Source organism: Calonectris borealis, chromosome 3, assembly GCF_964195595.1.
Source record: "Calonectris borealis chromosome 3, bCalBor7.hap1.2, whole genome shotgun sequence".
Taxonomy (NCBI): Eukaryota; Metazoa; Chordata; class Aves; order Procellariiformes; family Procellariidae; genus Calonectris; species Calonectris borealis.
The window spans coordinates 117662436-117775344 of record NC_134314.1 but is presented as its reverse complement, the minus strand read 5'-3'; the positions used below and the strand labels follow the sequence as shown (position 1 = coordinate 117775344).

The following is a 112909-nucleotide window of genomic DNA, read 5'->3' as shown; positions in this document are numbered from 1 at the left end:
AGCCCCGAAAGAGATCTGTGGCCTTAACCTGCTTTCAAAGTTTGTGTGAATGGAAAGAGACATCAATGATGCAACCAGCAGATGGGACAGGACTATTCCCTGGGAGATCACTGCAGGTATGTGGAACTGATGAGGGGAATGCATGTGGAAAATGAGGTAAGTGTAGGCCCTTTTCTAGCCTTAAAGTTTTGTGAAGATCTGCAGAAATGCAACTGGAAATCAGCAAGTAGCTTTCTGCAGTTGGTTTGTGCATGGCTGCTCTGTTCTGCACAGTTCTTGTGTGTGATATGTAATGCAGGTGATTTAACGAGCTAACTTGCTTTCCAGCTGTAGGAAATTGCATGGATTTCATACTGGTAAAAGGCAGCAGTTTGGCACAGCAGCTGGCTAATGAAACCCTTTTTTTTTTTTTTTTTTTTTGCCTTCCCAAAGCAGAAGTGGGGCAACTCCTGGTGTGCTGACTCACAGCGGGAGCATGTTGCTGGGGAGGTTGCTGGGGGCTTTCCCTGGGAAGGCGGTGGGTAGCCCAGCACTGACGGAGCGCTCTGTTCCCTTCGCTGACTCAGCCATTGGCTGAGCAATACCAGGAGCGCGTGGTGTGGCTCTCGGACACGTGGTGCAGGCTGGGGATGAGGTCTTCTAATCCCATTTGTGCTAGGCTTGTTACACCTGCAAGAATGAGGCTGGTATCTTGAAAGGTTTAAGGACATGATGAAGTCACCCCAGCAGTCCTGTGCTTGAAGGTGCTCTGCAAATCCCATAATGACCCTGCTGTGGCATGCTTGATCTCTTTCTGAAGAGACACTTTCCAGGCCTGGGTCTAAAAATATATTTCCAGTTTTGCAATATAAATATATCATGATGACTACAGCTACCTACCTGCATGCTGTCTTTAAGCCTGGATTAGGCCTGGTTGCTGTTGAATTAAACCAAATTTCCTGGTCCTAGTCTTGGCTTGTGCAATCCCTGCTTCCTTTTCTGTAAAAACACTGGCAAAGCTCATCTATTTTTAATTGTAGCACTCGGCTTCAACATGAGGGCTGTGATTATCCTGGAAATGCAGCTTCTAAGGCTCTTTTGTGGCTGTAGGAGATTGCTTGTACGCACGCTGTCATGCATCCCGTGAAAAAGATCTGGGAAAGCATCTCTGCGGGAGCTGTTGATGGTTCCTGTGACTTGTGTCGGGGGCTCTTTGGCAGGTGTGGCCTCTGCATGGGCAGCAGCAAGCCTGCCTCTTCCCAGGTGCTGCTTCCAGGGCAGCAGCAAGAGCTCAGGACCCTGTTTGCTTGCAGAGAAGGGCACTGTGTCAAATTGCTGTTCGGATGCAGTATCCCATGGTAACGTACCCGGTGACACAAGCTGAGCTGGGGAAACACCGGTGTGTGCTATTGCACAAGAAACAGCCGGCTGCTTCAGCTGTGCTGGGTGCTACCAGTTGTCGGTCTGGTCCTGTCTCCCTCCTGAAAGCAAAAGGGTGGCAGATTTAAAGAGCAGGAAAAAAGGGCTTTTATTCTCTCAAGCCTAAGCTGCCCCTGTGAGAGCAGCCATCCCCAACACAGCCTCGGGGGAACCGCAAAGCCTGCAGTGGGACCGGTGGCTTCGGACGTTGCCTGAGGTTGTGCATCAGTGCAGCGATAGGGAGCGGTGTTAGCCATAAGTCCCAATGCCTGAATCTTTACGGTCCTGCCCTGGTCCCCCTGCGAGCTGCTCCCCATCCTCCTCCTCCTCCCTCCAGCCCTGGCAGATACGGTCCCTTCCGCAGCAGCAGTAAGCAGGCAACTTTGCAGAAGCTGGCCCCGTTCACCTTGCCTGGCACTAGCTTGTGTGGGATCAGGTGAGGCATCAGCTGGGGCTGCATCCCCTGAGGCTGAGCTCGGGGGAAGATGAGTAACGGGAGGTGAAGTGCCAGCTCGGGAGTCTGGAGCTCCCTGCCCACTCCCTGGCTCCAGCCCTCCCCCAAGATCTCCCTGCATCTTCGGCTGCTGCCAGGCAGAGCAACAGGGACATGGCAAAATGGGTCAACAGTGCCAGGTCCTGGTGTGGAAAAGCAGGGGTGGACCCTCAATCTGATGGCTGAACTGTAGAGCAGGAGAGCTGACAGTGGTCCTCCGGGTCTTCCTGCATGAAAAGCATTTGGATCCAGAGTAACCGCTCTTCTACAGAGCAAGGTCCACCCAACCCTGCTGTTTGGCTTCCAGTGGTGGATGTAAGTGTGTGCCTGGGAGGAGTAAGAACAGCACAAGCAGACGTGACGCTGCCCAAGCCTTATACAGGTTGTGGCTCAGAGACTTTATGAATAAGATGTGGCAGCCTTGGATTTTTCTTCCTTTAATATAACTTCATTTGAGCTCAAATAGGCTTCCAGCACCTGAAATTCTTGCAGCAAGGAGACCTAAGGCTCAGCCGCACACTAGGAAGTGCCTCTTGTTTGTTTTGAGCCTCTCTGATGACTGATGACTTTGCTTTATGTTACAAGAGTAAATAATCGTAGAATCATAGAATAGTTTGGGTTTGGAAGGGACCTTTAAAGGCCATCTAGTCCAACCCCCCTGCAATGAGCAGGGACATCTTCAACTAGGTCAGGTTGCTCAGAGCCCCATCCAACCTGACCTTGAATGTTTCCAGGGATGGGGCATCTACCACCTCTCTGGGCAACCTGTGCCAATGTTTCACCATCCTCACTGTAAAAAATTTCTTCCTTATATCTAGTCTAAATCTACCCTCTTTTAGTTTAAAACCATTCCCCCTTGTCCTGTTGCAAGAGGACAAGGCCCTGCTAAAAAGTTTGCTGCCATCTTTCTTATAAGCCCCCTTTAAGTACCGAAAGGCTGCAATAAGGTCTCCCCGAAGCCTTCTCTTCTGCAGGCTGAATAACCCCAACTCTCTCAGCCTTTCTTCACAGGAAAGGCGTTCCATCTTCCTCATCATCTTCGTGGCCCTCCTCTGGACCTGCTCCAACAGGTCCATGTCTTTCTTTTGCCGAGGGCTCCAGAATATATATAATAAATATAATATAATAAATATAATAAATAATATTAAACAAATAATAAGAAATAAAGAGTAACATAAAACTTTGCTTTGTGTTACAAGAGGCAGTGAATAACCATCTCCCATTCACCTTTCATCTGCCACTCCTGATTTTACCACTAGCATACCCGGCTGTCTGTCCTTGTCCTACTGCCCCTCTTGCGGGGCTGGCAGGAGGGAACGGGAACCAGCACCAACATCGCCCTATTTTCTGCCCTGTGGCGTTTGCCAGGCTCTGCTGGCGAGGTTTGTGGCAGCGGTGAAAGCACCAGCAAATATTTGGCTCTGCCGTCCCTGCTGAGGGCCCAGTGCTGCCATACGGGGGGTTGAGACATCTCGCATCCTCTGCATGGGCGCGAATGACCTTACGGATCAACTAGAGAAGCACTTTCCTGCCGGCAGAGGCAACTCCTTTGTGATTTGGCAACGCCTGCAATATTGTGATGTTTTTATTTTGAATGTTTTTGCTGATTTAGTGTGACTAAACAGCTCTGAGGCAGGAGTAAATTATTAATCTGCTCTGACTTCCTTCCTCTACCCTGTCTACGTACGTAATAACAGCTCTGTACTGAGATCTGCTGCCTTTCAGAAATACGATGAGTCCTTTGGAGTTATAACTCATGCCAGGATCGTCTATTTTTCCTCTTCCTAGTGGAAAGGTCTCATTGAAAGGCTTCCCCTCCACAGCACTTGCCCAGCACACGACAGGCTCCTAACGATTCCCCGTGAGCGCGCCGCACGAAGCCTGAGCGGCAGGGAGAGGGTAGGTAGGAAATGATAATTCCCATTTTCAGATAGTAGATGAAAGTACACGGTTAAATCACTCGGGGGGGTGGGGGAGCTTCCTTATGTGTACTCTTTACTAATAACTCCCAAGATCATCCCGTTGTCTCACAGCTCGTCGTCTTTGTCCTTGTATTCGCTTCTGCTTAAAAAAAAAAAAAATTAAATCAGATTCACTTTTCCTCTGCAGTTGTTTTATCTGACAGTTTTTCGGTCATGTTCACCGTGGTTATGATATTTTTTAAGTGTTTCTATTGAAATATGTGATTTTTAATGCATTCAACCATGTTGGCTGGACTCAGGCCCTGCAAAATATGTTTTGGGGTTTTTTGGTAACCTATTCTTCAGCCTAGATAGGGTTTCCCTTCAGTCTCTCCTGCTGCTGGTGAAGGATAAGGGCTTTCCTGGGCTCCTGGAAAACAGCCACATGAAGGATGAGCATTTCATCTCTGGGCTGAGGACACACACTTCTCTCCCTGGATGATGCTCAGATTTCACCGAGTCCCAGCACCTCCCACGTCTCAGCACTCTGATACCTGATTTAAAATAACTTTTACATACAACCGCCTCACAAATGGCAACTACCTGTGCTATTCCCTTTGGTTGGTTGCAATTTAGGAGCCGAATGAACGCGAAGCCTTTAGTGCTTCCATATCCCCTTCTTTCCAAGATAATATTTTTAGCTGATCCCAGAAGATTTGAAACAAAACAAATGCACGCAGAGATATTCTAAACTTGCCTGGATGCAAAGCTAAAAACTGCAGCTTGCTGTCATGCGCTGTAGGAAAGGAATTGAGTCAACTCATCCTTTCCAAAAAAACCCATGCTTTTTTTTTTTTTTCTGTTGTGTGGGAGGAGGAGAGAATTAGTTATTCAGTGGAACAAGGACAATTAAAAGCAAACGCAGCTTCCAGCGATGCCATCATCTGTTCTGTTAGCCCTGAGCAACACCGAGACAACCTGGCTTTTAAATTGGCCTCTTTTTTCTCTCTGGCTTGCGTTTCCAGTTGGCATGGTGGCTGGCATTTTCAAAAGTCTCCATAGGGCTGAGATGCAGGCGTGCCTGCTTTCGTTTTGCTTGGACAATCACCTAAAATGTGACTTTAAAGGGGATGAAAGGCTCCAAATTGCAGGGGATTGAGAGGTCATGGTCTCACCTGCCCAGCTTGCCCTTCCGTGGAGTGTTGCTTGTAATGGGGACGTGTCCATGGGTCCCACCACGGGATGAACCTGTGGTGCTACCCTCCACCATTACTGGAGGATAAACGTTGTCCGAGATGGGTTGCAGGGATGCGGGCATCTCTCCCATCTGCTGCCCCTTCCCCACAGCCTGTGGTCACAGCGACCGACTGGGCAAAGCCAGTCCCAGGCTCTGCAGAGCAAAGCTGCCAGGGCCTCATTTAATTAGCTTGCTTCACTTTTAAGAGGGAGCTAAATTAATCAGGTGGTCTTTTAAATGCCACATAACAGCACAGAGCATGGATATTTAATGCTTTTTCACTTATTTGCATTAAAAGTGGATTCAGAGCAGCTTTCCTGAGAGGCAGGGTAAGCGATGCCGAAGACCTCAGCTCCACCATCGCTCCGGGTGTTTTCGGTGTTACTCAGCGTTTCTGCCAGCGTCACTCTTTATCACTTGGAAATCTCACTCTGCCTGTTCTGGAGCAGGAGAAGCAGAAGGTGTGTGCAAGCGCCTTTGGGCGTCGATGAATCAGTGCTCATGTCACACTCCTTGGCAGCTCCTGGCAACTGCCTGCCAGGGAAAGCCATCGCTGGAGCCCGGGCAAGTGCCTTTACAAAAGGAGGGCTTGACTAGAGACCGTGCCAGCCCTAAAGAAAAAAAACACCCCAGCCCCCCTGTCCTTAAAACAATATTGCCAAATGCACAGTATTTATACAGTGGAGTGTTTTTCGTACCGCGGAGGCCTGGGTTTAGTGTTCCTCACAACAACATAAATATATTTATAGGCCATGTGTGTCTGCATTTTGTTATATTTTTATCTTTATAGGCTAATGGTTAATAAAGCCAGGCTGTATTTATGTTTCTGCAGCGAAAAATATGTTGAATAGTATCACGCAAGAGGCTTAAGCTCTGCTGGCCCCAATCAATCTTTTAGAGTGTAATTTAGGGGCTAATTCACACTACAGAAGTATAAAGGTGGGATGTCAGAGGTTGGCTTCCCCAGGACACAGCAGAGGAAGAGAAGAGCAGCTGTGGGAGTCCCCAGGGTGGGGGTATTTAACCCACCTTTGCTCTTAGTACTCAAAAAAATAGCAATGCAGCCAGCGTGTTCTGTGCAGCAGCAGTTTCTAAATGACTTTCCTCAGCCCAGCTTGCCACCTGGCTGATCCTTACGTCCTGTATACATACTGTCAGCGATCACCTTATGTTTGCTCCCAGATCCTGAGTGGCAATGCGAAGCAATGTCAGGTCCGGGCACCTCCTGGGTGATTTGGTCCCATTCGTGGCAGAGCCTTCACCAGGGAGCTGTCAGCTAATGCATTTAACATGGGCTTTTCTGATAGTGGGGAGTGCTAATCTTTTAATCATAATGTTGCTCCGTACTGAGTCAAATGTCTTACAAAACCCCATTACGACTGCCTTTTATCTGCCAAACTTGCTATCTCAAAGGAGGAAAGCAGGTTTGCCAGATGTGAGTTTTTCTTCCAAAAAAAACCCCCATGTTGATTGGCATTATGTTATTGTCCTTTACGTGTGAGCTCTGATCAGCTTTCTCTTTATTTTGCTCAGTGTGGATGTCTCATGAGCTGGTCTAAAATTACAGTTATTGTTCTCTTTTGAGTACCAACACTTACAGCCTCTGGAGTTTCCCTACTATTTCAAGGCGAATAAAAGAAAAGAAACCAATACGGGTTCCCAGATCGCATCAAACAATTTTTTCATGAATTTTAGATGCAAGCTCCTTTGCATCAGCTGATTTTAAAATGTATTGTTCATAATGTAACCACGGATCCATGGAAGGTCTTCTCCTGCATTAGTCTGCCCTGTGGCAGGGTTAGCTCAACCCAAATCCTGCTTGCAAGCATTCATCTCGCTTACCCTTTCAAAATCTGCAGATTAAGGGAGACTCCACAACCTGTCCAGGCAGCCTGTTCCTCAGTTGAACTATCCTCCTAGTGAGAAATTGCTCCTCATCTTGAACTTAAAGCCCCCCAGAAGGAAAGCTTTAGCACATTACTGCTTGTTATTGCCTCCACAGCCCAGAGAATGTGGAGGCAATAGTTTTTTTTCTCCCTCCTTCTAGCAGCCTTTTACATATGTGAAGGCTGTGAGCATGTCTCTTCTCAGCCTTTTCTTCTCTACTCTGAAGCAGTCCTTTTGATCTTCATAGGTTGTGCTTGCCAGACTACCAGGGCTCTTGCTTCTGTTTCCCGAGCTCTGTCTTCAACTTCTCCACGTCCTCTCCGAGGCCCTTCGCTTGCTGAGTGAAGTGAGAAGGTCCCTGCCCATGTCCTGCATGCTGTATGTCCTTCCAAAGACTCTCATCCACCTCCTCCATTGGGGAAAAATATCCTGATGGTTCTTTGTTTCAGTACCTTTCTGCCTAACAAGAAGCATTTCAGTTTTAGGTGCCTGAGCCCCAAACACTGAGCAATTCGGATCTTCTACAGAGTCCTTCTTTCAGGTTTTAACCGCAAGGTGAGAGGCGTTAACCCACACCAAAACAACCCTATGCAAGCAAATATTAGTGCTGCTGACAGTGTCACTGCTGCACCCAGGAGAGGGGCTGCGCACCCCTGGGATGGAGGTAGAGCAACTTCCAGCCTGAAAAACATGATGGAGATGCTCCCTCCTTGCCACGGGCTTCTGTGCTTCTCCTGGAGTATCCCCAATTCACCGCTCTTTGGGGGACAGATCCTGCGTTAGGATCAGTCCTACGCAGACCAACAGTCTTACACAGCCAAGCCGCTCCCATCTTCCCTGTGAAACCAACTCATTAATGAACGAAGCTAGAACTCGTCAACTCCCACTCTAATAAAGTAAACTGAAGAGCAAGTTGAGACCAAAGACTTACCTACTGTTTGGGGTTTTGGTTTTCTTTTTTTCTTAAAGAAAAAAACAACTCAAAGCAAAAGCTTTTGTATTCCAAGCACTTCTGCGGAGTTTGGAAATAAAGATGTTGCAACTTTCTGCAAAAGGTACGCCTGTTATCGATCGACAGCTTCCCCTGCAATGACACTGAATGAACTCGCCCAACAAATGGACCTAGAAGGAAAAAAAGGGAGGAAAGGTGCCTAACAAGCCTTCAACCTCCGATATTCAATTTATTAAAATTTAATGATGAGCTATTAATAATGAATGCAGCCAGGAAGATGGGAGAACTGCAGTATAATGGCCTCGAGATTTCTAGTTAGCCAGATTTCTCTACAGAGCTGGGAAAGAAGAGGGCAGCTTTCAAAAGGATGAAAAGGCTCCTCTGAGGGACAGATATAAGCAGCAGTCTGCAACAGTCTCTGCGGGCTGGGTAGATTGGTGGAAGGGTATTTTATGTGTTTCTTTCATTAAAAGCTGAACTGGGGGTGGGTGGAGCGCATGTCATGTAAGGAAAAGATGATCGTGAATGCCAAGACCTTGAGTGTAACATAGGGAATTGGGGTCATTTCCTCACTGACGGTGATTTCCTGTGCGAAATTAACTCCCTTCTCCCCGCATCTCCCATCTCTCATGGTATGTGCACAGAAATACAGCCTCCTGCCTCTTCGGCCAGATTTCAGGAGCCAACGTTCTCATGGTGGTGGCTGTCAGGGACACACCAAGGGATGCAATGAACGTTACACCTTGAGCATAAACAACTCGCCTGTTCACCTTCAGTAACGTTGTCTAGACCGTTTCCTTTGGTGGCTGCATGAGCCAGCGTTATTCAAGTGAAGATACAGCACATCTGTGACTTCCCTTTCCTAGCTGCCAGGCCAGCTGCCTTATCAAAGAGAGAAATGGAGTTGGTTAGATACGGCTTGTTTTTGTAAGCCCGTAGCGGTTGCTTTAGGATCACGTGGGTCTTTAAGGTTAATTAACGCTGTATTTGGATGTCCCCCTAGTATTGATAATAGGTTCTCTGGTCCTGTGGGACCTCTCCTGTCCCCAGAGTTTGTAAAGCCGTTCACTGACAACCGTTTGATTAGTTTCTTGAAGGCTCCAGAGTAAATTTTACTCGGCCCTGCTGACTCTGAATTCCTCTCATTTCTCTTAACTATTGTTTAAGCTGTTCTTTTCCTCATCTGGCCTGTATTTCCTGTCTCTGGTTGTTAGTATGAAACGTGTTAATAAGCATCTGGATGCCATTAACATATTTTGCGAGAACAGAAGCAGGATAAAAAGTAGAAACTGAAGGCAGAACCTACGTAAAAGTAAATCCGGGTTCTTTTGTGTTTGCATCAGGAACGACCTCCCAGAAGAAGATGTCTTTGCACCTCTCTTGTGCTTGTGAAACAGACCACTAGGACAGATTAATACCAGTCAGGTAGGTATAAAAACACAGTATGGACAAGGGAGCTGCCACGTGGTAATAAGAAATGCTTCCACAGGGTCTAGGGGGTATTAGAAAGAGCTTGGTGTGCCTGTGGTCATCTCAAGAAACCCTGTCCCAATAAGCATTCCTGTTCTGGCTCCCAGAGCAGGGAATAAGAAGGGGCAGGACAGAAGAGTGCTGGTCACTTTTCTCCTTGCTTTTCAGGGCCGGGTGAATCCACAGAGCGTATCTGAGGCTCTTTTGAAGAGTCACCAGCAGATGAAGTAATTTGAGGCCTCACCCACACCAGAGTTTATTCAGCCAGCTGCTGTAGGTCGTTTAACAGAGGTGCTTTTTAATATGGCACAAACATCTTCTTAAATCAAGCACTGAAAAATGTCACTTTGATTTTGACATACTACCCACAAAGTATGATGTATTTTCTGTTATGTGTTGTTGTCAAGGTGAAGAATAGAATTAGCGTGGATTTTTAATTACTTTGATCTTGAACTCTGATATAAGTTGGAAGGGAAACATCATGCTAGATGAATAAAGAGGTGGTGCAATAGCTAATCAGACCTCTGGTGAGGAGCCAAGCACTGCAAATGTGAAGAGGTGATTTTGGTCGTGTTTCTGTCTCTAGCTTCTTCGATCCAGTTGCTCAGTTCCTACGGAGGCTTCTGCTGGTGGCAAGCAGACACCGGGAGACAAGAAAAGGCATGTATTGTCTGAAATCCAGGTACAATTCATTTCTGGAAATTTGGGGAAAGGCTGCCATCTGCCGTAATACAAAGCAGTTGCTGGCAATAAATCTGACTTAAATCAAATCATAATAGTCACGTTGAAACTGTGATGAGCTTAGGATAGAAGCAAGGTAAGACAAGCGAAGATGAACTGTGCGCTTAAAGGCATGTTGATGCCTTCCACACAGATCACTCTCCTAATAACAGCTATTACCTATCCCTACAAAGTCATGCCCTTAGAGGAAAAGAACCATCCTTGTGGTCCCCATCAGCTTTAATCCCTGGTATTTCCAGACGAGGTCAGAGATGGGCGGCGGGGGACTGAGGCAGCGATGCATGTGGCCCCGTTCAGGCTGGGGAAGCCTGCTGTGAGGGGACAGCGTGCTGCTTCCTCAATTTAATCTAGGTGCTCACGGTACTTCTACAGCCTCTCAGCTGTAGAATTTTAAAATGCACAAAGGTGTGTGTTTTTCCTCTCAGTGGTATGTGTGTGATACCTAAGATAGCAACAAGTTAGCTTGGTCGCTTCTGCCTTACTTGGTTGGGATTCCTGTGGCTGAACCCTCTACCGGTGGACCTTGCAACCTAGAGCAGAGTAAAGTCTAAAACAATCTATAATTCAGGGCCTTTAACTCTGATTTTTAAAACAAAATCTCTACTGAACCCTGCGGTAAAACTAGAATCGAATTCATACCTCTGGAAGTCCCTAAGATCCCAGCTCTGCTTGCTTGGTACCTTCTTTAGACATCACCAACTTGGTCTGCTTTTTTTGAACTTGTTTCTTTTTTCTCACTCCACATCATCACTTGCTTTGAAACTGCACATTTTGACTTACAAGTAATCTCAGAAACAAGAGCTTTTACTTTGCCTGAGTAAAGACAGACTGAGAGGCCAGAAAGAACTGTTCCAAATAGAGTTAGCATGGAAAAAGGTGGGAATAAAGGACAGGAGCTCCTGACACCCTGCTTGTTTTGTAAAAAGAAATTTACTGCATGGCTGTGGGGTGGCAACTCCGGCGGAGGCATGTTCCTGGTGTCCTTTAAGAGTCAAACACCTCCTCTCACGCATGCTCAGATGAAAAGGATGCACTTAGGAGATGCAGGTTTTTAAAACGTTTGGGTTGTGTATTGTCTGCCTGCGTGTAGGCACGCGTCCGTCCCTCTGCTAGACGGTGCCTAATACACTAAAATCCAGTAATGTCAAGACATTTCAGTGCTTCTGGGATACCAGCATGGTTGGAAACAGTGAGATCTAGGAAGGAAAATAATTGATTTTTGGCTGTGTTTTGTTACTATAGTCTGGAGGTCTAACATCAAATATTGCTGAAGAGATGGTCAGATCAAGATGGTAGGTACTCAAGCCTAAATGGTGGAAGCGGACAGAGAGTTGCCAATAAAAGAAAGGTAAATATTTGTCAGCAGTACAAAGGTGTGGGTTAGACTGGTGAAAACACTCAGGGTGAGATGCAGACAGAAAAAAGAAATGAGAGAGAGAGGAAGTTCTTCAGAAGTATCTCAAAGAGCAGCAGGATTAGAGAAAGAGTCTACAGGCTGCAAAATAAAAAGTCTTACTTATACCTAGCAAAGCTGGAAGGCTTGATAAGGCACCTTAATCCCCGTGGATGATGTAAGTAAATGCTATAGGTGAATTCCATATGCATCAGGCACGCCTGGTCTTTACACAGTGATTCCCTGTTGCCAAACAGAAGAATCTCCTGTTGTGTTTTTCAATAACTTCCCGCGTCACCATTTAATTTAAAAGCAAAACCCCTGTTTGAGTCCATGGTTGATGAGATTGGAGTAGCCGCTCGGACCAGACTGTTTCCCATTACACTTCCCTGAAAGCATCCCACTAGAATCCCTCCTTTTGTAATGTCGGGGTGGCAGTGGCCGAATTCAAAGGGAATGCTGCACATAACAAAGCTAGCCTGGAAAGCTGACATAAAAAAAGCCAGAGCCCCTGATGACTCAGGTATTAATGTACTCCACTTCATCAGAATAAGCTGCTATCTGATAAAATGTGCTCACTCCAGATAGAGAAGCGAGAGCTTTTAATTTTACGCAGCCTCTTTACTGGAGACTGACCCTACCAGGAAGAAACTGGGTTAAACACAGATACGTCTGCAGCATGTCTAACGTGCTGAGGAATGACTTAGAGCCAGGAGGGGCTCCGCTACCATTGCAGACATGGAGGAATAAATGCCGTATCTTTTAGGAACAACGGGAGAGATTTGGCATTCCTGTTTTATGGGCTGTCCTTATGTTGTGACAGTGTCTTGATGGAGTCTATTAAGAAACTGTTCCAGACAGAGCCATTGACCTCCACTACCCTGATCCAGCCACTTTTCCTTCCTGGAGGCCCCTTCTTCTCACCCTTTGTGCGCTCTGACATGCAGGAGTGCCTGGCTCATTCTCATCTCTGAAGGAGAATGTGGGTATTGTCCTCCAGGGTCAGACCAGGCACCCATCCTGCCCTGTATCTTGCCTATAGCAAGGATACAGCACGTCAGGTGGTGACCCATGAGTGCAGAGGTGGGCCAGTCATCTGTCTTCTCTACATGGGTCTGATCCTGAGCTCTAATAGTTAGTATTTGATTGACGTGATAAAAATAATTTTCAAAATTGTCGTATGTGTTAACTTTGAAAGCCACTAATGTTGCCCTATAAAACTGCCATCCCATTCTGTATCTTTCTAAGCTCCTGTCTTGAAAGGTTTCTTGTGGCATTGAGCACCACGCTCCACTTACACAAGGCATGGAAATGTTTTCCCCGCTATTGGCATGAAAAATTCAGTCTTAATATCCCTTCACATCACTGAAGACAAAAAGAACAGAAACTCTCCATCTGCTTTCTTTGCAGTGTTCATTATTTTACATATTTCTTTTATATCCCTTGCTTCCTCCAAGGAGAGCTTTTCCTTGATGTTTGGTTGTTCTTATCATTGTTTAATGCTGCTCTTTTAGAGACAAGATTACCCACTACACTCAGCATTCCTGGGGGACCTGCCCCTCTAATTACATTTAATCATTATTTTCCCTCATATTCCTTATAGATCCCAACACCTTGTTCATTTTTTCATTTGCACTACAAGCTGAGCAAAAGTTTTCTGTGAAAGTTTCTGAAAGCTCGCGGTACCAGGACCCTGCAAGCAAGGACCTTCTGAAACACTATAGCAAGAAAGGAGCCCAGATATTACTAGAGAGAATCCAGCTTTCACAATAGTTGGCTACTAGTTCTGCCACCGACCAGTAATACACATTTCCTTACTTTTTATTGTCTCTTGCACTCTCTCGTATCTGGGAAAACATCGAGCTACTTTGTTCTTTTTACCATTTATTTTCTACATCACAAACCCCACTGTTTCCCCTGTTTCTCTTCCAGGAAAACTCCGCAGAAGACTCCTGAACCAAAGTGAGCGTAGGAAAAATCCCTGTCGTATTTCTGTTGTTTTTCAAAAATGCCAATTGAACTCACGTATCTGAAAAAGTAGCGGTAGAAAAATTTTCCTGGCTAAAACTACTGGGGATTGGAGTTGTTCACCTAGGAGAGTCTCTGTAGGACTATGTCCCACATGCACAGGAATAAGGATGTTGTCGTTTTATGTCACCGGGGCACTGTAACACACTGGCAGCACTGAGTCACATTCTCAGCAAAGCCGACGTGGCCCTCGGCAATCAGTAGGAAGCAGAGATAACTGAAATCTTACAGTCAGAAGAATTACCATAGAAGTATAATTTACAGACATAAGTTGTACTCGAAGAGGCAGACAGAGTTCATCAAGTGAACTATAGTTGACTGACTCACAATTTTCTCACCAAACTCTGCCGGTAAAGAAATGGCCGTTCTTATCTGCAGAGAACCGTCAGCACATTCAGGTTGTGAATATGAGAGTTGACAAGACCAGCCACGCTGGGGAAGTTTGTTACGATTGAAAACAACCTTTCTTCTCACAGTCACTAGAAATCACCCACCGAGTATCCTACAGTCTGGGGGGAAGGAGATATCTTGGGTTGGACTGGCGTTGTTACTGCCACCGTGGTGTTTAGCCAAAAGATGACAGTCAGAAAAGCAAGCAGCAGGAGGTAACCGCATGTCCGTCACCCTTTCCTTCTGGTCCACAAATATTATGCAGTATTAGTTTATTCTTCCCAAGGGGAACAGAGAGCTTTGCTGTTAATACAAAATGCAGCAGAACAGTAGCAACATTTAACTTGGAGATAACGTCAGTGAAGCATGAGGTAGAAAATCAAACAATTAAGGTAGAAAATCAAACAATTTGTTACTTTCCCTGTGTGAGCAGATAACAAGACTCTCTTCATTGCAACTGAAAAATATTAAAGGTTACAAGAGGGCGCATGGCTAAAAGGTCACTTTGAGGGGATGGCTTTCCCCTGTGTCTCTGGCACAATGAATCATTGCCGATTTGAACGTACCTCTCTGGTGAAAGAGAAACACAGACCTGAGGTTTTCAGCCAGATCAGTACTTCCTGGGCAAATGTCAACTGAAGGGTAAGCCCAGCTCTACATAAAGGTCATTTCATGCTAAGCGAGTGATGCAAAATTTCTTTTTAAAGCTGCTCTGAGCAATCGATTGAGATTAACCTGGCAGGATGTCTCCCTGACTCGCGTGAAGATGCTTCAAGATCGGAGATCTGAACCTCACCAGCTGAGGACTGAGGTCAATCCTGCACAGCTGGACTTGGCTCCGGCTCAGTTTGCGGACCAGGACCGGACACGTTGCAGCGGCGAGTGTATCAGCCCATCATTCATCCAAGGGAGGCATAGAAAATGGTACCCACGCTACAGCACTCACCTTCAGCCTCAGGCTGACCCATAGAGCTGGAGAGGGGAAATTTGGTTTACCACCGAGGCTGTGGGAAGGGCTTTCCCTTCAAAAACAGCGGCTGTAGTTAATAACCACCCACAGCTGCTCCTCTCCTGGGGATTTCCTTTCTTTTTGCCTTTCCCCTCCCTTCCCATCCCCTCCCATCTGTCTCTTTGCCAGCGGAAAGTGGTTATGTAGATACTCCCAGGTCCCTTTCCAAAAAGTCAGACTACCGAAAGCAAACAATGAACATGATTTGGGCAAACCCAAACTTTCCATCTCTCTTGCGAGTGCTTGCAGGAGCCATGGGGACACCCCCAGCCAGCTGGCAGCAGTGACGAGGCAGCGAGGCAGGAATGCCATCCTCAACCCACACAGCTGAGGACGTTCATCTGAGACAACAGTAACACACAGCAGAACCGCAATGGAGGACAGGGCTAACACAGCCTCCGTCCCTCCCACAGCCTCTCTGATTTCATTGACTTTATCCACGTGAATAAATTCTGCAAAGTCAGTCTTTCTGCAGTCTGGATCTATATACAGCAATCAGTTTTACATTTATTGCAACTATGTCGTGTTTTGGGGATTAGAAGACAGATAGACTCCAACTAATGTGATCCCCGAGCATAAAAAAAAAAACCACCAAACCACCACGCTTTCCCCATGGGGAGCGTGTCAAATGTGTGCCTGCAGTCTGAACATGGCTGAGGCTGTTAGGGACAAAGAGATTTCTGCCAGGTAGTGGAAAAGATGCTATGAAAATATTGTGAGTGACGTTTGCAGGTTGCTGGAGGGAAATTCCCATTGGCTTCCTAACAAGCATTTAATATTTAACATGGGGTTTTTACTGCTTTTGCTGTTCCAGCTTCCAATAAAGCCTGTTTGAGCTATGCTGAGCTGGTATTAATTCCAGCACCTCAGAAAGCCAAGGATGGTATTTTGAACCATGAGAAGGTACATCTTTATTTTCTAAAGCACGTCTAGGAAAGGTATAATGGATGTAAAAAGAGCACAGCAGTGGTGGTGATGACCACTGACACTGAAGCCATCAGTTATGAAGTCATAGTAATATTAAACTAGTATTTCTTTCTGGTAGTGCCACATCTTCTGCTCTTTAAACTCATCGTATAAACCAGTTACCTTTTGCAAGGTACGACAAGAGATCAGATTTCATTGCAATTTCACATGCAAAGCAGCAAACGGTGCTATTTCAGCTTACGTCAGTGTCTCCGAGACTGTCACGCACACGTCAGTGGCGATCAGCGGGCCAGGCTGAGTAGCCAGCACTTCAGTCCACATAGAGGCACGTTAAGCTGTGCTTTCAATAAGCTTTGCAATTACAACTTTGGCGCTGCGTGAGTTGTGAGCCCCAAAGACATTGTAAAAACTGCCAGGAATATTCTGATGCAAAAAGCTTGGGATCCACAGCAGCAGGTTTCACTCTCCAGTCGTTGCAGCTTTAGGGTGTTAACATGAATCAACAACAGCAACAACAACAAAACCACCCAAACCTCCATCTGGGCATGAAATGACCACTTCCAAACAGGGCTGGAATGTTTTGCTTATTGGAAAACAGCCGTACTCATACTGTAAATAAAAGGGAGTTGAAGGTGCTCCCCGTGCCCTCAGTAAATTGTGATGTTGCACAACTAGGGCTGCAAGACGTGTGGGCTGAGGCTATGATTATCTAAGGGAAGGATCCTGGACTGATCTCCACCATGTTCACATGCTTCCATGTGGACTGTGGATGATTTTGTTTGGCTTTGTGGCATCAGGCCATCTGGGGCCTTGCAGATAGGGAAGTGAGAGGGAAATAAGTGCAAGGTAGGCATCTTAAGATTCTTATTTGTGCTCCAATACTCAGTATTTCACAATCTGAAACCTGGGGACCCATGGGCGCATCCAGATGTGTGGTGGCCTGAGAAAGTGAAATTAAGCAGTGAAAGCAGGAAAGCTGCAGCCACAAATTTCCATTGGCCTCTGAGGGTAAACGCTAATGAAGTCCTCCCACCTACTTCTCTCAGGAGTTCCTTTCTGCAGTGTCCTAAGGTCTGCAGGGCTAACAGCTGACTTGAGCTCCACAACCCCACAGGAAGATAGCTGCATGCTGGGTGGGACAGCAGGTCCCACAAATAGTTGTCACCCAGGAGATTCCATGTCTGGGTCCAAAAGCCATGACTCAGCCTAGCGCTCAAGTCCACGCTGATGCGAGGTGGGAAAGTAGTCCTACTGGAAATGGCAGCCCAGGTGTGTGATACCAGCAGCAAAACACAGGTGTGACTACCTGGGTCAGTCTTGCTGCTGGAGGCAAAGCAGTGGCAAAACACAGCCTTGAAGTGACAGAGGCATGCAGTTCCCCCTGTGAGCACAACATCCACGCACCTGAAACCACAGCCTCCGCTGTGGGATGTAGAACGGCTTGCTTGCTGATGGGTACGTGCTTTAAATGTACCGAATCTGGTTATCCTTTGGGATAAAGCCTTCACAGCCTGTGGGAGCGTTGCTAGTGATCTTTAGCCTGATGCAGCCTTTTGCCGTGTTGCAAACTAAGTCTGATGGGAGGGATGGGATGGGATACTGCAACCACAATATGCAGCCTCCCGAGGACAGTGACTGGAACAAAGCAAATAATGCAGGGTTATGTGGTGAACAAAGTGTCTCCACAGTTCTCTTGTATTTTCTTCCCGCTATTTATTTATCTTATGTGTGTATGTATGTACTTCTCTCTTCTCCATCTACAACTCATTCCTTCTCTTGCAAAAAGCCCAGCCTGCTGCACCCTGCTGCACCAGTGACTGGCACAGGGTCGTTACAGGTGTCAGCAGCTTTCTGTTGCCATTAGTACGTTAGTGACAAGAGAAAAGCTGAAGACAGGAGCCTGCTACCTGACAAAGGAGCATCCCGAGCCAAAGGGTGAACATGGGTCAGGTCAGACACATCTCTCAAGGAGGCCATCAAAGGGTCCCTGTGACTCCCAGGCACCTGATCCCGGTGACGGCCATTTGGAACTTATCAATTCAGAGTCTGCAAAGCAAATTGTACCCAAAAAAAGTCTGTCAACATCGACTACTGAGGAGCAAGAAAACATCTTCAGCCCAGCTGGAGTGACACCAGTCTATCTGGTGTCAGCGCAGGGGCAGACGCAGAAATGAGTTAGCGAGCTGCAAGCCAGGGTGTGAACCCATGGATTTCCACATACGTGCATTTATGCAGCCCATAGCCACGTGCTCACATGCCTCTGCTCGTTAACACAAATGGAATTACTGCTATTAATTAATCAGAGCCTCCCTGTGTTTTGATACCTTTTGTTGACTGCCGCAGGACTACAGGCGAGAATTTAAGTGTGTTTAAGGCACAATCAGGCATGAGGCTGTTTTTGCTTAATTGGGACCTAACGTGTCCCTGTATTTCAGCATCTTATGTGGCCTGATGAAGAATTACAGCCTAAAATGTAAGTCTGAATAAGAAGTTACCAGCCAGGGGATTGCTGAGTACGACGCCTGATTGAAGTCTCTGAGCGTGACTGTGGCCACTGCTGCGCGGCGCGGCGGCCGTGGCCAAAACCCATGCAGGAGCAGCCGCCGTCACAGAGCCTGCTCACCGCTGGCATGGAGGGAAGCCACGAGGCCTCCATGGCGCCAAGGAGACCCTGCTCCCCCCGCTGAGGACACTTCTGGGGCGCATTTGTGGGACCCCTTGCACTTCAGGATGGTGGCACCTTGGCTGTGGAGCACTTGTGGGGGCTCTCACACCCCGGGATGGCAGCGCTGTAGCTGTGGGGCACTTGTGGGGATTCTCAAATGGCAGTGCCTTGGCCGTGGGGCACTTGTGGGGCCTCTCAAATGATGGTGCCTCAGCCATTGGGCACTCATGGTGCCTCTGAAATGGTGGCAGCTTGGCCATGAGTCACTCGTGGGGCCCCTCACACCCCAGGATGGCAGTGTTGTAGCTGTGGGGCACTTGTGGGGCCTCTCAAATGGTGGTGGCTTGGCCATGGGGTGGTTGTGGGGACTCTCAAATGGCAGTGCCTTGGCCGTGGGGCACTTGTGGGGCCTCTCAAATGGTGGTGACTTGGCCATGGGGTGGTTGTGGGGACTCTCAAATGGCGGTGCCTCAGCCGTGGGGTACATGTGGGGTCTCTCAGATGGCGGTGGCTTGGCTGTGGAGCACTGATGGGGCCTCTCACACCCCAGGATGGCAGTGCTGTAGCTGTGGGGCCCTCGTGGGGCTTTTCAAATGGCAGTGCTGTAGCTGTGTGGCACTTGTGGGGACTCCCAAATGGCAGCACCTTGTCCATGAGGGCTGTCAAATGGTGGCACCTTGGCCGTGAGGCGCTCATGGGGCCTCTCACACCCTGGGATGGTGTTGCTGTAGCTGTGGGGCACTTGTAGGGACTCCCAAATGGCAGCACCTTGTCCATGGGGGCTGTCAAATGGTGGCACCTCGGCCGTGAGGCGCTCATGGGGCCTCTCACACCCTGGGATGGTGTTGCTGTAGCTGTGGGGCACTTGTAGGGACTCTCAAATGGTGGCACCTCAGCCATGGGGCACTCGTGGGGCCTCTCAAATGGCAGCACCTCGGCTGTGAGTCACTCGTGGGGCCCCTGACACCCCAGGATGGCGGTGCTGTAGCTGTGGGGCACTTGCGGGGCGTCTCAAATGGCGGCCCCTCGGCCGCGGGACACTGCGGAGCCTCCCGCCTCTCGGGGCGGCATCAGGCACTGCGGGTCCCCTCCCTCCGGGTGGGACGGCGGCACCTCAGCCCTGTAGCCTCCCCGAGGCGGGCCCCGCGCCAAGAACCGGAGCCGCTCCCGAAAGGACGGCCGCAAGCCCCACTGCGGCCGGGCAGGGGCAGCCCCTTCCGCCGGCCGCGGCGGCGGCTCCTCCCCCGGGCGGCGGGGAGAGGCGGTGCCTCGGCCCCTCCCGCCGCCGCCGCCGCCACAGCCGCCCGGGCCGCTTCCTGCGCCGCGCCGCCCTGCGCGGGGGGGAGCGACGTGTCGCCGCGGAGGCGCCGCGCTAGGCCGCGCCGCCCGCCCGGCGCCGCAGGTAGGCAGGGGGGCACTCCCCAGCCGCCCGCCGCTAGGCCGCCGGCGCAGGTGCCTTTCCGCCCGCGGCCGGGGGGATCTCCCGGAGAGCGGCCGGGAAAGTTGAATTCTCCCGGGTGCCCTTTGTCTTTGCGGGGCGAGGGCCGGGGGGCGGCCTGGGCCGTGTGGAGGAGAGGAGGGCGTGAGGGAAGGGGCGCCAACTTCGAGGCGCGGGGGGTGCCGCCCGGTTCTCTCCTTTTTCTGCAAATTTACGTTTTGTATTTCCATGGTAACCCCCCGGTGGGAAACGGGCGGTGTCTGAAATCGGTGCCTGTGCCTGGCAGGGAGGCGTTGAGCGTGTGTGGAAGTGTCGGCGTTAAGCCAGGCTTTCCTGGGCCACCCTGAGCACGGCCGTCGCGGCCCTCTCTCATGCGGGCTCTCTCCCGCAGGTCACCGACGCGCTGTCCCCAAGCTCCGAGACCGGGCAGTTTTCCGTACGATGCGACGGGGAGAGATATGACGACGGCATCCCTGAGATACTCCCGGCGTATTCTCGCTAAGGTACGGCCGGCTCCTCGCATGGCGGTGCCGCGCTCGTCGGGCACAGCTTTTATAAGCAGTTGGCGTTGGTGTGGGGAAGTAACGTTTGGAGCAAGTATTTGGGGTTTTTCTCTGTAATGCTGGCACATGACACCCATGTTAATGGCAACCGGGATGGACTGGGATGTGGAGAGCTAAAGGATTTGTTGGTTCCAAAAGCCATTTAGGATTGCGATGGTTCCTGGGTTTATAGACAATCCTAAAATTGTGTGCATAGACAAACATCGTTTCTTACCTTTCCTTACTTTAATCTTTCAAACACAGTATATCCTCTTGAGAGAAATACCTATGCGTTTGTAAAATACTGACCTCCTGCATTTTCAACAAAAAATTAACTTTCTGTCTCTTTGACTGTCCAGTTTTGGCCTTAGTGTTTTATTGATTCTCCTTTCCTTCTCTGTTTTTTTTTTATTTTCTAAGTACTTAGGGATTTCTGTTACAGACCATGGAGTGATCCCAAATGTGTAAAGTATCTATTTTAAAGTACATAAAAATATTTACTGGATTACAGATTTGCATGTATGTTTTTGAGAGTTTTAAAGCACAGGTGCTGTATTGACTTTACCGTCTTACCTATACCCTATCTGATGGAGTCCTGAGCAAGAAGAAGTCCTGTGGACTTCTGCACAGCTGTGGCCCTGTGGAAAAAATGCTCTCAACTAAAAAACCTGACTGCAGTATGTTAATTGTTGTAGTGGCTGCAGTAATTGCTACTTTAGCCTGAGAGCCAGTGTGACTCTTTCCCAAACTGTAGTATAGGCAAAAGCTATAGTTCCCTTGAAATCCTCTGGGCATAGGATGGTGCTTCTGTTGGATAGGAAAACAATGCCTAAAATGAACAAATGGACAGGAAATCTACGTCTGTCTAAGCAAAAGCTGCTGTGCATCGTGTGGGCAGCCTCACTAGTGAGGTCTGAAGGCATGCTGAGAAGCAGCTCTACCTTTCCTATCCCATTTGCCAGTAACAGGATCTGTCCTGAGTGTCCCTGCGTCTTCTCTGTAGTAGGAGTCTGGCGCACGTGTGGAGGAATTTTGCCTTCCTGTTGACAGCACAAACTTCATGGGAGGAGAAGGGGACACACATTTCCAAGGTTGACAGGAGTATTGTTTGCCTGAGAAGTGTCAGGAGCAACTAGAGAGAAAGCAGACCACAGACTTGCTCTTTGGCAGTTTGAGTGGGAAGAAGTTGGGAAATTGAATCATGTAGGTATTGTTTCTTCTTTTGGGGCAGCAACTCTGTGTAGAAGCCACTTCTGCTTTCCTTCTTCAGACTTTTGGGGAAATGAGGAGCTGCGAGTTTCTCAAGAAGAAGAGTGAAGGGCTTCGAACATCTTATCATCCTTCCACTTGGGAGGTTCAGTCTTCTTTTGGTTTCTGTTTCTTTTTTTTCTTTCTTTTTACTCTTTATTTTGTTTATTCCTTGTCTTGTTTTATGGATATAGCATAAAGAGAGAAAGGGTGATTTGTGAATGGATGTTCTACATATATATTTCTGGGGCCTCATATGATTAAGTCCAAAGAAATATTTACCAGCATATCTAAGATTTGTCTTCCCCGTATTTTTAACTTTTGGCACCCACCTCACCTAGGTTTTAAAAAAAGATCTGAGTATTCTTTTCGAAAGGTAAAGAATCCTTAATGTATTTCCCTCATACTCAGAAATGGCGGATCCATTTACAGTTCAGATGTTCCAAAATACTCATCTTTGGATAGAGAAAAAGCTAGGATATTTCAACTATTAATCTGGTTCTTAAAACAAAAAAAAAGAACCACTTTGGACATGGGGGGGTATGTGTGTTTAAGGTAGGTTATTAGAGTTGGAGCAGCATATCTGGTGCTTTGCAGTATGACAGAGAGGTCCCATCAGTGTTACACTCTTACTGTAAGCAGCGGTATAAGGCCTTCCTTTTATTTTCTGGCATTCTAAATGTAGCATAACCATACTGTTTTTTACATTTCTAGAAATATTTATTCTTCTTGTAAATGGAAGCTATTTGAGGGATGAAAAGGAAGTGATGTGAACAGAGGTGATCCGTTTCATTTGATCTTCCGTTGGGCAGGTATTAACACCACAAGAAGTGTCAACAAACATGGGTGGCACTCTCTGGTGCTCACCAAGGTAAAGGTTGGATGGTCTTGTTTGCTGAGTACTTGCCCTACAGAGTGACTTACTGCCTCCCACTAGTGGACTGGCATCCTATGTCAAGACCACTCGATAAGACTTGCTATGAGGTATGCTGTGCCTGCTTTTGGATAATCCCTAGTCTCAGCTTTTTTGCATAATGTCAAAACTATCAAATATTTTTATTTGGCTCTCTCATAGCTACTTGCAGTTGTTCAGGGCTTTGGTAAGGCTTCGGAAAGATATGAATCTCATGAAAAATCACATTTTTAGAAAATTAGTTTCAGATTAACAAATTGAGCCTAACCCCACTGAAGATAGCAAGTGCAAGTGGAGAGCCTGCACAGGGAAACTTGCTGTTGGCACAAATTGCCATCAGCTTCTGTCAAACTCCTTTCGTAGAATCAGGACCTAAGTGTTACGATTTTTGCTCTGTTGGTGCAGTTCTTCTGCCTTTCCTCAAAATGTCACTGCTCCGCAGTCTCTGTCTTTGACAGACTTCTAACTGGAATGCCCGCCGGGGCTCCTTGATCTTTCTTCAGCTGCATGTACCTCTGTGGAGCCATATGAGATGCTCATATTTCACCATTTTCCAAGAGGATAATGTACACTGTAATGCTGATGCCTGAAAAAAAAGGGTACAAAGAGATTTCACTCTCATCTTGTGTGATAGTGTGGGCAACTAACTACAAGGCCTTTTCTTTTCTGACATATATTTTTTACTGTTTTGTTAATTGTTTCTGAATAATTCTACCACCCCTGGCATGGAAGAACTTGACACATAGTGACCTAAATAGCTGTAGGAAGGTCTGTTCCTCCAGCACAGAAGCTGCCTTCTGATTTCAAATTAGTGTTCATCATTGGGAAGTTAGGTTTCCGGATGAGAGGAAGTGCATTTGATACATTGGGTATATCACAGATGTTTCATTTAATTGTTTTATTCAGTACCTGAATAAAAGTGAAATACTACTTTTAAGATAGTTTGTCTATAGGGAGATAAATTGCTTTCCAATTTTTGACAAAATGTTTACACTTGTGTATTATTCTAAATAAGTAGTGCATACATGCATTCAAATGAACAATATGTTGTTCAGTGATGGGGCTTTTTGGGGTAATTTTTTTCAGAGGATCTTATTCTTGTATTTAAAGAAGTGAAGCTCAACTAAAGTTTTGATTATTTTAAAAAATCTACTGTTCAGGTGACTTCATCTGGGGAGGGCAAAAGGAACCAGTACAAAATATAATAATAGGAAAGTCAGATGCTGTTTTACCCTGGCCTTATAGCCTATCCACACTGCTTTGCAGTGGGGATGCAGCTGTCCTATTCTTTCTTTGTAGTTGGATTACTTTTTTCCTTGCCTGTTTCCCCATGTGAGGAGAGCATTTTGAGATGGCATTATAAAAGAGACAATATAAGGGGCGGGTGGTGGCATTACTCTTTAAGCTATTCAAGTGCTCTTGCTTTTCCACAGTCCCCAATATGCAGTTTGCTGAGAAAGTAGCACAGTCTGGCTTAGCTCAGCACCGTCCAAGGAATTACAGAATATGCTGGATCGTAACAGCACATGTGGCGAAGCAGGGCTGATGAGAAACGCAGATAACTCATATATAACTTCCTTGTCAGGTTGCTTTCATCCCAGCAAGGCTAATCTGGATGGTCATCACTCATGCTAACTTTGCAGAGAAGGTATACCCTCAGTGTGGGAACATGAGATTTGGGATACTATTAAAAGATGTGCAGAATGCACTGAAATAACACGTGTGTTCATGAATACAAATATACGTGTATTTATTAGGCTTTCAGAAAGGCCGGGCTGTCACAGATTTGTCTCCAAGTTGTGTAAGGAGGTTTGGTGTTGGAATGTGCACCAAATGTAGATGACTTGCCAGGGGGACAAGTCACAGCTGTCCTCTGACAGCCTCATCATGGCCCTGACAATCATCTGCTTCCTACTCTAAAACCCCAGGGTGGAAATAGGTGTTCAGAAAGAGCTTCAGTTAGCAGAACAGCTTCCGCAGCCTTAACCTCATTCTCTGAAACTACTTAAACATTTGTGCTGAAAGCTAACCTTCTTGGCTCCCCTGCTGAAAGAGGGATGTCTGTCTTGGGGCACAGGGGCGAGTGTGGAAATTTCAGCCCGAGGAATTAGCTGGTTGAAAGAAATTGAAAGCTTGCGTTAGTCCAGGCTGGTTCACATTGCCTTACAAAGGTGGTGTGTACTTTGCTCATACCATGGTTTCCTTGTTACAGGGTTAAATCCTGCTGATTTAGCAAAAAGCTGGATAATAATACAGTGGGAAACCTAAACTTTTAACGACAGAGTAAATATATTAGACCAATAACAGGCATGTTGTTGGCTGTTGAGATCTTTTAGTTATGTTTCACGTATCCTTTTCCTTAGTAAGTATCTCTGGTATTTATCGCTGCTTCTAGAAATGGTGAAATATTTTGCTTTAGTGCGACTTGTGAGTGGCTTCTGATGGTTTTCTATTCCAAAGGGTCTTGGGTAACCAGAACAGTACTTTAAAATGTTTTGTTTTCACTCTGTTGCTGCCAGACAAAGCCATGAAAAGCAGCAGGGACTTTAGCATGCTGTTTGTGTCCACAGAGAAACTTCTCCTCGCCTTATCTTTGGGATGCAGAGGGTACCTCTTGAAAAGTACCTGGTGGTGCCCAAGTGTGGCTCATCATGGACAATGTGAAATACTTAAAGGAGAACTTGCTCAGTGTTGTGTGGTCAGGTGGAAGCCCTGCGCTCTTTCCCCTGGATGCTTAATGTCTCTTCTCAGATGTCACTATTTTTGAAGCCAAAATCGAGGTTGGAGAGCAGATTCTTTGAATTGTATGAAGGACTGGAGCTAATAAGCTCCATGTTCCTGGGTGCCCCTTGTAGTACCAGCTAACTTATCAAAACTACCAGTATAAGTTGAAGGTATTACTAGTAGGTAGTAGATGTATTTTCATTTGGGAGGGAGAACGCAGAGAAGGGAGAAATACAGTTTTCTTTAGTGCATAAATTGAGACTTACTTCAGGCACCTTGCAGGGATTGTGCTGACTTCCTAAATTCTAATTTGTATTGTTAATACAAATTGCAGCTTTACAAACTGAAGTGTGCCAGTAAAAATGATTAAATCATGTAAAGCTGTTACCTTAAGTAGGAAATAGAAAATTGGTTGATAATGCTAATGGAAAACTGCCCAAAAATGAAGAAATGTGAAGTTAATATCCACGAATAGGCGAGGTTTAGTTTGCACCTTCTCTAATATCGTGTTTATATAGAGATAATACTGGATGTGTCGGTGGCGAAGACTTACCATCTGAAAAACAAAGTGTGCGAATAACGCTCAGAATATGGAAAGGCAATTTCTGAAGAACTTCATGCAAGTCTTAATACTTAGAAAAACAAGCACATGCTCAAGAGTTATAACCGTCGTGTGCAATTACTTCTGAGTAATACGCTTTGTTGGTTGTTGTGCTGCTCTTCTAACTGCTGAAACCTCAGGTGTGAAACTCGAGTCAGCGACAGTCATCACAGAAATAACTTCTTAAAATTCTTGTGATTAATACATTACTAACTGCAGCGATCTTCTACTTTGCCAACTGTACAGTATCCAAGCATGTGGTTATTACATTTGTCATCACAGTCATTTTATTCCATGCTGTATGTCGTACAACTGTGTCATATCATAGTTGCTAAGCATGTTATTGAACAAGGATTTTTTTTTAGAGGAAGCTGTAAGATTGTTGAATATGAAATATTAATCTTCATGCGTTCAGACTGTAAGAATACCATAAATTCAAGTCATCAAAGCTATTTTCATTGTTGCAATGGTTGATTTTTTTTTTTAATGTTTAACTTCAGTGATATTAAGTCATTAGAGTGACAGTGTAATTTAATGTCATTTTTTTAAACTAAGGAAATTAATATAGTGTGTGCAAAATAGATTTAATACATTGAAGGCATGTTGTAAATACAGACGTAATCCTGTAAGCATTTCCATCATTACTCCTGTATCTAATCCCTAAAGTTTTTTTTTTGTTGTATTAGTTTAATACACGTTGCTAGACAAGATGTGAGTAAATTATGGTGATTACTGGAGAGAACAGAGTTAATCTAACCCAGTTTTAATTGTATACAATTTAAATATTGATGTCATTAAGTTACACAGTTGCATATTCTTATTGCTGCACATAGGCTCTTCTAAGTAGGAGGCTCAGGGGACTCACCTTTTCATAATTCATTCTGCACACCTTGTGCAGTTAACTACATTTACCTGCATTTCGCTTGCTTTTAAAGTTGAATGATTTAAAATATTCTGCAGCAGTTTTGTTCTATGTTTCATTTTTTTGTAGTATGTTTAAATCAGCAAATTTGTATATTGTTGCATATTTTAAAATGCTGATTCAGAAGGCTGGTTATAGATTCATTTCTCTATAAAATGTTTAGTAGTGTAGCACAAGGAACAGCTGTTCTGTGGTGAACGAATGAAACTATTTTTCTGTTTTCCGCAAGGTTAGCGTACACAGAAGGGCTCAGGTTTAGGGCAGGATTTTTGTCTTCATATAGACTTGTCACATATTCCTTTGTAATTTGAATTTAATTCAGGTAATTCTGCCCAGTTTTCTTTCTCTCTCTGAAGCTATACTTACTTGGCTAATTTAAGGACTGCAGTTTGAGGAATGCCTGGTTTTGGGCAGTACAGATGGGTTTATTCCTGTGCAAATGTGGCTGTTCATTGAGGTTAATTATCCATAAGGTCCTGACTTATGAGGCTACTAGAATAGCTGTTAACTATGAATAATTTAGTACAGCATCATATTGCATGCCACTTAAGAAGGCCTCTGCCCGTGAATCTTTATATCTTGTTGAAATCCACTCAATAGTATGAAGGTTACTGCTTGCATTGATGTTTTATTGTACTCTTTTCATTCAATTTTAAGATTTGTCAGTGTACAAAGGCAATGTGAATATTTTATGGTGATAAGTAATAAAAATACCTGTGCAAGAATAGGTATAGTTTGTTTTTGGAAAGTTGATGTATTGAACCAGTCTTCAGTGTTAAATTGTCTTTTAAATTTATTTTAAATCTTACACTGGCAAAATGCAGTTAGCATTTTCTCCACTGAGGTTTATGTCGTTGAGACAATTCACATCTTAGAATATACTTTTAGGCAATATCTCATTATGGGGAAAGGAAAGAGACTTAATGAAAGACTTGCTAGCAAGAGTACAAGATTTCAGTGCTTTCTACAAATTGTCTTAGTTGCTCATACATCTGGCTAGAGCAGACTGTGTGTCATATTACAGAGGCTTTTTCAGGAGAAAAACTGCAAATACAGAACTTTGAAGCAGTTCCAAGTGCAGATAAATTTACTGTATGCCTTTAGGAGACTTGATCATTATAACTTAGCACTGGATATGTTATTTAAGAATGCTAAAATAATAGATTTCTGTCATTAGCATAAACTAGATTTTTTACAAAAACACCTCAAAACATTAGGGAAGAGCTTCATAAAGAAAGAAGTTGCTTTGGAAGTGTCAAGGGAAGAATATAAGAATATGAACATGTAACAGCAGTAGCAGTGAGAAAGTTTTCTTTGGGGCGTTTTGGGGAGAGAGACTGATGCTTTATGATATTTAAGGAAGGTCTGTCAGACGTCTGGGAAGGTTTTTCCCCTTTCTGACTACTTCCAGTTTTCCATCAGTGCTCCCATTCTCCATCTCGACTGGTAAGTTTTTCTATAAGAAAGAAGGGAATCCCCTCCCAAGAAAAAACGGGAGACAGATTTTCAGTTCTCCTGCAGCGTTTTTAGAAAGGCTTCTGGTGGTCTATTTTCACCCCTTCTAAAAGTCAGTTCTAAAAATGACAGTGGAAGCACGTTCTCTTCCTTGTCTTGCTGCGTTGTCGGATAGAAAGGGAGAGAGGCAAGTGGATATCAGGAATGGCACCCAATGGACAGAATTTTGGCCAGAATACGTGTTTGTTAGTCATTATGAGCCTGTTCATTGGGATGCTCTATTAGAGCTGTACATATCTTAACTCATTTTTAGAATTGTTTTGTAGGACACTTCCAACCTCATTTAGAAAGTAGAACTTTTTTTTTCTTTTCCAAATGAGATTTGCTGTAATATAAGTGATGCTGTTAGAAGTTGACACAGTGACATACACTCATCCCTTGGTGCCTGCTTCAGCGATTGAAGATAAAATAAGCCTTTTATCTTTTTGTGCTCCTTCACAGGGTAGTAAGTAATTTAGGTATCCCTTAAGGGTTGGTAGTTAAATGCTAAGATCTTGCTAGATGTGTTTACTTCTCCTTAAAGGCGAGGATTCAGATTGGTCCCTTTGAACGGGCACTCTTTGAGCTGTACATTATGGGGATGTTTTAATAAACTCTCAAACCTCTTAATAGTTCTGCAGTTTACTACTGACTCAACCGGTACTTTGATGGAAATGCAGCTTTGTTTACAGGTGGAAAGAAAGCATTATGTTGTTCAGCCCTGGTGTAAAATTTTTAAGGCTGTTTATTTTCAAATTGGGAGCTTAAAATTAAATGGAAAATCAGTGGGACTTTCCTTACTGCAAAGCGTTTTGATCTGTGTTTTAATTATCTTCCCTGTGCAAATGCTTTTTATGTTGAAATAAACTATAGTTTACTAGGCAGCCATGAAAAGTTGAATTGCCAATTTTCCTGATGGGAGTGATAAAAGATGTCTATGTTCTATGCATAATATACGCTCATGCTTTTCTGATATACATGGTATGCTTCTATTCTTCAGATTCTGATTTGTCTGAAATGTGATAATGATTTCAATTACTATAAATAATTAATTATGTATTGTATCTGTGGGTAACTGTTGCTGGGCTTGGCTGAATCATGAACACAGGTTGCAGACCTCCTCCTTTGCAGAAAATGGTGCACCTCCCCTTGCTGGGCTCGTAACGTTAAGGCAGCACAACAAAGTGAGGGCACAGAATATCCCACTTGCACCCGTTACCTTTTTCACTGCAGCATGTAATGCACTGTGGTTAAACCTCCCATGTGGCATGGGAGCGTGGCATGCCTCTGCAGATGCAAAAGGTGAGCTGCTCCCTGCAGTCACTGAGAACAGTAGGTAGGTAGGAGGGAAGAGGAGGTGGAAGGCTATACATTCATCTACCTGAGCTTCCTGATTTCCTGATATCTGTGAGGAAGTTCCATGTGGATGTGTGCACTGTGACTGCAATAGTTAATGGCAATAGAAAGGCAGAAGTGCCTGAAAGACTTTTTTTTTTTTTTAAAAAAAAACGTATTATTTTATTGGTGCTGTGTGCAAGAATAAGCTATTCTCCAAACCTAGAGGTGTGGGAGGAAACAGACTATGAAGTTATGTTCTGCCTTTTATTTTTGTGTTTAAAATAAACTTTCCTCTGTTGCTGTTGAAATATGTCAGTTAAAGTGTTGCATTTATAAAAAATACTACTATATGTCATTGTTTTGATACAATCCGTAACCAGAAGTTTATTAAAGCCTTGATATTTACTGTTTCTTATTTAGCTTTTATCAAGTGGTGATTTTATGCAATGGCATCAAGCCACAGTTCTTCACCAGTGCCTCAGTCAAACAGCAGTGATGCTTTCTTTAAAAAGGAAATGGATGCCACAAAACGTTTTCGACCTGTGCAGTCACTGCCTGATGTGTGTCCCAAGGAACCTACAGGTAATGTCGGTGTCAAGGAGAGTGAAAATGTAGTTAAATTTACAATTGTTCAGTCAAATTTTCTTGTATACTGGGTGTAGTGTTCTAAGCCATAGTCTTATTTCAAAGTATGCTGTAATTCTACTTTATACCACCCAGTGTCCCTTTGGAGCAATGGGAGAGCCTGTTGCAGCTTGGTTTTAGATGCCCACATTATAGATGGGTTCTTGCTTGTGTGATTCCACATTACAGCTATGATCCATACTATATGCAAGGAGAGGGAATATTCTGTCAGAGCCTGTAACATATCTGTCCAGCGTGCGTGGAGTCTAGCTGCATTACTTCTGGGAAACACCCCAGCCCTCTTGCAGTGGGAAGCAAGAGATCAGGACCTGTCTCTAGGACTGTCACAAGTCTCTAGTGCTATCGTAAAACCAGGTTTTGGTCACAGTTATAGCTGCTGTGGTATACTAAAGCTTAGTCTATAAAAAGGAATAGGTGGGGTGGGATCTTAAGAATTACGAAATACAATGCTAATGAATTTCAACTGTCATTCTGATCGAATTCAGATTATTAAAAATATGTTTGTGGTTGGAATTTTTTTCTCTTCAGTAGAAGCTAATGTTTTTGAGCTAAATATGTTTAATGAGTGTGAATACACCACTGTCTTCAAAACTTTTGTTGGTTAATTTGATAGAAGAAATGCAAGTGAAAGTGTTGCAGAAGGAGAATATCATGCGTCTTTTACATAGATAATTCTGATCCACTATGTAATTGTGAAAACATGGTTTGCTTAAGAACCACATTTTAGCAAAAATACAACTTTCAGTTTCTCACCTTAACAAACTGTCTTGTCTTTTGTGCTGCAGGCGATCCCAGTAATTTATGTGACAGCCCATCTCTAGTTGTGGATCAGCACAGATGGACTATTTATCATTCCAAAGTCAATCTCCCAGCAGCACTAAATGATCCTAGGTTAGCAAAAAGGGAATCTGATTTCTTTACAAAAACATGGGGAGTGGACTTTGTGGACACTGAAGTCACGCCTTCATTCTACCTCCCACAGATCACCAAGGAACATTTTGCATTATACCAACAAGAAATCACTCCGGTAAGAACCCAAAATTAGATGCATGTAGTACTAAGGGCCAGAAGGAGATTTGAGATCCTTCTTCTAATTAGAGATTGTCCCTGTTAGTAGCCATCATACAGTTAGCTGATAATTAATTTGCTCTTCGGTGCTTGTTGACTCTTCATTAGGCATTTCTTGTTTTATAATCTCAGTATTCATAGTGTGGAGAATGCTGTCTAAATTCTCTCTAGGCAATTTCTTTTTTTTTCATTTGTATTTCTGAATACTGCACTCTGTACCAGGACTTACAGTTCCTATTTATTCTTTCTGATTATTAATCCTTTTTCTGTAAGGATTGTTTAACGATTGGGCTCTACAGTACAACATAGCATTTACAGACCTTTGCATCAAACGCAAAACATGACTATGTGCTGCAAGGCTTAGAGATTTTTTTTTTAAGAGTCTCTAATGTAAACATTTATACGTGAAGTTCTTAAACTATAAATAGGCCTATTATCTTGATGATTTCTTTTGTAACAGGAAAGTTTAAGCTACATCTAAGGACACCAGGACCAGTAGGAGACTTCTACAAACTCTTAAAATACAGGTGTCAGTAAGTATGTAGTATTCTTTCTTTTTTTAACTGAAGGAACTTGTAGAAGTCTCCCACTGTTTTCTGCTTCCTTGGTTTGTAACTTTCTTGTTTTTTTGCTGTTACAGAATTAGCTGCAGGAAGTGTTACTTATGTAAATCATAGTTAAGGTATGTGGGAGGGAATTGCCTGTAACTGAACTATTGCCGTTAGTTCACACTAACATTTAAAACGTTTAAGAGCTCATCCGTTAGCGTGTAATGCTGTGACTGCGAAATGAAAGAAGGTTTTAGGAAGAGGGAACTGACCTGTGATGTAGCTTCTAGCAGAGATCTAGCTAACATCGGTGTTCTTTAGAAATGTAATTTCTCATCACTATGGTTTCTGGTGGTGTTTACACCTGTGGATAAAATTTGAAGCTCAGCGTGACAAGACAAGATACATGGTTTCAGCAAGGTGGTCATTAGTAAGATGTGGAAGCAATTTCTACTTTGATCCGATTTAATTTAGCAGTGAAAAAGCATTCATTGTGTGTTAGTGTGACTTTTGAATTAGACAGCAAATAAATGTTTGGATATGTAATTGCAATTGTTCTATGGTTATATCTCATTATGTAGAGAGGTTATTACACCTTTTCAATAACTTTTGTGTTCATTTTCTCTTGAGATGTAAAGATACTGAAAAAACAACATATAGACCAAAAATTTCAACCTGTGTTAGCTTTCACCTGGACAAACATCATCTGAGCTTTTAAGAGGAAAAAAATATTATTGTGAACTTGTCAGAATTATTTGGTGTAATGCAGTACGTTTCGCTGAAAATGTTCTGAATGTTCTGTTTCAAAGAAAAATAATCTTTTTAAAGCCTCAAAGTAATTCTTTAATATATTTTCTCTTTTACAGAGAGAGAAGGTTCATGAAAGACGCAAGAATATTTGTACTCCTAAAGATACCTTCAACAGGACTATATTACACACCCACGGTACAGTCAAAGCCTTCCTTTAGTCGTTGAAAAGTAAATTCTTTAATGACTACTATAACGTACTGATCATCTCCTTTACTTGCTCAAGGGCTTCATGTGCAAAAATAGCTGCTGGTGAACAGTAAGTGAAAACTCAGACGTGGTTGACTAGAAGTATTTATGACCACTGCTGATATTTTATAGGTCAAAATGTTTGTGATACCTGCTCTTAAACTTTTCCTTGACATGTTTGCATTCATGGCAGGTCATTATGTCCCTGGCAGTGTTTTCTTTTAACTTCCTTTTGTTTAAGATCCATTGAAACTGTTGCATCAAATTTCTAGCAGCTGTTGACTTTGCAATGAAGAATGGCAGTGCTGGGCCATTCCTGTTCCTCTGCCATGAGGATCACAGAATGGCTAAGGTTGGAAGTGACGTCTCAAGATGGTCTAGTCCAACCACCTGCTCAAGCAGGGTCACCTATGGCAGGACAGTGTCTGGTTTGAGATTACACAACCTCTCTGGGCAACCCATTTCAGTGTTTGACCACCCTCACAGTACAAGTGTTTCCTTGCGTTCAGATGGAATTTTTCATGTATCAGTTTCTGCCTGTTGCCTCTTGTCCTGTCACTGAGCACCACTGATAAGAGCCTGCTCTGTCTTATTTACACCCTCTCATCCGATATTTAAAAACATTGATAAGATCCCCCCTGAGCTCTTCCAGGCTAAACAGTCTCAGTTCTTTCAGCCTCTCCTCCTATGAAAAATGCCCTGGTCCCTTATCATCTTTGTGGCCCTTCACTGGACTCGCTCCAGTATGTCTAGGTCTGTCTTGTACTGGGGAGCTCAGAACTGGACACCCTGCTCCAGATGTGTGGAGAGGGAGGATCACCTTCCCTCAGCCTGCTGGCGATTCTCTGCCTAATGCAACCCAGGATGCTTTGCCGCAAGAGTGCACTGCTGGCGCATGGTCAATTTGTGGTCTGCCAGGACCCCAGGTCCTTCTCTGCAGGGATGCTTTCCAGCCTCTAGACCCCTAGTGTGTACTGGTCCTTGGGGTTATTCCTCTCCAGGTGCAGGACTTTGCCTTTTCCTGTGTTGAACTTCATGAAGTTCTACTTTAGTCAGTTGTCTGGTTAATATTTCTCTGATTACTGTTAGCAAAGACTACCTGGCAAACTTTTTTTGGTGTCCACAGCTGTAGCAAGGCTGAGTTTCAAGATTTTATGGAAGTAGTTCAGCTAATATGAAACTGGACAAAGGAAGGCGAGAGGCTAAATGAAAAAGAAAAGGCAAGCAAAAGGAAAAGAAACACTCATAACCTGGAGCAAACTTTTAATATTTAATTTATTTTAATTTGTTTTCTCAAAAATGTTAGCATAAAAGGGTTCATTTGCGAATCACTGTTTGATCAGGCATGTCTATATCAATGTCTACAGGTAATGCAGCAAGAAGCTTCGATAGTTTACTTCTTTTGATCAAGTTCTTTCAATCAGCTTTCTTCCTCCTTTTCCGTGCAAAAGGAAGCCCTTCTGTAGGGTTTCTCTGTACTTGGTGTTATTTTGGAATAGCTGTTCCTGAATGAGTCTGTTTGGCGCATACTGCAAAATAAAAGTTCCTTCTTCAGGCTTAAGCTTAATCCATTTTGAAAGAGGCTTTTGTTTTTAAAAAGAGAATGCTGTGTCACCAAAGTAACTGGGAGCTTCTTGTGTAGATGAACAGTTCCTAGTAGAAGCATCATTTGCTGAGCTGAAATTCTGTATTTTCTATAGTTTCTTTTGATGGTGTTGCTGGTCTTTCTCTAGCTCCAGCCTGCAAGACTTGCCCTTTCGCTTGCATAAGAGTCGGTCTGTCCAAAGACTGAGGACAGCAGGATGATTCCTAGATTGCCTTTTGTATTTAGATACAAATAAGGTAACAAACAAATAAAATAAGAACCAAAGAGGTGAGAGAAATGTGGAAGATGATGCTGATGTAGCACTTACTCTATTTGTCAGGGACGAGTAGGCTGTCCAGCTGAGGTATGGGCTGCTTGTTTTTAAATTCCTGACCTTTTTTGGCCTCCAGTGTGCCCCCTCTTCATGATGCACACTAAGTTAATGAGTAGGGAAGAAAAGGGGATTTTGGCTGAACCTTAAAAGTCTGAATTTGCCTTTTCTTCAAGTTCTGCTGGAGTACAATGTTGCACCTCTTTTCCCAGCTCAACTATCTTACCTTCTGCAATTGTCAGGTCAGTTTACTTCAAGGGAAGGGCTACATCTGTGCTACTTGCTCAGTATGCTCGGGAGTCTGTCCTGAGTCCTAATTCATTCTTCTTGCCAGACTTTGTGCATCCATCCTCCAAGCGCTGTGATTATATGGGCAGCTTCAATCTGGAGCATTAAATTGGGATGATGTTAGAGCGACCTTTTACTGGCCCTTGCCAGTTGATTGAACAGTGCGTTAAGGAATGTGAAGTGCTAAGTAGATTGCTTTGTTTTCGCTGTCAAAGCAGCCGAGTGCGAGCACCTTTGAATACTCCGAGCATGAGACCTAAGCTACAAAGGAAAACAACGTGTTTTGAAGAATCAGAATATTTCAGGCTGGAAGGGACTTCAGAAGGTCTTTGCTGCAACTGCCATCTCAAAGCCAGTTCATCTGTGGGGTCAGGCCAAGCTGTTTAGGGCTTTATCCAGACGGGCCTTGAAGACCTCCAAGGATGGAGAGTATCTAGCCTCTCTGGGCAGCCTGCTTGATTGTCCTCATGGTGAAAAAGGTTTTCCTCGTGTTCAGTCAGAACCTTTTGTTTTAATTTATAACCACTGTTCCCTGTACGCCCCCTGTGAGGAACCTGGCACCGTTGTCTTGAAAACTTCCTCATAGGGCTTCATAGTGCTCAAGGTAATTGTTTTCCATTGTTTGCTCATGAATGATTATTTGTATTTTGTTTAATTTTAGATAAATCCAGGACAGATCTGGAGCAAGTACCTAAGGTATGGTTCCTGTGCACTCTAAGCTTTTATAAGGATTTCTCACATGTAGTCTTGAATATATGAATGTACTGTCTTCTTTGTAGAAATTTCATCCAAGCTGATTACTTGAGCTGATTCTCAAGAGGATCTGCAGTGCTCAGAATTAACAACAACTAAGAACAGTCTACTTTTTCTTTCTTTTTGTTGTTGTTTCCTGTGGTCTTGATTTTTCTCTTACTTAAAGTAGAGTACAAATGCCATTAATTCTTTCATCTTTAATAACCTCAATCTTAAAACCTCAGAGCTGGGCAAGATTAGCCACTCTGTGTTCTAGGAGGAAAAGGAAACTGAAGAGTTTGATAGAAGCTTGAATACTGCATAGTGTTCAACTTAACATTAGGTTTAACTCCTTGAATCCGTGAGCAAAGCCCTTTTGCATACATGCTTGCAGCGTATATGATGTGGTTTTTTTGTGACAGGTTGACAAAAGACACAACTACAGATTCCATTTCAGTCTGAATAATTTTTTCTAAGTACATTAAAAAGTCAAAGTGTTAATATGGGTCAGCATCTCTGTGCCAGTCGTGTAGGCTGTTACTTGAATAGCTGTCAGTGCAATGTTTAAAGTCCAGGAAACAAGAATGTTTGACTGTGGTGTGATACTACAGTCTATGTTGAACCTTTTAAAATTACACTTCATAAATACAGGGAAAAGGGTACTGCTGTCTGCCTGGAAGCTCAAGGTTTGTACCAGTTTTGTCAAGTAAAAATAATCTTACCAGACAATTTTAGATTAATAGTTCTCTGAGATGTGTAGAGTTAGTGTTGTATGTTACTGACTCTTTCTGTGACCAGCACGTTTGCTGCACTGTGCTAAAGGAGATCAACTTGAGGCTCTGTTCCCTCCCAGGCAACACTTGCTGCACCCTGACAGCTGGCTGGATCCTCAGTCTGGTAGAAGCTATGGCCCTAGAAATGAGCACATCAGCGGTAGGATGCCCCTGCTTTTGAAGAACGTTTGCTCTGATCCTTTAGAGGACCCACCTGCGGTTTAATGCTGCCTACGTTTTCACGCTCAGGATGTTTAGATCATCTTGGGTGCTTGATAACCTATGTAATTTTGGAGCTGTGACTTCCACTTTTAGGAAGATAAGACTTTGTCAGATCACACAAACTTTTAAGATGTAAAGTAAATCGGTTATGAGGTCTGGAATGAACTTGTTTGCCTGGATAAATGAAAATTTGTTTTTTGAAAAATCAACAAATAAGGTCCCTGTGAGTTTCACGAGACAGGAGGTGTGTTAAACTGGGGAGGAAAGTGTAGGAGTGAGAGAGGTGCATTTATTTCTTTTGTTTTTCTGTTTCAGATTTTTATGAAACCAGATTTTGCCTTGGAAGATTCCTTAACATTTAATGCCGTTTTACCATGGTCTCATTTTAGTACTGCTGGTGGAAAAGGAAATCGTGACGCAGCTTCCTCCAAGTTACTTCAAGAAAAGGTACAACTTGGATACAACATGTCGTTATCCATCACAGCTGTTACTTACTACAGAGAAACTCCATTGCTGCTGTTCTGTACTGTTTGTTGAGACATCACTGTCGCAGGCTTTGTTATCTCTCATTTTACGTCAGGCTGCAGATTGTTAGTAAACAATGCAGGAAGCATCTCACTGAAAAAGAACTTTTTTCCTCTGCTACATAAATGTATCTATCAAATCTGGAAAAAAGAATCTATATATGGAATAAAAATTGACTCTTCGTGACCACTAAGACTTAGTGAAGCAGGTATATATTGAGAACTTCAGAGATGTGGAGCTGTTTGTAAGGGAGGAAGAGCAATTCCATGACAAGGGAAAGCTAGAGGTTGTACACTGTTTAAAACTATTGCTTTCTCACATCTCAGGAAAACTCCAGATTCAAGGCACTATTGTTTCTGTGCTAAAAGAAATATTAAATCCTGAGGTTTTGTATGTCAGGAGCTTCCTCTTACCTTTTGTTGTCATGTCATCTGCACTGACCCATTTTTGCATTTCACAAAGGACTCGAGTGCATTGGAGAGCATGAAAGCAGAACTGTTTCCTTCATATTGGAAACAGAAGTCTTTACTTGGTCTTTTTTTTTTGTTTGTTAATTATGTAGTCATAGTGTAGAAAATCCCATAATGAATCATTTTAATGGTACAAATACCCAGAGAATGCTTGTAGAAAATCTACGTAATTTGGAGCCTGTTTTCTGACTTTAATTTTCCCTCCTGTTTAACCTACTGAAACTTCTGGGAGCTGGGAGGGGGGGGGGGGGAAGGAAAAAAAAAAAAAGGAAAAAAAGGAGTGAGGTGCTTTAAGAAAAATAACATGAGATCTTCTGGAAGATGTTTCCAAATTTCCAGGAGTTGGTCTTCCTGCTCTCCCTCCAGGTCAGGAGGAAGAGACAGGCTCTGCTGGAGGCTAACTTGATCCTTCATTGGGTTGTCCTCCGCACCTAAAGTCGGAGGAAACTTCTTTGGAGTTTCTTGTGGCAGTTGCTGTCTGAAGATGAAAAAGCAGTGTCTGGCATATGCTTTAAACTCGCGAAGTGAGCCTGGCAGCAGCAGGATGGACACTCAACATGGACTTTGAGCGAAGGAGACCCAGAGCCCTCTGATACAGTGGAGGGAAAATAAGGCTTTGAATAGCTGTGAGCTGCGCTTCTTTGGAGAGGTGGTACAAATACCTAAAGAGTGAACAGTTCTGTTGCCTCCAAAGCCACATGCCTGATAAACAAATTATTGCACTGCTTCATGTTACTGAAATGGGCCCAAATTTTTTTGTTTTACTTTTTAAAGGCTCTGAACTGTATGAAGTTTACACTTACAACGTGTAAATAGGCACCCTGGTGCCATAATTATCCTTAGCTCCAGGGACTATTTTTCAACAGGATTTGGAAAAATCTGCCTTAGGCACATGTACTTAGCAGCTTTTGGACTGCTGCTGATCTACTTGAACAACTTCCCCCTGACATTTTTTTCCTCCTTACCTCCTTCCATGTCTTACCCTACAGTGGAACTGTAAGCTCTTTGAGGCAGGTACTACAATTTTGTTCTCTTTGCTCTACCTCACTCAGCATAGTGAAGGGACCTGGGGCATCTGGTTGGTACAATCACATAAATAAAGGATCGTAATAAACCTTTCGCTGATCCCTGTGTCACAGTCTGTCTCAGCTTTTCCTGTGGGCTAGGTGTGTCACAGCTGTTTGGTAGAGGATGTTTTTGATTAAACGTATTACAAAGAAGATAGGTTTGCATATTGTATAAATCCCCAGCATTAAATACATGCAGGATGAAAATAACTATAAGAAGGAAATGTTCTTCAGCTGATTTTCTTTCCATCTCTGGATGGGCCTTTTGAAATTCAGCATGAGGTTAGAGTGCTTGGCACCTCTTAGAAACCAGGTCATCTGAGTATCAGCATTCAGATGAGCATCCTAATGCCTCAGTCCTTTGAGTTTGCATATTCAGCATAAGCCAGAACACAGAGCTTTTACAGCTCAAATAATCAGGCCAACCCAGTGGTCTGGTAACTGTTCAACATAGAGAATTTGAATTTCAGGTTCTAAACATGTAGGCATACTCTGTCTCTGGGAATCCCAGTGCACATGAAATACGTTTAATAGGAACTCCAGCTGGTTGGCAAAAAAACAACTGCAGCTGGAGACATCCTGAGGATTTTTCTACAAAGATGCTACAGCCTTTTCAAGTGAACAGAGCCATTCCAAAGCCATGTCATCAAGTAGAGTGGAGCTGCATCTTTAGCAACTTCAGTGCCCCAAAGCACATAGCATATTTGCTTATGTATACTGTTCTTACTTGCAAGCCAGTATCCAGAGCTGTCTCCTGGTTAATGGCTGTATCGTAACAGTGCCAGTGTGCAACCATGTGGTACAAAAGCTTGGGTATTTGAAAATTATTTGCTTTTCTACCTTGTAATTTTCAAGCAGGAGAGGCATCAAGTCAGCTTTCCCAAAGTGATTTTGAGCTCATTTAAAAACAAATGATCAAACCACAATGGGTAGTTATTTGCTTGCTAATCTGTCAAAGGGTTTTAATTTTTATTAGCAAAATTTGCTCGTGATACAATAAGACAAATACCCTGAAATTAGATTTGCATGGTGATAAACTTGCCAAGTCATAACAACACTGTTCGTTTTTCTTCCTCCGTCCTCTTTCTAGCTGAGCCATTATCTGGACATTGTGGAAGTTAATATTGCTCATCAGATTTCTCTGCGCTCGGAAGCATTTTTTCATGCAATGACCTCTCAGCATGAGTTGCAGGACTACCTCAGAAAAACCTCCCAGGCTGTAAAATTACTTAGAGAGAAGATCTCCAAAATTGATAAAGTAATGTGTGAAGGATCGCTTCGAGTTTTAAGACTGTCACTCACCAGAAATAACTGTATAAAAGCATACAATAAACTGAAGTTAATGGCTACAGTACACCAAACGCAGCCCACAGTACAGTTGCTGCTATCTACTTCTGAGTTTGTTGGAGCTTTGGACTTAATAGCAACAACACAGGAGGTGTTACAGCAAGAGCTTCAAGGCATTCACAGTTTCCGGTAGGTACCATCTAGGAAATTAATAAAATGCAGGAAGAGCTAGAATGTGTTGAGCACATTATGTTGGCTGAAGGGGTTGTTTTACCTCTCTTTGTTCATTCTTTTGTACATTTTTTGTACAAAAGGTACAAAATGTAAGTGTGGCATAAGCAGTGTGACTAATGCATGTGCCAGAGATAATTTTTTTTTTTTTAGAGGGGGGATGAACTTTTAACATCTAGATGCTTTGTACTCCATTCTTGTCTACAGGTGGTTTAGGGGTGCAGAGATGAGAGCCAAGCAGTGGCTGGACCTTCATCTTGCAGAGCTTGTAGCCCACAGCTGACAGATGATTTCCAAGTGGTGGTCTGCAATCCTCATGCATGCAGCACCCCAGAGATACAGTTCTTGCTACACAGCTCCACTCTGGGCCACTGTCCTTAGTGACTGACCTAGGTGTTACAGGAATGTACACGGCCCGTGTGTGGAGTAGGTCGGCCTCCAGCCTGTGCTTGTGCTGGGAGAAGCTTTGCAAGCAAAAGCCAGTGCAAAGCTATCAAACCATGGCTCAAAATGTGGTTTGAGGTTGACAGCTGGTCAGAAGGGATGTGTTCAGCCATGTCTGCTCTTGTGGAGAGCTGTATTTACAGTGGCCAGGGGGTGCTTTCTCTTGCTCCTTTCGACTGAGAAATCCAGTTCTGTGAGCTGCTGAAGTTGGGAAGGGAAGAAACAGGGGGAAGGTGCTGCCCAAGCTGCTGTTGCTACTGTTTTTTCACCCATGTTTGCTACAGTGACGGGAATTAGTGAGTCCAAGGTCCTGTGCTGGCTGTTTCTGTTAACAGTGGATGCTTAGACCTCCACTTGGGCGATGCCGCTGCACTGTCCTCTGTGATATGCAAGAGTATTACTACAATAGAATCTTTTTAGCTGATGTAAAGTAAGCTATCATAGCAGTTGTATACAGGATAAAAGTGTCATATGCAAAGCTGCCACTGTGGTACGATGCTGGCAGAAGTAGTATATGTTAAATCAGCTGTGAGACTTGCATCAGCCAGTTGAGGAGCTGTACACTTAGTTTTAAAAGTTGATGCTGGGTTTTTTTTTTGTTTTGTTTAGAGGTCATGTGGTTCCTGCAACCTGGTCGTTCCCAGCTTGCATAATAAAACCATGGCTGTTGCTCAATAACTGTAACATGAATGTTCAGAACTTTATATGGTTACATCTGTTCAGATGAGCTCCTCTTCTAACACCCCTTCTAGCTGATGCGGAAAAAGACTCAAATTTTATGTAGAAAAGATCTCAGAAAAAGTCTTTTTAATAAAAAAAATTACATTTAAAAAATAACTTTTTTTAAAGAGCTAATAAACTATTGGGAGGAAAGTTGTTAGAAGCTGTTAGTCTTTTCCTTTTAGCTTAGATGGTCCATCTTCAGACACCTCAGTGCAGTTTCTTTCCTTTTTACTGTTCCTGCTCTCAACGACTTGATTATGGTGCACAGCCCTTGACTGAGTCACATTTGCATTTACCTTGATGATAGTGAGTGTAATCTACAATCCTGTGACAACATCAATTAGGATTAGTTGCGTTTTGCAATCAAGTAACCGCTGTGCTACGTCAGCAGAGAGTGCAATTCTGTTGTCATTGTGATTAGTATACGTGATGTCCCAAGAATGTGCCATGATTTTAAAATTACACTCTGATGTGGAACATATTTGCAGGTAAATATTCATCTTGTCTGTAAAAAGTGATTTCTGTGAATAACGCTCAGTTGGTTGGTTTGGTAGCATTAAAAATAGTGATGGGAGTGGGAAATGTCCCCTCTGCTTAGGATATTAAAGGTTCAGAAAGGTGAGTTAAACGCAACCTAAGCCATCATCCCCACCAGAGATGCAAGTGCAGTTGAGAAGCCCGGCACAGTTGTTCCCAAGTCTCACAGTGGCCTTGTGTGTATAGCGTGTCTGGAGAAATACCGTGCAATGGAAAGGTGGAGATCTTGATAAAACTTCTCAGTAGAATGTTGTGTTTTTAAAAATACATAAAATTAAATAAAATGTAAATTGATGCCATACACGAATACTTCAGCTCTTTCCAAGAAATACCAAATGGATGTTCTTGCTTCGTTCTGAGCAAGAATGCTGCAGTTGTCAAGTGAGTTAAATACCTGATTTATTTTAAGAAGAGATTAACTTCTAAATCAGTATCTCATTTTTCTAAATAATTAGTATCTCTTTTTTCCCCTAAATAATTTGTATCTTATTTAAAAAAAAAAAAAACAAACAACTTGTTGCTTTAGTGTTGTGCATGGCAGCTTGTAGAATTTGCTTTTGAACAGACAGCTTTAAATTGAGTCATGTAGCAGAATCATTCAACGTAAAGCAGTAAGAAAACTATTCAGATCATCCATTTACAAAAATTATTCTCCTCTTGTCATGCTATATGCAGGAAAAAAAGTAATTTGATTCTAGTTATAGCAAAAAATGAAAGCACCTTAATGGTGCTGTGAAGTAATAAATTGGTGTCTTTAATCTAGGTTAATACACCCAGTGATTATATGTATCAGTCATAACTGTATGATTATTGCTTGCTACTGCTATAGGATAGAATTAAAGTTTTAGAGCTCTTTAACCTTTTCAAGTTCATCTTTTTAATTTTACAAAAAAAAAACCTTACATGTTAACTAAATTTCAAATCTGTTCTGCCAGTTTTTACATTGTTTTCACAATCTTTGTTGGGGTGATGGAGATCTGGTGATTTTTTTGCACAGATATGCTGGCAAACCACAGATGCCTGGTAAAATAGTTCTCATTTGTGTATTTTAAAAGAATTTTTACCCTGCACGCATAATTTTACATAAGAGAATTGTAGTATTCGGTCATTGAAAGGACCTGTTGTGTAACTGGTACCTCTTAAGAGCTCATTGCCAAGGTGTTTCGCTGGAGTACAAATTAAGGTTTGACTTATTCCTGCGTGTTTCAGGGTGGAGTGATTTTTTTTGTTGTTAGGGGCTAGAACATCTCGGGCAAAGTCGTGGCAGCAAGTGCTGGGAGCTCGTCTTGGGACATTTCCGTACCTGAGGTTTGAGAGAGTAGGTTACGTTGTGTCTCAGCGTAGTTAAGCACAGTTACAGAAATAACTTACTGAAGAGCATCTTTGTGCTTACCTAAGAGCCTTTGTGTTGTGGGTATTAGTCCTGCAGTAAGTTTTGCAACTCGTCATTACATTGCAAATAATAATCTTTAATTTTTTCTCTTGGGTTTGTTTTGAAATGTCCATGATGCAATTGGCTTGGATTTTCTAAAGGCCATTTTAGCTTAAATTAGATATTTGAAATGTATCCAGTTTGTCTATTCCAGCCAATTCTTGACCAACAATTGCAAAAGCAGACACGTTCCTGGTCATCTTAAAATAAAAAAAAAAAAGCATCTGCTTAACTCAGATCCAGCAAGGTTCATTCAGTTCAGCTCAGCGCTGGCCATGTGGGCTTCTGCACGGAGCAGCTACACTGGCATCGTGCTTCCTCGCACCCTGGCACTGACTTTGCCCTACATAGGTTGCCCACAGATCCTGTGGGCTTCGCATTGGTACAGCAGTGCTCCTACCAGGCAGTGCTGAGACATTTTTGCCGCTCTACGCAAGCTAACGGTCCACCTACAACAGCACTGGATTAAAGCCAGTGAGCCATGCACGTTCATCCTCCCCATTTTGTATCCAGGTTTATCTAAAATATCACAGCTCCTGTTAATTCTCATTGACAAAAGTGTCTTTTTCTTTTTTTTTTTTTAAAAAAAAAAAGAAAACCCAGTCTGATTTTCACAGATACTTTGTGCTCTCAGCTGTCGGTGGAAGTTGGAAAGCTTGGAGTGTTTGGCATCTCTGAAATTCCCACTTTTAATTTTACTCTGCTAAAAGTTTCTCTAGCTGCACAACGTTTCAAGACTGGTCAACATTTCTGACCTGAGAAATTCCCTTGCGGTTCTGTATGACAACAGTCCACAAAATATGGTTTAAAAATCTGCAATACATGGAAGAAATATTTTTAATTTAGAGTAGCATAAAAATGGCAAATTTGAAAACCCTTCTGTGTTCTCTGAAAGCCATCCTGTAATGTAAAGCTATTACTGTATCTCAGTCATGTGAATTAAATCTGTGACCACATCAAAAGCTCAAATGTTCGAAGTGGAAGAACTTGCGGACTGATGAGCTGAGGAACAGGACGAGCAAAAGAAGTATTCCTTCTTTTTAACACCTATATACTTACAAGCACTGAGTATTCTTGGTTCTGGTTCATTTCATTGGGAAGATAGGTACTCGGCACCTTCCAAAAAAAACCCAAAACCAACCCCACATCCAATTTTTACCCTCCATCAATATTCAAGTCCATATGTTTTGCTGCAAGGTGACGGTGCCTCTAAAAAATGCTCGAAGAAGTGAAAGATTTCAGCCTCTCATTAAGCCAGCGTTGATTGCATGGAAATTACCTGCTGGGTGGTTATTTTCTTCAATTGTGAACTAATGATTCATTTTCAGGTTGATTATTTAGCTCATATCTCAATGGCTGTTTTTCTTAGGCATCTTGGCTCACAGCTTTGTGAACTGGAAAAGCTGATAGATAAAATGATGATTGCAGAGTTTTCAACTTATGCTCGCAATGATTTAAATAGACCCCTAGAAGATGATTGCCAAATTCTAGAAGAGGTATGTCTGTTATTGAAATAAACTGTCTGATGAATATGTTTGCATCTTTAACATACTTAATTAGCACCAACTAATTCACTCAGGTCCCTAGTAGCAACATTATAATTTTATACTGTTTCTCTTCTCATCCAAACCTCCCCCCGCCCCCTTTTTTTTGTGTTTGATAAAATAATAATTGTAACTAAACTCAAGAAACTGCAATCCAGTCCTACTTTATTTTTTCAAAATAATCAGTCCTCTTTTCTCTGAATAAATGTATACTGAGTTCACTTCATGAACCTCAACATGTAAGTGGAAAAGAACATGGACTCTCATATCTACTTGACTGTAAAATTTCAGTTTTGCAATGAAAGCTGCTAGCTGCATGTTGTTCTCATTCTGTCTCCCTATGCATTTATGGGTGCTTATATCAAGCATATGGTTGCCCTGAATACATGCTTCATTTGCAGTATGTGTATATATATTCCTCTGAAGATCATAAACATCTGAAGATTAAGCTATTGTGATTGCTTTCTAACCAGGAAAAGATTTTTCTGGATTTTGCCTGTACTATTCTTCAGTAATTGCTAGACCCTATTAACTGTTTAGCCTTGTTTCATCCATGGGTTTCATGAAATACAGTGAATGGCAATAGCACATGAATATTCCCCTTTCTGCCCTATAGTTTCTTCCCACCTCCGTGCTGTACTGTGATAGCCTCTCACTTGTGCTGGTGCAATTGTATTTAGTGCTCGGAGTAAGGAAACTCACTAATCTTTAGAAATATCCATGTTTTTAAGTACAAGTGGGTGAGCACAACTGAGGAATAGGCATGAAAGGGGCTGGGGGGAAGGGACTCCATTAGCTGGTGTTGCCACAGGGAACTTTGTATAGTTAAATCGTAGCATTAGTCTCAAGACGCTGGACTGATCTAAATCCTGTTCACTGTGTGTTTGATACATGAACTTTCTTACTGCTGTGCAATTTCTTAAAATTGTTTCTTGTCCTCACCTTGATATTTTTAGTGTGTTTTTTTTTTACTTTCTTTTTTCTTCTTGATAGGAAAGACTTGTATCACTAGTGTTTGGACTTTTAAAACAAAGAAAGCTAAATTTTTATGAAATATATGGAGATGAGATGATTATTACTGCAAAGAACATAATTAAACAGGTAAGCTAAACACTTCTAACGTATCTGACAAGGTTGCCTCAAACCCCTACAAATTATTTTTTAAGTAGTTGAGAGCAGCTGTGATGAAGTTTTTTGGTGGCTGATGGTCTCTCATTTAGAGCAGCTAGGCTTGCAGACTCTAAGGACTTCCTGAAGCACAGAGGTCTTTTTGCAGAAAAGACCTTCTGGAAGGAGCAGGTAGCACAAATACAGCAGATCACAGCTTTGTCTGTATAATTACCATTGTTCTGAATACCCTGATTTTAGCTTAGTTTTTTTCTTTCTCTTAACACACAACTTTCCCGAATAGTATAGTTGTGTCATAACACTGTGTTTCAAAAAAAAAAAAAAAAACCCAAAAAAACCCCAAAAAAAACAAAACCAAAAAACAAAACCACACCAAAAAGTCCCCCCTGCACCAACCCTCCAAAAAACAAAACCCCCAGGTTCTTGGTGTAAATACATAAAAGAGAATCAAAACCAGTTGAAACAATCGAATTCCCAACAAATGCTACAGAAAACGTTGCTTGCCTGAATGTTAGCACAGACCTAACACAGGCACATGATAAAAGGTTGGAAAACATCCTTGCCTTTTTCTACGAGAGCAAGGTGAAGTAATGAAGAAGGTAGAAATTGCTTGCCTGTAAAAACTATTTAAAAAATGAATCCTTCTCCAAATTGCTGTCATTGTTTGCCATTTAAGATAGCGTGTCTGTCTTTTCAAACCAAAGATCTTTGTAGATAAAACCAGTTAAAACCAACGAATGAACAAAGTTTAGATGACTTCTTTGGGGAAAAATGCATGGAATATTTTGGACAGTAACATGATGGCTTTTGTTTGCAAACAAAAACTGTAGACTGAACTTTGAGTGTGTGTTTGGTACTTTTAATTTTACTCATCTTGTTTGTTTGCATGCATATGTGAGAATATTGTGCAAGGGGTGTTTTTCTCCCCTAAAGATACGTGATTATTTCAGGAGTCATGTTCTGATGCGTTAGGAGCCACCTCTGGTTTGTATCTCAAAGGCTGGGAGATAGTCAGCTGGCGGGTTTGCCAGCAGATGAAGACAGTCTCTCCTGTCCTCGTAGTATAGCATGCTGTTCAGAGCTGTGTTGTGAACCAGGTTGGGAAGCCAGCTTTTAAAAGTTTGGAGGAGGAGGAGGAGGAGGATTATTATTATTATTATCGTCATCATAATTATTATTATTAGAATTTTGTTTTAAGCCAGATTGGCTCCCCCAATCCACTTCACATTGCAGCCCCATGGTTCTGTTGATCTGGTTGTGCAGGGTGGGTGTAGATAACAGAGGCCAATGTTGCTAGTAAATATTCTGGCAGAATTAGAAGACAAACAGTGATGTGTGCAGCTGCACCACCACTTCTTGTAAGGACTTGGCAATGATGCGAGCTCCTTCTCACTTGACCCCAATACAATTTAAATTGGGTTAAGCACCCCTGCCCCTAGCGGCTTGTTCTCCCCCCACCTGAAAGCAATGGGATGCTAGCCTGGGTCATTGCCCTGCCCCCTGAAAGATCAGCAGAGGGTGGGAGTGAGCACTACTTTCTAGTCATGCTGTATTACTGTAAGCCTGGAAAAACAGAAGCGTACAGCTGTGTGCAGCTGCTCTGGGCCTTCACGTAAGGTGTAACACCAAAAAAAAAAAAAGCATGAATGAATAACACCAGGATAAAACTGTTCATCTGCCCGGCAGTCTCCAGTGGCTTTTCACTTACCTGTGTCGACAATCATGAGGAGACATTTTTTCCTTTAAATTCTCTGTTTAGTTGGATAATAGGCAAGTAGCGCTCCCTGTTTTCCTGCTCATTCTTGATCATAAAGTGCTTTTCCCGTTCTGCTGGGAATATTTGTCTTTATGTTGGATTTTTCAGGTGTCACCTCTGCTCAGTAATAGACGAAGTTTAATCAACTTCCAATGTAAGTTTCTATTGAATAGGGAAAATAGACAGGATCAGAGTATTTCTGTGTGGTTTGTGCAACACATTTGCATTGTGGCCTATTGTCTCAACTCTTGGAGATATTTTTCCTTAATGAAGGAAACTGTTTCCTTCCCACATCTCAAATGTGCTTCCTGTTCAAATGCATTGCTGGGCTGTTTTGGTCAGTACTTTAGTAGCTCTATATTGCCAGGCAGGTGAAAGAGCAGAGGTTTGTAAGCACTGAACACACAAGAACAAGGTCTGCTTTTAAGAAGCTTCTGTACTGACCACCTTATTCAAAACGTAGGTAAAATCCATGTAGCTTGAGATGGCGGCCATCAGTCACCATTTGGATTGTACATACTCACTTAAAGGCAAATGACTCATTTGATCAGGTTATTGATTGACATTTGGGAGAAAACTCATAATTCGGTCTAAATGGAGTTGATGTGTACGTAGGGCTTACAAGTCATGTGAAAAGAGATCAGTGAACAAATTGCTGTAAAACAGTAGATAGGTTTGGAATGAAAATTGATTGTTCTGGAGACATGAAGAAACTGGCCAGTTTTGTACCAGTTGAGTAGCAAATGTCCTTGAGGAAAAGCCACAGCCTAGCACTAAAGATGTGGATAAATCTAGGGACAGAGGCCAGCGGTGCCCTGGAGGTGAAGAGGACAGACAGACAGCAAATACCATGTCTGCTAGGAGAGCAGTTGAAACTGGGTCTGCCTTAACAGTTGAAAGCACAGGACTGTAGGTGTGTGCTCCCACGCTTCCCTGGTGCTGTTCCTTCCAGTTTAGGTTAGATCCCAAGTCCTGTATTTAAAGCTGAAAAGGAAGTCAACTAACATTTTCCAAAGTCAGTCACTTTGGAAGGGAGAAGAATATAACTTCTATTCTTAAGTACCTGACCTGAGAGACATTTTTGAAATGGTGCTTAGCATCCACGCTCAGAAAAGCAGGTCCCTTTGAGATGGAGCCAGTGTGCCCTCCAGAGCTTAGTACACAGTTGGGAATGTTTTGATCATCTGATTTTGCAAATAGATGTTTGGGGGCGTGGTTTTGGGGGTTTCTTTTGGGTTTTTTGTTTGTTTGTTTTTAGAGAAACAAGTTATTAAATGATACAAATATGCCTTTCCTTTGTTTTACTTTTTCTTATTTAACTTGAGGATTATTGTGTGTGTTATGAAACTCAGCAGCAGTTAGAAGGAAGCTAAGATCTTGTTTTGTTTTGTTTTTTCCCCTTTAAATTTGACAGTGTGTGGTTAATACGGTATCGCAGATAGAAGAAATAGATACAGAAGTGGTTGTTAAGTAAGTATACAGCCAGATTATTTTTTTTGGTGGTGGGTGGGGATAGGACATGGGTGGTTTTTAGCATAGATAAATTTACCATTCTAATTTTTGCTTAAATTTCCGTATAATTAAGGATTATTCTTCTCTTTCACCTTCAGCCTCTGCTTCTGTCTGCCTCTGAGAGAGTATTGCGTATTCCCCTTCTTGTTCAGATTCTAATGTTACCTTAAATTAAGCTTACCTTTAAAATAAATACTGAAAATCTGTGCATCTCATTGCATGAAGCCTAAACTACTGTATTTAGGCATATATCTCTTAACTACTTGAAAGCATTTCCTGTTGTCATAATCTGGGATTTTGTATTAAAACATGTCAGTAGTTTCAGTACGAATGAGAATAGGAGCTATCCAGAGAGGAGACCAGACAACTTCAGACCCAAGAAATGAGTGGGCAGGAACCTCATAAAGCCCAACAAAGGCAAATGCCAAGTTCTTTGTCTCGGTAGGAGCAACCCTTTGCAAGAAGAGAGGCAGGAGCTGGCTGGCTTCAGAGCAGCTTTGCAGGGCAGGACTTGGGGGTCCTGGTGGAGAACTCCTTGGCCATGGACCAGCAGTGTGTCCTTGCAGCCGCAGCCTGGGCCATGTTAGCGTAGCCAGCAGGTCGAGGAACAAGACAGACATTGAGATCCAGTGGAGGCCACGGGGCGGGTTGGGGGCTGAAGCACAGAATGTAGGAGGAGCAGTCAAGGGAGCTGGGTCCCCTTCCAGCATGGGGAGGGGAAAGCTCGGGGGAGAACTGCCCACAGCTACCCCATGCGGGGTTACAGCGGAGCTGTAGACAGAGCCAGGCTCTTCTCAGAGGTGTGCAGGGGAAGGGCAAGGGGCAGTGGGCACAAGAGGGAAGATGAGAAATGCTAGTTGAATCTTAGGAAAAATGTGTTCCCTATGAGGATGACCAAACACTGGAACAGGGGCCCAGAGAGGCTGTGGGATCTCTGTACTGGGACAGATTCAAGCTTTGACTGGGCAGGGCCCTGAGCAACCCGATCTAGTTGGACTTGCATTGAGCAGGAGTTGGACAAGGCACCTCCAGAGGTCCCAGCCCCTGAGGCCTCTCTGCCAGCATCTGTGATTCGTTCGCTCAGCAAAGGGTTACCCCAAGATAATAAAACCAGACCAGCTGATAAAGCAAAGTGAGTGGCAGAATCTGCGTGAGATTCACACCCAGATTGGGAAAAGACTGGGCACAGGGTCATTTTTAAACGTTGGGTATTTATTCACCATTCTCCAATGTTTACTGTTCTGCAATTGGGTCCTAACTGTGTATTACAGGGTTTAACTTTTGTTCTATCAATGACTTTTCTGCCCTTTGCCACAAACAGCTGACTTGCACTTCAGTAGCCGAAGTGGTCTCATTGCAATGCAACAAAATGGGCTTAATAACATGGCTTTTGTAACACTTGCAAAATATTTTTTTTTTTTTTGTAATCTTATTTTTTTCACATGATTTGTGAAAATGTTATTAACCCCTCTCCCTTGCTGGTATCACATACTTTCCCCGGGGAAAAGAACATTATGCCCTGGAAAAACTAAATGGTAAATGTGAGGCTTTAATTTTTTTAATATGATTTTTATACACCTCCTTCCCCATTCCACTTGCATACATTGCGTTGATCATGACTGTTGTTCAGGTGATGTCTGTTGTCTTGTCAGATAAAAATCTACACGGCGTTCCTTATATTTACAATTCCATTTAAAGCATGTTTTTTTCTTTATGTGCCAGTAGGCATCATGGCCAATAAACATTTACTGTTTACTGAATACTGCTCTGTTTTTTAGGCTTGCAGACCAGATGAGGATGATGAATTTTCCTCAGTGGTTTGATTTACTGAAGAATATTTTTTCTAAGTTTACCATCTTCCTCAAGAGAATAAAGGTAAGACATTCATTTACCAAGAGCTTCACGTAGTTCAAACATGAAATGGAATGAAGTTACTTTCCACTTGAAGTCTTAAAGGTGTTTGTTTTGCTTATAGAGTTCAAACTTTTGATTGAAAGAAGGATATGTGAATATTGGCATCCAGGGCAAAAATGATTATTGCTAACAAAGAGAGCAGTGGGAAGGAGATAATACCTCTTGTTGTGTGATTACATCCATTCCAGGCTGCTAGGGATTAGGACAGAACTTTTGTATGTGTTAGATTGCTCCAAATGAGGTTTCTTTCACCATTCTCAGAAACATCTGATACTGGTTACCGTCAAAGACGGATGAATCTGCCTCCGAATGCTAATTACACAACAGAAAATAAAGCCAGGATTTAGTTTAATTTGTGGGTAAAAGAAAATCTCTTTCTAGCGCAAGCTTGTGGCACAGGGTTTTGTTTTTTTTGTAATAAAAGTTATATTTGATTCTAGGCAACGCTAAATACTATCCGTAGCGTGGTTTTCTTGGTTCTAGACAAGAACCAAAAAACCAGAGACCTGGAGGACACCTTACAAAAGAACTCTGCTAAAGACAGTACGGTGGACACAGAAGTGGCTTACCTGACTCACGAAGGCATGTTTATAAGTGATGCGTTCAGCGAAGGGGACCTTCCGCCTGTAGCAGCTGACACTACCTCTCAAAGAAACACTTCCCCAAACAGTGAGCCCTGTAGCAGTGATTCAGTCTCTGAACCAGAGTGCACTACCGATTCCTCATCCAGCAAAGAGCAAACCTCGTCGTCTGTTACTCCAGGGGGAGTAGAGATGATGTAAGTAAATGTGCTGCCTGTCTCAATTTTGCAACATGTCAGAAACAAGGTGTTAGGTGAAGGCGGTTGTTTCTAATGATACAGTACAAAAATTACTTTGGAGGAATGTGCTTTTCTAGGTAAGTGAAGTGGAATGGCTCTCCACCTTCGCCCCTAGAGACTGCCATGAGACTGCGCTGTCCCCGGCTCACCTTTGTTTCATTTTTTTGCCTTGCTTTCACCTCTGTGTGTAGTGGTACGGGTACCGATTATGTCACCTCTTATAGAAAAGGGCCCCTTCTCTATCTGTTCTGCTGGGGACCCCGCTTCTGTAGAGAGCAGAAATGCAAGTCTAACCTACATGAAAGATTGTTTGTCATGCCTTTAGCAGGCAGAAGTATCTCTGTTCCCTGTCCATGTTCCCTATGGCTATTTTTTCTGTTTTTTTTTTTTTAAGCTGGCTTCATGGAATACACCTTTATAAATTCTAGAGAAAAATCTGCTGTTCATTGTCAACTATTTGACTTGCGTGGTTAAATAAATCCATCTCAGTGCTTTGGTAACATAGGCAGTGCTGCTCTGTGGTGCTCCAGACTCCAGAGTTGTAACCTTTTTGGCATCCTTTTATGCATACCTTATTTATGGCTGGAAGTCAGAGCTATCTTTTTAAAAGAACCAGGCATAGAGTGTGTGGGACTCAGGCCTGAGCCGCTTCAAAAGCCAGCGTGTCTGGATACAGAGTTCTATGAAGCAAAATTGAAATACCACTTGTGACCCAGCTGAAAGGTGGAAGATAGCAAGTGGCCTGCTCGCTCTAGCTCTAGTCTATACTTGTGTGTTTAAGCAACTGTCAGTTTTGATAGAGACCTTCCTTCTCAAATCATAATGCTGGCTGAAGGAGACTGCTTTATGCACAGCATATTTATTTTAAACCTAATTCAGGCCTCTGTATGTCTGAACATCCATCGTACGCTGGAAGAGAAATGCAGTGTGAAGAGGAGTCCAGGGTTACAGTGAGGAACAGGGAAGGAGAAGGGGGTTGGATCCGAACTAGTCTGGAGCACTTTGCCAAGTTTGCTAAAAATATGCCACCTAGCTAGAGCTCTCGAGCAATAAAGTTGTTTCCGAGGCTGGTTGCATAACTTTATTCTAAAATGAACCTGCTTCGTCCCTCTTCTGGTTTTCTTTGCGCCTCTGCTCTGTGTTTGGAGCAGGCAAATAAAATTCCACAGTTACAACGTTAGCCCAATTGCTGCTGTGTAGCGTCCTGGGTTTTCTCTCTCTTCTCATACGGTCAGTCCCTTGAGCAGCCACACTGGTCCAAAAGATTGTTATCTTAACTAATTACATGAATGGTAGAGCTGTGCTACGGGCTAGCCTCAAAACAGTAGGCAAATCGCAAAAGGTTTTTTAAAAAGCACCAGCTTAGGAGCCTGAAGTCTAAAGAGTCTAAAGAGCTAGTAGAATGACAGCCTATAGATTAAGGTGGTGGGGAGTGCAGAGTATCTATTTCAGGTCTTACGCTTGCATTGGAAAAAAAATGCTGTGTTTTATCTATCATACGCTTGTGATGCTCAAGTGTTACAGGAGCTGGGTAAATTTTAGCTCAGTAAATGTTAATAATACTCACTGTATTAGTAATGGCTATATCGTATTTTCTGTTAGACCATTAATAGCAATTAGAATGTGGATTTAAAACAAAATGTAAGGATGTGCAGTTGTACATTTGTTACAGGGACTGACATGACGTTGACAGAAGCTTAGAAGATTCCATCTGTACAAAGTGACTTTGTTGATTAACTGAGTGTCTGCATTTGCACAGTTGGTGCAAGGCTCTTTCCTCCTTCAACCTGTGAGCAGAAATACTAGGGTTTTTTATAAATTGATGCTCAACCAACTGATTCTGTCATTTGTAGGATCAGTGATGACATGAAGCTGACTGACCTGGAACTGGTCAGGCTGGCAAACAATATTCAAGAGTTACTTTATAATGCCTCTGATATCTGCCATGATCGGTCAGTCAAGTTCCTCATGGCAAGAGCAAAGGTAAGGAGCTTGGGTCAGACTGCTGTTGGTGTCTCATCCTTAATGAGAATTTACTCCCAAGTTACTGGTTTAATGAGTGAGAGTTCTGAAATGGCATTCTCAATTGAAATTAAGTAATTGTTCCTGCTGCCACAGGTGCTTGATGTTAATGCCTAGAGCACACAAGCATTACCGTATCATGTCATTGTAAGGCTATGTGGGCTTCTGCTACTTTTTTTTTTTTCTTTTTAATATTCTGACTTGCTGTCTTTGAAGCTCCATGCAGAGAATGCGTATCTATGACAAGGTAGATGCTTGCACTGCAGTCTGCCTTCTGTGTCCCGTGTGGGGTTAAATAATGTGCTGCTTAAAATACTAGTAGCCCTCAGACATGCTGACTAGTTATTTCTTTACATCTCTGAATTTTTGTGGTGTTATGTCTCCTTACAATGGTTTTCTTTGCATATAGGATGGCTTCCTAGAGAAGCTGAATTCCAATGAGTTTGTTGCTCTTTCTCGCTTGATGGAAGGCTTTATCTTGGATACTGAGCAGATCTGCGGCAGGAAAAGTATGTCCTTGCGAGGAGCACTTCAGAGTCAAGCCAATAGATTTGTGAATAGATTCCATGAGGAGAGGAAGACAAAACTAAGGTATCTCTGGGTAGAAGATCTTGGTGTTCTTACATAATAATTTTATCAATCATATGCTAGGCAAACACAATCTTTTGTGGCCTAAAACACTAGTAAGCCAGCTGTACTTAAGAGCAGGGGGTGAAAAAACTGTATTAAAACCTAATTATTTTCAATTGGTTTAGACTTTTAATGTTTTCATAACTTAATTTCTTCAAACTGGATTGTTCTACAGTTACCTAAATAAGGACAGTAATAGCTACAGGAAGTACTCAAGTCTGACATTGAAGGGCAGGATTGCTCTGTCTCAGGGGTTAAGTAACTTCAGGATAATTCACTTCCAACTGTTTTTTAAAAAAGAAAAATAACAGTCACAAACCCAAAACCAAAAAAAAAACCCAACCCAAAAAACCTCCAACAAAAACAACAATCAAAAAAAAAACCAAACCACTTGCGGAACAGCCTTCCCAGTAACATATATCAAGTCGTCTTGTTCTCATCCGTCAAAAGCTCTTAAAATTCCAGTCTTTACACATTACTTCAGTGGCAGTGATCTCATAAGGATCTTTATTGCCTAGTGTAGTCTTTTGTCCTCTATGGTAGATTGAATGAACAAATTGCAAGATCTCTAGGCCAACACGGTGTTCTTCGGTTTTGCTACTGCCAATTGTTGGGCACCTCTTTCTAATGAAGGTGAATAACATAATATTTTGGGCCACTGGCTTTTTTAAATTACTGTAGTTCTGATTCCATGACATTACAGGCAGAAAAAGCGTCAAGACAAGGCATTTCATTGTCTCAGCCTCCTCTCTTTTGTGTTTATAACTAGCCTACTTCTGGACAATGAGCGCTGGAAGCAAGCTGAAGTTCCTGCTGAGTTTCAGGATCTTGTCGATTCGGTGTCAGATGGCAGGATTTCTCTCCCTGAAAAAAAACCAGCAGGTGTGTATCTTGCAGTCCTACTGTTAACTGAATTTATTATCAGCAAATGCTGCTATTCAATGTTGATGGACATATTCCGGTGTCACTCTTGATCTGTGTTTGCTCACTGTCTTCTAGGGGGGATCAGAAGGAAGTTGATAACTTTTTTTCCCCTTTTTTTTTTTCTTTTTTTCTGTTACTGGTGTTGAAACTTCTTGTGCTGACCTTCAAAGATTATTTCTTCTTTGAAAACCCATTTAAGTGTTAGCACAGGGAGGGAGCTACTTTTTTATACAAGTATTCCCAGTGTAGAGGCTCACAGTCTTTGCACAAATTCAGTCTTCCCCCAGAACATACCTCTGAAGTGTTGCAAGGGACCGAAGAGCATGTGTGTGTGCTCAGCCACCCTTGTGTTAAAAAAAGCTTGCTCCTTCTCACTGCTTCATCTGCGAGTTGTTCAAGTGAAAGGCAGCATGCTATGTGGCTGCTCGTGGAAGTGAAAACTCATGTACGTTCAATTATTTACCTTGCCACAGAAACCTCATTTGACCTCAGACGAGTCGCTTTTTTCTCCTTGTGCCTCATTTCCCCATGTGCAAAATGGGCATGCATAATGCTTTCCTACCTTGTGGGGATACTCATCCAATATTGCAGTGATGAATGTGTGTGGACAGCTAGAAGAGGAAGAAGACATACATAAAACGGAAGGAAAACAGCAATAGATGAGAAGGAAGAAAATACAGTAATGTCATGGTGGAGAAACCCCGACCCCCCAAAAAGGAATATAGCAGATACATAGAGCGTATTAGGCAGTAATCACTCCAGTTATGGGACACGACACCAAAATATGCTCATCAACCATTGCTCTTAAAATAAGCTCTTGCAGCTTCCTTCAAGAAGATAGGAAACTGTTGACATCGAATTTAGCATGAAAAGAATTTGGCTCAGTAAGAGCTTCTACTATGAAGCCTGACAAAGAAGTGGTTTGAAGCTAAAATATTAATATACACAGCAAATCATTTGAGAGTGTATAGTAGAAAACCTACTGACTTTTTCTGCTTTTCTTCTTCTATTTGTAACCTGTTGTGTTTGAAGTTTCTAAGTCCATAATGACTGTGGGATTTTGGAGGATTTTTGATCTAAAATCCCAGCAGATAATAAAGTAGCTTTATGGGTCATAATAATTACGATGGGTGACCAACTATATAATAAATATTGTAAAAGAGAGCAGTGCTCCGAAGATTGATTGTGGGTTTTTTCAAGCCTTAGCAAGTGAACACTAAATTTTTATAAACTAACATTTTTTTGTACTTGTTTTTAGTTCAACTTATCCCTTTTCCTTTCTTGCTAAAATGTCTAGCTACCGAAGACAGAAAGCCAACTGAATTCCTTATTGTTGAAGGACAAAAATATGCAACAGTTGGGTAAGATGTACTCTTTTCTCTTAGCAGTGGGTTAGTTGGCAAGAACTTTTGAGTAGAACTGTGATGAATACTAACAGCTTTAGCAATCTCCTTGAACAAAAAAACCCCTCTCCTTCCACAGACTAGTTTCTCTTTAATTCCCAGTTATAGAACATTGCAAGCTCTTCTGGACATTAAAATGCAGTTTCTTCTCTGAATGATTTCATTCAAAATGGTTTCATTTCAATATGTTTTTTTTCCAATTATTTAATGAAAACACATAGTCATGAAAATACAGGTTTGTCTTCATAGCACACTGTTGTTATTTCTTGCAATATAGGTTATCTCTGGCAAAATCATAGAATCAGAGAATAGTTTGAGTTGGAAGGGACCTTTAAAGATCATCTAGTCCAAACCCCTGCCGTGGGCAGGGACATCTTCAACCAGATCAGGTTGCTCAGAGCGCCGTCCAACCTGGCCTTGAATGTTTCCAGGAATGGGGCATCTACCACCTCTCTGGGCAACCTTTTCCAGTGTTTCACCACCCTCACTGTAAAAAATTTCTTCTTTGCATCTAGTCTGAATCTACCCCCCTTTAGTTTAAAACCATTATCCCTTGCCCTATCACTACAGGCCCTACTAAAAAGTGTGTCCTCATCTTTCTTATAAACGCCCTTTAAGTACTGAAAGGCCGCAATAAGGTGTCCCTGGAGCCTTCTCTTCTCCAGGCTAAACAACCATGAAATACGCAAGTCCACTACTGAATGATTGCTTATCTTATTCAGAATAAAAAATAAGATATGGGCTATCTCAGAAGCTGTATATGCTATTTCTTGGTATCCCAATTGCTTTGGATTGCAAAGTAGTTTCTTAAAGCTGCTTATATCAAAGACTTTTTAAAATATATGATACTCACATACTTATTTAATTTAAAAGCATGCAGTGTTTCCAAAGACTGTGAGGCTTAAGCATTAAATATGCATGAGAGTGTTTTTGGGGAGGGAGTAAAACCTGGAAGATCGCACTCCCCAGAGTCCTAACATCAATTTACCCCAAACTTAAAAGTTCTGATTTATGTAATGTCTTTGACCAGCTGTCATTTTATGAGTTGCTTCATGATGATGCGTCATTGTTCAATTAGAAACAGAAGCTGATTGCTCAGAACTTCTGTGCCAGCCAACTGATACCACTGCAAACGAGCATTTCAGGTCGAGGAGGAGCACTTGAACACACTTTAAAGGATAAAATTTACTTAATAAACTATGTGTTTGATAATCCATCTCTGCTCATTTGAAACTTGTTATATTTAGCTTTGTGAACGAATTGTCAGCTTCATGTTGGGTGCAAATATTTGTTTCAGTTCTACACACTTCTACATACCGTTTCATTTTATTTAATAAAAAAAAAAATGCATTCACGAAAAAAAGCCTAGATGTTCCCCAAAAATTCTCCAAGTGTTTATTTTCAGTTGATTGTTCATCATCTTTCTGCACTCTGCTGCATAAAGGAAGAAAGAGATTTAACTTTTTTGAAATGTTAGAATATCTACTCTGAACATTTGATCTTGCCTTAGTTTTCCTGCCTTCTGTGTATTTGAATTCAAAGAAGCATACCTGCTCTTTCTGGAGCCTTCTTAATTCCATCCAGTAGCTCCCAAATTCTCCAGTGCCTGCTGAATTCAGGGGAAATTACAGGTGTTGAGCATCTTTGAATATTTGGTGCTGTTTCTTCACAGCTGTCTTCTCTGTGACTCCTTAGCATTCATTACATCCTTTTCAGTGGTGGTTGTTGTCTACATTCTGCGGATTTTTATACTTGCTCAAAGTTGGCCAGAATTACACAGTAGTACAAGAAAGGAGCTTTGGATTTTTTGTCCCCTGCCAACATCTACGTGGAGACTTCTAGTTCCACAGTAGCTTTTTTGGAGATTAAACAGTTACACCAATGAACCTTAGAGATTTTCCCTCATATGTGTTAAGTACTTCTTCCACACGCCACCCTGTGGAATGGGTATTCTTTATAACCATCTTTATGTATATCTCCTTTTATGTTTTACTTATACTTCAGACAGATTAGTGGGTTTATTTAATGCTATAATCTCTAGCATTAGGTAGCTTTCTATCAACATGACTGGCCTGTGTTTGATTTTTCAACATCATCTGTGCACTGAGATGACATTTGGCTGTTTCCTCTCTTGTAGGACAGTATTGCTGTTAATAAGAATAATCCTTGAGTACTGCCAGTGTGTGGATAACATTCCTTCCATCACCACTGACATGCTTACCCGCCTGTCTGATTTACTGAAGGTATGACTACAAATATACCGTCTGTGCTAATCAGGGGTACTCAGGGCAGAGTACGTGTCGTACTCTCTATAATGCTTCACGTGCTTTTATGATTTGTCTAGAAATGATGCATATGTTACTGTGCCATAAGGTAGCCTTTTAAGCTAAGGGCATTAAAGATGCAATTTGTTGTGTGAATTAACTTCAGGAAGGCTGTCTTTCCTCTTGTTCACCTGGAATATTGGAAATCCCATCTAGTAGTGTTTGTCATAGCTGCCTGGCCTTCAGGCTGGGTGTAGGATTAATGCTGCCGAAGAAAAAGCAATTTGATCCCAGATGCCACAGAGATATATCTATATTCAGGAAGGAAACGAGTCCCTTGGTTTTTACAAGTCAGTAGAGGTATAGTCAGTAGAAGCATGAAAAATAGTATGGGATGAAGCTTCTGTTGTAAAATGTAAAGATGATGAAAGACCAGGACCTTTGTGTCATTTATTTCTCATCAGAGAAGAGGAAAGCTGCTAAAGCACAGATACTGCAAGGTAATATAAGTAAACAATAATAGAAGGAGCACATGAATGCACCTTAAAACTGTCATTATATATTATAGGCTCCAAAGCCTAGCAGTTAATTTATTTCAAGGTTTTCACTTGTGTCTTTGCCCACAAAGGTTATGTCAGGTATTAGAGTTCTGAACATAAGCATAATTGATTAAAAGATGAACAGATTCTACTCTCCAAAAGTATATTTTACATAAGGTGGGGGACAGGGGAGGGGAAACACACCATGGGAGATGGACCTTTAAATAATCTTCCCGTTGGTAGTTCTTATCTAAATAACCAGATGCAGGAACACTCCTCCCTGCAGTCCTCATTTGGATTCATCCACAAACCTTCCCCTTTGAAAGCACTATCCAAGGCAAATCAGTCAGTCTGGGACTGGGGGTGCCCCTCCTCACCTCTCGTTCCCCAGCTGCTGCTTCACTCAAGTCTTGCAGCACCTTTTTGCAGGCAGGCAGAATAGCAGCAGATCCCTCAAATTTGGCCAAATTTGCATCTCTGTGTTACTTCTCTATTCCTTCCATATCTTGTTCTAGCTCTGTCATTTGTGTTTTTTTCCTTGGTATTCAAACGTCATGTGCGGTTTAATTACCGTATTTCCTATCTGGCAGCAAGGTGCCATCAATTGGAGAGATGACAAGAACAGCTAGCAAAAACAAAAGCTCATTTATTACACTTTGAACAAAGTAAGGGCCACTCAAGGTGTCCTTGCAGGTCACTACGCTTTTTGTTTGACAACTGTCAGAGCTAGCAAGCTTTGAAGGTAGCAAGAGCTAGTCTTTATTGTGATGGAAACTGCAAAGTGTTCCCAGGTCATGAAATTCTAGGCTGTTTTGAACTGTGGCTACAACCAGAGTGAAATGACATCCGTGTATGGACAAAAACATGATCATAATTACGGGAGTTGTTTAATTGGTGCAGACAAGAGAAGGCTTGCAGCCACGGTGCCAGAATGCAGAAATGCTTTCCTCTAAGCAGTCACAAGGAGGGGGTATTGCTCTTTTGATGTTACAGGCATGCTGTTTCCTCGCTGCTTTGTCTGCAACAGGCCATCCGGTAACTGAGTAATATCCACGAAAGGCAGGGGGAGAGTATCAGTGTCTGTCATCCTTTATAGAGCATGTTTTTAATGGTCTGCCACGCAGTCAATGAGTTGGCGCTAACCTGAGCTAAATACCTCAGAGAAGCTTAGGCTGCTTAGGATATATCGGTCTTTGGCTCAGTGGATCTACTTCTAAAGTCCACCAGGAGGCATAAGAAAAGGTCTTGCTTTTCAGGAGGAGGAGGAGGAGATGAAGTGAATGTCAGGCAGTTTCAGACCCTGACTTCTGCCCGAGAGCAGAGTAGATTATGCGTCTCTCAGGTCAGGGGCCACGTGTAGCTCAGGTTCAGTTGTAGCACTAGGTCTGGGTTGCTTTTCTAGCTCTAGCAGCCCAGAGCGGGTGTGGGTGGTTCACGGTGTATCCTCTACGATCCTGAGTTTTGCAACTGACTCTGGCAATAGCCAGAAAAATTTTTTCCTGTTTTTACTCAAGGAGGGTTGAAATTTTGCATTTGTTCTTGCACTATCATGAACTAAGACCTGTGAAGCAGGATTGTGGCCCCAAAAAAAGGAGCTCTATCTGAGGGAAATCCTTTGTGTTGCAGATACAAGCTGCAGGGCAGCTGTGTCACAATTTCTTGTGAATCTTTCTTCAGGTGCATGAGAAAGTGTCAGGTCTCTGAAGCTTTTGCCTCCAAATTTCCACCGCAGTGTAAACAGGACAGTTCTGTTCAAATGTGAGCCCTGCGACCTCTGTTCTCCATTCAGTGCAGGAATCGGGGACAACAGCCACAGCTCCTCCGTCTCTACGGCATCACCCAAGCCAGTCTAGAATATCTGGTGTCTCAAGCTGGGTGATGGAGCAGAATTCCAAAATAAGGCAGAATATGCTAACAGGAACTGTCTTATTGTCCAGAGATTTTGCTGGCCTGTGTGCATTTAATGATAACTTCTTTTCTCCTGGGACTAAGTTAGGAAGATCAAGTCATGAGACGTCCGCTATACCTGGAATTCTTACAGTATTGGTTTTTGATGTGGCTTTTGACGTGCATCATTTCTTAATCTCTGTATTTTATAGTATTACAAACACAGATTCAGCCACCTCAGCAGCAGTGAGTTTCAGTGCTTTCAAGTTTTCTTTAACATCAGCAGTGGGGAAGGTCTAGAGCCAGAGCAGAAACTTGTTCTTTTGATATTTTCCATTCTGATATTACACTTGTCTACTCTACTTAGCAAAACTAGTGAGATCCTTCCCCGTCACTCCATCCAAGGTCCTGGTTTGAGAAGTATGTTTTATACATTTCTAGTACAAAGCTCTTCTTGTGTACAACTTTCAAAGTAAGACTGAACTTAGCTGGTGTGCAGCAAGTCTGACTTGCTGCTTTTCTTTCATGCTGAGAGAAGCCTCACCCAAAGGTCTCATAGAGAAGCAGAAATTAGTCTCTGGATTGAAATCACTGAGTAGCTAACTGTGTTTTTAATAGCAGTGTTTCTATTATCTGTTCAGCCCGTTGCTGAAATGCTGCCTTGAGTGCTTTAGCATAAGCTGAGTCAAAAAATACTTCGGGCCAGTGACTACTGAGAGTGGTGAAAAAGTTCCTTTTGTCTTACTAATTAACAGTCCGGGACTCCTCTGTACTAAGGAGTATGTGAAACTCTGGTACCGTCCTTCATAATAATCTATTTAATCTTGTGAAATTCTATTGATGGTATTTCTGAACTGTGGTTATGTGTAGTGTTAGACTCAGCATGCGTTTTCACTATCTTTTTCTTTCTCACAGTATTTCAACTCTAGAAGTTGCCAACTAGTGCTTGGAGCTGGTGCATTACAAGTTGTTGGTTTAAAAACAATCACTACAAAAAACCTAGGTATGGATTTCTATATTTAAAATGTCAAAGCTTGTTCTCCTGCCTGTTAAAAAAAAACAAACATAAAACCCCCCTAAACATTTATGATAAGCTATGTTTGTGTTGTGGTGCCATGCATGGAACATAGAGGATGGTAAGACCGTAAGACCTTGCTGGTTAGGGTGTAAAACATGTATAAAGGCTAGTGAATTGTCTGATTAAGGGGTGCACTAAAATCCATCAAATTCCTTTGCTGTCTACTGGATCCCTTTAAATGTAAGGCTTCACTGTGTTACATGAAGGAAACATAAGAACAAATATACAGGCTAGCAAGTTACCCATGAAAATGTTTTGACTGCGGGAAGGTGTAGTTACTTTTTCAGCGGTGGCTTTGGCATGCTTGGGAGCTGCTTAGTGTTCAGATCTTGAGATTGGAGGTACTAGGTGGAGGCATGCAGCCAAACCCCTGTCTCCCCGTGCATTTCGCTGAGCTGTGCTGTCCCGTCTGCCCCGTGGTGCCGTATTCTGTAACGCCATGTCCACATCCAGCTCCTGCGGGTTATAACCGCATGTCAGTAATGCGCAAAATTATTTCTGTGGGTGGCTCTGAATCGAATAGTTAGTCTTGATGTGGCTGAGCGTCCCGGCACAGTCAGGTAGCTAGGGCTCTGCATCTGCCTGCTGAATCCAAACTATGATTTGGGCTTTAGAGTTTCTTATTTTCAGTGTGCGGCTATTAGGCTGAATTGCCAGCCCCAAGCTACCCGCCTGGGCTGCTTTAGCTGCTCTGAAAAGCTGGGGAGAACTAGGTGGCCAGTTCCGTGCTACAGAAAAGTCTGACACGCTATTTGAGACCCCCAGTTTTAAACTGTCTCCTGAAATTTAAGAGCCTTTGGTTGATGGGTTGAAGCAGGTGTTTGAACGGGCAGTGCCCGTGTTTCAGGGTGTCCTGATTACCAGTCTGCATTTCCCTTTTTAAAAGGGAATAGCTTGAGGAGGATGGGTTGAGAGGCTTCCCCCCAAGGGGCCATGGGCCATAGTGTTGGAGCAGACACAAGTGAGCAGAGAAAAGCTGGGTCAGGTCTTTGCTCCAGAAGGCTTGGCCAGTGTGGTGACCACTCTGGCACCACCGTGTGTCCTGCTGCCGGCTCAGGGCCTGGTGGGCACAGGAGAAGCTCAGTTTTGGGAATCGTGCCAGCACCACAGGCAGGAGCTGGCTCTGGGCAGCTCAGCATTGGCAGGGCAGAGTGTTTATGTACACCTCTCGCAGAAGAAATGTTGATGCCTTGAGAATGTGGCTACCGAGGTTAGGCAGCTGATGAGTCAGGTCTTTTGAGATCTCTCTGATGTCTGCGTGTGCTCAGGGCTCAAAATGTCAAGTAGACACTTAAAGCCTCTTGTAAAATTAGTCCTTTATCCCGTATCTTACAGAAGCTGGGTGTGAATAGCCAGGTACTAGTCTGGCGTCTTCACTGGGTGGGGTTTCCCAGTGGAAACAAATGCTTTTTTTTTTTTTTTTTTAAAAAAAAAAAAAGGCATGTTAAATTGTGTCAGATCTGTTATTTATGTTAAGGAGATATAGTCGATACAAAATGACTCTTCCTGTGTAATAATTAAGTTATTTTTCTTTCCCTCTCTTGCTTCTGGATTTACAGCCCTTTCTTCACGTTGCCTGCAGCTAATCGTACACTACATTCCGATTATCAGGGCTCATTTTGAAGCTCGACTGCAGCCGAAGCAGTTTAGCATGCTCAGGCATTTTGACCACATTACAAAGGTAATTCTTTCGGCATTTCCTAATTAAATGCAAAGTTCTACTTTTCAACTGTGCTCTGAAGAATATGAATGCCATCAGATAGTAAATAAAACCTGCTTTCTTCCATTACAGGATTATCACGACCACATAGCTGAAATTTCAGCAAAGCTCGTTGCCATAATGGATAGCTTATTTGACAAACTATTATCCAAGGTAATGATTTATGGAAATAATTGTACACTGTCTAAATTGCAATTGGAGGTCTCATTGTATACAGTCTAAATGTTTCAAATGGAGTCTTAAACTTTCCTAATCAGGAATTGTTTGAACTTCTTTAAAGTGTATAAACACAAAGCTCTGTGCTGTAATTGTGAATGTGTTTTGTCTTAACATTTGCCAACTGGGTGTCGTTCGCCTTCACCCCCACAAAAAAAATTGTTCGTTTACTCCTTCAGCAGTAACAGAAATGCTTTGGCTGGCGCAGATGCTCTGGTGTGTAGAAACTGAAGTGCTCTCCTACCCTCAGCAGTTTTATCCACTGACAGCTCTTGTCTGCAGTCAGGCTGAGCCAGTTCCCGTTTCCTGCTCTTCCCGACGGTGCCTCTTTGGAATTGGGGAGCGTGTAATTTCCTGCAGCTGAGGAAACAGCAAAAAACTGCTGAGGAGGAAGAGTTTTTGGAGGGGAAGGACCAGCTTTTCTATTGGGCTGCAGGCCTGGGGGCTAGAGGTCTGCGCTTAGCAATTTCTGCTGTGTAGCAACGCTAATAGCTGTCCCATGAAGGGCTCCTAGTGTTTTTTGGTTTTTGAACACTCGTCAGTGGAACAGGTCGGTCCTTGACTGGATCCACTCACTCTGACTCATCTCGAGGCAGAATACGCTGTGGGAGACTGCCTCAAGATGGGACCTGCTGGGCCCACAGATCTGATGGATGAAGTACATGAGCTTTTAAAGCGTAGTGTTTTGCTTTGGATCTTATGCTCTTAAAAAAAAAAAAAAAGGAAAAAAAGAAGCTGTTTCATGAGAGAAAAAAATTAATTCTTTACTGACCAATTTGATTGATTCGCCTGGGCCAACCTCTTCCTCGTAGGAGCTCATGAGAGGCGCAGAATCTCCCTGTTGGAGCACAGGTTGGGGACAGGCTGATGGGGGCTGCAGTGAAGCAGCTGTGACAGGCAGCATTTCTGTCTTGCTTGCTGTTTCTGTTATGTTATTTTTTATTTTATGTTGTGCATTTTCTTTTAATCTGTTTCTTTGGGCTAATAAATAGTGTTACCTAAACTTAGGGGGAAAAAAAACCCAAAGCATTTAAATTAGGATTCCCTGCTCCCTGTTGCATTTATACTTTTTAAAAATGTTTATGCCCTTTTCTAAAGATCCAAATAGTGGTCTGCTACTTTTTTGGTTTTTTGCCCCACATAAAAATACCTGTTCTATGAAGTAACATGGCTTTTTGGTTACTTTACCTCTTATCTCTTGAAAATAAAAGACAAATGCAAGAATTTAGATTATTGATACTAAACAAGTTAGCCCACAACAAACCAGTAACACAGTTTATGTTCTTGATGGTAGTTAGTAAGTATCCATCCCTTACTGTCCTTCCGTCTTTATAGGCCATCATCCTCTTGTGAGGTGGCAAGAGATATAAACTGAGAATATTCCTGTCCTTTAGAGCTCTTAAAGGCTTGAGTGAGAGTGCGTGGCTCACGTGAATGCAACCCACAGAGTACAGGAGAAAAGGAGACCATGTGTTGATTTGCCTCCATTCCTGACATACCCTATATATCCCATATATTTCATCTTGTTCCTGAAATAATGAAATCTTGGTACTGAAGGCTGTGAAGAACATAAAACCAGGAAATTTGCAAATGGGCATGTCAGTGCAACCATGTCAGTATGTTCTTTGTTTTATATGTTTTCGTGAGAGTCCAAATATTTCAGTGCCTTGTGGATAAAGTGGTCACCTGCTTTAAAGCGTGTAAATCTGAACGAGTAAGCAAGCAAGTTTCATAGCAGTGCGTGTCCAGCATGCTTTAAAAACAAATATTGCATGGTCTAGAAACCTGCTTTGTAGGAGACAAATGGTTTGATCCAGTAGAAGGGACATTGGCCTGGCACTTGGGTGACGTGGATGAGTTACTCTTCCATTTCCAGGCTCTGCTTCCCTCTGGGAGCTCCGTGGAGCGGGAGCTGTCTTCACAGGGTGCCACCGTGATGAGGCCGCGCGCTCAGCGGGGCATTTCACACCAGCACAGACAGTTTGCAGCATCTGTCTGTTAACTTTGGCAGGGAGGTAAAACAGGAACAGGGTATTTAACAGCTGTAATTAACAAGTGAAAAAGGCATAGGTTTTTAAAAAGGGAGAAATGTTCATGGAAAAAATCCAGTGCGAGTTCTTAGCTTCTCTTGGAGCTTGCTGTCTTGTGACTGTTTGGACAGAAGAGCAGTAAATTTTTGTCTGATCCCTCATGGTGTTACACACTCTTGACCTTAGCTGGAGATAAAAATGGCCAGCACCTTGCAGGGCTGGAGCTCATGTTTCTTTCTGGTGCTGTTGCTTTTCCCCCGTCACCACGAAGAGTTCGATTTGTCTGTAGTCATGCAAGAGCCATTGCTGCAGCTTGCTAGTTCCCTTTGGCTTTACAGCATACTGGTAAATTGTAAATCATCTGTTGCCTAACTCTCATGTCTTGAGGCACAATCCTGTACGCTGTGCGGTTGTCCCATGCGGGGAGCAGGGCTCCTGCAGCAGTAAGCACTATTTTTCTGCTACTTCTCCTGTCAAAATTAGGTCATCGGTTTGGCTTTCCCGTAAAGACTTTCTCAAAACTCCCCATTTCTTTTTTTCTCTCACACTCAGGCAAGCTTTGTTCTCTTTCACAATTCAGGCTCGCATAAGAGAGAGCATCTGCTCCCATGTGTTTGTAAATAATTTAGTTATAATGATTCAGCTCTTCCACTGAATTGTGCAAAGCTCTGTGGGGAAGTATCACCCTACCAAAGGTGACCTACCAGTGTTTAACCCAGGCCTGTGCTAGCACAGGCTCTCCACCAGGAATTGAAGAGCTGGCTTCACTGTTCCTGGGACAGTTTTTCAAAGTGCTTCAGAAATCACATTCAGATCTTCCCTATCCAGGGTGGGGATGTAAGAATTTTGTTCCCTTTGTAGCAAGTCTCTTGACATCTGGTGGTTTCCAGTGTCTTGTTTCTTGATCTCAGTCACTAGGAGAAGCGACGTTTTGTACTTTGTTTTCTGAGGTATTTCTGCAATGTTTTTGTGGGGTTTTTTTTGTTCAGGTGTTTTTATGGCCAATATTGAGTTTTCAGGAGCTTCCATTTCTTTATGCTTTCCTTTCCCTGTTTCTTCAGAAATTTGGTTGCATGTGATCTTAGAGAAGTAGTTTTCCCTCATGAAGTACTGGAGGGGCATATTCATCAGAGGTAGAATTGCTTGTCTGTCATTGACTCACACAAATCTGAAGGAGAGGACCAGCTAGCAGGCCACATCGCATGCGTCTGGGTAGCTGGCACAGTGATTGTTCTCTCTGCATCTGTAATTCATGGGGTAATGGAAACCAACAAAAAGTAATGAGCAAAGAGAAGCAATTCAAACTAACAAAGATGAATAGATGAAGTTGGGAAATCTTCAGATTTCATACTGGTTTGAATGTTACTGTTTGCTTATAAAGAAAGATTGTGTGATGTTAGTCCTTGGCTGAATCAGATCATGCCCAGCGACCGTTTTAATTTGTGGTACACTAAATGAGTCTTGATTCATGACATCATTAGCAATGCAGGGTTTCAGACGGCTGTTGGAAATTCTCCTCTATAAACTGTTTTAAGGTGGCAGAAAGGAGTAACTGGTTTTGTTTTTGTTTCCAGTATGAAGTGAAAGCTCCTGTTCCTTCAGCATGCTTCAGAAATATCTGCAAGCAAATGGCAAAGATGCACGAAGCTATATATGATCTCCTTCCTGAGGAGCAAACTCAGGTGAATGTTATTTCTGAGATTCATGTAACACCTCCCTTGCAAATGCGCATGAACTCGGTAACAAGAGAGACTTCTGCTTTACCTAGGGGGGAAAAAAAAATTCTTTTTTGAGTCTTTGTGAAACCCACACATTAAGGGGGTTGGCAGCAGTCACGCAGACAGCTCGGTCTGAACTGAAGTAAGTGTTTGGATGTGCAGGGAGAACGATGAGACACGCAAAAAGAACTGACTTATTCCAGCATTTTGAGCTGCATTTTAATGTCTAGAGAGGTGGATCTTCAATTCAGGAATTAGTGCTGAAATTCTACACAAATGGCAACACTTTTGGGGCTCGAGTACAACCGTTTTAGGGAATTGTTTTGTAACACTGCTCAAACGTAGTGGCTTCTGAAGATCCCTAAATGTATTATGCAGCCAAACTCTACCAGATGTGCTTTTTCAGTATTTTGCTGCAGTTGTTGCTACTGCAGAATTGTAAATCTAAGGACAGGAAGGACTGATACAGTCACTGAAGGCACTAAGTTGTAGTTTCTCTTTTGCACTGAATTAAATGGTCCCTTCAAACTGCTTTTTTCATGCTTTCTCTTGGAGAAAAGACTTTAGGTGGTTATAGTACAGGAAAGAGATGTTATCTTCTAGCCTTAATACAAGTTGCTAGATGCTTCAGGCAACAGGGAAGAAAAATACATGCTCCAAAGAACGTGTCCTCTGAGTGCAACACGTAACAAATAAGTGAGGGTGTATACTGTCCTGTGTGTTATAAATTGTATATGGCCAGAAAGACTAGGAGGCCGAAGGACTGGCAGAAGGGAAAATCACGTGAATTGCAAAAACAAAACTGAAGGTTAGTGATTTAAGATGTTCGCAATGTATTTCCTCGCTGTAGGAAGTGATGCAAGCACGGGGATGGTTCCTTACTCTGGTTCTGTGGTTTCTTCTAGATGTTGTTTTTACGAATTAACGCAAGCTACAAACTTCACCTGAAGAGACAGCTGGCCCACCTAAACGTAGTCAATGATGGAGGACCTCTGAATGGGTACGTTTGGGCACTTTTTTTTTTTTACCACTTAATTTAAATAAGCAGGCTTTGTCTTCTGCAAGAAAGTCGTGATTGCAGAACGCAGCCACCCTCTGTGTTTTAGTGTGTCCCGTTTGGAGCTTTCTTACAGTAAAGGACATAACTTGTGCCTTTCCACAGTAACTAGGAACGCAGTCAGCTTGGTAATAGATTGGGAGTTGGGCATTGTCCTACTGGAAACCTGCCGTAGGTTCCTCGGTTGTGGATTGCTTTTTCTCCTTTTGTGTGACAGCAGTAGCCAGAGTTTAGTTCGCAAGAACTGCGTGATTCATGAAGCAGTTTTGAAATGTGGATGATGACTCATAGTGCTAGCAAAGTAAAAATAGGAAAAAGTGGTATTTCAGCTGTGCAATGGGCAGCTTCTACACAGAAATTGTTTTTACAGCAGAGCTAGATTTGAAACAGAGATTACGCTCACAGAGCTTTTCCCCTTTCCTGTCCCAACCCTCCATCACCAGAACAGGTCAGCGGTGCCTCTCCTGAGAGGGGGTGTCTGGCTGTGCCTGGCGTCCCACGCCTCCCAGGAAAGCGTACAGCCTCTTGCAGGCTGAATCCTATTGTAAGTTGGATTGTCCCCTGAAACGGTGGGGTTTATAACCGTTCTTGATGACCTGGGGGTGTTTATTTGCAGTGTGGTAGGGGTGAAATTCAGTCAGCCTACCCACATGCGAGAAAGCCTTGTCTTGGGTTGAAGAAGCTCGAGAGGGAAGTTCATAAATGTTTCAAATGTTGCTGGAATGAAGAAGAGTTTTGTTCCTGTCCAACTTATTCTTACTTGTCCTGCTTAAGCTTACTCCTCCTTGTGCTCTGTGAAAGAGTTTATCTGAAATGGTTTTCTGTGCTTGTGGTGTGTTTGCAAGATAACATCCAGTTGCCCTCGGTACTTGCTAAGGTGTTTGTAAGCCAACAAGTTTCCTGAATAGGAGAGGCCGCAGCAGCCCCAGCTGAGATGAGAGCACCCAGCCTGTGTTCGGGAGTGTTTCACGCTGGGGTTTCTAGCATAGTCCTGAACCGCCTGCCGTGCCGTCCTTGTGCCGCTCCCTTCATTTGTGTTGGGTGCTGGTGCTTGGATGGTGCGAATGGATCCCTTTCTGACAGCAGGCTCGGGGACACGCTGGTGGTGTATGTCCCAGCAGAGTCATCCTTGCGGTCGGAAGGGTCTCTCAGCTGCAGCTGGGAACAGCAATGCCCCGAGTCTCTCTCCCTCGTGGCAGCAGTTGTGTGTGTGTCGTCGGGGCCTTTTGAGAAGGGAAACATCAAACGCTGGATTTCACTTGCTGCTGTTCCAGCAGTCTTCATTGACCTAGTTTTGAACATGCTTTTCTGATCCTCATCCTATTTTAAACTGCGTGTTTCTGTAATAATAGTAAAAATCCAGGTCTGTGAATTCTGGTAAACTTTTTTACTATGAAAATACAACTTTTATGCCTATGTCTTGCTGCTTTCTAACTGGAAAACACCATGATCATGTTTGTCATCCCCTGATACGTTTCAACAATGTATGAGGGATTTTAACTCTGTATAAGCTGTTGTAAACAATATAACTGTTTTGCTGTTCGGTTGCTTTTATGAATACAGAAGTTAATGTTGCAATAATTTAATATTCTAAGCTGCAACGGAATCAGGGGTTTAAGTCAAGATAAGCCTGGGATTACAGCAAGAGAATAGAAGTTTTAGATGCCCAATTCCTGCTGAGTTTTCTGAACTCGTCCTTTGATCTCCCTGCCCTGTAACTAGTTTTACACCACCTAGCAGTCATCGTGTACTGTCGCTCCTGTAAAATAAACCACCGCCCTAGCACTGAGTTTTGAACCAATACTTGAAACATCTAATCCAGGCGTAGTATTTGAACATGGATTGTTGTAATCGTGTGCCCAAATCACAAACCAACCCCGGTTGTTTTTCTGAATACTCCAGGTGGATGTGAGCCGTTCAGGTGCTAATCTTGTTGTATGTATGTTTCACTGCAGACTGGTGACTTCAGATGTAGCTTTTTACACTGGAAACCTTCAAGCTCTGAAAGGCCTTAACAACTTAGACCTAAACATGGCTGAAATTTGGGAGCAGAAGAGGTGATAATCCACTGGGAGCAGTCACTGGCCTCTGACAACAGACCGACTTTCTTCTAAGCAGCGTGACGACTGTGAGGTGAATACTTAAGACCAGAGTCCAAGAAAGGACACTATTGATAGTCGGGGAAACTAGACTCAAAGTGAGCTGCAGGGAGTGATCTTTTCAGTGTCCTTCAGCAAGAAACAAGTGATCAGCTGTCTGTGCAATGTTTTTTCATTCTCTCTGGAAACAGACTCAGGTTTCTTTGGACCAAATCCAAAAGAACACATAGCTGTAACACAGCTGTAGTTGTCTAGAATGCTCTGTATATCTTTATATTAAAAAGATGCTTTGCATTTCTTCTAGTGCAATGGAATTCACATGGTGTCCCACCTTATTTAATGATGGTACAATATAAAAATCTTGCAGTTGGAACTCTGTAGAAAATGTTTTTCTCTATGAAACTATGCTGTTCTAAAATTTATTTTTTTACAGAACTTTATATAAATAAATGTCTTTTGATTGCTTGCACATAGGATTCAGATTTGTTAGGGAGCAGTCCTGTTTCAGGGGATTTCTCACAGCTGGGCTCTACTGCCATCTGAAGAGAACGATTTTCTAACAAATCGTCAGTTCACTGAAGCCGTTCCCTCCAGGCCAGAGTTGCGAAATGACAATTGTTGGCGGTGACAGCTAACAGTGGGCTGCTGGTGGAATTCGAAGGTAGCAAGAAGGCTGGTGTGGGGATGGCTTCCTGCAGCTCCAGGGCCTAGGCAGTGCCAGGACAGGAGGGTGAGGGCAGGGAGCGTGTCAGTCTGCAGCGCTAAGGACACAAAGCGGTGTGTATAAAGACAGAGGAGGACACAGAAAACAGGGCCGGAAGAATTTTCGGGTTTTTAGGCTGCTTATAAAAAAGGTTGCACCATTAAGGAAGGGGCAACTGAAATTAATTTATTTAAGAGTTTTTAATACTACCTTTTAAGACTGGACGCTGCCAGTAACCAAGTAAAAGTGCCTGTGTATTTCACCTCACACCTCTTTACCTAACCATAGTCCGAGTGCCTAACCCTGTGACGATTGTGTACGACGGAATGGTCTACAGTGTGTGTGTGTGCCTATGGTTTCTTCAGACAGGCATGCTTGTCTGTTAGCATAACAGTTGTCATTAATTGTCAGTCAAAATAAAGCTATAAAATCACAGTTGTTTTTAAAGACCAACTTCTTTAATGATACATACCAGTGTTATACTAAGCTTATAAAATAAAGTTGTCTGCATGTAAATACAAGAGAAACATTAAGAAATCAATAGTGATCAGGACAGGGATTTCAATTCCTGTACAAATTTAGAAATGACTCAAGAGAAGATAAATTAACATACATGGCTGTGACAATATGAACATGGGTGTAGTCAACGTGATCCATTTATTGAAAAAAAAAAAAAAGAGGGCAGATCAAGGATTAAGATATTAACAGGAGATCCAGTCTTAAATGGGATGTGAAAAAGCAAACACCACACGTGGATACCGAGGCATTTTTCTCAAGTATTAGAGTCTTTGGGTGAGTTTGGAACATCAGCGATTCCCTCTCTCACAACATGGAAATGGAGGTATTGACAGCCTTACCCCAGTGTCTTGACATACAATGGGGGTAGGACGTCCCGCTTGTAGTTTGGCGGGGGGGGTAAAGAGGGCTACAGGTCGGGATGTTTGTGAGCACATGAAATACAGAGTTTTTGACAGCCCATTTAGCAGTAGTGAAACTTTTGGTTTTCAACTGTGTCTGCCACTTACACTTCATAAAAAGTCACATGAGTAGCTAACCGTCTTGTCCCACATGTATTGCTTCACAGCTTTATTTCTGCAGTTACAAGCAATTCAAAACTACCAAATGTTAGAGGCAAGCCTCTCAACTTCTTATCAAAGAAGATCTGTCCATCTTACCTCAAGACAAACAGTATTGCACTTCAAGGTTATATTAACTGAGTTACAGAATCTCTTTAAGGACTGAAGCATTACTTACGCACATCCATTGCGCTATGTGTCTGCTTAAAAAGATAAGCAAGAGAAATTAATTTTAAATTAATACTGCAGGGTACTGTGAAGATGACAAAGCATAGGCCCTCTGTGTACTTATATTTCTAATGCTTAAGAGGTTCTTCCATTACCGGGCTGGTTTAGCACAGCGGTCTACAGAACCGACCGTGCCCTTTCACTGCCTCAGTGGTCCAGGATCCGAAGATTGCCAGATACGATTTTGTTCTCTAGTAGAGCTCCAGCTGGGATGTCGATTCTGTCGCCGTGATTTGCAATGATGATAACTGTTCCCTGGATTCACAGAAGAGAAAACAAGTGATGAGGAACTTTGTATTACCTGTTGACTCGGAATGAGCTAGAGTAGGGCTGTTTGGAGGACCAGTTAGGTGTCAGCTGTAACACAGCCAGATCCTGGCTGCATTTAGTTGTATTGTTTCTGCGTAGCCTTTTTTTTCCCCCCACAACAAAGATTTTAAACAAGCAATATTGGCAACGCTGTAATTACCAGCATATTAGATACTATCAGCTCACAAGTAGAGCTGATGCCTTCTTTGAAGATAATGCTTGCTCTAAGTGCTTTTATCATGTCTGCTTGCTTTTAGGTGCAAAAATGCTACCCACATCAGTGTGTCATGGCCCAGCTCACCATTATAGCTGTGAGGCAAACACACAGGAAGAGCTGGGAACAGAGACACGCGTGTGAGCGTGCGGTCTGGTAACAGCCTAAGGCGGTTCCAGCGCTGGTTGTTGCAGCCCCACCTTGCTAAACTGGCCCAGACTGTTACAGGACCATGTCAATGTTCTGCTAGGATTGGCCAGATCCTGAGGAAGAATTTGAGAGATGATCCACTCACTTGCTCAGCTCCAACACGTACTAATAAATCAAGAAGCCCAAATGGATAAGAAGGGGCCTGTGGCTGTAAAGCCAGCTCTGGAGGTGAGGTGGTACGTGCCACGTAGAGCTAAAGGACAAAGATGTGAGCATTGTTTTGAACACAGAGTCATGAGGTCTGGGGCGGTCTCGAGGTTCGCAGACAAACCTCGGCTCTCCCTGGGACTATACAGAGAAGCAGCTACACCCGTAACACCTGGCGCTCATCCGCAAGGGTCACTGTTCAGTCTTGGCCTCCGCAACCCTTGGGCCAGTTACTTAATGCCCAGGAGTGCTTCCACGGACTGTGCGTAAAGGCACTGACTTAGGCAGGATCGATTACCGAGGAGCAGAGATCAGTCATGTTTATTGCAGGAGCATACCAATTACACACTCACCTTTAATGAGACATTCTTCCCGAATGTAACATCACCTGAAACCGTGAGATGATCCAGCTCCAGCATATCTGGAATACTTTCAAACCTCCGCAGGTAATCTTGAACCTTTTGGAGAGAGGAAAGAATAGAGACAGTTTAAATCCATCTGTGGATTAAGACAAGTGTGGGAGCTTCCTGAAAACTCCTTTCAGGGATCTTTCTGGAATCTATATCTGATACAGTAAAAGTTGGTACTTTGAAAGCAACACGGTATTGTCGTTTCTGTCGGAGATCACTATGAGAAGCAGTGAGGGCAGTGTCCCACCACAGTTGGACAAACTCTGGAGAACCCAGACACAACCCAATTCACCCTTCTGTCTCCTCGACTGACGGGGTAAAGGATCACCGAACCGCAGTATGACATTACGCACACGTGTTGAGTAGTTTGTATTCTAACAGCCTAACAACTCTTTACAAAGAGCAAAAGGGGATGCCCAGGTGGGCAGAGGTAAGTAAAGTAAACCTCACTTTTAACTGATTTATTGCTGCGGACTGTATCTTTATTCGAAGAGATAAAACCAAAGTGTAATTATAGGAGTTTACCTTTGTGAAAGAACTTCCCAGTTTGACAAGAGGCACTGTTGGAAATTCACGCTTCTCGCTCATCGTTAGAGATCCAGCATTAAGGCTATACAAATTAGACATCACAAGCAAGAGATCTGACGTGGTCTTAACAGGCAGAAAACGACTACGAGGTACGTTTATCCCCAGAGAGTTCTCAAAACTCTTAATAGCAGCACCAACTGCAGTCTCCAACTGGATAACATTCAAGCCTCCATCCAGAGTCTGGAAGAGAAAACTGACGTAAACACGACCAGCAGGTAACGGCACTCAGAACTAGAGGAGCCTAAGTCAGAGCTCTGCATTTACCGACAGACTGGCTCCTTTTTGAAGGCGGCAGTCCTTTTAGTTACCTAGAAACGAACAGTTCTTTTGAGTCCGTTTCCTCTAAAATCTTCCTAGCTGATTACCTTTGGGTTAACAATGATCTCCATGTCAATAGCGTTTTTCTCTTGCAGCCTTTTAATCGCAGACAGAGCAATCCACAAATTGTTGGTGTTGAATATTTTGAATTTTGACACGGACTTGAATTCATCCACATGTGCTTTTGGGACTTGAGCTATCTCCACCAGCCTCAGCTTGTTTTCGTATTGCGTAAGCGTGCCACCCTGCGAGGGTCAAAGAAGTTTTAAGTCCTGTTCATGAGATGCCGGAGAAACCCTCCCCTCACCCCAAACAGACACACTGTTTTGTTGGCATTTAAAGTTGAACCTCTGTGAAAACATGTTGCTTGTGTTCAGCTACCAGGTTACTAATTATAGAGTATGTTTAAAGTACAGTCAGAACTGTCAAACGATCATGTTTCAGCACTCCAAGACAGTTAATTCTTGTAACGAAAGTTGCTGAGAATCTTTTGCAAGTGCTGCTGTTGTCAAAAGTCACCTTCAGCAGTCACTTTGCTAGATTACAGAGCAAAATCTAAATTAAATCTGATAGTCCTGTATACGTGGCACGCACTTACTGGAGAAACAAGTGGTCCTTCAGTAACCTGAACTGTATTCTTACAGTGCATTTCTGTGGTTTTATAGGACCAAGTCAGAGCTTTCTTAGTATCTGATGAATACAGAGAAAATCACGTTTCCTCCTCATCCTCATATGTTAAAGAATAGAGGCGAAGTACAGTTACGGGACAAATTACTGCATGCTAGAAGTGTTTGATACATACCATAAACATCTGACAAGTTGTCAAACCTGGACTTTATATAAAGTCAAGCAGTTAGGGCAGGAGCAGACTGGCAGCCACGCCACGCGGCGGTGTGCAATGCACACCTTGACAGCTGGGTAAGTAGCTTAGGCAGTTTTCAGTCAGTAGAGATACAACTGCTGTATCCCACCCCTCAGTGCTCTACTTTTACCATCCCCAAACTCCTCCCCTGCGTAAGTGACAGTTTGGAGAAGGTATGGAGGTTGTGACCTGCACCCTGCAGAAATCACTTGTGTTTTCAGTAATGGGTCAAGTCCAGGCTGTCCTTGTCTGCTGTTGCCCAGAACCTAGATCCAATTTGTTCCATGAATTAGAACTTCATAAACTTGCTGATTTTGTGCATTTCAAATTAGATCGCAGCTGATGTGTTAAATGGTGCCTGAAATAGCTATAAGAAGATTTAATGTATGTCTGAATTCATGCATACAGAAGAGACAAGTGACTGAGATTTTCACCAACATGCCAGGCATTCGGACGGACTTGCACAACTCTCTCCCTTTACCTTCACATCCGCCCTGGTTTTGTTTGTGACTTCCATGACAAATTCACAGCGTTTTCCATTGGGTGGGTTCATAAGATGATTAAGAATGTAAAGGTCCACAGTGGCACCCAAGTTATCTATATTGGATACAAAAATATATTCCTTCCCCTCTCCGATAAGGTTATCCAGCAGACCAGAGTTATAGAAACTGGCGTAGATATCTCCATGGCCTGGGGGATACCAGCACTCCGTGTTCTCTCCTGAGTAAGATACATCCTTGGCTATTGGCAGCAGAGTCTCCTTGTTAATTCTAGGATACCTGGGAAGACAATGGGTTTTGTTAAGTTCTCACCAATGTCGGACTAGCATAAAGAAAAAACAAAATACAACAGTAAAGGTGCAACTACATGGGCTTTTTCATACAGCTTTTGAAGATACGCTTTCTAGGTTAGTGTAAGTACTCTGAATAGAAAGGCCCATCCAAATGCTGAGCTATCACTGAGAAGCTGCAGAATGCAATCTCTCATTCAAGACTTCAAAGCCACAGTTCTCCGACCATGCTGTAAAACAGCTTTCCTCTGACACGCAGGTTCAGAGCATGCCAAGCATGCTTCTGACATCATCAGCCAAGATGTTAAGAGTTCGTTCTTGATAAGGAAGCCATGTTCTGTCTCCCTCCAGAGCCCAGCTAGCCTAAAAGCAAATCCAGGAATCAAGTGGCCAGCATCCAGTACACCATTATTCACACGTTTCTGAGAAATTGTGTCCCCCCCACACCCCTCTCCCTAATTTTAATACATTGCCTTTGACTCTGCTTAACACCCTGATGTTCCAGTCTTTCAAAGAGGCCCAAAATAGAGACTGAACATGGGTACAGAAGACACTATTGCTACCTCAGCATCTCAGACTAAAAACCCACACCATTTGGCATATGGCGAAATGCAAGCTAGTTTTTCCTTGCACCCCAAGCGGAGAAGTTTTTTGATACCTGCTTTGATTAAAAGTATATATCTTCACACGGCTGTGACTGTATTTCTGCAAGATTTTCTTTGTGTCGTCATCAGTGTTGAACGAATTCATGAGAACAAGAGGAACATCAGTGTTGTAGGATTTGTTTAAATGCTGAGATGGGAAAGAAATGGTAAATTCAGCATGTATTATTAGCTTTAACTCCTGACACCTAAGATTTTGGGAGAAAGATGTTAGATAAAACAGACTGGAAATAATAAACGCATGAGATAAGATAGATGAGCTTATCCTGACAGAAAGGATAATAAATCAGGTAAAGGAAAACAAATCCTTGTAAGTAGTAAAGATGAAGCTCACATTAATTAATGTCTGATTAACCTTTGTTTTTAAATCTGCATCAAGATTTAAAATTTGAAAAGCATGACACCACAAAATGACTATTTTAAATTTTAGGCTACTGTTGATTACAAAAGACATGTTTTCCCTCAAATTATTGAAGTCTGTCAGGGTGAACTTTCAAACCCTTCCCTGCACAGTAAGCACTTTTGAGCCTTCTTGGCAGGCTACGAGATGGACAATAGTATCAAGAGTACGTAATGAATGAAATGTCATCATGTTAATTATTTGGAAATCTGTAGAATGGAACTGAAATAAACAAGAGCATTTCCATGTGCACAGCACAGCAAAGGCAAAAAACCAGAAAACATGACAGCGTCCCACAAAAATAGAGCGTGCAGAAAAAAAAAGATACTTCAGTGAGTTTTAAGCTTTGCGTATCAGATCGCCCTCGTCTGCTGGGGAGTGTTTGGGATCACTACCCTCTGGTGGAGTCGGAGTCTTCCACAATGACCCTTTTGAGAAAGCCCCCGCAACACCAAGGATTAGGACTGCATTAGTTGGATATAAATTTAAGTCTGCTATAGAACTGTCTAACATACATGGGAGACTCACTCCACACAAACACCACACTGAGGCAAAGATTGTTGAAGCTCCAGAAACTATGGAACAGGCACACCCACTTTCCTACTCTAACGACTATCTTAATTATCTGCTGTAAGAGGAATATTCGGCATTAAAAACATAAGCTGAAATGTCCTCTCTCAACACCAGCAGCTGTTATTTTCTTTTGTTTTTCTTTCTTTAGAGGAAAATGCCAGCAATCACTTCCAGCATGAGAGTTTTAATTCGACAAGGAACTTGGAGCTGCTGTGAAGAGCTTTGTTCTAATGCACATAAAAAAAGCTTTTAAAAAGCTAAACTTAAACTTGCACCTGGAGGAGTCGGAAACAAGCCCAGGAGTTAGCCATGCCAGGCCAGCTCTACAATTTGATTCCTTGTGTTTCTGGACACAATCACCACTGTCCGGGTCGGTGAGCACAGGCTGAATTACACTTGTGCTAACACATGTGGAGTGGACAGAGTTCAATCGCCGATTGCTCCGTCCCTTTCATGCCTATTCTTTCCAAAGCAATTCACTTTACCACTAGCACTGTGACCAGATGCATTTCCTTCTCCTCTTCCTTTTGGCAAGCCTCCACTGTGATCTCTCTTAAAGGGTCACATAGGAGAAGCTCAGTGCGTCTTGCTTCCTCCAACATAGAAAGAAAAGCCCATCAAAAGTTACCTCAATCTGCTGAACTGTCAGATCCAAGAAGGTGTTCTCATTCCGCACCCCAATAAGACTTTTTGGGCCTTTACAACCCATGCTTGTGCCCAAGCCGCCATTTAGTTTCACAACCACCAGCTTGTTCAAGACAGAAGCAATGTTATCAGGCAGTCCTCTGGCCTTTATCTTCTCATAGGGCTGGATCTGTAAAAACAAACAAACAAACAAACCAGCAGTCAGGTATTTAGAAGGAAGTTGCTTTCTCCTAAAGCCTTTCAAAACTTAAAATTTGGCAACAATACCAACACTTGTCTATATGATTTATGATACTAAAGAACATTTGCAAAACGAATCTATAATAACCTGATCTGGTACAATACAAACAACCCGATTTGTTACTATAATAACCTTTTCTCTTGAGAAGTTCTATGCACTTTGTGACACTAGTCACAATCAGCTTCATCCAGATGGAAAAAATGTCTGTCTGCTCTTCCAGGTAGAAGAAACTTACTCAATAGCAAGGAAGAAGTCAAGCCAGTTATGCCACTTATCACCCTCCTCTTACCCTGCAGGAGGAGATGCTCCTTGTGAGCCATCTAACTCATTTCCCCAGTAAGATGTCCCCCTTCAGCCAGACCACAATTTAAGGACACAGGCTCTGCATGCAGGACATAAAACTTTCTCTTCCCTGAGCAACTTAAACTCGCAGCAGATTTTTTTTGATACTTTGCTCTAAGGTTGTCAGAGATTACATTCTTGGCAAAGGTTGTTTCTTTGACTCGGTTTAAACCAAATTTTATTCCAACTACTAGTCCAACATAATAATTCATCTCTCCCAATAGCGTGCTACAAAGTGGAAGAAAAAGTTCCTAGTTCTTATCCTGCTATTTGCAGGATGTGTTCATCCAGCTCACATTACAGCTTGCAGAAAGTCTTCTACCTTGCCGACAGCTGTATCCTACAGGTTTAAAAACAGAGCATGGGCTACATTTGAGGCTAGTGATGGAGAGCAGAATCAGGCTTGTAATGACAGTGTGCCTTGCATTAGGCATTGCTTGTCTCCTAATCCAAAGCACTGAAGTCAAAGAAACAAAGGTAACAATGCAACAACAATTATCATGCCAACACTGTTAGAGCAAAATCAATACAATTATCCTTTAGCCTGCCCTTCTAGAGATTTTCTTTTGATGAAAAGCCTTGGTGTTTCAGTGCCGTGTGTATTCTAGCAGCAAGAAAATGATTTTAGTTCTGATAAGGGGTGTGTAATATCCACAGCTGATTTCCAAAAACAAATACATACAGAGTAGTTTTCAGAACTGTGTTTGCTTTGGGCAAGTCAGGCTGGGGTTCAAATGGAAATTTCACATTGCACTGGAACCAGAGTCGTATTTCTTACTCTGAAGTGCAGGGGTAGAGAGGAGAGTTTGCGCAATTCCAGCATTCCAGTAGGCCACAAGCAGCAGATTAGAGCAGATCCCTCACATTAGGGAAATTCTGCCCTACGCAGGATCTGGAAAGCTTATGGTATATATTTAAAGATAAGATCACTCCACAAGTTACAGCATAATGACTAACTAAACTCTCATTACTCAAACAGTGGAAACCGGCCCAGGAGGAACATCTCAGTGCAACTGCTTAAACTCATTCCGTTTAGAAAAATTTCCCAATGCGTAGGATATGTACTCCAAAAAAGCAAGCGATTAACTTAACTTGAAAGCCCTACTTTTTCACTAAAATATTTTTAACTAATATGAAAACATTAAATATAAGAACAGCACCAGATTCCTTGTTGAAACACTCTAGCTGTTGAACATTAAAAATATATGTCAATGTTGTGACTTAATTTTTGGCTCAGTGGGCAGTGTTACTGGAGAACAAGACAAATTTCGATAGTTTTGTGGTATGTACCCATCAAAACAAAGATATGCAACTAAAATGATGAGGCTTGACAAGTAAGCCTAGTAATTACTTTCTTTTAATGCAATTTTTAAAGCTACATTCTGCACAAATGCCAGGAACTTTGCTGCTTGTTTCTGGCAGGTACTGGGAATACAGGTACCCCCAGACTATACTGTTCCCAGGAGAAAAGGTAACATCCAGACTCGCTCATGACCCTATACGAAGATTTAACCAACACATTGAGGATAGAAAAATATTTCCATCTACATGCTTTTATCCAAGTTCTTGCATTCCTACCTACCAAGTAAGTTCAGACTTAACTGTACTTCTCCACGTTTCAAAAGCAGCAGAGGTTCCCTATGCCAAAAAACTCTGAGACAGCGTATACAGGTAAGGGGCTTCAGGAGTAACGCACAGACTATCCTAAGTGTAAAGTTATCGTCGCATTCAAGAAAATCTTATGTATTTAAGCTACCACTTTCCAGCTAAGTCACAGTCGCAGACATGGTAGTTAAACGGTTTTTATTTCACCTTTCAGCAGGCTAGAAGGTGAACGTGGAGTTATGATGGCTCAGGCAGCAAGCAGTAACACAATCACTGCTGCAGTCATCTGCTAATAATTAGTTCTCCTTAGAGAAAGAAATGAACTGATTAAACAAAGTAGGTGATGTTGGCATGCTATTTCCCATTTAATCTGCAGTGAATGCTAGCCATAGAAACAGCATGTCATTTTAGTCATCGACAAGAATACAGATTTGTCAGTAAAATTTGCATGGATCAATAAAGGACAAGGGAGTGGAAATTTGCCAGCCAAGGCTTTAACTTGAACGCTAACGTTCAGACAACCAGAACTTTGATCCCTAGAAATTTACCTACGTCACCACAATTTGATTCACACATCTAAGAGAGAGAGTTTGCAAACAAGGTTTCATGGGGTCCCAGCATTTTCACAGTGTCTCAGTTTCGACACTGTATCATAAGATTATGAAAACACAACGCTTAGACAATAATGCATTACTCAAGTGACCCATGTAAAAAATATACTAAATCAAAATTATTGCTCTGGATTTCTGCTCCCTTGAACTGAGAATTAAAAACAGTCTCCTTCCTTGTTAACTAGCTGGTTAAAAACAGCTCTCCAAGATCCCTTCATTAAAAAGGCTGACAGCTTTAAATGTGTGGCTTAACTGATAACTTCACAACTCGTTATAATTTATGCAAATTCCTATTATAGACCAAATATGTTACTGAAAGGTATCTTAGTTGGACCACTTTGCTAGGGAAGCAATATGGTAAAGTCTTCCCATTCCAGCTTTCTCACGTGAGAAATGTGAATGTGACAGCATTCATTTTAGGCAAAAAGGTTCTTTATCTAGCAGTATCAAGAAATCAAACAACTGTTCTAATCACAAACACGTCTTCACAATTAGTCACACCATGCCTAGAGATAACAGGATTGTGTGATATATTACTCCAAGAAACACAGGCCGGGTATGAAATATTGTGATGAGAAAGGAAATATTCATCCATTTTTGCCTTGCTTTTTTCTCTCCGTGGCCTCCCTCAGATTTGCTGGTTACAATCTCTGGCCAACTGCAGCCTTTTCCCATTCTCCCTTTTTTACCCCAAACCCTGGCGTAGCTTCCTGCCTCCAGGTTATAAATTCTGCCCAATTGCATCATCCAAAGATGACAGAAGGTTGAAATAAGTAAGGAAAGAGACAGCTGAGGTTGATAAGAAGGAAGAAGGTGACAGATAAGGTGACAGCTAGAAATGAATGGAGTCCCAGGGCAGAGGGGCAACAGACCCTAAACCAGACCTGAAATAACAGGAAATAAAACACCAAGCAAACCGTCAGTTTTCCAGTACAAAACTCTACCACCGGCCTCGGGCACAAGACTTCGCAGAAGATGACAGTGATGCCCAGTAACACAAATGTCACACCAGTACATTTTATCAAAACATTCCTCTCCGCATTTTAAATTTAACAGCAGCATTTTGGAAGCATCTCCACAGTCCTACTTCAGCAAAAGCTTAAAAGATGCATAATCCAGGGTAAGCAAAATTGGGAGCAGCCAAACACGGCTCCAGAGCAGTTGAGGTGTGACTGAGTCCCTGGATAAAAGCCCCATCACGGTGCAGCCCGAATGCCTAACCTCCCTGGAAGGGAACGGCCTGGCAGCGGCTCCCAGGAGGGCTGTGGTGGGATCTGGCCCTACACCCGGGGCTGCCCCATGCCAACCCTGCTCTGCCCTGTGCCGCAGTGCTGCACCCTGGGCAGCAGGCACCAGTTCCTAACCACAAGCTCCTCCTGCAGCATCTGCCCTTAGGCCTCTCTGAGATAAGGCTCTTAAAAAGTTTGGTTTTGTTTTTTTTTTTTATTTGGGTTTGTGCTCAACATCCTAGGAGATCTACAAAATGAGTTTGTTTGGGTGTTTAGGCAGCAATCTATTGTTGTGCCTCTTTTAATGCAGAAGATTCATTCCTAAAGTCTAAACAACCCACAAAACATTTTTAAAAAGTTTAACTGCACTCAGACTTTTGGTAAATAAACAGCAACATCTGGACTTATATGAAGTTGTAATGTTACATGGGGAAGATGTAAAACATCTTGAAACAAACCAGTAGCTGTTGATTTGCTTGTTTTCGAAGTCGCATGTTCTCCGCATCAAAGATGCGCAACGCACCGGCCTTGATGTTTCCTGCTCCTTAAAGGGGTGAAGAGGAATAGAAGCAGGCCCAACCTACTGGTGGTTGCACTATTTCTACACGGCTTGTACTCTTCCTTCCCCCACGCCAGAAGTGGTGGGAGGTGGACGACTGCAAAAGTCAGATCAACAACAGCAGCTTAATAAGGAAGACTAGCTGTAAGGTGAGAAACGGGACCTATCCACCTGGGAGGTCTGAAGGAAAATATCCCTCCCGGATCTTCTCCATTTAGCAATGGCAGGAGCCTACACTTCTCTAGGCATTCTCAAATACTGTTCTTTCTCCTCTGCAAGTGGAGCTTGCTCTCCATGGCCCCGAGTTGTGTTCACGTCATCCAAAAGTTACTAAGCTACTAATACTTGTCACTTGCATCTGTCCTGCTTTCCAACATAATTCTGCCACATGCATAAACAACTGTTGAAAGAGTATCAGGATGAGAAGGTTACTAAGTTGGGGCAGCTGTGGCAACCTCGGTAAACATCGTGTCGAAGCCACTTCCTAAATACTCACATCTACCAATCTCAAAAAGGACCATTTCAGATTGCCCACACAAGCACTTTATGTTACAGAGGAACACTACAGCCCTTCATCAGGAAACTTATGACTGGCAATAGAGTTATTCAGCTAAATTAAGACAGAGAAAGCTTTCAAGTCTGCAGAGCTCTTTTATTTATAACTTAGCTGAGAAGCTCATTTCTTCCAGGAAGTGAGATGCAGAGAACTAGGACACTAATATTTAGGAAAAAAAAAAAAAAAGAAAACAAACAGAACATATATGAAAACAAACAGAACATATACCTACAGGGCTTATCATATACGCATGTGCTATGTGTACACACACAAGCATACTCTTTGAACTAGAGAAGGCTCTCTTGGAAATATTCAGAGATGACAGTAAGTAAGGACTAGAAAAGTCAGCTGCTTTGGGTATGAGGAAGTGGGAAAACAGATTATACACACAGTACCTTTCCTTAGTTGGACAAAAAGGCCAGATTATGAAGTCTACTCAAAGGCAAGCTTGTAATGGCAATTTTCATGACAAACAAATAAAAACTTTATCACTCATGTAACTGTGCCTCAAGGGATTGCCAATCAGCTACAGCTGACCTGAAAATATCACTAAACACTGGAGGTTTATGGAGCTTGTCACCAGTAAACCCGAAGTTCCTGCATGGCATGCCCTCCATAAAACAGAAGCAACTGACCTAAGCAAAACACTGCACAACGACAGCAGCAACAACAGCTCTAGCAATTAGTTATCAGCAAGCAGTTCTGTAACCGAAAAGAGGCACACGCTAGACTGGTCTTGTATCAGCGATGCCTTAGCATTCCCAGATGTCTCTGTTCATGCAACAGAGCACATCAGCACGTCTGAAATAACACATACCGAAGCTAGGGCAGCAGTACTGCCTACATCTATGAGAAAGTCATCTATTAAAACAGCATCCACCACGCTTTCTGTGTGAAGACTTCAGCAATCCCTAACAGGGCTGTGTGGCAAACAAGACTACTTCATCTGTTCGCACACGTTACTGCCTCAGGCAGTCCAGCGCAGGATGGCTGCTGCACTGGCATTACAGTGCCAGGCACACTCACTGCCACGAACATTTTCTGAGGCTATTAGGAATTAAGCAGGTGCAAGGGAGAGAATCTGAAGGTCACGGAGACCAGTAATAACTGGATCAAAACCACAGCTTCAAGGTGAGCTGTAGCAACAGGTTTGCATGTCAGATCTGGTCATCTACTCATTGCAGATCCAGAGGACAGAACAAGTCAAAGGAACCTTTAACAGAACAGGACTTTTTTCATTTGATTTATTGCTAAGTGGAAACTGGGGGAGGATGGAGAAACGGAGGATACAAAGAATTGCACTATTCCAGTTCCATCTGCAAACTGCACCATTTTCACCAGTCATGCCAAGCTCTCACAAAGAGAATTTAGACCTTAAGCACTACCTTACAACAGCTATGGCCAGGCTAGACAAGAATAACAGAGGCACATTCTATAAGCTTCAGGTAAAATGACTTTCACGCAGGAAAACTCGAAATCCTTTGTATCTCATGCATCCCCTTCCCTGTTTTTACCCTTCCTTTCCATTAAAAAGAACTACATACAAGAAAATCCTTTAGCAATCTTCTACATACCATGCAAGGATCTTTGATATAAGCAGGTTTGCAGAATGTTAATATGCAAAAATCAAACAGAACTGGAGCTTTTTGATCTAGTGCAATCCCTCTCTTATTCCAAATGCATATCCGTTCAGGAATACCATCTGTTCATGGTTAGTTTATTCTATCCACAGTTCATTTATTCTGCTGTATTTTCAAAAGGAAACACACAGAATAAATGAGAGAGGCAGGACACAGAGACAGCATTTCAGTGTTGCAGGATGCATCTGAACAAACTATCGAAGGTAAAAGATCCTGAAAGTTACCAGCATGGATTTGTCAGAAAGGCAGGGACAGCTGATACAGCACAAGGGGTCATGAATATAGGAAACGACGGCAGATAGCCAATTCCAAGTGCACACCGAGAAGAAATAACACACATGCACACATTCTCTCAGTTCGTATCTAAAGAGACGGTGGCCCAAACTACTAAGCACTTTTTTTACTCTGTAACTACACTGATCCTTATGATCCACATACCCACAGACCCTTCCCTCCCAAAGGCTGATACTGAAATACTCAAGGGTCAGGGTAGCTACATGCTGTTAGTGTAAGATTGCTCCCCAGAAAACCACACAGTGCTGCCATCTCAGAGGACACATGTGGGAACTTCATTCCAAAGTTCCTACAACTTTTCAGGAACAGAAGTGTGCAAAAAGCAGAATCTCACTGTGTTTTGTCAACAGCAAAGGCTGTGTTCATGCTGGGCAGACACCCTTAAAAACAACCGTTCTTCTCATTAACAAAGAGGTGATAAACACTGGTTTTAATGTACTGGAGGTACATCAGAAAGCTTAACTAACGATTCACTACCCAACACGATCTAGAGCAATTTATACTTAGAGCTGGGCACAGTTCAGGAGAGAAATGTGACTAGATCCTTACTCCCTGCCATCACTTCCCGTCCACTCTAACGTCAATACCCTTCTGTATCAGACTGCAAACGGATTTGAAACATTTAGGTTTGAGCTTTAGCTGGGTGGAATGCAAGTCACACCCACAATGTTCAGACGCTGTCTGAACAGCCAAAAAAATTATTTCAACTTTCAAGTTTCACTACGTTCTTCTCGCATCACTCACAAGATAGCTCTCCAAAACCAAGAAAGTCTGCCACTCAGTTTGGGGCCAGACTGCCTCAAAATCATTTGCTTTTGCTAAAGTGCCAACTACCCTTTTAAGCCTTCACTGTCACGTCTGAAACTAGCTTATACAGCTCAGAGTAAAATCCTGATGAAGTTAATGGTTCCATCCAGGCTCTCCATCAAGGATTTAGTTCATTGGATGTTGCATCAGCTACAACACAAAATTTATAACTTAGTCTTGTTAAATATTTCAGTTTCTTTTGGCATAGGCATTGGAAATGACAACTTGGCAATGAAGCCCTGGATCTTGAAGGGTCTTTAATTCAGAGAAGAACAAATGTCAAGAACTCAAATTCAAGCAGGATCCTTGCAGCACCAGGACTGCCGGATGCCAGTGCTATCATCTAGCAGTTCCAGTCATGTGTAGGCACTAATATGCAGAACTACCTCATCACCTATCAGCATATACACAAGTGTAAGAAGTGCTCCACAGTAATAAAAATCAACTCTTGCTCTAAGGGTTTGGAACAGTGGACTTGACAAGTAAGTGCTGATGAGGAAATACTTCAGGAACAAAAATGGGCAGGAATGACATGACTTACAGATGCATTACTACAGTGTTACTCATTTGAGACATGTCTCAAAACTGTGGTTTGGGATTGTTCTAAGATGACATATCTAGCTTCTTTTGGTTTTGCAATGTCACAGAAGTGATTTTCGGAACAGTTTGCGTGAGGCAACGTTGGGAGTTTGACTAACAGACCTCAGCATACTCCTACTGCAAGGAAGTTTGGAAGAGTTTGTCACAGACAGATGAAATGAGTATCAGGGCTGTCACCACGGGTAGACTGGAAAGGAGTACACCCATATTAGTCAGTATGTACTTACAGAACAAGAAGGAAATATTTACTCAGCACCAAGGGACAGTTTTAGAAATAGTACCCAGTGAACCCTTAAAACCTGTTTCCAGAGTTGTGGATTAGGAAGACATTTTGCTTTTGAGTAAGAGCATGACATTCATTCTTTTCCTTCATGATATGGTTCATTGAGATGACAACTTGAGCTGCAGACAAGAATCTGACTACTAATAGACAAGCTCTACCATTAATAGACAAAACCTCTAATAGACAAGCTCCTTTCACACTCACATTGCTTCGGATGCTTTCTTTACATTGTAGATGAGGTTTTATATCGCTACTCTGAGGTTAACTTGATCACTGCAGTTCCCTTGGAGGCCTCCCAGCAGGACTTTGCTATTGCTTCCAACTCAAACAAACAGATCACTGCAATCTACATCAACAGGATTAAATTACACTTGCCATGTCCACGTTCTTTACCTCCTCTCCTTGTTAACCAGCACTCTAAGTACACTTTCTTCTCTGAAGGCTGTAACAGTAATGGGTCCTAACTATGCCAGCTATCACTGTAAGCCTTTGGACACATGGAAGCAAAGCATCTGGAAGGAAAAAACAAGCCAGAAGTTTACCAATATACGGTGAAATGGGTTCAATCTTCTGTTAACGTTGTCTGGAGCTTACAATTTGCTTGCCCATCAGTATTAGTTGTTACACTGAAAACATGGAGGTCAGGGATGAAATCTCCCATTGCAGAGAAAACCAGAAGAATGTTACAAGACAATCGTTTTTGTTTCAATTTACTGACAGGAGCCTTTACTTGTCAGTAGATGCTTCAGGAAAGAAAACAACATTCAAAGAACAAGTACAATGGATAACACATTAGATGACCCCTGGAAGTCTGATCAGAAATTCTGCTCGTGCATAGCACAGTCCCATGACATTGAGCAAAAGCCTGAAATACCTTTCCGACCTAACCTGAAAGTCAGAAGTAGCTTACGTAAAATAGAAAATTAAAAGACAAAGCCTATAAATGCAATAAACTATTCATGAACTTTTTTTAAGCTGTTAAAAATAAACAAACAAAAAAAAAATCAATGACCCCACACTTGGGCACATGTTTTGGGTGCTTTTATTTTTTTCCATAGATATACATACATGTGTATATCTGTATGTGTATACACACACACACACACATGCACACATATATGTAAACACATACTTTGAGCTCTAATAAGTACCAGTTGAAGATTACACATGCAAGAATTCTCAGTGCTTTGGACTGATCAAGCAGCAAGCCAATTTTCCAGAACAATCACAGGCAAATAAATTCACATTGGGGAGAGTAGGCTGTTGCTTTTTAGGCCATGATACTTGTAGTGCAAGATTCTCAAAAGCAGCCGAGCACCCCACCACCTCATAAAACAAGGTTGTCTGAACAGGCAATTACACATCACTTGCAAGATTACCAACCAACTTTCTAAACCAGTCTTGTGTGTACCATCCTCCGTGCTGTTCTAACAAGACCAGGAGGAGAGTACATCATGAGTTTTTATAGCTAGGAAAAGAAACTCAACTAGAGCTGCACAAAAGCACTCAGAGAAAACCTGCATATATTCACAGATGGATACCTGTCTCAAAAAACTCAGTACTGCAGTCTTTATTCTGAAGCCCTTCTAAAATTATCACTGTTTACCCCTTCCAAAAGCGCCTACTGTTTTTACCTGTACTAATAATAACAATTATTAGTTAACTCTGGAATTCTGGTCTTGAGTAAATCAATTTTTATCTAATAATTCCACAACTCATACCGCTCAGCAAAGAATAATTTGGGAGAAGTTATACTGCAGGTCACCTGAAAAATGTTTCATGTAAGACACCTTTCACTTTCCACGATATGTCCCCTACATGACTGACACGTTAAAAAGGTGGTGGAGGCAGGATAAATACAAGCAGGGTTTGAGGTTGGCAGGAAAATGGAACACTTATGGTCAGCAAAAAAGAAAAGAAAAAGAATACTCAAGAAAGTTAAGTTTGCTCTCAGTTTTTCAGCGCGCTCAACCCACCTCCTGTCAGATCAGGAAGTCTCTGAGTATCATCTTATCCAAGGAATCCTAAAGCAAGAGATATTTACTATGAACTTAAGCAGAGAGGGAAGGACATTTTTTGTTGGTATTTTTCCCTAGCTTTCTTCTGTGACATTATTTGATTTGGAGTTCATGCTAGGAAGGAAAGTTTCCTCCAAGATCATGCATGCATCTCACCTAAGCCAAAGTGACCCGATTTTGCATCTTTCTGGTTTGGGTTTGATTTTTTTTTTTCTTTTTGGTCAAAAGTTGCTACATAGCTAAGGGATGCAGATGAGAATGAGCCAGTGCAGGCCATAAGGAAGAAGAGAGATACTCTTTCTAATCTTGCCTTCCTTTCAGCCCTCTGTGACCTTAAGTTAGACCTTTGTCTAAACTTCTCTTTTTAAAGAGCTTGCCTTGCCTGGGAATTTCCCATCAGTCTATTTCAGTGTCTTAAAACCTTCCTGTCTGACATTTGCTCCCAATGTCTTACCCAGTAATTTCCAGTCTTTTACAAAACTTGAAAGTTTTTCCGCTGAAGGTGTGCAAAACTTTAAAAATAGATAATAGATCTCCCTCGCCACAAAGCAGCCCATTCACTCGCATCAAATTGCTGTCATTTAATCCCAGGCTTTATCTTGACCCAGAGAGCAGTTTATTCCTTTCATTGTTGCAACTATCTTTTTACATATTTAAAAGACTTATCACTCCCCAGAGTCTCACCCTCTCTAGATTAAAAGCAACCCTCTTTTCTTCAGCCTTCCTTGTAAGTCATATTATCTAGAACTCCAGTTTCTCACCTTGGCCTCTTTAATGAAGGTGGATTTTTCTCCCCAAAGCAACACTTCATTCAGTGTTACAGTACGGAAGAGAGAGACATCACAAATTTTTGAAGTTAAAAGAAAACACTCAACCTTGGAAAAACCCTAGACTTGCTCTAAAACAGCATCATTCTTCCAACGCTTTAGAGAGCAGCACCGCATCTGTTCTGGAAGTAACTGGACAGCCTGCCTTTCAGTTGGAAACAGAGCCTCGATTGAATCACCACAGAGAGGCTAAGAGAAACCACAAATGCGTGAGGACACAGAAGTCCCGCAATATGCCAAAATCACTACACTGGGAAAAGCAAGAATTCGTAGCACATTACACCGTTAGTTACGCAAGAGTCAAAAGACAGCCTAGGGCCACAGATGAATCAATAAAATGAGGTTAGGTTTAATAGGAAGTGTTTATTTAAGTACTAAAAAGTCCTGAAAAAAATGTTTAGTGCTTTTTCAGCAGAAGCTCAAGAGGCAGGTTATAAGTTATAACAACATAGCTGACATTAGAAAATTACACTCAAAAAACCCCCACAGTCAACTACTTGTTTCAGATTCCTCGCTTTTACTGAGCTGCTGCAGATTACAGAAGTTGCTAAATGAGCTATATAACCCAGCCCACTTGCCATATGTCCCTTTCAAATTATTTAGCAGAATGAATTGCTGGAAACAGTCTCATCTGAGACACACAACCTTCTTCCACGGGCAGGAGGGAAAAGGGAACAACAAGGGTCCTACCTACTTCCCCTCTAACACAAGTTACCATTTACTCCAGAGAAGGTACCAAATGGTAAGATGGCACCTGTCCCATTTTGTTCCCCTACTCAAAGAACATCTCAAAGAACATCTAACAAAATAACACCAAAGAACTCGATACATATGTTAAGCAGGACCTGATGTTCGGGAACACATACAACACATGTCAATAAATAATTATTTTTCAGTTAGAACCCAAAGTGTTGTCCTATGTGATTTTACAGAACCATGGCAGTTATATCCATTCTATGGGAGACTACATCATTTGCTACAAGTAGCAATTATCAGTTTTATGTTCCCTACAGACTGTCACTTCATTGCAACTTACAGAATCTTCTGGAGGTCTCTGAATCTTCCCCCAGTCCACAGATGGTCCCTTTTCTTGTAGGAATCTATGAAATAGCTTCTTAAATCCTTCCAGGTCCTTTTTAGCGTACTACAAAGAAGAAATGCATTAGTTAATGCTGGTATTTAATGCATACCTATTCAACCACAGAAGCATTTCTACAAACTTGAAGTACAACCTATTCACAAGAGTAATTTTAACAGCACTGATGTAGAGACACGCTAAAATTTAAGTAAAATTCTAAAAGGTACCAAAAGCTCATCTCCACTAAAACTTAAGGTACAAAATCAACTTGGATACCTAAAAGACATAAAAATATTACTTTAGTCAAAATCACAACCATTAGAATTTGGCCCAATCTTCAGGATAACAGCTTTAGCCTTCCTTTCTGTAATCCATTAAAGATTACATAGAACCTTTAATAACTAAAGATGATTAAACACTTAATAATAACTCTGTCACCCAGTTTATAGGGAACTGAAAGTCTCCTACTGACATTGTATCCATGCTACTCTTCCACACAGGATGAGAGCACATCCTAAAAATAAGGATCGTGGTATTCTGTGATTTGTCTCCCTGTATAAAATTTGCCTCAATTTCCTGCATCTAATTTCTCATGCTTTGAGTTGCGTCCACATCATGCTCCTTACCTCTAGCTCATTTGAAGGTGCGGTCGCAAGTATCTTATCAAGTTCTACTTTCATGGAATACTCCAGCTCTTGTCGAATGACTTCCTGAAACTGTGAAGTACCAGCTTGAGACATTGCTTTGCTGAAATCTTAAATAAAAATAAAAAACATGGGTTAAAGGAAAAAGAAGAAAACTAACTTAGACTACAATTAGTCTTCCATTTTCTTTTAAAAATTAATAAACTCACATAATCTAGTCTAATTTTATTACTGTGCTAGCACACCAGGTATCTAAAGTTTTTGTTGTTAGTAACTTGGAGAATAGACCTTAAATTGGGGCCACAGAACAACCACCCTTCTCTCAAAACTCAAAAAAGTCCCAAAAGACCAATGATCCATCTCAAGAAGCGTCCAAAAATCCACAGCGGTACACTTTTTTGCCAGAGAGCCAAAGAATTCACATCCTACCACATCAACACACTTCAGCAAGTAAAAGTGTGAAAAAGCTTTTCACTAAAAAAAATTCTTTTATGTAGAACATTGTGATCGAGGTTATCCTTCTGTTCACACAAGCAAATAAAAACATATGCTTTAATTATTTATACAGTGCCCTTTCACACGATCTTCAGTTTGTTCCAGTAAATATTCCCTTCCTTTATCGTATGAGTATTTTCACACTACAGCATGCATTTCAGTTACTAAGCAACCTAGAAAATTAGTCTGTCTATCACTTCAGCATTTGTTTTGCTTTTGAAAGTGATAAGCTCCATAAATGTGAAAAAGAGTAAATGCACACATGTTCTATATAGTAAAGTCCACATTGCAGAAAGAAACGGGAGATAACGACTTTATTTTCCAACAGAAAGCATTTAAAGCGGGTGCGTTCTCAAAAGACATTCTGAGTATGTTCTCTAAAGACCTCAGTTAATTTAATTTCTGCCAAATCCCTTAAGTAATCACTTCTCGGTAACACAGAGAGTGATGTATTGCCAAATATAGCTGGATTTTAGAAACACCCTGAATACTAGTGCAAAAAGGGAAGGGAGGAAACTTTGCAAGTGAAGAGAGTGATACTGCCAGAAAATACTGTTAGAAGAGGAACCTGTTTAAAGTTTACTTATTTAGAACATGCACTAAAAGGCTATTCTATTGAGAACATCTAAGAAAGCCAGAGGCAGTTCATTTTAATACAGTTTTGATGTTATTTTATTTTTTTAAGCAAAGTATTCCACAGCCTCAGACTCAGTGACAGTATCTAATCCTTGCTTTGAAGCCCACAGAAGCCATTTTCCTGACTGCACTGTTTTGCAGGTAGGGGAGGAAAAAAAAAAAAAAAAAAAAAAAAAAGGACAGACAAGTGCTGCAGTGCACATACTGTGTGTGGTGCAACACAGGGGAAACGCCAGCTCAAGATGAGCAGTACAATGAACAACAGGGTTTTTTTTTTAATCAAATGCTTCATTTAGAAGTAAAACCAGGTAATAGTTGACAGCCTGTAAGGCGTATCTTTCCAGGTCAAATATGTAACAACACGGACAGCGCTTCATTAGGAAGCACTTCCTCCTGCAGAAAAACGAGGAGGTCTATACCAGCTTAATACTTTCGTACCGAACTGCTACAAGTACTGTCTGTTCATTCACACATTTTGAGTTGATGCATACTGAAACGCTGTTTAAACTTCCAAAGAAACAACTGCTGGGAGATACTTTCTGATGTTTGTAATCCTCCCTGCAATGTGTTGTAATACATGACTTCTGTTACAGCAACAACAGTGGCCATTTCTCACAGTTCATCAGCCTGTAAACCACGTGAACCTCCCAGTATGATGCAACGCATCTCAGAAGACACTCTGCAAACATCAAGTATTCAACAGAGACCGTCATTCGCGCTGTTAAACACGTTGAGGCTAAGTAAGGCAGAGCCAGCTAGCAACTTTCCCAGGCTGCCATGTAAGTAAGAAAATCTTGTTCGCTCATATTAGCCAAAAGACTTGTATCTACCAGATAAGAGCATTTAGAGATTAAGTAAATTCACAACCGAATCAAAAGAAAAAGCCATCATAAAAGTAAATGTGTGATGATGTCCAAGTTTTTTGGGTTTTCTATAATACTATAAATTCTCCATCACTTAATGAGCAAATGCTAAATACATTTGATCACCAACGTCCTCGCAGAGAAGCAAAGCAAACCTGTCGCTTTTTCCAAACACGAGGTGTCAAGCACGCAGACCAGCCAGCTAGGTGGGACATTTCTTATCGAAACCCAGACCACCAAAGCTACCAGTGCTGATGGCTGCACCCTTCATGGGCAACAGAGAACATTTAGGCTTTAGGCTGACCATTTAACGACGACTGCAACCACTCAGTCTCCTCCAAATTCAACATGCCAGGGCACGGTTGCTTGGGGAGAGCATTATTAGTGCTCTTAGTACTATTACTGTTATTATTTTGGGGAAAGAGAGAGGAAGGACATGGCTGGAGTCCATAAAAACATGCGTTTGCCTGGTGCTGGAAAAGTATTTGTTCCACATACGTAAGAATTTGAATACTGTAACTAAGCAGCCAAGAGAAATAGCAACTCAAAGCTTTTCTGCTTTTAACATGCCATTGCAAGACAGAGGCTTTTAAGCATTTATCTTAAGAGATGTCCACCAGGATTTGGACTGGATGGGGATCTACAGCACTCCCTAAACGCTCCCCAAAGCAAGACCCAACAGCAGCATCGGTGCATCCGCTCCAAACATAAACGAACTCAGTACTAGTTGTTCCTTTGTTGCTGCCCCTCAGAGCTTTTGGGAAGAAACTGGTATTTCTGCACCCCAGCCTACCACTAGTAGAAAGACAACTGCAGTCCTTTAACATAACCAACTGTCCCGTAACCAACTGTTTTAACAGCCTGGATGAAGGTTTATTTCCCTTTTTACCCTGACAGCAATGAGGATGTAGAAAGGCCAGTGCAACTGCATATCTGAAAGCAGTTATTTCCTACAGGCAAGTAAAATTTCCTAAGCCTATAATGAAAAGTAGTTACTGCACCTCTAAAAATCAGATGGGAGGCAGGGATGTTGGATAATTGCAGGAAGAGATTTCCAAGGGTACATGCGGCCATAAACTCCCAAATTATTTTTAAAAAGAAATGCCTCTTCCAAGCTATTTCGCAACCAATGCCTCAGATTTCAGCCTAAGCCCACTTTTATGGGATCAGTATTCTTGAACACTCATCTGAAGGAAGAAAAGGGTGGGATAAGGTAGTGGAAGACTCTCAGGGGACCGGCCCACGCAGGAAATTAGCACAGAACAGAAGAGCATGACTAAATAGTTGAGGCTTCAGAAAGCACTGGGGTTTGCAAAAATGACCACCCAGGATATCTTATTTTAACATCTTCAGTAGAAAGTGCTTCCTCAAGTAGTAGAGAAAGAAGAGCTCTTTAATCAAGTTTGCGGTGGTGTCTGACAAGTGGAGAGTTTCACTCAAACCCTCCTGCCCCCACTGTTATTTCTAGCACGCTTTTGTGCTCTGCTCTCTCTGCTAACCTGCCCCCTGCCCTCACAGCGTGAACTACTGCATGTGGCAGAGTATTTGCAGGTTTATGATACATAACTTTTATAACTGACATATGACAAAACAAAACGTGATAAATAAGATCAAGCTAACAAAAAAGAGGTCTTCTTACACTATCAGAAACAAAATAAAGGACAGATGTCCTCAGAAAAACTGCACAAGAACAGAAGAGTGGTGACCCCTTACTTAGGGGTTTGTACGTATTTCCTTTCTGCTGTCCCTCCTCTTACTCTACATTAAAAGCGGAGAATGCGTTAAGATTGATTAGTTTTGTTCATTAATTCACTCAGAAGAGAACTTCGCTGCCTTGGTACTCTGTATACAAGCACCCAGCACAGGAGGGAGTCGTGGGACCAGTCAAGCAAGAAGCCCCCTCTCTCATGAAAAAATTGGGAATCTTTTGGGCTGAGGGTTATGAATTGTAATTATTTTTGCAATCCAAGTAAGTATACAGAAAGACCTACAGCAGAAAATTATTTACATCTCCTTGGAGCCAGACGACTTGCATAAAAATCACGAAGGGCGGCCAGTAAGTTAAAACATGCAGCTAAACTTTCAATACTCTATCCTTGAACTCTGTGCTGAGGGTACAGAGTGAATGCCTTAACTTCCACCAACTCCACTGAAAGTTCAGGGCAATTTTTATCCCTGACGAGGATAAAAATTTCTTTAAATACCCACACTATAATGCGCAATGCTAATAAATACTACTCCGTCTGATTTTTAGAACTGAACATACCCACTCAGCCTTTACAAACATTTTTCTTTTCCTACTAGAGGCAAAATTTGTCAACATATGTTGGACTGAAGCATACGTGAAGTGAAACCTATACATTCTCTCTCTCCTTAACGGATGAGCAGGTTAGCCTGAGCTAACTCAGAAGTTTGCAACCCAGGAAGCCGTTCCGGCCAGCTGCGCACACCAAGAGTTTAGGTGTTACAGTCAGACACAGCTGGATTTCTCAGTCTAGCAGCTGATCCTCATGCTAAAAATATCACTTGACATTGGCAACATGTTTTAGTACTATTGGCTTGATAAGAGCACTTAAATGGTGGATACTTTTTTTAAAAAAAGCTTTTAGGATTGTCAAATCCTTGGTCGTATTTTAAAAACTGGTTATGATCTTTACATAGGATTCTCCAGCTTTCAGTTTCACAAACAATATCACTCGCCTGCAAGACGGCTACCTTCAGCAGTAGGATGAGATAAGCCAATTCCATTTAAAAAGAACAACTCAGTACGTATTTACGTACATTCGTAATGTATTTCACAGCAAGAAGGGGCTTATCTTGATAACTGTCAGAGCAGCCGGTTGAGCAACGTGGCTGTAACACTTCCCCCCCTTCAGCTCTGCATTTTGCCCAGGTGCCACAGGACATTTGCAGACAGTCGATGCATTTACACAGCAGGCGTTGCACAGTCCTAGACATCCACTGGGTGAGCGACAGCTATTTCCCAAAGCCTGCGACGGCCCTTGGTTTCCCACAACATCCAAGTTTGTACAGCAAAAGACCTACTCGTGTACTTTCTACAGGCAGCATTATATTTGTTGATAGGCCTGCATGGATTTATATTAAGGAAACCTACAGGAAGGGATTTCATTACAAAAAGCACACGCGCACCATTAGGAATATCAGGAAGGAGGAAAAAAAACCTGCCACAGCAATGCACCAAAGTCATTTTTCTTCCTGAAATGACCTCTTGTGGGCTGGTTCCCTGTTTTGCAATGAAGGAATCTGAAACTCAGACCACGTACACACACGCTCACACATGTAGAGAGTAAAGGAGAGCGCCGAAGCCACTAGGGATCAGAAAACGCCAAAATACGCTCAAGCCTCTGAAAAAAAAGTGTAGACGTTCGACCTCAGTGCTCTTTCTCCCCCAATTTTAACAGACCTCTTAATGAAGGGGGAAGATTTGAACTTGCAAGATCCCCCTGTATACTCCAGATCCTGCCTGTGCATCAGCCGTGGGTAGGAGCCCTGCCGCTACAACCGCCTGGTTTCACTGTGCGCCTGTACCGCGCGCGAGACCCACGCATCCACCGAGGTAAGCGAACCCAGCAGAGCAGCACCGGCGGAGGCCCTGCTGCCAAATAACGAATAACACTTTGAGGAAGCCCTTGCATATCGCAACTCGGCTGCGGATCGGGGTCCTACACCGACCGCTGCCTGCGCTCTGCCGGGCTGCTGGAAAGGAGAGAAGAAAGAAAAAAAAAGCAGAGATCTATGGATACACAGCTGAAGAGTTAAAAAAAAAATAAAAAATTACAAAGCACATCATCTTACCTTTCGCAAAAGACGACATTTTCGCTCTTTAATAAAATAAATACTTTGCTCTTATAAATATAAACTGAATTGGTTTGGGTTTTTTTTTTTTTACCCCAAGGCTGGGGAGGGAAAGGCCGGGAGGGCAGGCTGCCTCCCCGCGCCCCTGCGGAGGCTGGCCGCCGGCGGTCGAGCAGCTGCGCGGCGGCGGGGAAGCGGGAGAGTCGGCGGCCCCGGCCCCGCTGGGAGCAGCCCGCCCGCCGCGCTGGCCCCTCAGCCGAGCAGTCACTCCCGGGCCGGCGGGCGGGAGGCAAACCCCGAGGAATTTAAATTTCATCAATGAAAGAGGCGGACCCGCCGCGCCCCGGGTTTCACCACCCCCCAACCCTCCTCTCCTCTCCCCTCCCCGCCGGGCTGGGCCGCCCGCCTCCCCGGGGCTCCCCGCACGGCTCCTCCCCGCTCCCGGACGGGACGGGACAGGCCGGGCCGGCACGGCCGCCCCCCGCTCCGCGTGCCCCGCGCGGCCGTTAGGCCTGAGGGCGGCCCCGCCTCTCCCTCAGGCGGCGGGGGGGGCCGCGAGGGGCCGCGGGAGACCGTGAGGGGCCTCCCCGCCGCCGCCGCCGCCCCCTCACGCCGCCCCGGGGAGGAGATGGGGGGGGGGGGGGCGGCGGTCCCACCGTACCCACCTCGTCGCTGCCGGCACCGCGGGCGGCGGGGGGCGGGGCGGGGCGGGGCGGGGCGGGGCGGCGGCGCGGAGACCCGCGTGCCGCGCGCGCGCCCCCGCCCACCCCTTCCCCCCCCCTCCCTCTCCCCACCCCCCCTCCGGCGAGGGCGGGGTCCCACCGCCTTCCCGGCGGGCCCCTCGCGGCGGCGGCGGAAGTGGGAGGGGCGGGCGCTGCGCTTCGCCCCGCCCCGCCGCTGGCGGGAAGGCGGTGCGGCCGCGCGTGCGCCGGGGCGTGGGCCCACGGGTGTGATGGCGGCGCGAGTCCCCGCGCCCAGCGGCCCCACGCAGGGGCAGGGTCCCTCGGGTGGTGCTGAGCGGCGGCGGCGGCGCTCCGCCTTCCCCCGGCCAGCCCAGCCCAGCCCAGCCCAGCCCAGCGCAGGGCGGGCAGCGACAAGCGCCTTCCCCGCGGGGTGGTGCGAGGCTGCGTGGGGCGCCGGAACACGGGCGCTGGCCCCGGAGCTGGCGACGGGGGTGGCAGCGCGGCACCTCTCCTGCAGAAACCGCCCGTGATTCACCCCGCGGCTTTCCTGAGCTCCTTCAGCCCCACGGGAGACGCGTGGAAATAATTCGCCATGGCTTGTTGTGTCGCGACATCCGCGGTTCGAGGGTGGGAGCGTCGAAAAACGGAGCTTGAAGCCACGACCGAAGAGAATTCAGTGCAAGCTGTCTGTAATATTTCTGATTTATCAAGTTTATCGGGAATTTAGGCACCTCCACCCGCGGCGGAAAGGCCTTTCCGCCCAGCAGCGCGTGATGCCGGGGAGGTGCCGCGCTGGTGGAGCGTCTTCGGCAAGCGAGGAGGCGCGGCAGGCAGAGCGTCGCTTCTGGAATTTCCCTCTTTGTTTAATATTTTCCCCATTTTTGCTTGAACGCGCTTGCTGGCGGTGGCTGGGCTCCTTCTTTTAAAGTGTTGACACCCAATTACGGTAGAAATTATGCCTCTGCCTGCCGTAAACACTCCCCAGCACGCCACAGCAGCACCCTGGTTTTTTTTTAATCGGTGGGTGGGAGCCAACAGCGCAGAGTCCAGTAGCCCCAAAGGGCGGGGAGCAGATACCGGCTCTCTCTAGGCTTGAGGAAGAGAAAGAGAAACCGGCAAACGCCGGAATGGGCAGCTTTGCTGGCAGGGGTTGAGGGACCTGGCTGCTCCGCGCCAGGGCATCGCCCCGCGGCAGCGCCTGCGGAAGGGAGATGCCTGCGATGCCCCTCCGCAGACCGACGTGCTGGCCCAAGCCCACCTTCGGTGGTGGCGTGGGTCGGTGCGCCTGGCTTTGCCGTGTTTCGGGGAGGCTGGGGCATTCCCACCCACCCACTAACTCTATGTGGGCTTATATATGTATGCTTGTGTATGAAAACATGTAATATATGATTAAATCATTCTGTGCACCAGTAATAAGGACACCAAAACGTACCTGAGCTGTCCTGTACATCCACACCAAGTTGAAACTGCAAACAAGACCAGTGCCCCACTTCCAGGAGGAGAGGGGCACGGGAATTGCTGGGGTACTGCTGCATCAAGAGGTGGGTGGGAGACACAGGCAGCCTTGCCCGGGACGGGCAGGGTGGGCTTCACCCCTCCTGGCTCCGGGCACCAAGGCTCCCCGTAGAGTCTGGGGAAAAACAGGCAACCCCCAGGATAAGCCAGTGGGTTCATTTTGGGGTCCCATCTGGGGTTTCTGCCTCTCTTCTTTAAAGAAAACCAAAAATGCAAAGACCTAAAGCGCTCCATGAATTTTATATCCCGATCCGCTTGACCTGGGAGCATCCCTTTGTACCGCCGGACGGGTGCAGCGGCTCGCTGCAGGCTGCCTTCTCTGCATCGGGGAAGATGCTTCTCCTCTGCCCTGGATCCATCAGCAGGAAAGTCGTGGATTCACTCCAGGACTTCAACAAAGTCCTGATCCTTCTCTGCAGACGTTGATGGGAGCTTGCTGTTACCTTAAATGCAAGAGCAGCCCCGCTCCTGTGCTTGCACTGGGAATTTTTAAACCCAGCGCTCCATTCCTACAGCTCAGCGCGACTACGATCCCACATCCAACACCTGCAAGCCAAAAATGCAAGCTAGGTGATCTCCAGATGGTACCGAAACAACCTTTTTCAGCCATCCTTTTACAGGATAATTACAGGCATAACTTAAGAGGGTAATAAACGGGAATAACTTTTTATCTGCTTGCAATAAAACTAATCTCGATGACCTGTCTCGCTGCGGTGGAACCAGGAGAAAACCCTCCCTCCTTCACTGAGTTTTATGGAAGTAAGGGAAAAATCGAGGCTGAGTGCCTATGGTGTCCGTCAAGTCACCCCGTCACTTAGGATGGAGGTAACCAGAATCAACCCATCTGAAAACGGCAAATTTTGGTAAAACTCTGAGTGCCCAGAGCTCTTATGGTGTCTTTTTGGGAAGATTAAGAAAATAAAGCGGATGGGGCTGATAGGGTCTGTTCGCCCCCAGCAATTCCTCCCGACTCCTTCAACAGGCGTCAGCTGAAGGGCGGACGGAGGACAGGCTGCGCAGCACATGTCCTTGGCCTAATTTTGAAAAAACTAATTGCCTAGGAGCTAAATTAAAATGAGAGAGAGAGATTTTCCTTGCAGGACGCATGCAAGCTGATGCAGACAGCCTCCCGATGCCGCTGCTCCCGAAAACACAAACTGGGGATGCGCAAGGGAGCAACGTGCTGGCAGCCCGTCCGTCTGCGCCGACATTTAGGATTAAGTAGCCATAGAAACCCCGACAACAGGAGGTCGAAATGGCCCAAATAAAAAATAAGCTTTTGATCCCATCATGCTTGATGTCACCGTCTCACCCAGGGGGTTCAGCATCTTCCAGGAACATCGGGCTGGACCACATCGCAAACCTAAGAGTAAGCAACAACGGGAAAAAGGCACCAAACCCAAACACCGCCTGGTTTTTATGCCTCAGAAATAAAATGCCTTGTAAATACGCCTCATAAATAAAATAAATACATACAATAATAGTGATTTCCTTTGGTTTCATCACCCGAGAAGGTGACGCCAATGAGAGATGCTGCCAAAAGAGCTGGTCCCGTCCTCCCCTTGGTCCAACCCTTCTCCCCATCCCTCTTTTGGCTCATCGCCGGCGGGTTTTGGCTGGGACAGTCGCTTTTCAGATGAGCTCGTTTCTGGCACGGTGGGAAGGGGGAGGTGAAAAAGCCCTTCTGGGTAACCAGCATCATCCCTTCATCTCCCTCCCATTTATTTCTTCCTTAGCTCTCCCTATTAAGTTTCCCACCGAGGACGTTTATTTTCCCTCCATCTTCTGTCTGTTTTTCAGCCCCTTCATTTATTGCCAACGAGCTGCCTCACCCGAGCTGAGCGGGATCTGCAGATAATGGAAATTTGGGTGTTTATGGGGGAAAAGAGACGGCGCAAATGCCAGGGAAATGTGGCCAGGAGGCGCTTGGAAAGCCAAGGTGTGAACATTTTAATTTACTGACTAGGGAATAATAGAAAAAAAACCTTTTTTTTTTTTTTTTTATTCTCCAAATAATATAAATAGTAACACAGATGCTTTACGGCCATTTCTCCCTTAAGCTGAAAGGTGATGTCCCAGCTAAGTTTCTTTTTTTCCTTGCAAGGTGAAGCAGCATCCCCAGCCCCATGGGGCTGGGCAGGGGGTGACCCCTTCCCCACCATGCCCAAGCCCTTCTCCCCAGGACCCCCCCCGAGGCTGTGTCAGAGCAGGGACCTGAGCCTAATTTGTGGCAGAGGGGTAGAGCAGGAACAGCCTGAGGGCTTGGCTCTGCCAAGAGAAAATCCTGGCCGCCCCGGCAGGGCCTGGTGTGCACCCAAGACTGAGAAAAGAGGGGTGAAGCTTGCAGCATTTAATATTTTTCCTAATTTTATAGATCTGCCCTTCCTCTGAAATGATCTACCCTCAGTTTTGTTTCCCCTGGGGTTTTGCTCTTAGTAAAAGCACTGTTTAATATTCCTGGATATGTGTGTGTATATAAAAATTTATATGATTACATATATCCTATATATTTTTATGTATTGTATAAAGATTTATTTATATATTTATCTGTAATACAAACATAGATCTATAAATTCCTGGATTTATATATGTGTATTTGTATATATCTGTATATGTATATATATGTGTGTATATATATGTATATAATTCCTGGATTTCTATAGGAATATTTATATTATATACATATAATCCCAGGTGATGTGTCTGAGCATCCAGCAAAGCAGACATGCTACACACATCCCCAAGGATGTGTGTATATATATTTTTATATAAACATATACTTATATATTTATCCTATAAATATATATTACTATATATAATTATATATATAGTATATATTTTATAGATTTTATGTGTTATGCAAATATATTTATCTGTAAGATAAATGTGCATATATAAACATTTAATATATGAAAATCTATAAAATATATACTATATATATAATTTTATATAGTAATTTTACTGTATTATTGTTGTTGTTGTTGTTGTTGTTGTTATTATTATTATTATTATTATTATTATTATTATTATATCAGGGTTTTGGCAGGAAGAGCCAGCGAGTGGCTGGGAAAGAGTAAAAACCGACCTCGCAGCCCCCTTGGCTGGGGCGCGCGGGGCACGCTCCGCCTGAGCTCCGCCACCTCCTGTTTGTCCAGCGAGCGCAAACACCCGCCTGACGGGTTCCCGGCTTGCTCTGGAGACTCGTTTCCTGTGACCAACACCCACTCGCAATATTTCGTAAGGAGAAGAGGCTCGTCAGCTGGCACCGTCGCTCCCACTCCGGTTTCCCCTTCGAACTGCCTCTGCTGGCTGGGGAGCAGCCGAGTTGAAACGATACGTGCTGAGGCGTAAGCCGGGGAGGATGTAAAGCATTGCATTAACAAATTTAATAGCCCCAAACAGATCAAAGCTTTCAAATCACATAATTAAAAAATATCCCTCTCAGGCACCGGTCTGTGATACCCCAGGACTCCGATGCGGGGTGCAGAAACCTGCGACTACATTCTTCTGAAATCTTTCCCAAGCCTTTAAAAAGGTGTAAAAATGCACGGTCTGTGGCCAGCAGCGTAAGGCTGCCCCAGCATGGAACCAGTGGCGCTGAGCGAGGGCTGTGGGAGCGGGGCGTGGGTGGGGAGACCCTGTAAGCGGGGCTGAGCATCCTGGGCAAACTGTTGAGGTGCTTCGGCCGATCGCTGTGCGGGCTTTTGCCCTCCAATTTTTGGAAAGGAAAGGAAAGGAAAAGGAGAAAGGAAAGGAAAGGAAAAAGGAAAGGAAAGGAAAAAGGAAAGGAAAGAGGAAAGGAAAGAGGAAAAAGGAAAGGAAAGAGGAAAGAGGAAAGGAAAGGGAAAGAAAGGGAAAGGAAAGGGAAAGGAAAAAAGAAAAGAAAAAAGAAAAAAGAAAAAAGAAAAGAAAAAAAAGAGAAAAGAAAAGAAAGAAAAAAAAAGAAAATTAAAAAAAAAAACAAAAATTTAATTTTTTTTTTTTTAAATTCTACGGCTTTCTCTCTCTTTCTTTTACATGTTTAAAGCAAGGAAGTACAGCACACCTTCGGGGCAAGAGCTGAAAGTCACTGGATCAGAAACGAGCCGAGTCGCACCTAAAAATCCCCCATTAAGAACCTCAGCAGGGACTGTCCAAAGGTTTCGGGTGCTCCCGCTCGGAGCTGCAGCACTCTTTAATGGTGTTTTTGTAACGTAGCAACCCGGGAACACAACAGAGGCAGCAAGGGCAGGGTCTCCTGGTTTGGGAGGAGGTTTGGTGGTGGTGGTGGGAACGGTTGGAGCTGCTCAGGGGTCAGAAGGTAATGGGGGTTATTGTGTTCACAAATAGGCTGGACAAAAGCTCTGGAATAATTCAGCGTCTATTTTTAACTCCCTTCTTGCAGTAACTTTGCATCGCCTGGCGCCTTGCGGCACGTCGGCAGGCAAACGGCACGGACGTCACCCCCGATGCAAGGCTGTGAGGGGTCTCCAGACCTCTCTGGTCTGGAGATGTTGGCGTGGCAGAAGGGAAGGCAGGGTTTCTTATACGTCCTGTCCCGTGAACTGCTCCTCCGCACACTCCAAGTCTTTCTGCTGATTTTTCATAGGAAATAAAGCCCTCGGGACAAGCCTTTATGGCAAATGACAGATGAGTCTTGTCCTTATCACCACCCCGTCGTCACCCTTTCACGTTTGCCCCTGGGCTTATTCCCACCGCTGCAATTAAGGGCAAATCAGGTGTTAGCTCACTCCGTTGGACACGGCCATAGAAATTCTTGGCACGGTGCTCTTCCTTTCGGGGCTGGAAGCCAAGCGCTGGAGAGACGGGAGGAAAACAGCTCGTTTTCCTGCGGCAGGGTGAGAGCCTTCCCCGTTTTCCCTGCGCGCTCAAGGCTGGACCCAGGACCTAGCTCAGACAAGGTGGCTGTGTTTGGACATCTGTGTGCCCACCCAGAGATCCCAGGTGGGAGATCCTCGCAGTGCCGTGCCAGGCTCAGCCACCTCCCAGTGTCTGAGCCTACGATCAGGCAGGTCCCTTGCAATCAGGAGCATGGTGGACCTTGGCATGGGGACGTCATGCTGGCGCTGTGGGGACTGCCGTGGATCTGGAGGTGATAGTAACGCTTTGTGTCTGCAAGGGATGGGGCTGAGCCACTGGATGATGAGTCTCTCCGATGATCCCTAGCTGCCCCGTTGAGATTGGCTGGGGATGCTAGCACCAAAATGTCCTGCTCTGGAGTTGTTGGTGAAGCCAGGTGGGCGAGGAGGCTATGTCAAGAGGCACCAAGGCTGGACTGTTGGTATGTCCATGCCAGCAAAAGACATGCAACAGTCAGGGAAGCAAAACAGAAATTCATGAACCCTTCAAGCATCAGGATGGGGAGAAGCGGAGGATGCAGCCACCTCCTCACCCTGTGTCCACACTTGATGGCTGTAGCTTCTTCCTCCACACCAGCAGACCCGCTCCAGGGGCACAGGAGGTACAGCAAGGAGCACAAACCTCAGTGCTTGTCCAGGATGGGAAATGACACAGCTATGCTACCGAGCACAGCTCATCCTGGAGCCTCGGGTGGCCTGACGCAGCCCAAGGCTGGGCATGACACCCTGTGGGCTAATGCAACTGCATCTGTGGGGTCACAGTGGCCTCGTGGGTCCCCTACGTAAGGAGTGATTTTGTCAACTCTGGTAGCCCGTTGTCACAACCTACAGCTTGTTCTTTCTAATGATGAACCATCCAGGGCCCTGTTTGGGCCCATTGACTTAGTCAGGTCAGCACAGAAACTTTGATTAAAGTGGTGACTTCTCCTGTGGGTTTGGTGAAACATCTCAGGAGGATTTTGGTGACTGACCAGCAGCTGGAGATGAGGGGAGAGAGAGGGTTCCTCAGTCCTCTCTTGCTCTACCTGGCCAAGCAGAGCATGAAGAGATGTTTGACTGGCAAGTAATTAGGTCTTAAATGTTGGACCTGCAGAACGAAAGGACATGCACTGGGGCATGGTGAACCTGGCAATGAAAAAACAAACACATTGGTTAAGAACAAGACTAAAGGAGTGATTATAACTTCTCCGGTTTCTCCACCAATAGACCGTAGGGTTTTCCTGATAAGTCATAGATTGCAGCTGAACAGAGGCTGGTGGGGGCCTCTGGAGCTGGGACCTCTGAAGGTTCCTCCTCCAACCCCTGCTAGATCAGGTTGATCAGGGCCAAGGTTTGCATCTCCCAGGGCAGAGATCCCACAGCCTTGCTGGGCTCCAGTGTTGAATCACCCTCATGGAGAACACATTTTTTCCTAATATCCAACTGGCATTTCTCATCTTCCACCTTGTGCTCATTGCCCCTCGTCCTTCCCCTGTGCAACCTCTGAGAGGCGCCTGGCTCCATCTCCATCTCTGCTATGGCGTTTGCCTTTGCTGGGCTTTGTGAGGTTCCCGTTGGACCTTTTCTAGCGCTGAAGTTGTCTGGTCTCCTCTCTGGATAGCTCCTATTCTCGTTCATGTGGGAGGTACTGAAACTACTGACACGTTTTAATACAAAATCCCAGATTATGACAACAGGGAATGCTTTCAAGTAGTTAAGAGATATATCCCTAAATACAGTAGTTTAGGCTTCATGCAATGAGGTGCATAGAATTTTAGTATTTATTTTAAAGGTAAGCTTAATTTAAGGTAACACTAGAATCTGAACAAGAAGGGGAATACGCAATACTCTCCCAGAGGCAGACAGAAGCAGAGGCTGAAAGTGAAAGAGAAGGATAATCCTTCATTATAGGGAAATTTAAGCACAAATTAGAACGGTAAATTTATCTATGCTAAAAATGCCCATCTCCTATCCCCACCCATCACAAAAAAATAATCTGGCTGTATACTTACTTAACAGCCACCTCTGTATCTATTTCTTTCATCTGCGATACCGTATTAACCACACGCTGTCAAATTTAAAGGGGAAAACACAAAACAAAACAAGATCTTAGCTTCCTTCTACCTGCTGCGAGGTTTCATAACACACACAATAATCCTCAAGTTAAATAAGGAAAAGAAATCCACAGGAAAGACTCGCATTGTTCAACAACGTGTTTGTCTAGCAGCCCAAACCTGCGCAACAGCCCTGCCCTCCGGCGTACCGGGGACCGTGCCCTGGGCTTCTGAGCCAGCCCTGGCTCCGCACAGCTGGCTTCCCACCAAATGTCCCTTCCAGAGAGGTGGCCTTTTTTTTCTCCAAATCTGCACATTTTTTAATTTTTTTTTTGTTTTTGCATGGTTACCCAAAGCAACTAGGGAGGGAAAACGATGGAGTTTGTCCCAGAGAGAGAACGGTTCTCTTCAGCCAACTCCTAGTCCTGCAACACTGCAAAACCAACCAGAATATCAACCCCAGTGTGTCCGAGTGACCCTTTTTCCCCCTGAAATGCATAAAATAAATCCATTTGCGTTTTATTTCTTGCAATGGTTGTGCCAAGCCAGTACTTTACTGACAGATCACCACCCTCCTCCTCTGGCATGTGCAGGAGTATATACACCACTGTTGGGGTAAGGAACCAAATATCACCCATTCTCAAGCATAAAATAAACGCTCCAGGCCACCTGATCTTTTCTGGGCCCCTGAGGTTCAGCTGAAGGAAGCGTATCCCGTGGTGGTGGTGCGGCCAAGCACCCAGGGGATGGAGCAGCCCAAAGGGCCAGTGGTGAGCTCCAGGTTTTTAGCTGTGCCATATCCTCAGTGCTGCCTTTGGGGGAGCCAGGTGAGAAGCCCTGGCCCCACTCGTTTGCTTTGTATTAGTGGGCTGCGGGTTGGGGTGATAGGATGGGGAAGATCCAACAGAAAGACGTGACTGAAACTGCTGCATCCCAAAACGTCATTGGCGATGTGAGGCTTCCCAACAGCCGAACGCCTCTCCACAGCTGCTTCTCACAGACATAACACGTGGTGTAAATACCGCCTTCGTGAGGTCATGCTGCAGTGATTTCACAGCGGAGGAATGAGGCATCCTCACGGAGATTTGGCAGGCTCTTGCTGGACCAAAATTCAGGACGGCCTCAAGCCTGGAGCCACAGCTCGATGAGGATGACCTGCCCTTGGGAGAAATCTGCAAAGAACCTGTGGTCCCTTTGGGTCCCCAGTGTCGCTTCGGGTGCTTATATTTAAGGAGATGTAGGAGGAAGGCAAAAAATGCCAGCTGCTAACCCATTTCAAGTAATAGCATTGTTATCGTTGACTTACTGCTTTCGTTTTGTTTTGATTTTAGATCTGCTGGTTTTGGGCACGCTCTCTGAAAATGAAGTCTGTAACAGAAAGGAGAAGATCACCTATTTATTGCTTGTATTTATAAATGAGCATGTTTCTCATCTCTTCTGTATCTTGCATTTTTAGCCAAGTTGTCCGTCGCCGGGCAAGCTCCCCAGAGCCCCTGGGACACACTCATGAGCATTTTTGTGGTGGGACAGTGACTCCCCACAAAGCCTGCCCTGCTCTTTTCCCCTTCTCTGATGGAAATCAGTGGATTTCATCCTTTTAGTTCTCACCTGCTCCACACGGGACTTCCCTGCTCCGTTTCCACTGAAACAATCCTGTTTCACAGACTATCCCTAGAAAGAACCCTTAGTAAATCCTTTGAATTAAGGCCATGTTTGCATCCCTTAGTTACAGAGGAACAAAAGATTTCAGCTGGAACCCCTGCTAAAATGTTTTCTTCATGGTACTAAATAGTCATGGAGAAGCCAGACCAAAAGTCAGCAAACAATTTATTTCTAGTGCCCACACCGCATATTGCCACCATAATCTCATTTTGGTGACAAACGTGGAGTCTCGGATATGTTTGGACGATGTGTCACAGCTGCTTAGGCTTTGCTGATGGCAGCACAAATCGTCTCGGAGCACCATCAGCTGCCGTCCTTCCCACCCAAGCTCGGGGTGGAGTGGGTTAAAATTTGCCCGCAGTACTGTTCTTTAAATGTTGGATGATAAATCTCTTGGATGATAAATCTGTCTGTTGATTATAAATCACGTTTACTGTGTTTTAGCCATTTTCAAGGAGATGCTTACTGAAGTACAACCCGTGCCTTTGGTGAGGTCCTGGAGGCTTCCTGAGGGCAATTGTGGTCCCTCCTGGTGGGCCCAGCGGTGGCTGTAGGACACAGCACCGGCAGAGAAAAGGACTGCAGAGGGGCCGGCGAGCAGCCTCATGCCACAGAGGGAGTCTCTTCTCCAAACCAAAGCCATACAAGAGCTCTCCAGCAAAAATGGGTGAGACCGAGCCATGGTTGCACCTCGAAACATCTTGAGAAGACATGACTGCACCTCCCCAGAGAAGGGATTTTCTATTTCTTGATCAGAAATAGTGACTCCAAGGCTTGCGAGTCCCTCCCATGCTTTTCTGGGCTGCCTGCACAGTGGGCAGCAAGGGAGGGGACCGCGTCTGAACCCTGTTTGCCGAGCGGCGTCATGTCTGGGAAGGCACCAGCACTGCTGGAGGAGGCTCGGAGGGGAACGGTGCAATATTTTTCCCATTAATCATTTATCACACAGCGATGTTTTCTTCGGCAGAAGTGGATGGTCCCGGTGCACACATGTTTCGATTTTCTGCAGGACTCCCGAGTGATTTGCTGCCTAACGTAGCGTGTGAGTAAGAGGCACTAAAACCCAGCCAGGCGCAGATTAGGTTTATGCTCCAGTCTGCGTCCTCCTTGGTGGGGGAAGCCTGTCTCAGGCAGATCTTCCTCATCTGGCTGCAGCAGACCTCTGGCAGCTTGTAGGAAACATTGCAAGCGTGCTCTCCAAAGCCATCCACACCTCCACGGCCCAAATTTGGGAGGGGGTGTCCACGAGGAAGTCCTTATGGAGGCTGTATTTGCAGGGGTAGCAACAAGGGCTAAATCCTGAGGTCCTGGCTAAGCTTCTTACCCAGCAGTGAAATTGTGCTTTGATTGCAGCTGTGAAGAATGAAACATCACAAAGATAAAGCCAGACCTTTCTGTTGCTGGTACATTTTCATGGAGGCTCCTAAAATTTTAAATCCCGATCAAGTTGCTATTGGAATGATAAAACCATTTAGGTTGGAAAAGATCTTTAAGATCATCGAGTCCGACCATTAACCTAACACTGCCACACCTACACGTCTTTTAAGTACCTCCAGGGGTGGTGACTCAACCACTTCCCTGAGCAGCCTGTTCCAGTGCTTGATAACCCTTTCAGTGAAGAAATTTTTCCTAATATCCAATCTAAACCTCCCCTGGTGTAGGCACACCACAAGCCCAGCAAAAGTATTCCTTGCCCCAAAAAGCCCCTTGTGAAGGGAAGCGCAATCAATGATTGCTAAAGATCATCACTCAGCGCCTCAGAAATAGAGGGCAGGATTGGAAACCAGGTCTCTGAACGTGTGACTTCTGGACAACATTAGTTCTGGACAACGTGGGGCCAGTGAGCAGCCTGAGTGACCAACCTCATGCCAGACATCAGAGAGAGCCAGAGCTACTGAAGGGCAGGAGACCTGGGGCGTCACCACTGCCTTGGGCTATACTTATTACTGGGATCATATAATGTAATGTGCTCCAAGAGCTGTATTTTGCCCCATCAACAGCTGCTAAAAGCCAACAGCATTTGCTGTTTTGCAATTGGGTCCTGATCATATGAAAGTGGTCGCTTCAAAGCCAAGCTTCCCACTTCAACCACGCCTGATCTGTCCAAGAGCACTTTCTATTTTTTTTTGCCCTAGTTCCCTTAAGCTATGTGGCGAAACATGAGTGAGTTTAATCTTCTACTACATAACTTCGCCAGATAAATCCAGAAACAACCAGAAAAGTTTTACAGGCTTATTAAGGGCAATAAATGTTCTCTGCTCGAGTGAAGAGGCTTTTACAGGAGTTTGGCTATACTGGTGGAGGACTAGCTTTACAACACGGGCAGTTTCTCCCTTCTGGGTCCCCAAGCTTTATCTGTAGCTGTGGGAAACAACCTCACATGCCACCAAGATCAGGCTCCGGCGAGACTGCAACAGGACTGCCGCATCACGGGGCAGCAAGGAGCAGGCGGGAGCGAGAGGCTCTCACTGAATACAAATTGCACAAAGGAGCCAAATCCTGCAGCTTTCAGTAAAAAAAGCTTGGAAAACCAATTCGTTAGGAAGGGCAAACCGCGGGGTTTGTGGGGTTGCCAGCTGGAAGCCTCAAATAAGGAAAGCAACAAGTTGATTTACTGCGATGGTGAATGCGCTCGGCCACATTCCTGTGTTAGTGGCGAGGGGACGGTGCTGTCTTTGTCAGCCGCATAGATTTGACCTGGTGCTGGGCCAGGCAGCAGCTGAAAGTGCTCTATATGGGCTATATGCATAGTATGACCAAGCCAGCCTGACCTTTGGCATCTCTTGTCCATGCATTGCCACACTGGGCTTTAAACTAGGACTTACCATTCTGTCCCTTAGAGAAGTTGGGGACTGAAAAAAAAGTAAAAACATAAATGAAAAAATGCCTGCCCCCCGCTTTTTTTTTAAAAAAAAAAAAGAGAAATAGGCTGGGGGGGGAGGGGGGGGGAAAAATCAAAACCAGAAAGCCACATGGCCATGAAAGATGTTAACTGGCAGGTG

The 112909-nt window shown here is 43.6% G+C and overlaps 2 protein-coding genes and 1 long non-coding RNA gene across 9 annotated transcripts; 2 read left to right on the top strand and 1 right to left on the bottom strand.

Annotated features, from left to right (window-relative positions):
- The first annotated feature begins 7155 nt into the window (after positions 1–7155).
- LOC142081072 (uncharacterized) lies at positions 7156–15370 on the top strand. The gene is made up of 5 exons (XR_012673218.1): positions 7156–8297; positions 9212–9293; positions 9507–9611; positions 9925–10020; positions 13405–15370. It is a non-coding gene; the product is annotated as an uncharacterized LOC142081072 (long non-coding RNA).
- A 4433-nt stretch (positions 15371–19803) lies between these two features.
- Positions 19804–72066, top strand: VPS54 (VPS54 subunit of GARP complex). 6 transcript variants are annotated; one of them, XM_075147606.1, is made up of 24 exons: positions 19804–19893; positions 20321–20432; positions 30224–30293; positions 31142–31383; positions 32839–32917; positions 35834–35868; positions 37215–37346; positions 40052–40437; positions 44985–45111; positions 46153–46260; positions 49458–49513; positions 51334–51430; positions 51910–52247; positions 54143–54272; positions 54721–54902; positions 55711–55823; positions 57163–57226; positions 59406–59511; positions 62874–62961; positions 64596–64717; positions 64829–64909; positions 68577–68684; positions 69626–69720; positions 71733–72066. In XM_075147606.1, exons 2-24 carry the CDS (start codon positions 20388–20390, stop codon positions 71836–71838), a joined length of 2910 nt encoding a protein of 969 aa, XP_075003707.1. In that variant the 5' UTR covers positions 19804–19893; positions 20321–20387; the 3' UTR covers positions 71839–72066. The 6 variants fall into 6 exon arrangements, with proteins under 6 accessions (XP_075003707.1, XP_075003708.1, XP_075003709.1 ...); XM_075147607.1 differs by lacking the exon at positions 19804–19893 and adding an exon at positions 19923–19943; XM_075147608.1 differs by lacking the exons at positions 19804–19893; positions 35834–35868 and having other exon boundaries at positions 30132–30293; positions 31142–31247; positions 31339–31383.
- Positions 72067–73015: 949 nt separating this feature from the next.
- UGP2 (UDP-glucose pyrophosphorylase 2) lies at positions 73016–99901 on the bottom strand. Of its 2 annotated transcripts, none has more exons than XM_075147614.1 (10): positions 99821–99901; positions 93328–93455; positions 92660–92767; positions 79995–80180; positions 78390–78523; positions 77423–77720; positions 76127–76324; positions 75699–75941; positions 75117–75221; positions 73016–74138 (listed from the first exon to the last, which is right to left on the bottom strand). In XM_075147614.1, the coding sequence occupies exons 2-10, from the start codon at positions 93439–93441 to the stop codon at positions 74031–74033; spliced, it is 1494 nt and encodes a 497-aa protein (XP_075003715.1). In that variant the 5' UTR covers positions 93442–93455; positions 99821–99901; the 3' UTR covers positions 73016–74030. The 2 variants fall into 2 exon arrangements, with proteins under 2 accessions (XP_075003715.1, XP_075003714.1); XM_075147613.1 differs by lacking the exon at positions 99821–99901 and adding an exon at positions 99156–99537.
- Positions 99902–112909: the final 13008 nt, after the last annotated feature.

Bases quoted from the DNA above. Each gene is read 5' to 3' on its own strand.
- VPS54 (XM_075147605.1), top strand. From the start codon at position 30,158: ATGGCATCAAGCCACAGTTCTTCACCAGTGCCTCAGTCAAACAGCAGT. The intron at 40,438-44,984 runs GTAGGTACCATC...TGTTTTTCTTAG, and splicing joins CAAGGCATTCACAGTTTCCG to GCATCTTGGCTCACAGCTTT. The intron at 57,227-59,405 runs GTAAGATGTACT...CCTCTCTTGTAG, and splicing joins CAAAAATATGCAACAGTTGG to GACAGTATTGCTGTTAATAA.
- UGP2 (XM_075147613.1), bottom strand. The intron at 92,768-93,327 runs GTAAGGAGCATG...TCTTCTTTGTAG, and splicing joins CACCTTCAAATGAGCTAGAG to TACGCTAAAAAGGACCTGGA. The intron at 74,139-75,116 runs GTGAGTGTGTAA...CTGTGAATCCAG, and splicing joins GGAAGAATGTCTCATTAAAG to GGAACAGTTATCATCATTGC.